Consider the following 143,599-nt stretch of genomic DNA (forward strand, 5'->3'; position numbering starts at 1 on the left):
ATAATCATAAAAAAGAACAGCTGTCTCCAACTATCATCATAAGAAATGTTATTGTACTCGGCATTCAACGCATTTCCGATTTGGTTACTCAGAGCGTGCGACTTGTCCAGGCTCACCCAATGGGTTTTCATGGCCAGATGGGGATTCAGTTCCCGATATCCAGTTAACGTCCGGCACATAAACCACTACGGCATGCTTTTCCCTTGAATGCAAAATACAGTTAATGGACTGAGAAGTAAACAGAGAGCTCTGGTTGCAGAGTTTATTGGTTTACCATAGCATTCGTGTCACGCTAAAGTTTCCCTACGAGTTTGCCGATGTGCCAATCGTCAGAGACAGAAAAAGTGGGATTGGGACGTGAGAATCCACCCTAAGGAAGTTTAGGTTAAGTGCTAAACAAATGATGCAAACATAACCCTGACTTTCCGGTCCCCAATTTCAGTCTCGGCTTTGGAGACGGACCTGAATAGACTTGACTCATGGAAGTTGGCTTACTCTTCGTGGACCCAAAAGGCACGGGAATCTGTTGCAGATCAGAAAGAGCAGAGGTCATGTCAAGACAGATTTTTTTCTCAGTAGCATCAGCTGATGTTATCTGCAAGAATCAATTTTGCTCTTGAGTTCCTTCAAAACAATGGATCACATAATATCAAGTTTTGGTAATATCAAGGGCGGTAGTAATGGGTGACTTCAACAGCCACAGCCATGTATGGGGCTATGCCCAAGAGGACAGAAATGGAGAGGCTGTCCTGTCCTGGTCTGAACTGCACAAACTATCACTCATCCATGATAGCAAACTCCCACCATCCTACAACAGCGGGAGATGGCACCGAGGATACAACCCTGATCTCCTATTTGTGAGCAACAGCATCGTACAGCAATGCACCAAATCAGTGGGACCACCAATTCCAAACACACAGCACCGACCAATAATATGCCAACTGTTCCCAACAATAAGGCCTCAGGAAGTTTGATTTAAACGAAGATTCAACTTCAGAAAGGCAGATTGGACTAAATTCTCAGACATGTTAGATGACATGATCACATCAGCCGCGCCAATCCCTGAGGAATACGAGCATTTTATTGAAATAGTGAAAACCTGCTCACGGGCCTTGATACCGAGAGGCTGCAGAACCAACTACCTCCAGGGCATTACTCCTGAAACAGCTGCCTTGTTGGAAAACTACTACAGGCTCCACAACGAAGACCCATTTAGTGAGCAAACCCTCCAGGCAGCGCAGAACATTGTGTCCTCCATCTCTGAAGCCAAAAAGGACAGTGGATCAAGCTGATCACAGAGGTCGACATGGGCAGGAGCAGCCAGAAGGCATGGAGGCTGCTGAGACGGTTGAGCAACGACCCCTCACAAACTAAGACCCATGCCAACTGCCTACTACAGGGAAAACCAGCTGATCCCTAATCCATCTAAAACACAGACATGCGCTTTTCATCTCAAGAACAGACAAGCATCCCAAGCTCTGAGGATTATTACCTGGGAAGGAAGGAATCCCACTGGAGCATTGCAGCACACCCAAATACCTGGGAGTCACTTTGAACCGTGCCCTGAATATCAAGCAAAAAGTGGGCGCTAGAAACAATATCATACGAAAGCTGACTGGCACAACCTGGGGATCACAACTAGACACAGTGAAGACATCTGCCCTTGTGCTATGCTACTCTGCTGCTGAGTATGCATACCCAGTGTGGAACACATCTCTCCACGCTAAAACAGTGGATGCGGCTCTTAATGAGACATGCCGCATTATCCTGGGGTGTCTGTGCTCTGGCACCACCTGAGAAATTACACTGCTTAGCCGGTATTGCACCACCTGACATCCTATAGCCAATAGTGAAAGGACCAAGGCAGAGACATCTCCAGCTCATCCCCTGTTTGGGTATCAGCCAGCACGTCAACGACTTAAACCTAGAAATAGTTTTCTAAGATCTACAGAGACCTAGAGCTTCAGAGAGCTTCTGTTCACCATCTCAAAGCTCCCTGCTTGAGCGGTGATGGCACGATTATCAGCATAGATGAAGCTCTCTGTCCCTTCTGGCAGTGGCTGGTCATTTGTGCAGATGTTGAACATGGATGGAGCAAGCACGCTCCCCTGAGGCAGGCCGTTCTTCTGTCTCCGCCATCTGCTTCCCTGGCCCTGGAACTCAACAAAAAAGCTCCTGTTTGGTAGCAGGTTTCCTATGAGGCAGGTGAGGTGGTCGTCCTTGTGATATTTTTCTCAGGAGGAGGCAGTGGTTCACAGTCTCATAAGCCGATGACAGGTCTAAAAAGACAACGTTATCACGGGGTGTCTGCGCCCTACACCACTGAAGAAATCACACTGCTTAGCTGGTATTGCACCACCTGACATCCACCGGGAAGTAGCAGCCAATAGTGAAAGGACCAAGGCAGTGACATCTCCAGCTCATCCCCTGTTTGGGTATCAGTCAGCACGTCAATGACTTAAATCAAGAAATAGTTTTCTAAGATCTACAGAGACTCGCTGGAACACCTCAGCAAGCGAGAGTCCAAAAGTGGCAGGCTCAAACCCAGAATGAGACACCAAATGAGAGACTCCCCCTGGGTACACAAAAGACGGGGCAACTTGGAAGGCACTGAACAGACTGCGCTCTGGCACCACGAGATGCAGAGCCAACCTCAAGAAATGGGGCCACAAAGTGGAATCCTCGACATGCGAGTGCGGAGAAGAGCAAACCACTGACACTTTCTGCAATGCACCCTGAGCCCTGCCACATGCACAAGGGAGGACCTCCTTGCGGCAACACCAGAAGCACTCCAAGGGGACAGAGACTGCTCAAAGGACATTTAACCAACTACCAAGCTTGCAAACTCTGTGTCTTTTGTATGTTTGTTGGTTTGTTTTGTCAAAAATGTAATACAACAGTTCGGTTGGTTCCTCTATTGGCTATCATCTCACACCAATTCACAGCTCATAGGAAATACTGATGGTTGCTCTATCTTACATGTGGAGACAATCTCAAGATGCTACTTGGCTCTCTGAGTGGGGAAAGGATGTGCAAATGCTGCAAACACTTGGCCTGATTCCCATGCTGGAGATGAAATAGAGATTGTGTTGGAATGCTCTGAATAAGCAAATGCCATGCAGCAAAAATAATAACGTCCTTGCATTGTCATGTTGTGTTTTCTGCTTCATAATTTTGGTAGCGGTTTGGGGATGCACGCAGGAGTGGCAAGCTCATATCGACTGATCGGTGTGTTTAGTTCCCAGACTTTGAAGAGAATGGGAGATTCTTTCCTGCTGGGAGAAGTTGCATGTCAGCATCAGAACCCCGGCGAGCAGGCTTGTAGCAATAACCTCTCCAGCTTTGACCTGGCTTGACTTGAAGCCAGTTTAATTGAGAATGCGCTTTTCTCAGGCTGCATTTCTCAGGCTGTATTTCTCCAATGCCAGAAATACAGCTTAATGGTATACCATTAGAGAATGTTGACCATTTCCTCTCCCTTGGCAGCCACCTCTCCACCAAAGTCAACATTGACACCAAAATACAACACCGCCTGAGCTCTGCGAGTGCAGCATTTTCCAGAATGAAGCAGAGAGTGTTTGAGGACTGGGACATCCGTAGGGAGACCAAGGTGCTTGGTTATAAAGTGACTGTCCTCCCAACCCTGCTATACACCTGCGAAACGTGGACTGTCTACAGACATCAACATCGACACCGAAATACGTCACCTGAGCTCTTCGAGTGTAGCATTTTTCTGAATGAAGCAGAGAGTGTTTGAGGACTGGGACATCAGTAGGGAGACCAAGGTGCTTGTTTATAAAGCTATTGTCCTCCCAACCTTGCTATATGCCTGCAAAACGTGGACTGTCTACAGACATCAACATCGACACCGAAATACAACGTCACCTGAGCTCTTCGAGTGTAGCATTTTTCTGAACGAAGCAGAGAGTGTTTGAGGACTGGGACATCCGTAGGGAGACCAAGGTGCTTGTTTATAAAGCTATTGTCCTCCCAACCCTGCTATATGCCTGCGAAATGTGGACTGTCTACAGACATCAACATCGACACCGAAATACAACACTGCCTGAGCTCTTTGAGTGTAGCATTTTTCTGAATGAAGTAGTGATGTTTGAGGACTGGGACATCCGTAGGGAAACCAAGGGGCTTGTTTATAAAGTGATTGTCCTCCCAACCCTGCTATACGCCTGCGAAACGTGGACTGTCTACAGACATGAACATCGACACCGAAATATAACACCGCCTGAACTCTTCAGGTGTAGCATTTTCCCGAATGAAGCAGAGAGTGTTTGAGGACTGGGACATCCATAGGGAGACCAATGTGCTTGTTTATAAAGCTTTTGTCCTCCCAACCCATGTATACGCCTGCGAAATGTGGACTGTCTACAGATATCACATGCAACTCCTGGAACGATTCCATCAGCACTGTCTCTGGAAAGCCAACCTTTACCAAGACTGCCTTCCACCTGGAAACCAATGCCCTCACTGCGGGAGACGATGCAAATCAAGAATAGGGCTCCACAGTCACCTACGGACCCACCCTGGAGGATTATCCTACTCGGACAACGAGGGATCACCTAAGTAAGTAAGTCTAGTTGTGTCCAAATCAGGGCTCATCTCCATTCCTAAGCTGAAGAGCCAATGCTGTCTATAGACACCTCCAAGGTCATGTGGTCGGATGACTGCATGGAGCGCCTTTACCTTCCCGCCATAGTGGTACCTATTGATCTTCTCACATTTGCATGTTTTTGAACTGCTAGGCTGGCAGAAGCTGGGGCTAACAGCGGGAGCTCACCCCACTCAAAACTATAACAAATCCTCCAAAATCAGTAGATGTATGAGTATTGTCTATGCCTTTTATGTTGAGTCTTTGACAATCACAGTGGAAAGACTTCAAGGGACGGGGAGTCACTAGGTCATCCACATAAGAATAAGAATAATCCAATGCAGCACTAATCTGGTTCATGTGGCTTGGAGTTCACAAAGAGCCCTGGAGCCACGCCAGAAGGACATCACAAGGGACACTTTTTGGCAGAGCAGCACAAAGAGTGTGATCTCAGTTCCCCCCATAGCTTGATGCAAATTCTGAAAGGATATATGCGCATCTCAGCACACTACTTACTCCACTATGTAACATGACGTTTGTTCCTATGAGGGTTGAATGAAAAGTCATGCCTCCACCTTCGTAACTCCTCAACAGATGCCAGTACAGGTATCGGCAGGTACTGGCTTGTTCAGTAGACTCTCCTCTACCGTTCCATTTTGGCTGGAAGCCTTCGCATTGAACGGTTGTGTTGTTAAAGTGCGAAGTATGGAACCCTGCGCAGATGGTCGGTCAATGCGACTTAAGCAATGTGGAGTCATTGAATTCTTGACAGCAGAAGGTGTCACACCAAATGTAATGAAAAGTTATGCCTCCACCTTCGTAACTCCTCAACAGATGGCAGTACTGGTATGCAGCAGGTACTGACTTGTTCAGTAGACTCTCCTCTACAGTTCCATTTTGGCCGGAAGCCTTAGCATTGAACGGTTGTGTTGTTAGTGTGCGAAGTATGGAACCCTGTGCAGATGGTCGGTCAATGCGACTTAAGTAACATGCAGTCCTTGAATTCTTGACAGCAGGTGTCACCCCAAAAGTAATGAAAAGTAATGCCTCCACCTTCGTAACTCCTCAACAGATGGCAGTACTGGTATCGGCAAGTACTGGCTTGTTCAGTAGACTCTCCTCTACAGTTCCATTTTGAAGGAAGCCTTAGCATTGAACGGTTGTGCTGTTAAAGTGTGAAGTATGGAACCCTGTACAGACGGTGGGTCTATGCAACTTAAGCAATGTATGCGACAGGTACTGGCTTGTTCAGTAGACTCTCCTCTACAGTTCCATTTTGGCTGGAAGCCTTAACATTGAACGATTGTGTTGTTAAGGTGCGAAGTATGGAACCCTGTACAGACGGTTGGTCAATGCGACTTAAGCAACGTGCAGTCATAGAATTCTTGACAGCAGAAGGTGTCACCCCAAAATAATTGAAAAGTAATGCCTCCACCTTCGTAACTCCTCAACAGATGGAAGTACTGGTACGTGGCAGGTACTGGCTTGTTCAGTAGACTCTCCCCTACAGTTCCATTTTGGCTGGAAGCCTTAGCATTGAACAGTTGTGTTGTTAAAGTGCGAAGTATGGAACCCTGCACAGACGGTCGGTCAATGCGACTTAAGCAACGTGCAGTCATTGAATTATTGACAGCAGAAGGTGTCACCCCAAAGGAGATTCATCAGAGAATGCAAACTGTTTATGGTGATTGTGTTGATGTGAGTACTCTCTGCCATTGGGCGCATAAGTTTAAAGATGTTGAGGTGACACCTTCTGCTGTCAAGAATTCAATGACTTTACGTTGCTTGAGTTGCATTGACCGACTGTCTGCGCAGGGTTCCATACTTTGCACTTTAACAACACAACCATTCAATGCGAAGGCTTCCTGCCAAATGGAACTGTAGAGGAGAGTCTACTAAACAAGCCAGTACCTGCCGATACCAATACTGCCATCTGTTGAGGAGTTACGAAGGTGGAGGCATTACTTTTCATTGCTTTTGGAGTGACACCTTCTGCTGTCAAGAATTCAATGACTGCATGTTGCTTGAGTCACATTGACCAACCATCTGCGCAGGATTTCATACTTTGCACTTTAACAACACAACCATTCAATGGAAAGGCTTCTCACCAAAATGGAACTGTAGAGGAGAGTCTACTAAACAAGCCAGTACCTGCCGCGTAGAAGTACTGCCATCTGTTGAGGAGTTACAAAGGTGGAGGCATTACTTTTCATTCAACCCTCGTAGGTTATCCATGTCATTTACTAAATGGTTGCATAATAAAAACATGGAAAAGGTTTATTAAACTGCAAAAACTTTGTCTTGAAGGGAGGGACGTCCTGCTCGAGCCCATTTCACTATAGCTTTTCAATGAATATATCAACCAATTTAACATACAGTGTTTCCTCACTTATCACTCGTGTTACGTTCCACGACCACCCGCAAAAAGTGAAAATCCGCAAAGTAGGGATGCTATATATGTTGTGGCTGAGCTAGTTTCTGACGATGAGGATGATGGGATTCAGATTCCTGTTGGGTTTCAGCTTCTGGCTCTTTATCTGTGCCGCAAATCTCTGAGCCTGCTTCCGAGGCTCTCACAGACAGTGCAGTGTCGACACAGCTGTTTTCACCATAAAGGAATTTTAACGAAGGGAATAGTGAGTAGGTGTCTTCCCAGGATGATACCGAAAGTGCAGATAAGGATTTGACCCGAGAAGCTCACCTTGATCTCCGGGTCAGGCAGAGTTCACGTCTGGCAAGCAGACGGGAGGCTAGCTCGGTGAGAGGTCATCGCAATGTTTTGATGTTAGAAAGGTATTTAGGCCTCCTGGAAACTCTGGGAAAGCGTCAGTTCAGCGTAGCTTATTAGCCTGAAAGCTTCATGGAATAATCTTAGCCTGGAAAGCAGCACGCTTGGGATTTCTTGCATTGTGATTCTTGGGGCAAATGTTTCCTTGCTTGTAGCTGGGACTCTGGTTTGAACTTTGCCAATCGGATTATGTCTCCTGTAGGCCTGGGCGGTTTCGTTCGTTAATTTTTTAATTCGTTAAATATTCGTTAATTTTAGCAATTACAAAACGATTACAAAACTTTATTTTTAAACCCGGAAGTGTTTTTAAATATCGAAACGGCAGGCGCCAAAAAATTTTGTATTTCCGTCCATTTCGGAAATACGTAAGATGGCCACCTGGCGATGCTTGCTGGGAGCTCTCCTCTCTCGGCGCCGGCTGAGCAAGGGAGCTAGAGGGCGAGCGAGAGGGGCGAGCGGCGAGCGAGAGGGGCGAGCGAGAGGGGCGAGCGGCGAGTGAGAGGGGCGAGCGAGAGGGGCGAGCGGCGAGCGAGAGGGGCGAGCGGCGAGCGAGAGGGGCGAGCGGCGAGCGAGAGGGGCGAGCGGCGAGCGAGAGGGCGAGCGGCGAGCGAGAGGGGTGAGCGGCGAGCGAGAGGGGCGAGAGGGGCGAGCGGCGAGCGAGAGGGCGAGCTGCAAGCGAGAGGGGTGAGCGGCGAGCGAGAGGGGTGAGAGGGGTGAGCGGCGAGCGAGCGGCGAGCGAGTGGCGAGCAAGAGGGCCCGCCAGAGTGAGTGCCTGCCTTCCCTCCTTAATAATAATTTTAATTTCTCCTCCCTATTCTACTAAATTAATAATTAAATTAAAAAAATATTTTAAAAATATTGAAAAAAAAAGGGCGCCATCTTTACAAAATGTTTTGTAAATATTAACGAAATTTCGTTAATACCGAACTTTTTTAAGGGAAAATTTTGTAATTATTTTAAATAACGAAACAAAAAAACAACCCCAATTACAAATCGATTTTAGAAACAAATTTTTGCGTTGTTACCCAGGCCTAGTCTCCTGTTTTTACTTGAAGATCTTTGGAACTATATTCTGAATTTAACCTTAATCTCTGGGACTTTGCAATGCTTATACTTTATTTTGACTTGGATTTTTTTCCTCACTAAACTGTAAAACTACAGCTCTTGTGTGGTGGTGTTTGGAAGCAAGGTGAAGCCTACTCTGAGTTGCAACAATATATGTATATCGTATTCCAAGGGTGAGGCAAAAGCAAGGAGAGATTTAAAGGCACCACAGATGTTTTTAGTTTTATTTTTTGCTAGCTATCTCTGCTCTGGGATTAGAACGGCGCTCAGGGCAATGGGAGGCAAAAAACCGCGAAACAGTGAGTCCGCGAAAAGCGAACCGCGAAGTAGCGAGGGAACACTGTAGTTTGTGGCACAAAAACAACATTTCCGGAGTGGAACAACTACATTCGAAGTAAGTACTGCACAATTAAACAAAAATTAACATTTTCAGACTAGGAAATTTTTCGAAGTTGGTAACAGCGTGTTATCATCGGCATCGGGCCAAAACATTTCTATGGAGACGGGCAAACATCCTGCGACAAAATCGAACACAAGTCCATGGTGCATCCCTTTTGCAAAACTCTTGGGACTAGATGTGCTTTGGAGTTTTTGCATAGACATAATCATGAGATAACACGAAATTCCTTGATGATATGTACATACTTTATCCATGTTGCCTAGAGATATTTTTTTTGCATTTCCAAAGTATGTTTTGTGCGTGAAACGAAGTCGGTGTACACCAGTGGTTCTCAACCTGCGGGTCTCCAGATGTTTTGGCCTTCCACTCCCAGAAATACTAAGAGCTGGCAAACTGCCTGGGATTTCTGGGAGTTGTAGGCCAAAACGCCTGGGGACCCACAGGTTGAGAACCACTGATCTTGGAGTCCTAGTGAACAGCAAGTTAAAAAACAATGTGATGTGGCGGCAAAAAAAGCCAATGGGATGTTGGCCTGCATCAATAGGAGGATAGTGTCTAGATCCAGGGAAGTCATGCTCCCCATGCTCTATTCTGCTTTGGTTAGATCACACCTGGAATATTGTGTCCAATTCTGGGCACCACAATTCAAGAGAGATATTGACAAGCTGGAATATTGTGTCCAGAGGAGGGCGGCTAAAATGATCAAGGGCCTGGAGAACAAGCCCTATGAGGAGCGGCTTAAGGAGCTGGGCATGTTTAGCCTGAAGACGAGAAGGATGAGAGGAGACATGATGAGGGCCGTGTATAAATATGTGAGAGGAAGCCAGAGGGAGGAGGAGGAAGCAAGCTTGTTTTCTGCTTCCCTGGAGACTAGGATGCAATGGAGCCATGGCTTCAAACTACAAGAAAGGAGATTCCATCTGAACATTAGGAAGAACTTCCTTTGAGAGCCGTTCAGCAGTGGAACTCTCTGCCCCGGAGTGTGGTGGAGGCTCCCTCTTTGGAAGCTTTTAAACAGAGGCTGGATGGCCATCTGTCAGGGGTGCTTTGAATGCAATATTCCTGCTTCTTGGCAGAATGGGGTTGGACTGGATGGCCCACGAGGTCTCTTCCAACTCTTTGATTCTATGATTCTATAACTTCCTGACTGTGAGAGCCGTTCAGCAGTGGAACTCTCTGCTCCGGTGTGGTGGAGGCTCCTTCTTTGGAAGCTTTTAAACAGAGGCTGGATGGCCATCTGTCAGGGGTGATTTGAATGCAATATTCCTGCTTCTTGGCAGAATGGGGGTGGACTGGATGGCCCAGGAGGTCTCTTCCAACTCTTAGATTCTATGATTCTATAACACGAAATTCCTTGATGATATTTACATACTTTATCCATATTGCCTGGAGATAATTTTTTTGCATTTCCAAAGTATGTTTTGTGCATGAAACAAAGTCGGTGTACACCAGTGGTTCTCAAGCTGTGGGTCCCCAAATGTTTTGGCCTTCCAGTGTGCCTTCCCAGAATAAGGAATCCCAAGCAACTCTCCCTAATGCGCTTGATGAGAGAGTTTAGATTTGTCTGCACACCCTTCTGTTCCCAAAATATCCATTCTACCTCACCTGGACATGCCCAGCATTTTTAGAATTTTAACTATTAGATTTGGCCCTGCCACAGGATTTTAACAGTGTCGTGCTTTTGTTATTGTTTTATTGTTTGCTTATTTATTGTTGCGTTGTATTGTTGTCTGTTGTGTTTTTGTTAATGATGCTCCTTCTGCCCCACTTTAACAACACAACCGTTCAATGCTAAGGCTTCCGGCCAAAATGGAACTGTAGAGGAGAGTCTACTGAACAAGCCAGTACCTGCTGCATACATTGCTTAAGTTGCATAGACCAACCGTCTGTACAGGGTTCCAAACTTCACACTTTAACAACACAACCGTTCAGGGTCTTCCCCCCACTTCCTCTCCATTTGGAGGTCCCCGAAGGGAGAGGAGGAGGAGGAGGAAGAGCCCAGAGGAGAAGGGCGAGTGCAAGCCTTGCTGCTCCTTCTGCCCCACGCTCCTCTCACCCTTATCGAGGCTTCCACCAGCGAGAAGAAGACCTTGGAGTCCTCCTGGACAACAAGTTAAACATGAGCCAGGAATGTGATGTGGCGGCAAAAAAAGCCAATGGGATTTTGGCCTGCATCCATAGAATCCTAGAATCCAAGAGTTGGAAGAGACCTCATGGGCCATCATCCAGTCCAACCCCATTCTGCCAAGAAGCAGGAATATGGCATTCAAATCACCCCTGACAGATGGCCATCCAGCCTCATAGAATCGACTAAAACGATCAAGGGTCTGGAGAACAAGCCCTATGAGGAGCGGCTTAAGGAGCTGGGCATGTTTAGCCTGAAGAAGAGAAGGCTGAGAGGAGATATGATAGCCATGTATAAATATGTGAGAGGAAGCCACAGGGAGGAGGAGGGAGCAAGCTTGTTTTCTGCTTCCTTGGAGACTAGGACGCGGAACAATGGCTTCAAACTACAAGAGAGGAGATTCCTCCTGAACATGAGGAAGAACTTCCTGACTGTGAGAGCCGTTCAGCAGTGGAACTCTCTGCCCCGGAGTGTGGTGGAGGCTCCTTCTTTGGAAGCTTTTAAGCAGAGGCTGGATGGCCATCTGTCAGGGGTGATTTGAATGCAGTATTCCTGCTTCTTGACAGAATGGGGTTGGACTGGATGGCCCAGGAGGTCTCTTCCAACTCTTTGATTCTATGATTCTGTGATTCTAAGAGGGTGGTCACGGTGCCTGGCCTTTATTTCGGGAGTCGGAAGGGGCGGGGCCAAAGGAGGCAACCTCACGACCCCTCTGAAATGGCCAGGCGACCCCTCGGGGGCTCGTGACCCCCAAGTTGAGAACCGCTGTGCTAAAGAAATAATACCCAGGAGCATATTTACCTTGTCAACTGGGATATACCCATAACATTGCTCCTATACATTACTTTGCCTGTATTTCAGGGTGTAAATAGAGGAGATTCTGTACATTTTTGCAAAAAAATAAAATAAAAATTGAACCACCCCCAATATCTTTGGTTTTTGCCTTTAAAATATAAAAATACACAAAAAAAAACTGGTCTCTTAAAGAAATTTTGCCTTCATTCAAAGACAGCCACTAGCTTCCATGTCAATATGATAGAACATCTCCTTAGTAGGGCTGGTCAATTCGTTTCGTTAATTCGTAATTCGTTAAAAAAATCGTTAATTTTTGAATTACGAAACGATTACAAAACTTTTTTTTAACCTGGAAGTGTTTTTAAATATCGAAACGGCAGGCGCCAAAAATTTTTGTATTTCCATCCATTTCGGAAATACGTAAGATGGCCGCCTGCCGATGCTTGCTGGGAGCTCTCCTCTCTCGGCGCCGGCTGAGCAAGCGAGCGAGAGGGCGAGCGAGAGGGCGAGCGAGAGGGCGAGCGAGAGGGGCGAGCGAGCGGCGAGCGAGAGGGGCGAGCGAGGCATTCTCTCCTGACGTTTTGCCTGCATCTATGGCAAGCATCCTCAGAGGTAGTGAGGTCTGTTGACCAGGGTGGGACAAAGGACTCTTGTCTGCTGGAGCGAGGTGTGAATGTTTCAACTGACCACCTTGATTAGCATTTGATGGCTTGGCAGTGCCTGGAGCAATCTTTTGTTGAGAGGTGATTAGATGTCCCTGATTGGGTTGTTGTAGGTTTTTTCAGGCTATATGGCCATGGCCTAGAGGCATTTTCTCCTGACTTTTCGCCTGCATCTATGGCGAGCGAGAGGGGCGAGCGAGCGGCAAGCGAGAGGGGCGAGCGAGGCATTCTCTCCTGACGTTTTGCCTGCATCTATGGCAAGCATCCTCAGAGGTAGTGAGGTCTGTTGGAAGTAGGAAAAAGGGTTTATATTTATGTGGAATAATGACCAGGGTGGGACAAAGGACTCTTGTCTGCTGGAGCGAGGTGTGAATGTTTCAACTGACCACCTTGATTAGAGGGCCCGCCAGAGTGAGTGCCTGCCTTCCCTCCTTAATAATAATTTTAATTTCTCCTCCCTATTCTACTAAATTAATAATTAAATTTAAAAAATACTTTAAAAATATTGGAAAAAAAAAGGGCACCATCTTTACAAAATGTTTTGTAAATATTTACGAAATTTCGTAAATACCGAACTTTTTTTTTGGAAAATTTTGTAATTATTTTAAATATCGAAACAAAAAAACCCCCCAATTACAAATCGATTTTAGAAACAAATTTTTGCGTTGTTACCCAGGCCTACTCCTTAGCTCTCTCCAATCAGAGACCTAATCTCATATCACGGGACAACAGTAGCACAATGACAGTTATGACGTAGCAACAAAAATAATGTTATGGTTGTGGGTCACCACAACATGAGGAACTGTATTAAGGGGTCACGGCATTGGGAAGGTTGAGAACCACTGCGATATGCAATCCACTCCATGGTTTGTGCCACAATTTAGCGGAACTGTCCAGGTGCTGAACCTGATCCAAGTTTTGGTACCTTTGAGAGCAGCTATAATACAGGGTTAGTCAAAATGAATAGGCCAATAAGAAAATTAATTTTAGACGAATGTATGTTTATTGTAACCAAACTACAGCTACGTATCGACAGATAAATTATCAAAGTTTTGTCTCACCTTCAGAGATGTTCGATATGGGCGCCCCGTGTGACACGGCAGACGTCCAAGCGATAGTCCAGTTCATTCCACATCCGTTGCAGCACATCCGACGTAATGGCATCGAATGCAGCACATATGCGCTGTTTTAAGTCGTCCTGTGGTTTTACCCTTGCATAAGCAGCCCGTCTCCTCAAATTGCTTTACCCACCTCGCAATGGAATGTCGATGAGGTGGTTCCTTGCCATACTTGGCTCGAAATTCTCCCTGGACCGTAATTACTGACATTGTTTTAGCAAATGTCATCACACAAAACGCCTTCTCTTTGCCTGATTCCGCCATTTTGAAAACAGCGACGCCTAGCGGCATTAACGTACATGTGTGTTGCTCAAAAAAAACTTTGATAGTTTATCTGTTGCTACGTAGCTGTGGTTTGGTTACAGTAAACATACATTCGGCTACAATTAATTTTCTTATTGGCCTATTCATTTTGACTAACCCTGTATTCAGACTACAACCAAGAATTGATTCATTACCCTAGAAGCCAGCTGTTTTCATTGCCCGAAGCTGTACTAGTCAGAACAGAAAAGGCCTGGGGTGCATCTGCACTACAGAATTAATACAGTTTGATACCACATTAAGTGTCAAGGCACAATGCTATGCAGTCATGGAAGTTGTATTCTTTGGCCTTCTTGGATCAAGAGTGTTGCTGCTTCCCTAAACGATGATTCCATGACGATTAAAGTGGTGTCACACTGCATTAATTCTGCCGTGTGGATGCAATGTAGGTTAGATTAAATAGCCCATTTGAGCACAAGGCGGTTTGCTCGAGATTATCCTGCAAATTCCGGGTCAAGGCAACGTTTGAATTCAGAACTAAGAAAAGCTAATGCCCTTGTTGGTCAGGAGATTAGTTAACTAGTAGTAAAACACTACTGATTTACACATGTAACTGTATTGCATTGACGAAGGCTTTCATGGCCAGCATCACTGGGCTGTTGAAGGTTTTTCGGGCTGTATGGCCATATCCTAGTAGCATTCTCTCCTGACATTTCGCCCGCATCTATGGCAAGCATCCTCAGAGGTTGCGAGGTTTGCTATTATACTATATTATATTATTAGAAATATAATATAATATAATATAATATATAAACCCCATTTTCCTAGTTTCCAACAGACCTTACAACTGGGTTGTTGTAAGTTTTTTCAGGCTATATGGCCATGGTCTAGAAGCATTCTCTCCTGACATTTCGCCCGCATCTATGGCAAGCATCCTCAGAGGTTGCGAGGTTTGCTATTGTACTATATTATATTATTAGAAATATAATATAATATAATATAATATAATATATAAATCCCATTTTCCTAGTTTCCAACAGACCTCACAACTGGGTTGTTGTAGGTTTTTTCAGGCTATATGGCCATGGTCTAGAGGCATGCTCTCCTGACGTTTCGTCTGCAGGAGAGAATGCCTCTAGACCAATGATGGGCAACCTTTTGAGCTTAGTGTGTCAATACTCGCCAAAACACAGAGCATAACTCGAGTGGGGTGTCACTTCGAGAAAAAAAAAATAATTTCATGATATTTATAGTTTAATAACAAAAATATATTATTGTATTATATAACTGTATTTAATGAACCGAAAACTAATTATTTAACTTAACCTGCTTTTTCTATAATGCCATATTACTCAGCATTATAGAAAAATGCTGGCGTAGGAGCCGAGGATGAAATGTCCTTCTTGGGATGCGGCCCCATCTTCCCTGTATGCAGCCACATGCGGCTGTGTGTCATCGAAAATGGCTACGCGTGTTAGTGCTGACACACGTGTCATAGGTTCACAGGGTCACAGTCCCTCAAACTGTTGGAGGGCCGGATTATAATTTGAAAAAAAACAACATGAATGAATTCCTATCCACATCTCAAATATATTATTTGAGTGCAAAAAGCACTTTAAATAATACAATAATTAAAATGAAGAACTATTTTAACTGCTAAATTTAGCAGTTTAGAATAAATATGAAGGGCTAGAAGGCATGATCATCAAGTTTGCAGACGACACCAAATTGGGAGGGATAGCCAATAGTCCAGAGGACAGGAGCAGGATTCAAAACGATCTTGACAGATTAGAGAGATGGGCCAAAACTAACAAAATGAAGTTCAACAGTGACAAATGCAAGATACTCCACTTTGGCAGGAAAAACGAAATGCAAAGATACAGAATGGGGGAGAATGCCTGGCTCGAGAGCAGGACGTGTGAAAAAGATCTTGGAGTCCTCGTGGACAACAAGTTAAACATGAGCCAGGAATGTGATGTGGCGGCAAAAAAAGCCAATGGGATTTTGTCCTGCATCAAGAGGAGCATAGTGTCTAGATCTAGGGAAGTCATGCTCCCCATGCTCTATTCTGCTTTGGTTAGACCACATCTGGAATATTGTGTCCAATTCTGGGCACCACAATTCAAGAGAGATATTGACAAGCTGGAATGTGTCCAGAGGAGGGCGACTAAAATGATCAAGGGTCTGGAGAACAAGCCCTATGAGGAGCGGCTTAGGGAACTGGGCATCTTTAGCCTGAAGAAGAGAAGGCTGAGAGGAGATATGATAGCCATGTATAAATATGTGAGAGGAAGCCACAGGGAGGAGGAGGGAGCAAGCTTGTTTTCTGCTTCCTTGGCGACTAGGACGCGGAACAATGGCTTCAAACTACAAGAGAGGAGATTCCATCTGAACATTAGGAAGAACTTCCTGACTGTGAGAGCCGTTCAGCAGTGGAACTCTCTGCCCCGGAGGGAGTGTGGTGGAGGCTCCTTCTTTGGAGGCTTTTAAGCAGAGGCTGGATGGCCATTTGTCAGGGGTGATTTGAATGCAATATTCCTGCTTCTTGGCAGAAGGGGGTTGGACTGGATGGCCCATGAGGTCTCTTCCAACTCTTTGATTCTATGATTCTATGAAATATAAACCTAGCAGTTTGAAAACATGCAAATGTGAGTAGATCAATAGATACTGCTCCGGCAGGAAGGTAATGGTGCTCCATGCAGTCATGCCGGCCACATGACCTTGGAGGTGTCTATGGACAACACCGGCTCTTCGGCTTAGAAATGGGGATGAGCAGCAGAGTCCCAGAGTCGGACATGACTGGATTTAAGCGCCCCCCCCACCCCCTCTCCTTCCTCCGAGAGGCATCCAGGATGCTTCCCCGAGGGAGGAGAGGCTGGACCCACGGAGGCGACGGGCAAAGCAGGCTCAAGCCGCTTTGCCCGGTACCTCCCCCCCTTCGCCCACCTCTCACCCTTCTCCACAGGCCGCGGGCCGGATAGATGCCCTCGGGGGGCCGGATCCGGCCCGCGGCCCGTAGTTTGGGGACCCCTGCTCTAGACCATGGCCATATAGCCCGAAAAAACCTACAACAACCCAGTTAATCCAGCCATGAAAGCCTTCGACAATAGACCTCACAACCCTCACAACCTCTGAGGATGCCTGCCATAGATGTAGGTGAAACGTTAGGAGAGAATGCTTCTAGAACATGACCCAAAAAACCTACAACAACCTATAGAGAGACAGAGAGAATGAGAGTTGCATTTCCAAATTGTGACATTTTCATTAGGGCTTGGCAACCACGGAAAAATTTGTTTCTAAACTCGATTCATTTTTTGGGGTTTTTTGCGTTTCGATATTTAAAAGAATTCCGAATTTTTTCTTTAAAAAAGTTCGATATTTACGAAATTTCGTAAAATTACGAAACAATACGAAACGAATACGAAACGAATACGAATCAATTCGTTAATGGCGGACGCGACCGTGCAATACGCTAAAAAACCTCCGAATGGGACAGGGGGAACTTCTGAAGCTTCCCTCTCCCTCTGTTGTTGACTGTTGGTGTGATAATTATATTTTTTTCACTGATAAAACAAACATATTTATAATTTTTTTTCACTGATTTATAAATTTTTTTCACTATTTTTTTTTACTGATTTATAATTTTTTTTCACTAATTTTTTTTTCACTGACTTATAATTTTTTTTCACTAATTTTTTTTCACTGATTTTTTTCAACAGCTATAAAACTTGCCCCAGACATGCGGAAATAATAACGAAACGATTTCGAAACGATTTCGAAACGAATACAAAACGAATACGAAGCAATTACGAAACGAATTGAAAAATTTGTTTCGTTTTTTAGATGCTCCTGAATGGTTCGTTATCGCTTCGTAACAAAAAAAAAAAGAATTTTTAACGAATTACGAAATTACAAAACGAAACTGCTCAGCCCTAATTTTCATCACAGCCCAAGCAACAAGTCTTTAGAGAGAGAGAATAAAACATTGTGTCCTGGGAAACTGTTGCATGAACATACATTAGCGAGCATACATTCAAATATATATATACAGAAAGTGCCTGGCAGAGTATATATTTTTCACAGTCTGGTTGTTGCAGAACAGTTTCCATTTACAAATAGACTTCGGCCTGGTTGTTGTTGTTATTTGTCACAACCGGGGATGGCTTGCTTTTGATGCCTTCCGTCCCGCCTTTCGAGGCGTCCACGAAGAGCAAGCGGGGCGTCCAGAGCGCCACAAGAATCCTTTTGTACTCCTTCCGGAAATTCTGGTTGAGGAGGCCGTAGATGACGGCGTTGAGGCAGCTGTTGAAGTACGCCATGAAGTAGCTCACCACGAAAAGCCACTCCGGGATCTGCGGCACGATCTTGGACGGGTTGATGGAGACGGCCAAGCCGATGAAGTTCAAGGGCCCCCAGCAGACGGCGAAAAGGACAAACACCACAAACATCGTCAAGAAGTTCCGGAGGTCGGCCGCCCGCACTTTGTGCTTGCACTCGTGCCGCGCCCGGTGCTTGACCTGGATGACCAGAATCCAGATCCGAAGGTAGCAGAAAGTCACGATGGACAGCGGCAGGATGAAGTGGACCACCACCACGGTGATGGTGTAGGACATGCTCACCGTCTGCGCAAAGGTGCAGGAATAGATCCGGTGATCGTACTGCAAGGAACCCACAAAGAAGTTGGGCAGGATGGCCACCAAGGTGAGCAGCCACGTCAAGCAGAGGTACAGGTAGGTGTTCTTCAGGTTAAAGAGCCGGTCGTAGCGGAGGCTGTGGCAAATGTAACAGTACCGGTTGATGGCAATGGCGGTGATGTTGAAAATGGAGCCGATGACGCTCAATCCCATGAGGAAGCCGCTGATCTGGCAGTGAACAGGGCCCATCGTCCATCTGTCGTGGAAAATGGCGCTCAGGATCAGAGGGTAGGGGTAGATCGCCACCACGAGGTCGGCCACCGACAGGCTGACCACAAAGATATTGCCTAGATGTTGCAGAGAGCAGGAGGAGAAAAAAAGGGACAGTTAATCCACCACCATTGTGTAATTATCTGGTGAACAACACTTGGTCCTCCATATTTGGAGATCTATTTTCCCCAACCTCCACCAGGGTTCACATTTGGGCATATTGAGTATTCATTAGGGCTGGGCGGTTTCGTTTCGTTAATTCGTAATTCGTTAAAAATTCGTTATTTTTTTTTGTTAACGAAGCGATAACGAACCATTCTGGAGCAACTGGCTGCCGGTTCAGTTCCGAGCCCAATTCAAGGTGCTGGTCTTGACCTACAAAACCCTGTACGGTTCCGGTCCAGCGTATCTGTCCGAACGTATCTCCCTCTACGTCCCACCACGGAATTTAAGATCATTTGAGGGGGCCCTGCTCTCGACTCCACCGCTTTCCCAAGCAAGGCTGGTGGGGACGAGGAGCAGGGCCTTCTCGGTGGTGGCCCCCCACCTGTGGAACTCACTCCCAGTGGATATCAGGGCATCGACATCACTCCTGTCCTTTAGGAGGAAGGCAAAGACGTGGTTGTGGGACCAGGCCTTCGGGCAATCTGCTAACTAGATAGGACAACCAGGCAATTAGGACCGGCAGGACTGATATATGTGGACTGATAAATGTGGAAGAAAACGCTAAACCATGAGATAGTGAACACTGACTGGCGAGAAGGAAGAAGCGGTTTGTATCGGTTTGTATGAAATTTTATTGGTTTTATTGGTTTTAACGGGTTTAGATGCAATGTATTGTTGTTGTTTGCTAATTTGTTATTTTGTTTTATTGCTTATTATTGATGTATGCTATGGGCATCGAATTGTGCCTTGGATGTGTAAGCCGCCCTGAGTCCCCTTCGGGGTGAGAAGGGCAGGGTAAAAGTAAACCAAATAAAATAAATAAATAAACTTAAAAACGAAACGAATTTTTCAATTCGTTTCGTAAATGCTTCGTATTTCGTTATGTATTCGTTTCGTTATCGGTTTGAGGTCGTTTCGTTATTATTTCCGCATGTCTGGGCCAGTTTTATGGTTTAATTAGTGAAAAAAAATTATAATATCACACCAACAGTCAACAACAGAGAGAGAGGGAAGCTTCAGAAGGTTTTGGAGGTTTTTTAGCGTATTTCGCGGTCGCGTCCGCCATTAACGAATCGATTCGTTATTGTTTCGGAAATCGATTCGTTAATTTTTTACCATTTACGAAATTTCGTAAATATCGAACTTTTTTTAAGGAAAATTTCGGAATTCTTTTAAATATCGAAACGCAAAAAACGAATCGATTTTAGAAACAAATTTTTCCGTTGTTACCCAGGCCTAGTATTCATCAGACAATGGACAATGATCACTAAGTCCTTACCAGCAGACACAAAGCAGGAGTGACACACAGTTGGAGTTAAAACATCAGCATCAGACTCGTTGTTATCAGTGAAAGCTGACTGCTCCTGCTTCTGATTTATAGCCCTGAATTCCCCATACAGGAGGTGCTAGGGTGTCTCCCAATTAGCTCAGCGTTTTTAGCAGCTATTCTGGCAGCACGCCGTCTGTGCTCTGTCTCTTTTCATCTCTCTAGAAATGTGGGCACTTGCAAACCCTCATCGTCTGATTCTTCTTCTCCTTCCAATTCCTGAGCACTTCCCTGCTCCCCTTCCTCTTACTGATTTATTTATTATTCAAAATTATATGCCGCCACTCCCCTGGGACTCGGAGCGGCTTACAAGAACAGGCTAAAATCTAAAACAATTTAAAAAAACAGCAATATCAAAGATCAAAAGCCTGTCGAAACAGATATGTCTTACATGCCCTGCGGAACGCTGATAAGTCCCACAAGGCACGGACTTCAGGTGGCAGAGTGTTCCAGAGTGATAGTGCCACTGCTGTGAAGGCTCTACGCCTGGTTGCTGTTAGACGCAAGGTCTTGACACTGGGAATTTCCATCAGATCTTGGTCCTCAGAACGGAGGGATCTCTGGGGTTGGGAGGGAGTGAGGCGGTCCCTCAGGTCCATCGGCCCCAGACCATGTAAGGCCTTAAAGGTGAGTCCCATCCCTTTGAAAGTGATCCGGTGCTCAATGGGTAACCAATGCAGCTGCAGGAAGATTGGGGTGATGTGGCATCTCATCGGAATTCCCGCAAGAAGCTGAGCAGCTGCATTGTGTACCAACTTGAGCTTCCGGATCACCGACAGAGGAAGGCCAATGTAGAGGGCGTTACAGTAGTCCAGTCTTGAGATGACCGTGGCCTGGATCACCGTAGCAAGGTCGTCCCTGGACAGGGAGGGGGCCAGCCGTCTAGCCTACCGCAGGTGGAAAAAGGCGGTTCTGCTCACGGCGGAGAGAGACCTGGGCCTCCATCCTCAGCAGAGGGTCCAAAAGGACTCCCAGACTCTTGACCAACGAGGACGGGCGTAGCGCCTGGCCATCCAGGGTAGGCAGATGGACATCCCCACTGCCCGGTCGACCCAGCCATAGGATCTCCGTCTTTGCCGGATTCACCCTCAACCTGCTGGCATGCAGCCACCCAGTCTCGAGGCACTGATGGAAACAATCGGGTACAGAGTCCGGTTGGCCTTCCATCTTCAGCACCAGCTGAGTGTCATCAGCGTACTGGTCACACTCCAGCCCAAAACCTCGAACCAGCTGAGCAAGTGGTCGCATAGAGATGTGAAACAAGAGAGGGGAGAGAATGGCCCCCTGAGGAGGAACCCCACAAGAGAGAGAGGGGGGAGGGGACCTCTCAGAGACCAGGCCTCCCCTCTCTACTCGCTGTCCACAGTTGTGAAGGAAGGAGGAGAGCCAGTTTAAAGCTCCTCCCCTGACTCACTCCAGCAACAGCAAAGCGGTGGGTCCAAAGATGGTGGTCGACTGTGTCCAATGCTGCTGTGAGGTCCAATAACACAAGCAGCGCCGACCCGCCCTGGTCAAGCTGGCATCGAAGGCGATGATCCGTGATGGAGACCAGCACAGTCTCTGTCCCATGCCCCGCACGGAAGCTGGACTGGAAGGGATCTCGTTTGGCTGTGTCGTCTAGGAATTGCTGCCACTGCTCTGCTGCTGCCCTCTCCATCCCCTTGCCCAGGAACGAGAGTTTCAAAACTGGGCGGTAACTGGAGGGAACCGAGGGATCTAAATCTGGTTTCTTCAGCAGGGGAGAGAGAGACCACCGCCTCTTTTAAACCCTCTGGAAAAACTCCTTGCTCAAGGGAGCTGTTTATAATCTTCAACAGAGGGTCATGAAGTCCCTCCAAGCAGGATTCATGCCAAGTTTGGTCCAGATCCATCATAATATGAGTCCACAGTGGTCTCTGGATGTAGGTGAACTACAACTTCCAAACTTCTGGTCGCTTCTGGAGCAAATCACTGACCACCTACTGCAATGCAACCTGAGCCCTGCTACATGCACAATGGAGGACTTTCTTGTGGCAACACCAGAGGCACTCCAAGGGGCCAGATACTGGTCAATGGACATTTAATCAACTACCAAGCTTGCAAACTTTGTGTTTTGTCTATTTGTTTGTTTGTTTTATTAAAAATGTAGTACAACTGTCTGGTTGCTCCTGACACGATAAATAAAATAAAACTTCCAAACTCAAGGTCAATGCCCATCAAACCCTTACAGCAGTGGTTCTCAACCTCGGGTCCCCAGATGTTTTTGGCCTACAACTCCCAGAAATCCCAGCCAGTTTGCAAGCTGTTAGGATTTCTGGGAGTTGTAGGTCAAAAACATCTGGGGACCCCAGGTTGAGAACCACTGCCTTACAGTATTTCTGTTGATCATGGGAATTCTGCTTGTCAAGTCTGGTTCAATTCCATTGTTGGTGGAGTTCAGAATGCTCTTTGATTGTAGGTGAACTATAAATCCCAGCAACTACAACTCCCAAATTAGAAAACCAATCCCCCCGAACCCCACCAGTATTCAAATTGTCAAGTCTGGTTCAATTCCATTGTTGGTGGAGTTCAGAATGCTCTTTGATTGTAGGTGAACTATAAATCCCAGCAACTACAACTACCAAATTAGAAAACCAATCCCCCCGAACCCCACCAGTATTCAAATTGTCAAGTCTGGTTCAATTCCATTGTTGGTGGAGTTCAGAATGCTCTTTGATTGTAGGTGAACTATAAATCCCAGCAACTACAACTCCCAAATTAGAAAACCAATCCCCCTGAACCCCACCAGTATTCAAATTGTCAAGTCTGGTTCAATTCCATTGTTGGTGGAGTTCAGAATGCTCTTTGATTGTAGGTGAACTATAAATCCCAGCAACTACAACTACCAAATTAGAAAACCAATCCCCCCAAACCCCACCAGTATTCAAATTGTCAAGTCTGGTTCAATTCCATTGTTGGTGGAGTTCAGAATGCTCTTTGATTGTAGGTGAACTATAAATCCCAGCAACTACAACTCCCAAATTAGAAAACCAATCCCCCCGAACCCCACCAGTATTCAAATTGTCAAGTCTGGTTCAATTCCATTGTTGGTGGAGTTCAGAATGCTCTTTGATTGTAGGTGAACTATAAATCCCAGCAACTACAACCCCTAAATTAGAAAATCAATCCCCCTGAACCGCACCAGTATTCAAATTTGGGCGTATCAAGTATCTGTGCCAAATTTGGTCCAGTTAATGAAAATACACCCTGCATATCAGATATTTATATTGCGATTCATAACAGTAGGAACATTATGGTTATGAAGCTGCAATGAAAATAATGGGTTGTTGTAGGTTTTTCGGGCTAAATGGCCATGTTCTAGAAGCATTCTCATGTTCTAGAATGCGTCTAGAACATGGCCATTTAGCCCGAAAAACCTACAACAACTCAGTGATTCCAGCCATGAAAGCCTTCGACAATACAATGAAAATAATTTTATGGTTGGAGGTCACCACAACATGAGGAACTGTATGAAGGGGTTGTGGTGGCATTCGGAAGGCTGAGAAACACTGCCCTAAGTAAAGGCAGTCAAAGCCAACCAAATTCTCTTGCTACTTGATGCAAAAATAATCTCCAACATGCTCATTTCCATCTCTTTCCCAACAGAAAACAATCACGAAGCAATTGCTTTTCATGCCACCTCCTAAATCCACTAACCAAAGCAGTTGCTTCGCTTTGTCTTTCGGAAGGGATTGTTCATAAGGATATCCGGACAAGAGCGAGGCAGGATAATGCCTCCGGAGACAAAAGTCTTAGGACATCTCAACCGCTTGCAGGTTCTCCCCCTACTTCCTTTGTTTTGCCAAATGGATCCGTTCCAATGGTCTGAAAAATAGCCTTTGTATAAAAACCATTATCTAGGGACTGCTCTGGTGCCATCAGCGCACATACGATCCCTCGAAACCCCATGCCAGGAGCTCATAAAAAGACATAGGAAGGTCAGCAAAGTTTAAGAAAGCAAACCGGAATACACTAAGTGAAGTGTAAAAACAAATATTTAGCATGGGTGGGACTTGGGGGAGTGAAAGGAAAGGGAAGGGAGGAAGTAACCGAAGCAAAGAGGTGTATCAACATGCCTCACGCAAACACATAGAAGCCTGCTATGGGCTCCCCAAGTGACAATTTCTCAAGAGTGAAATACTCAAGGCGCAATTGCAAACCGTGCCAACAAAGAGAAAAAATAGGACAAGTGCAAAGAAGCCAGAATGGATGTCCAAAGAACTTCTAACTGTGCTAAGACACAAAAGAGACATGCACAAGAAGTGGAAAAAGGGAGAAATCACCAAAGAAGGATTCAAACAAATAGCCAACACCTGTAGGGAAAAGGTCCGCAAGGCTAAAGCAAAAAACGAGCTCAGACTTGCCACGGACATTAAAAACAATAAAAAGGGCTTCTATTCTTATGTCAGTAGAAAAAGGAAAAACAAGGAGGCGATAGGACCTCTTCGAGGAGAAGATGGGGCAATGCTGACAAGGGATAGGGAAAAGGCAGAACTACTTAATGCCTTCTTTGCCTCGGTCTTCTCACAAAAAGAGAGTCTTCAACCTCAGCAAGATGGAGTGGATGAGGGATTGGAGGACATCCAACCCCAAATTGGGAAAGAAGTCGTCCAGTTCAAGTCCCCAGGGCCAGATCAACTACACCCCAGAGTATTGAAGGAACTAGCGATATGTGAGAGGAAGCCACAGGGAAGAGGAGGGAGCAAGCTTCCTTCCTGCTTCCCTGGAGACTAGGACACAAGGGAGCAATGGCTTCAAACTACAAGAGAGGAGATTCCATCTGAACATGAGGAAGAACTTCCTGACTGTGAGAGCTGTTCAGCAGTGGAACTCTCTGCCCCGGAATGTGGTGGAGGCTCCTTCTTTGGAAGCTTTTAAGCAGAGGCTGGATGGCCATTTGTCAGGGGTGATTTGAATGCAATATTCCTGCTTTTTGGCAGAATGGGGTTGGACTGGATGGCTCATGAGGTCTCTTCCAACTCTTTGATTCTAAGATTCTATGATTCTATGAAATGGGTATCAAACTGGATTATGGGCAAACTTCGGTCCTCCAGATGTTTTGGACTTTATCTCCCATAATTCCTAACAGCCAGAAGCTTCTTAGGAATTGTGGGGGTGGAAGTCCAAAACTGTTGCACTCCAGAACAGGAAATAGCCCCTCTGACTATAAACACACCACATGTTGAGTGAAGGAGCAATCCTTTTTATTAAAGCTTAGCAAAAAAGCCAGTAGAAATAAATGCTTGTAAAGATCAATAAGATTCCAAAAAGCAATAAGGCCTTCAAAGACAGCCAGATAAAACCGTGTCCAAACGTAGTAATCGAAAGCAATGTCCATAAAGCAATCCAAGGCAATGATTATCCAGACAAGAATCAAACAAGAAGCAAGAACAGACCAGACGCTGCTAGTCAACTTGGAAGGCTAAAAAAAAATCCATGAAGACGAGACCACTTGAAGAGGAATTCCATGAGGCTTGTACTTGGTTTCCAAACGATGCCTGATCTGACAAGATTCTCTAAAGGCAAACCTTAAATCCCAAAAACTGTTTTCATTTCCCCCCAGTCTTTGACTTTAATTGACGAATTCTTTCAGATCTACGTAAACATTAGGCCTCTTGTAGATTCTGGCTAATCTCCAGCCACCGACTCTGCTTATCTGTCCTCTCATTAACTTTACCAGGTGTCAGACTGTTTTCCAAACTAGAATCTGGAAAGCTCACAGGCGGAGGGAGTAAACCTTTCTCCCAAGGCCTGACAGAAGTATTCTCATGAGAATCTGCCCTTTGCACCGAAGCCTCTCTGTCAGTGTCTGCCTGAAACTCATTGACCAAAGTGTCTCCATCTTGCACCTCAGAATCAGCCCCAGCATCTCCCACATCAGAAGAAACACGAGACTGATTTCCCTCCTCATTACCCACATCAGACGCAGAAACATCAGGAGACTGAAACACATTCACAGGTTCAAACAGAGTCCCAACAAAAACACCCAGAGGTCCGAAGTTTGCCCATACCTGGTGTAGATGGTCGACATGTGTGATTGATAAAAAAATGTTTCAAAATTCATTACAAAAGGGGGGAGGGGGTGCTTCAGAAATGGGGCCACAAAGTGGAATCCTCGACATGCGAGTGCGGAGAAGAGCCAACCAATGACCACCTGCTGCAATGCACCCTGAGCCCTGCCACATGATGCACAAGGGAGGACCTTCTTGCGGCAACACCAGAGGCACTCCACGGGGCCAGATACTAGTCAAAGGACATTTAATCAACTACCAAGCTTGCAAACTTTGTGTTTGTTTGTTTGTTTGTTTTGTTATGAGATGTCAGATCTTGATATCTGCTTTGAAGTTTCTTTCTGAGCAGGTCGTCTGTGCTTCAGGCAAAGCTTGGGCTGCAACGAAGATGTCCATATTGATTGCATGTAATTAGTAAATGCCATCGTTGCTGTTTTGAGACTGAGCCGTTGTCAGAGTAGTTTAGTTTTGGAAAGCCCTGCTTGACAGGAGGATCGCCGGTTGTGACTGGCCCGATCTGAGCTGGCTGGCTCGTCCAAGCCCAGCACGGGGTCTTTTTTGAGCCTATGCAGCTGTCTCCAATTTCCTTTGCTTGAAATGTCGTCATGTCCAAATCCCAGATGTTTGCTGAAAATTCGGTAGGACTTTTAACATTTTTTTGTACAAGGTCTTGTCAGGTCAGGAAGAGAGGCCAGATCTTTTTGTGAAATTAGACAGAAGCTGGCCAGAGGACAATATCAAAAAGATGTCTATTGTGCAACTGTTGAGTCAGAATGCTTCTGAACTGGTCAACTATCTGGATAGTTTTTATATTGTAACTTAGATTATGGTTGGAGGACACAAGCCATGAATCAGCAGCAAGATCCAAACGGTTGGGTGCATCCAAAGGATTGACATATCTCAATTTCACAACTTTGACAGCTGGGGGATCTTCCTTCCAGGAAAAAGCCAGCCATTTGGGTCTTTTCTTGCGGTCCAAGGCACTCTAATCTATATATATAAAAAGGGAAAGGGCGTTCAACGGGACAGCAAAACGCGAAAAAACCCCGACGAAAACTCACCAAATTTGCGGTGCACATACCTCAACCCACAAGGTATGCACAACACTCATCAAAATTCCAAACAACATTTCAACAAACTCACAATTACAAAAACCAACTGAGCATGCGCAGTACCCAGGGGAGGAAGTACACATGCAATGCACTCTGGGAACTGTAGTTCTGGAACGCGGCCTACCCACTGACACTGAAGCCCCGGCATGGGAGTTGGAGCTCAGCTGGCTGTGATCGCTGGGGGCCAGGATGCTGTGCGACCTGCGGAGGGGTGTAAATAGCAAGGAAGGAAGGAAAGAAGGAAAGAAAGAAGAAAAGTGGGAAGGGGAAGGGAAGGTGAAGGAAGGAAGGAAGGAAGGAAGGAAGGAAGGAAGGAAGGAGAAGTTGAGAAGGTATATGAAAGAAGAAAGGAAGAAAAGAAAGAAGAAAGGTAGAGAAGGAGGATGGGAAAGAAGGGAGAAAGGAAGAAAGGAAGAAGAAAGGAGGGAAGGGAAGGTGTATGAAGGAAGGAAGGAGAAGTTGAGAAGATATATGAAAGAAGAAAGGAAGGAAAGAAAGAAGAAAGGGAGAGAAGGAGGATGGGAAAGAAGGGAGAAAGGAAGGAAAGAAAGAAAGGAAGGGAGGGAGGGAGGGAAGGTGTATGAAGGAAGGAAGGAGAAGTTGAGAAGGTATATGAAACAAGAAAGAAAGAAAAGAAAGAAGAAAGGGAGAGAAGGAGGATGGGAAAGAAGGGAGAAAGGAAGGAAAGAGAGAAAGGAATGAAGGAAGGAAGGAAGGGAAGGTGTATGAAGGAAGGAAGGAGAAGTTGAGAAGGTATATGAAACAAGAAAGGAAGAAAAGAAAGAAGAAAGGGAGAGAAGGAGGATGGGAAAGAAGGGAGAAAGGAAGAAAGGAAGAAGAAAGGAGGGAAGGGAAGGTGTATGAAGGAAGTAAGGAAGGAGAAGTTGAGAAGGTATATGAAAGAAGAAAGGACGGAAGGAAAGAAGAAAGGGAGAGAAGGAGGATGGGAAAGAAGGGAGAAAGGAAGGAAAGAAAGAAAGGAATGAAGGAAGGAAGGAAGGGAAGGTGTATGAAGGAAGGAAGGAGAAGTTGAGAAGGTATATGAAACAAGAAAGAAAGAAAAGAAAGAAGAAAGGGAGAGAAGGAGGATGGGAAAGAAGGGAGAAAGGAAGGAAGGAAGAAGAAAGGAGGGAAGGGAAGGTGTATGAAGGAAGTAAGGAAGGAGAAGTTGAGAAGGTATATGAAAGAAGAAAGGACGGAAGGAAAGAAGAAAGGGAGAGAAGGAGGATGGGAAAGAAGGGAGAAAGGAAGGAAAGAAAGAAAGGAATGAAGGAAGGGAGGGAGGGAGGGAAGGTGTATGAAGGAGGGAAGGAGAAGTTGAGAAGGTATATGAAACAAGAAAGGAAGAAAAGAAAGAAGAAAGGGAGAGAAGGAGGATGGGAAAGAAGGGAGAAAGGAAGAAAGGAAGAAGAAAGGAGGGAAGGGAAGGTGTATGAAGGAAGGAAGGAGAAGTTGAGAAGATATATGAAAGAAGAAAGGAAGGAAAGAAAGAAGAAAGGGAGAGAAGGAGGATGGGAAAGAAGGGAGAAAGGAAGGAAAGAAAGAAAGGAATGAAGGAAGGAAGGGAGGGAAGGTGTATGAAGGAAGGAAGGAGAAGTTGAGAAGGTATATGAAACAAGAAAGAAAAGAAAGAAGAAAGGGAGAGAAGGAGGATGGGAAAGAAGGGAGAAATGAAGGAAGAAAGAAGAAAGGAGGGAAGGGAAGGTGTATGAAGGAAGTAAGGAAGGAGAAGTTGAGAAGGTATATGAAAGAAGAAAGGACGGAAGGAAAGAAGAAAGGGAGAGAAGGAGGATGGGAAAGAAGGGAGAAAGGAAGGAAAGAAAGAAAGGAATGAAGGAAGGAAGGGAGGGAAGGTGTATGAAGGAAGGAAGGAGAAGTTGAGAAGGTATATGAAACAAGAAAAGAAGAAAAGAAAGAAGAAAGGGAGAGAAGGAGGATGGGAAAGAAGGGAGAAAGGAAGGAAGGAAGAAGAAAGGAGGGAAGGGAAGGTGTATGAAGGAAGTAAGGAAGGAGAAGTTGAGAAGGTATATGAAAGAAGAAAGGACGGAAGGAAAGAAGAAAAGGAGAGAAGGAGGATGGGAAAGAAGGGAGAAAGGAAGGAAAGAAAGAAAGGAATGAAGGAAGGAAGGGAGGGAAGGTGTATGAAGGAAGGAAGGAGAAGTTGAGAAGGTATATGAAACAAGAAAGGAAGAAAAGAAAGAAGAAAGGGAGAGAAGGAGGATGGGAAAGAAGGGAGAAAGGAAGAAAGGAAGAAGAAAGGAGGGAAGGGAAGGTGTATGAAGGAAGTAAGGAAGGAGAAGTTGAGAAGGTATATGAAAGAAGAAAGGACGGAAGGAAAGAAGAAAGGGAGAGAAGGAGGATGGGAAAGAAGGGAGAAAGGAAGGAAAGAAAGAAAGGAATGAAGGAAGGAAGGGAGGGAAGGTGTATGAAGGAAGGAAGGAGAAGTTGAGAAGGTATATGAAACAAGAAAAGAAGAAAAGAAAGAAGAAAGGGAGAGAAGGAGGATGGGAAAGAAGGGAGAAAGGAAGGAAGGAAGAAGAAAGGAGGGAAGGGAAGGTGTATGAAGGAAGTAAGGAAGGAGAAGTTGAGAAGGTATATGAAAGAAGAAAGGACGGAAGGAAAGAAGAAAAGGAGAGAAGGAGGATGGGAAAGAAGGGAGAAAGGAAGGAAAGAAAGAAAGGAATGAAGGAAGGAAGGGAGGGAAGGTGTATGAAGGAAGGAAGGAGAAGTTGAGAAGGTATATGAAACAAGAAAGGAAGAAAAGAAAGAAGAAAGGGAGAGAAGGAGGATGGGAAAGAAGGGAGAAAGGAAGGAAGGAAGAAGAAAGGAGGGAAGGGAAGGTGTATGAAGGAAGTAAGGAAGGAGAAGTTGAGAAGGTATATGAAAGAAGAAAGGACGGAAGGAAAGAAGAAAGGGAGAGAAGGAGGATGGGAAAGAAGGGAGAAAGGAAGGAAAGAAAGAAAGGAATGAAGGAAGGAAGGGAGGGAAGGTGTATGAAGGAAGGAAGGAGAAGTTGAGAAGGTATATGAAACAAGAAAGGAAGAAAAGAAAGAAGAAAGGGAGAGAAGGAGGATGGGAAAGAAGGGAGAAAGGAAGGAAGGAAGAAGAAAGGAGGGAAGGGAAGGTGTATGAAGGAAGTAAGGAAGGAGAAGTTGAGAAGGTATATGAAAGAAGAAAGGACGGAAGGAAAGAAGAAAGGGAGAGAAGGAGGATGGGAAAGAAGGGAGAAAGGAAGGAAAGAAAGAAAGGAATGAAGGAAGGAAGGGAGGGAAGGTGTATGAAGGAAGGAAGGAGAAGTTGAGAAGGTATATGAAACAAGAAAGAAAAGAAAGAAGAAAGGGAGAGAAGGAGGATGGGAAAGAAGGGAGAAAGGAAGGAAGGAAGAAGAAAGGAGGGAAGGGAAGGTGTATGAAGGAAGTAAGGAAGGAGAAGTTGAGAAGGTATATGAAAGAAGAAAGGACGGAAGGAAAGAAGAAAAGGAGAGAAGGAGGATGGGAAAGAAGGGAGAAAGGAAGGAAAGAAAGAAAGGAATGAAGGAAGGAAGGGAGGGAAGGTGTATGAAGGAAGGAAGGAGAAGTTGAGAAGGTATATGAAACAAGAAAGAAAAGAAAGAAGAAAGGGAGAGAAGGAGGATGGGAAAGAAGGGAGAAAGGAAGGAAGGAAGAAGAAAGGAGGGAAGGGAAGGTGTATGAAGGAAGTAAGGAAGGAGAAGTTGAGAAGGTATATGAAAGAAGAAAGGACGGAAGGAAAGAAGAAAAGGAGAGAAGGAGGATGGGAAAGAAGGGAGAAAGGAAGGAAAGAAAGAAAGGAATGAAGGAAGGAAGGGAGGGAAGGTGTATGAAGGAAGGAAGGAGAAGTTGAGAAGGTATATGAAACAAGAAAGGAAGAAAAGAAAGAAGAAAGGGAGAGAAGGAGGATGGGAAAGAAGGGAGAAAGGAAGAAAGGAAGAAGAAAGGAGGGAAGGGAAGGTGTATGAAGGAAGGAAGGAGAAGTTGAGAAGATATATGAAAGAAGAAAGGAAGGAAAGAAAGAAGAAAGGGAGAGAAGGAGGATGGGAAAGAAGGGAGAAAGGAAGGAAAGAAAGAAAGGAATGAAGGAAGGAAGGGAGGGAAGGTGTATGAAGGAAGGAAGGAGAAGTTGAGAAGGTATATGAAACAAGAAAGGAAGAAAAGAAAGAAGAAAGGGAGAGAAGGAGGATGGGAAAGAAGGGAGAAAGGAAGGAAGGAAGAAGAAAGGAGGGGAGGGAAGGTGTATGAAGGAAGTAAGGAAGGAGAAGTTGAGAAGGTATATGAAAGAAGAAAGGACGGAAGGAAAGAAGAAAGGGAGAGAAGGAGGATGGGAAAGAAGGGAGAAAGGAAGGAAAGAAAGAAAGGAATGAAGGAAGGAAGGGAGGGAAGGTGTATGAAGGAAGGAAGGAGAAGTTGAGAAGGTATATGAAACAAGAAAGGAAGAAAAGAAAGAAGAAAGGGAGAGAAGGAGGATGGGAAAGAAGGGAGAAAGGAAGGAAGGAAGAAGAAAGGAGGGAAGGGAAGGTGTATGAAGGAAGTAAGGAAGGAGAAGTTGAGAAGGTATATGAAAGAAGAAAGGACGGAAGGAAAGAAGAAAGGGAGAGAAGGAGGATGGGAAAGAAGGGAGAAAGGAAGGAAAGAAAGAAAGGAATGAAGGAAGGAAGGGAGGGAAGGTGTATGAAGGAAGGAAGGAGAAGTTGAGAAGGTATATGAAACAAGAAAGAAAAGAAAGAAGAAAGGGAGAGAAGGAGGATGGGAAAGAAGGGAGAAAGGAAGGAAGGAAGAAGAAAGGAGGGAAGGGAAGGTGTATGAAGGAAGTAAGGAAGGAGAAGTTGAGAAGGTATATGAAAGAAGAAAGGACGGAAGGAAAGAAGAAAAGGAGAGAAGGAGGATGGGAAAGAAGGGAGAAAGGAAGGAAAGAAAGAAAGGAATGAAGGAAGGAAGGGAGGGAAGGTGTATGAAGGAAGGAAGGAGAAGTTGAGAAGGTATATGAAACAAGAAAGGAAGAAAAGAAAGAAGAAAGGGAGAGAAGGAGGATGGGAAAGAAGGGAGAAAGGAAGAAAGGAAGAAGAAAGGAGGGAAGGGAAGGTGTATGAAGGAAGGAAGGAGAAGTTGAGAAGATATATGAAAGAAGAAAGGAAGGAAAGAAAGAAGAAAGGGAGAGAAGGAGGATGGGAAAGAAGGGAGAAAGGAAGGAAAGAAAGAAAGGAATGAATGAAGGAAGGGAGGGAAGGTGTATGAAGGAAGGAAGGAGAAGTTGAGAAGGTATATGAAAGAAGAAAGGACGGAAGGAAAGAAGAAAGGGAGAGAAGGAGGATGGGAAAGAAGGGAGAAAGGAAGGAAAGAAAGAAAGGAATGAAGGAAGGAAGGGAGGGAAGGTGTATGAAGGAAGGAAGGAGAAGTTGAGAAGGTATATGAAACAAGAAAGGAAGAAAAGAAAGAAGAAAGGGAGAGAAGGAGGATGGGAAAGAAGGGAGAAAGGAAGGAAGGAAGAAGAAAGGAGGGAAGGGAAGGTGCATGAAGGAAGTAAGGAAGGAGAAGTTGAGAAGGTATATGAAAGAAGAAAGGACGGAAGGAAAGAAGAAAAGGAGAGAAGGAGGATGGGAAAGAAGGGAGAAAGGAAGGAAAGAAAGAAAGGAATGAAGGAAGGAAGGGAGGGAAGGTGTATGAAGGAAGGAAGGAGAAGTTGAGAAGGTATATGAAACAAGAAAAGAAGAAAAGAAAGAAGAAAGGGAGAGAAGGAGGATGGGAAAGAAGGGAGAAAGGAAGGAAGGAGGAAAGGAAAGAAAGATAGAAAAAAGAAGAAAGGGAAGGGGAAGGGAAGGTGTCAAAAGGAAGGAAGGAAGGGGAATTTGGGAAGGGGAAGAGAGGAAAAAGCGAAGGAAAAAGAGAAAGGGAGGGAAGAAAAGAAAGAAAGAAAGAAAGAAAGAAAGAAAAGGAAGTCTGGAAGTCAAGAGCGAAGGAAGGAAGGAAAGAGATAGGGAAGAAAGGAGAGAAAGAGGAAGGAAAAAAAGGAAGGAGGATGGAAAGAGGAAGAGAAGGAAGGAAGAGAGAAGGAAAGAAAAAAGGGAAGGGAGGAAAGACGGAGCAAAGGAAGAAGAGAAAGAAGGAGAGAAAGAGAGAGGGAAGGAAAGAAATAAAGAGAAGGAAGGATGGGAGCAAAAAGCTAAGGAAGGAAGTAAACATGTAGAGGAGGAAGAAAGGAAAGAAGAAAAGGAAGTGAAGGAAGGAGTGAAAGAAGGAGAGAAAGAGTGAGAGAAGGTTGGCCACAGCAACACGTGGCGGGTAAAGCTAGTAGTATATGTTTTTATATAATACCTTGGGAAGTCTGACTTGGGCCACGGTAGTCCACGCTCTGGTTACATCCCGTATAGACTACTGCAACGCTCTCTACGTGGGGTTGCCTTTGAAGACTGCTCGGAAGGAGCATACAGCAAGCATACAACAGGGAGTATACAACTCCTCTGTTGCGCCAGCTCCACTGGCTGCCAGTTTGCTACTGGGCACCATTAAGATCATCTGGGGAGGCCCTGCTCTTGGTCCTGCCTGCATTACAGGCACGCCTGGTGAGGACGACAAACAGGGCCTTCTCAGTGGTTGTATGCTCCCCGAGTGCTGCTCCTGTTAGCAACCTGGACCATTTGAAGCTTCCGAGCACGTAGAGAGCGTTGCAGTAGTCTATACGGGATGTAACCAGAGCGTGGACTACAGTGGCCAAGTCAGACTTCCCTACAATCAAAGAGTGTTCTGAACCCCACGAACGACAGAATTGGGGCAAGCTTCCCACACAGAACCCCCATGAGCAACAGAAAATACTTAAGGCCATCCAATCCTACTCCCTTCATCAGGGCAAGAAAACATAATCAGAGCCCTCCTGACAAAGAGCCATCCAGCCATAGAGATAGATAGATAGATACGATGCGGGGAATGCTGTGGATGTAGCGTACCTGGATTTCAGTAAAGCCTTCGACAAGGTCCCTCATGACCTTCTGGCAAGGAAACTAGTCCAATGTGGGCTAAGCAAAACTACGGTGAGGTGGATCTGGAATTGGTTAAGTGGACGAACACAGAGAGTGCTCACTAATGCTTCCTTTTCATCTTGGAAAGAAGTGACAAGTGGAGTGCCTCAAGGTTCTGTCCTGGGCCCGGTCCTGTTCAACATCTTTATTAATGACTTAGATGAAGGGCGAGAAGGCAGGATCATCAAGTTTGCAGACGACACCAAATTGGGAGGGAGAGCCAATAGTCCAGAGGACAGGAGCAGGACTCAAAGGGATCTTGACAGATTAGAGAGATGGGCCAAAACTAACAAAATGAAGTTCAACAGGGACAAATGCAAGATACTCCACTTTGGCAGAAAAAATGAAATGCAAAGATACAGAATGGGGGACAATGCCTGGCTCGAGAGCAGTACGTGTGAAAAAGATCTTGGAGTCCTCGTGGACAACAAGTTAAACATGAGCCAGGAATGTGATGTGGTGGCAAAAAAAGCCAATGGGATTTTGGCCTGCATCAATAGGAGCATAGTGTCTAGATCTAAGGAAGTAATGCTCCCCACGCTCTATTCTGCCTTGGTTAGACCACATCTGGAATATTGTGTCCAATTCTGGGCACCACAATTCAAGAGAGATATTGACAAGCTGGAATGTGTCCAGAGGAGGGCGACTAAAATGATCAAGGGTCTGGAGAACAAGCCCTATGAGGAGCGGCTTAAGGAGCTGGGCATGTTTAGTCTGAAGAAGAGAAGGCTGAGCGGAGATATGATAGCCATGTATAAATATGTGAGAGGAAGCCACAGGGAGGAGGGAGCGAGCTTGTTTTCTGCTTCCCTGGAGACTAGGACGCAATGGAACAATGGCTTCGAACTACAAGAGAGGAGATTCCATCTGAACACGAGGAAGAACTTCCTGACTGTGAGAGCCGTTCAGCAGTGGAACTCTCTGCCCCGGAGAGAGTGTGGTGGAGGCTCCTTCTTTGGAAGCTTTTAAACAGGGGCTGGATGGCCATCTGTCAGGGGTGATTTGAATGCAATATTCCTGCTTCTTGGCAGAATGGGGTTGGACTGGATGATGGCCTAGGAGGTCTCTTCCAACTCTTTGATTCTAGGATTCTATGACTCTAAGAACTTCCTGACTGTGAGAGCCATTCAGCAGTGGAACTCTCTGCCCCGGAGTGTGGTGGAGGCTCCTTCTTTGGAAGCTTTGAAACAGAGGCTGGATGGCCATCTGTCAGGGGTGATTTGAATGCAATATTCCTGCTTCTTGGCAGAATGGGGTTGGACTGGATGACGGCCCAGGAGGTCTCTCCCAACTCTTTGATTCTCGGATTCTATTACTTACTTACTTAGGCGATCCCTCGTTGGACGAGTAAGATGGTCTTCCACGATGGGTTTCCTTGTGGATTTGTAGGTGGCTGTGGAGCCCTATTCTTGCTCTGCATCTTCTCCCACAGCGAAGGCATTGGTTTCCAGGTGGAAGGCGGTCCCGGTCAGGGTTGGCTTGACGTGCCTTCCTCCTGGCACGCTTCTCTCTTTCGCTCTCCACTCGTGCCTCCTCGAATTCTGCAGCACTGCTGGTCACAGCTGACCTCCAGCTGGAGCGCTCAAGGGCCAGGGCTTCCCAGTTCTCAGTGTCTATGCCAGAGATTTTAGGGTTGGATTTGAGGCCATCTTTCGATCTCTTTTCCTGCCCACCAACATTCCGGATGATGGATGATGGCCCATGAGGTCTCTTCCAACTCTTTGATTCTAGGATTCTATGAGGCTGGATGGCCATCTGTCGGGGGTGATTTGAATGCAATATTCCTGCTTCTTGGCAGAATGGGGTTGGACTGGATGATGGCCCATGAGGTCTCTTCCAACTCTTTGATTCTAGGATTCTATGAGGCTGGATGGCCATCTGTCGGGGGTGATTTGAATGCAATATTCCTGCTTCTTGGCAGAATGGGGTTGGACTGGATGATGGCCCATGAGGTCTCTTCCAACTCTTTGATTCTAGGATTCTATGAGGCTGGATGGCCATCTGTCGGGGGTGATTTGAATGCAATATTCCTGCTTCTTGGCAGAATGGGGTTGGACTGGATGGCCCAGGAGGTCTCTCCCAACTCTTTGATTCTAGGATTCTATGAGGCTGGATGGCCATCTGTCGGGGGTGATTTGAATGCAATATTCCTGCTTCTTGGCAGAATGGGGTTGGACTGGATGATGGCCCATGAGGTCTCTTCCAACTCTTTGATTCTAGGATTCTATGAGGCTGGATGGCCATCTGTCGGGGGTGATTTGAATGCAATATTCCTGCTTCTTGGCAGAATGGGGTTGGACTGGATGATGGCCCATGAGGTCTCTTCCAACTCTTTGATTCTAGGATTCTATGAGGCTGGATGGCCATCTGTCGGGGGTGATTTGAATGCAATATTCCTGCTTCTTGGCAGAATGGGGTTGGACTGGATGATGGCCCATGAGGTCTCTTCCAACTCTTTGATTCTAGGATTCTATGAGGCTGGATGGCCATCTGTCGGGGGTGATTTGAATGCAATATTCCTGCTTCTTGGCAGAATGGGGTTGGACTGGATGATGGCCCATGAGGTCTCTTCCAACTCTTTGATTCTAGGATTCTATGAGGCTGGATGGCCATCTGTCGGGGGTGATTTGAATGCAATATTCCTGCTTCTTGGCAGAATGGGGTTGGACTGGATGATGGCCCATGAGGTCTCTTCCAACTCTTTGATTCTAGGATTCTATGAGGCTGGATGGCCATCTGTCGGGGGTGATTTGAATGCAATATTCCTGCTTCTTGGCAGAATGGGGTTGGACTGGATGATGGCCCATGAGGTCTCTTCCAACTCTTTGATTCTAGGATTCTATGAGGCTGGATGGCCATCTGTCGGGGGTGATTTGAATGCAATATTCCTGCTTCTTGGCAGAATGGGGTTGGACTGGATGATGGCCTAGGAGGTCTCTTCCAACTCTTTGATTCTAGGATTCTATGACTCTAAGAACTTCCTGACTGTGAGAGCCATTCAGCAGTGGAACTCTCTGCCCCGGAGTGTGGTGGAGGCTCCTTCTTTGGAAGCTTTGAAACAGAGGCTGGATGGCCATCTGTCAGGGGTGATTTGAATGCAATATTCCTGCTTCTTGGCAGAATGGGGTTGGACTGGATGACGGCCCAGGAGGTCTCTCCCAACTCTTTGATTCTCGGATTCTATTACTTACTTACTTAGGCGATCCCTCGTTGGACGAGTAAGATGGTCTTCCACGATGGGTTTCCTTGTGGATTTGTAGGTGGCTGTGGAGCCCTATTCTTGCTCTGCATCTTCTCCCACAGCGAAGGCATTGGTTTCCAGGTGGAAGGCGGTCCCGGTCAGGGTTGGCTTGACGTGCCTTCCTCCTGGCACGCTTCTCTCTTTCGCTCTCCACTCGTGCCTCCTCGAATTCTGCAGCACTGCTGGTCACAGCTGACCTCCAGCTGGAGCGCTCAAGGGCCAGGGCTTCCCAGTTCTCAGTGTCTATGCCAGAGATTTTAGGGTTGGATTTGAGGCCATCTTTCGATCTCTTTTCCTGCCCACCAACATTCCGGATGATGGATGATGGCCCATGAGGTCTCTTCCAACTCTTTGATTCTAGGATTCTATGAGGCTGGATGGCCATCTGTCGGGGGTGATTTGAATGCAATATTCCTGCTTCTTGGCAGAATGGGGTTGGACTGGATGATGGCCCATGAGGTCTCTTCCAACTCTTTGATTCTAGGATTCTATGAGGCTGGATGGCCATCTGTCGGGGGTGATTTGAATGCAATATTCCTGCTTCTTGGCAGAATGGGGTTGGACTGGATGATGGCCCATGAGGTCTCTTCCAACTCTTTGATTCTAGGATTCTATGAGGCTGGATGGCCATCTGTCGGGGGTGATTTGAATGCAATATTCCTGCTTCTTGGCAGAATGGGGTTGGACTGGATGGCCCAGGAGGTCTCTCCCAACTCTTTGATTCTAGGATTCTATGAGGCTGGATGGCCATCTGTCGGGGGTGATTTGAATGCAATATTCCTGCTTCTTGGCAGAATGGGGTTGGACTGGATGATGGCCCATGAGGTCTCTTCCAACTCTTTGATTCTAGGATTCTATGAGGCTGGATGGCCATCTGTCGGGGGTGATTTGAATGCAATATTCCTGCTTCTTGGCAGAATGGGGTTGGACTGGATGATGGCCCATGAGGTCTCTTCCAACTCTTTGATTCTAGGATTCTATGAGGCTGGATGGCCATCTGTCGGGGGTGATTTGAATGCAATATTCCTGCTTCTTGGCAGAATGGGGTTGGACTGGATGATGGCCCATGAGGTCTCTTCCAACTCTTTGATTCTAGGATTCTATGAGGCTGGATGGCCATCTGTCGGGGGTGATTTGAATGCAATATTCCTGCTTCTTGGCAGAATGGGGTTGGACTGGATGATGGCCCATGAGGTCTCTTCCAACTCTTTGATTCTAGGATTCTATGAGGCTGGATGGCCATCTGTCGGGGGTGATTTGAATGCAATATTCCTGCTTCTTGGCAGAATGGGGTTGGACTGGATGATGGCCCAGGAGGTCTCTTCCAACTCTTTGATTCTTGGATTCTATGACACTCAGCCAGCTGTGCCACAATCCCGGTGCTATATATCCCCTCCACCGGCCACCCCCAAATCTCTTATTACTATTTCAGCTCTCCGGTTTGGACTAATTCAACAGCCATCCAAAGCAATTATCCGAAAGTCAGGTCATGGCGCACTTTACAAAAGGACTCTCGAAGAGTTATTCCTATGGGGAGCCCACGTGCCATCCTCCACAATTGTCCAACCCGCTCCCCACTCCCAGGAGGAAACAATTCTCAGAACGGAAAGATGCGTCATGATTACAGATGACCACGATTTGGATGCCAGGATCCAACAATCCAATTAAGGGGAGTTTCTTTCTCCCCCACCCCCCCCCCATTTTTTTCCTCTCCCATTTGGAAAGCTGACATTCAGAATTGCAATTTGGGGGGGGGGGTGTGGAGGGGCTGCCTGGCACACGAGATGAGCATTTCATCCGCTGTAATGATACTTGGAAACCAATTGAGCGCATCCTTTCAACACATCTATTCATTTCTCTGATGGAACAGAGAAAATGGAAACAGCATAATCAGGCTCCGGCTCAGGTCACTTGCTTTCAGTGAATTACCAACCTGCTCTGCAGAAATATGTAATCCACCTGGAAGGGATAATGACAACCCTTAAGTCAGTGTTTCTCAACCTGGGGGTCGCGACCACTCGGGGGGTCGTGGGAGGGTGTCCAAGGGGTTGCCGAAAACCATCAGAAAACACATTCTTTTCTGTATTGTCGAAGGCTTTCATGGCTGGAATCACTAGGTTCTTGTGGGTTTTTTTGGGCTATAGGGCCATGTTCTAGAGGCATTTTCTCCTGACGTTTCGCCTGCATCTATGGCAAGCATCCTCAGAGGGAGTGAGGTCTGCTGGAATTAGGACAATGGGTTTATATTGTGGAATGACCAGGGTGGGACAAAGAGTTCTTCTCTGCTAGAGTTAGGTGTGAATGTTTCAACTGACCACCTTCATTAGCATTTGAAGGCCTGGCTGAGCCTGGGAAAATCTTTTGTTGAGAGGTGTCAAGATGTGCCTGGTTGTTTCCTCTCTGCTGTTTTGCTGTTGTAATTTTAGAGTTTTTTTAATACTGGTAGCCAGATTTTGTTCAGCTATGGCTGACTTCTCTGGTTGAAGTAGTCTGCAGTGCCTTTCATGTTCCTTGATTCGTGTTTGGGCAATGCTGCTACGTTTGGTGGTCCCTATGTAGACTTGTCCACAGCTGCGTGGTATACGGTGGACTCCTGCAGAGGTGAGAGGATCCCTCTTGTCCTTTGCTGAACGTACGAGAAGTCAGCCATAGCAGAGCACCTGAGGAACCAGCCTGGACACAGCATATTATTTGATGGATTGGACAATGTGGAATTTGAATTTACGGACTATGAGCTGGTAAACGTTGAGCACTAGATTGTGATGTATAATGGATTGTTTTAATTGTTTTAATTACTGTTTTATTTTTTACCTTGTTGTTGTGCCGGCATCGAATTGTGCCTTTTTGTAGGCCGCACTGAGTCCCCCCTCGGGAGCTGAGAAGGGCAGGGTAGAAGTGCGAGAAATAATAATTGATAGGCTTCACAAGTGAACACAGTTGCTCTGTTGACAGGGGCGGCTTGTCCATTACGCGAAGTAAGCAGTCGCAGAACACTTTTTTTTTGCCAGGGGCGCAGAGGCGCCTCTGTAAATGCCCCTCGACCGCCACTTGAGGAGCGCCCCCTCAGCTCACAACAGCCCTCGCAGTCCGGGGGGAGCCTCGGCTTTCTTGCCTCGCTGCCGGGCGATCCCCTTGAGCCTCGCCTAGCCCCTCTCATTCCTGCTCCACCCGCCACCGAGTGTGCGCGCAGAGCCGGCGCTCAATCGTTCTCCACGTTCAATCCCTTCCCCATGACCGGCTCCCTTTCCCGATCCCCCGGCGCTCCACCCGCCTCGTCTCCTCTCCCCAAGAGAGAGAGAGAGAGAGAGAGAGAGAGAGCCCCTCCGGCTGGAGGTATCTCCCACCTCCGCTCCCTCCTTTGTTTTTGCGCCTACCTTCAGGAAAGGTGGGCATCTCCACCTCTCTCTCTCTCTCTCTCTCTCTCTTGGTCCCAATGGCTGAGGAGAAAGTCAGGAGAAGAGGTGACTTTTGGTGCACACGCCGGGGTCTTCAGGCACGCCTCCGGACCCAAAGTGGGCCAGGCAAGGGAGCAAATGCGGCAAGTGCAGTTACTGGGATGTATAGTTCACCTACAATCAAAGAGCATTCTGAACTCCACCAATGATGGAATTGAACCAAATATGGCACACAGAACTCCCACGACAAACAGAATATATATATCAATGATTGGTTGGGGGGGGGGGGCAAAATACTGTTTGCTTACTGTTGAAAATTACCTAGGGCCGCCTCTGTCTGTTGAGTCCACCGCAGGCCCAATGAAGCAAGGGTATACAACCATGCCAGTAGGCAATGTTCCTCTTGGTAACGTTGTTGATATACTTTGTCTCTTTGAATGCACGCTCTTGCGCTTGCATCAACAGTGTAATGCTTCCAGCCATGAATGCTTTGGCGGCCTGGAGGGATGCAAACACAGAGGGTTTTCTTTTCCTCAAAGTATTTTTCTAGCATGATTTATGATGGTTATAAAAAGCCTCGGGCAGGGCCAACTGGAAGCGACAAGCCAAGGATTTCAGCAGAGCTGGCAAATCGACGCAACGGAACGAAAATAATTTCCCCGCTTTTGACACACAGCCAGTCTCTGCTCCGAGACAAAAATAATGGAGAGATACTTATCCTTGCTGGACACCAAAGCAGAAGCCATCAGCTCCAGATGCCGGGGCTTGCCAGCAGGACATCATCAAGCCATGTGCTTTGGGCTTTGCCAAAGTCTCTATTGGGACCAATGCAACATGCTTCCAAAGCATGGATTCGCCAACGGAAGAGGCATATCTCCAAGTAGTGGTTTTGCAATTGCGTTCCCAAGGATAGGGATCCCCAGTTCAGACTGATACATGCTGGATAGGGCTGGGCGGTTTCATTTCGTTAATTCGTAATTCGTTAATAATTCAAATTTTTTCAATAACAAAACGATAACGAACCATTCTGGAGCAATTATTAAAAAAAACGAATTTTCAAAAACGTTTTGTAAATGCTTCGTATTTTGATATTGTATTCGTTTCGTTATTGTTTTGAGGTCGTTTCGTTATTATTTCCGCATGTCTGGGCCAGTTTTATGGTTTAATTAGTAAAAAAAAATTATAATATCACACCAACAGTCAACAACAGAGGGAGAGGGAAGCTTCAGAAGTTTTTGGAGGTTTTTTAGCGTATTTCGCGGTTGCGTCCGCCATTAACGAATCGATTCGTTAATGTTTTGTAATTTTTTTCACATTTACGAAATTTCGTAAATATCGAACTTTTTAAAAGGAAAATTTTGTAATTATTTTAAATAACGAAACAAAAAAAAACCCCAAATACAAATCGATTTTAGAAACAATTTTTTCCGTTGTTACCCAGGCCTAATGCTGGACATTAGGTGTCAAAGCTATTGCAATCAATTTTTATAACAATTGCACTCTGTGGTGTCACCGGATTGGCCGTCGCTAGGTGAAGTGGCCATCTCTGACGTCACTGGTGTTGGAAATCCAGCCTGTGATTGTGTTTCAGGATCAGGGAGCTTTGGATGTGGGAAGTGATGCCAATGAATTTCAATATGGCAAGGGTTTGGTCAATGATACTGATGCAGAGAAGGACCAGGAGACCCCTGTGCAAAGTGTAGTTTCCCATGAGAATGTCCCTGAAGGGTGTGGGGATGATAGTGTACTTCCCGAATTGCTACCAGAGAGTTCCAAGGATTTGGGGCTTGAAAACAACTGGGCACCTGGCCCAGCTGCAAAACGTAATGAGCAAATAGATTGTTGTTGTTCATTCGTTCAGTCGTCTCCAACTCTTCATGACCTCATGGACCAGCCCACGCCAGAGCCCCCTGTCGGCCGTCACCACCCCCAGCTCCTTCAAGGTCAGTCCAGTCACTTCAAGGATGCCATCCATCCATCTTGCCCTTGGTCGGCCCCTCTTCCTTTTTCCTTCCACTTTCCCCAGCATAATTGTCTTCTCTAGGCTTTCCTGTCTCCTCATGATGTGGCCAAAGTATTTCAATGTTGTCTCTAGTATCTTTCCCTCCAGTGAGCAGTCTGGCTTTATTTCCTGGAGGATGGATTGGTTGGATCTTCTCGCAGTCCAAGATTATGGCAACAAGAATGATTGACAACTGGAAAATAGAGGGAGAAACTGTGGAGGCCGTGACAGACTTTGTATTTCTAGGTGCAAAGATTACTGCAGATGCAGACTGTGGCCAGGAAATCAGAAGACGCTTACTTCTTTGGAGGAGAGCAATGTCCAGTCTCGACAAAATAGTAAAGAGTAGAGACATCAGACTGGCAACAAAGATCCGCCTAGTCAAAGCCATGGTATTCCCTGTAGTAACCTACGGATGTGAGAGCTGGACCTTAGGGAAGGCTGAGCGAAGGAAGATCGATGCTTTTGAACTGTGGTGCTGGAGGAAAGTTCTGAGCAAATAGATAGGCGAGAGGAAATTAGTCAAAACAGACAGGCCGAACAATGCCTTCGGCGTTCTGCCAGGCTCCGACAGAAAAAGATAAGGGAATCTCAATTAAAGCGAAACCAATTTCTGAGTGCTTGGGATAGCTTAATGAGGGGATAAAAGTTCCAAGTATGGGAAATATAGTCAGATGAAGTACAGTTTAGAATCAAGTGTAGTTCGTGTCCTTGTTTCATGGAAGCATAGACAAGATTCTTGTCTAAGTAATTCTTGTTTCATGGTTTAGGTTCTTGGATTGTATGAACGTCTACTCATGCCTTGTATTAATGTTTCCTGGTTTTCTGAATTATATTAGAGAAGAGTGGACTTCGGTTTTTTTTTTTTTGGACTTTGCTGAACTTTACCGTGGGGTTTCGTACGTAGCAGAGCAGCTCCCTCGCTGCGATCTATTGAAAGTCAGCCCTCGACTGCTTATCTTCTTATCTAATTGGATATACCTATTTCTTTAAAGTGCTTTTTACTTGGTGCTTTTTAACTATCTTCAATAAAAGGATTGTTTTCCAATCAACGGTGTGGTATTTATAGTCAGAGGGCTTTTCCTGTCATGGAGTGCAACACTGGGAAAGAACGGTGATGTGCATGATGTTGGAGCATGCAAGGAATCAGTAAGTGTGTGTGTCAACTGTAAAATAAGATGCATGAAGCTGATTGGTCAGGCAATGCCAGGGAGATGACTGAACCTGGGACTTTTGGTTACTGTTACATTTTTGTTCAAGCTTGAAGCACAATCACAGGAACCCTACGCCAGAGAATTCAAAAGCCCCGGTCTTAAACTACATTACCCAGACTGCATCAGCATCAGATAGCACCCATCAGCACAAAATCAGAACTTTGAAAATTTGCCAAAAATCCGTGGATAAATGAAACGTTCTGACATTTGGCGGGCTAACAGTGGTAAATGTGTTCTAGCATTGTAGCAAGTTTAACCTCGGTAACTTTCAAAGTGAGGGGAGAAGGAGCCCCTGAAGTTCCCCCAATTATGGTCATTTAATTATGTGCTATTTCTATAACAAAATAACAAAATTTCGTTACTTTTGTTATAGTATACTTTAGAACAGGGGTGGGCAAACTTCGGCTGTTAGGAATTGTGGGAGTTGGAGTCCAAAACATCTGGTGGTCCCAAGTTTGCCCATTCCTGCTTTAGAAACACTAAAGCGCCTCCCAGATGTGCAGTGACTTGTGAACCATTTTTGATGGATCGTTCACCCCTAATAAATATTCCACTTAAGAACAAACCCACAGAACCCCTCTTGTTCATAACTTGGGGACGGCCTGTGCCTTTCTGTGCCTTTGTAAGCTTTCCGCACATTTCTTTGAAAATGCCTAGGGAGCCAACCATGGCAGTGGATGCTCTCTCTCATACGGAGCTAATTTAAGCTTGCCCTGTTTCCACTCACTTGTGGCAGAAGGAATTTTTCAATTTCCATGCCATTAATGCGAAACATTTGGCTGTTCCCAGGGCACTTACAATGAAACAAGCCAGTGTCCCGTCTCTTGGAAGAAAACCGAGGAGGACTGTCTCCTGGGCAAGGGCAGTTCCGTAAGGTGAAGGAAGGCTTTGGAGTTAGCTGTGTTCAGGGGCGGCTCAACCCATTACGCAAAGTAAGCATTCACAGTATAGTTGGTTTGGCCCAGGCAGGGGCGGCTCATCCATTACGCGAAGTAAGCGGTCGCAGAACACTTTTTTTTTGCCAGGGGTGCAGAGGCGCCTCTGTAAATGCCCCTCGACCACCACTTGAGGAGCTCCCCCTCAGCTCACAACAGCCCTAGCAGTCCGGGGGGAGCCTCGGCTTTCTTGACTCGCTGCCAGGCGATCCTCTTCCCAAAGGGGCCGGGCCCTCAAGCCTCGCCTCGCCCCTCTCGTTCCTGCTCCACCTGGCCACCGGGTGCGCGAGCAGAGCCGGCGCTCAATCGTTCTCCGCGTTCGATCCCTTCCCCATGACCGGCTCCCTTTCCTGATCCCCCGGCGCTCCACCCGCCTCCTCTCCTCTCCCCAATCTGCAGGTGGGCCAAGCGGCGGAGCCACCGCGTCTGGCCCGCTTCGGGTCTGGAGGCGTGTCTGAAGACCCCAGCGTGCGCACCAAAAGTCACCTCTTCGCCTGACTTTCTCTTCAGCCATTGGGACCAAGAGAGAGAGAGAGAGAGCCCCTCCGGCTGGAGGTATCTCCCACCTCCGCTCCTTCCTTTGTTTTTGCACCTTCCTTCAGGGAAGGTGGGCATCTCCACCTCTCTCTCTCTCTCTCTCTCTCTCTTGGTCCCAATGGCTGAGGAGAAAGTCAGGAGAAGAGGTGACTTTTGGTGCACACGCCGGGGTCTTCAGGCACGCCTCCGGACCCAAAGCGGGCCAGGCAAGGGAGCAAGTGCGGCAAGTGTAGTTACTGGGATGTATAGTTCACCTACAATCAAAGAGCATTCTGAACTCCACCAATGATGGAATTGAACCAAATATGGCACACAGAACTCCCACGACGAACAGAAAATGTATATCAATGATTGGTTGGGGGGTGAGGGCACCAAAATATTGCTTGCTTACAGTTGAAAATTACCTAGGGCTGCCTCTGGCTGTGTTGGCCATGCAGCTGAATCCAACACCCAGAAGGTGTTGTTGGGGGACACCTGCTTGGCCCCTCAGCCACTGTGGGGTCCTGTCCTGTGGGGTCCCACAGCATCACACACAGTCACAGGCTGAACTACAACACTGACTCACCATTGTGGGAGTTGTAGTTTACCCTACATACAACCAGAGAGCACACTGAACTCCACTGACAATGCATCTAGAGCAGCGGTTCTCAACCTGGGGGTTGCGTCCCCAAGGGGGGTCGCTGGGCCATTTTCTGGGGTTTGCAAAGATGCCTCGGTTGGCCCCGCTCCCTCCACTTCCTCAAAATGGTTGCCGGCACCTGTGCCAGGGAAACGGCCAGGCTTTCCAGGTCAGCTCCTCCAACTTGCGCCTGGCCTACATCGCGCTCCCGCTGGCTGGCAGGGGCGTGGGGCAAGCGAGGGCCCCTTCGTGTAAACATCCAGCATATCACATATTTACATTACGATTCATGGGATTTATAGTTCACCTACAACCAAAGAGGATGCTTACTCCACCAACAACAGAACTGGGGCAAACAGAACCCTTGATCATTTTAGTCGCCCTCCTCTGGACACATTCCAGCTTGTCAATATCTCTCTTGAATTGTGGCGCCCAGAATTGGACACAATATTCCAGGTAAAGTGATCTAACCAAAGCAGAATAGAGCATGGGGAGCATTACTTCCCTAGATCTAGACACTAGGCTCCTCTTGATGCAGGCCAAAATCCCATTGGCTTTTTTTGCCGCCACGTCACATTGTTGGCTCATGTTTAACTTGTTGTCCACAAGGACTCCAAGATCTTTTTCACACGTCCTGCTCTCGAGCCAGGCGTCACCCATTCTGTATCTTTGCATTTCATTTTTTCTGCCAAAGTGGAGTATCTTGCATTTGTCACTGTTGAACTTCATTTTGTTAGTTTTGGCCCATCTCTCTAATCTGTCAAGATCGTTTTGAATCCTGCTCCTGTCCTCTGGACTCTTGGCTCTCCCTCCCAATTTGGTGTCGTCTGCAAACTTGATGATCATGCCTTCTAGCCCTTCATCTAAGTCATTAATAAAGATGTTGAACAGGACCGGGCCCAGGACGGAACCCTGCGGCACTCCACTTGTCACTTCTTTCCAAGATGAAGAGGAAGCGTTAGTGAGCACTCTCTGTGTTCGTCCACTTAACCAATTCCAGATCCACCTCACCGTAGTTTTGCCTAGCCCACATTGGACTCGTTTCCTTGCCAGAAGGTCATGGGGGACCTTGTCGAAGGCCATATTAACCATATTAATAATAAACAGGCTGAGTTTACTAGTGAGAGGTTGTTCTGTGAACACACTGTGTCACTATAGTTTTCTTAGAGGCTGTTGACAGCTGACTTGAATAATGCTTTGACCACAAAGATATTCACACTGAGGCTGGTATAATTGATAAAAATAACAAAAACGTTTATTGAACAGGCTTGAATTATTCCGGTACAAATGCTTAATGGTTTCAGTAAAATACTGGCATAAAAAGCTTGTGGTTGCATTTGAGTAAAGTCTTAAAAGTTTCAACACAGGTCTTAGTTTGGGGACTCCTGCTCTAGACCATGGCCATATGTTGGAGGACAGGAAAAGAGATTGAAAGATGGGCTCAAAGCCAACCTTAAAAACTCTGGCATAGACAGTGAGAACTGGGAAGCCCTGGCCCTTGTCCATTCCAGCTGGAGGTCAGCTGTGACCAGCAGTGCTGCAGAATTTGAGGAGGCACGAGTGGAGGGCCTCCTCAACATGCCAAGAGGAAGGCGTGTCAAGCCAACCCTGGCCGAGACCGCCTTCCACCAGGAAACCAATGCCCTCACTGCGGAAGAAGATGCAGAGCAAGAATAGGGCTCCACAGCCACATATGGACCCACAAGAATATTGGAAGACAATCATCCTCGGAAAGCGAGGGATCGCCTAAGTAAGTAAGTAAGCAAGTAAGCCCGAAAAAACCTACAACAACCCAATATAGGACTTTGTTAAACTTTTCAAGCTTTTAAAGACTCTGTGTAGGAAAATCCTTAGGGCCTCTCACTTGAGGCACCCCGGCTTCCCGCTGGGCACAAAGAGCACATCCTGTTCAAAAGCCAACTGCTATAGGCCCAGGACGTGACAGCACAGCAACTGAGCCATATCATTTCGAGTGGTGCCAAATCGCATTGATCCTTAATCACCCAAATTGGGACCGAATCAGCGTCTTTGTTGAGAAGGTCTTCAAGAGCCCAAAAAGGTAATGTCTGGAAAGGCCCGGCTCAATATGGCATGCGTTTGGGTCTGGCACATTCGCCGATGACACTCTCTCTCCTCGGCTTCGCCTGCCAGTTCTTAGAAGCTTCATAAAGGAACAAAAAATAAAGAGGGGAAGAAAGGCTTGAAAGATTTGCCACGTATGTCATAATATTTTGATAGTGCGTTTCAAAAATGCCAGGATTGCTACTGCGATCCGAGGAAACGGCGATGGCTTCTTATTGGATTTTAATGGGAGAAATTCTTGAATTTGGCCAACTCCTTTGGGAGCCAAGCGTTCCCGCAGCTGCTTTTGCTTTGTTCTCATAAGCGCAGATTTGGGAGGCTTGGAGTCCAAGAACTTGGTGTGACTTTGAGAAAGGCATCCCGTTTCAGTGAGGTTTCGGGCTTATCAGCCCTTAGATGCATTACGGACATCATCACACATTCTTCTTTTTCAGAGCAGATCCCCGGGACATAGAACTTTGAAGTATAAATAGCACTTTGTTTTGGCATTTAAATATAATCAGTGATATAGAAAATTAAAATTAAATAGTGCTTTGGGAGGTTCTAGTTTATGTATATATGTATATATGTCCAGAGGAGAGCGACTAAAATGATCAAGGGTCTGGAGAACAAGCCCTATGAGGAGCGGCTTAGGGAACTGGGCATGTTTAGCCTGAAGAAGAGAAGTCTGAGAGGAGATTTGATAGCCATGTATAAATATGTGAGAGGAAGCCACAGGGAGGAGGAGGGAGCAAGCTTGTTTTCTGCTTCCTTGGAGACTAGGACGCGGAACAATGGCTTCAAACTACAAGAGAGGAGATTCCATCTGAACATGAGGAAGAACTTCCTGACTGTGAGAGCCGTTCAGCAGTGGAACTCTCTGCCCCGGAGTGTGGTGGAGGCTCCTTCTTTGGAAGCTTTTAAGCAAAGTCTGGATGGCCATTTGTCAGGGGTGATTTGAATGCAATATTCCTGCTTCTTGGCAGAATGGGTTTGGACTGGATGGCCCATGAGGTCTCTTCCAACTCTTTGATTCTAGGATTCTATGATTCTAAGACTCTCAGTTCAAGTGGTTCCCAGTTCCTAACTTTTAAGTAGACAGTTGCTTCAGCAACCACACTCCCTCTATACTTTGGTGAGCTAGTCTGTACAGTGGAGGTGTCATCATTATAATTTGGCTGAGCAGCGTTGGGATTACTTTATACACATTTCCCCATCTGATCATCTTTAAATTAAAATCTTCTCTCTACTACTTGGTTGCATTTGTTATACGCTGCCTAGAACTGGACACAGTATTCCAGGTCAAGAGGTCTGACTTAGGTAACAAAGTTTATTATGGATCAGATATGAAGTTACAAAACTTGTCGGGATGTGATCTGGGGCAATTTGCACTCGGCCTTAGAAAAGTCATAAGGCCGCAGAGCGATCCCTTCTTCTTGGCAATTGGACGTGATCATAACATCCCCCCTTTTTGCATAGACGGAGCGTGGCAAAGTATGTGTTGAAGAGGAGCATTGAGAGCAAAACACAATGCCTCTGGATATATAGGGTGTGATCCTCCTGATTTGGGGGTAATAAAAAAAGGGATGACAGATGCTACAAAACTAGCCCCAAGGCTGCCCCACATGATTCCCAGCCCCAATTGAAACTAACTGTTTCTCTGTTCCGATAATGCCAAGTGTGGAAACTCGGTGGAGCCTCAGAGAGTCCTTTCAGCAAGTCTGGAGTTTGCTGCCAAGCAATGAAGAAGAGCCAAGCCCGGAAAGGACAGTCAGGGTGGAAGCGTGGAAAGCCACGAGACGCGCAAGCGGCAGCAGATGCATGCAATTCTCTTGCAGAGTTCTCTGTGCTATTTGGGACAGGTATTTATTTATTTATCTTGTCAGGGGCAACCAGACCATTGTATTACATTTCTAACAGAACAAAACACAAAGGTTCTGGGTTTGAGCCTGCCACTTTTGGACTCTCGCTTGCTGAGGTGTTCCAGCGAGTGTCTCTGTAGATCTTAGAAAACTATTTCTTGATTTAAGTCGTTGACGTGCTGGCTGATACCCAAACAGAGGATGAGCTGGAGATGTCACTGCCTTGGTCCTTTCACTATTGGCTGCTACCCCCTGCCACTTTTGGACTCTCGCTTGCTGAGGTGTTCCAGCGAGTGTCTCTGTAGATCTTAGAAAACTATTTCTTGATTTAAGTCATTGACGTGCTGGCTGATACCCAAACAGAGGATGAGCTGGAGATGTCACTGCCTTGGTCCTTTCACTATTGGCTGCTACCCCCTGCCACTTTTGGACTCTCGCTTGCTGAGGTGTTCCAGCGAGTGTCTCTGTAGATCTTAGAAAACTATTTCTTGATTTAAGTCGTTGACGTGCTGGCTGATACCCAAACAGGGGATGAGCTGGAGATGTCTCTGCCTTGGTCCTTTCACTATTGGCTGCTACCCCCTGCCACTTTTGGACTCTCGCTTGCTGAGGTGTTCCAGCGAGTGTCTCTGTAGATCTTAGAAAACTATGTCTTGATTTAGGTCGTTGACGTGCTGGCTGATACCCAAACAAGGGATGAGCTGGAGATGTCTCTGCCTTGGTCCTTTCACTATTGGCTGCTACCCCCTGCCACTTTTGGACTCTCGCTTGCTGAGGTGTTCCAGCGAGTGTCTCTGTAGATCTTAGAAAACTATGTCTTGATTTAGGTCGTTGACGTGCTGGCTGATACCCAAACAAGGGATGAGCTGGAGATGTCTCTGCCTTGGTCCTTTCACTATTGGCTGCTACCCCCTGCCACTTTTGGACTCTCGCTTGCTGAGGTGTTCCAGCGAGTGTCTCTGTAGATCTTAGAAAACTATGTCTTGATTTAGGTCGTTGACGTGCTGGCTGATGCCCAAACAGGGGATGAGCTGGAGATGTCTCTGCCTTGGTCCTTTCAGTATTGGCTGCTACTTCTCGGTGGATGTCAGGTGGTGCAATACCGGCTAAGCAGTGTAATTTCTCCAGTGGTGTAGGGCGCAGACACCCCACGATAATGCTGTCTTTATAGATCTATGATACTGTGAACCACCTCTGCCTCCTCCTGAGAAAAATGTATAATATCACAAAGGACTACCGTCTCACCCGCCTCATAGGAAACCTGCTACAAAACAGGAGCTTCTTTGTTGAGTTCGAGGGCCAGAGAAGCAGATGGCGGAAACAGAAGAACGGCTTGCCTTGGAGCATGCTTGCTCCATCCACTCTCAACATTTACACCAATGACCAGCCACTGCCAGAAAGGACAGAGAGCTTCATCTATGCTGATGATTGTGCCATCACCGCTCAAGCAGGGAGCTTTGAGATGGTCGAACAGAAGCTCTCCGAAGCTCTAGCTGCTCTTACTGCCTATTACAGGTAAATCCAGCTGATCCCTAACCCATCTAAAACACAGACATGTGCTTTTCATCTCAAGAACAGAGAAGCATCCCGAGCTCTGAGGATGATTACCTGGGAAGGAATCCCACTGGAGCATTGCAGCGCACCCAAATACCTGGGAGTCACTCTGGGCCGTGCTCTGACCTACAAGAAGCACTGCCTGAACATCAAGCAAAAAGTGGGTGCTAGAAACAATATCATACAAAAGTGACTGGCACAACCTGGGGATCACAACCAGACACAGTGAAGACATCTGCCCTTGCGTTGTGCTACTCTGCTGCTGAGTATGCATGCCCAGTATGGAACACATTTCACCACGCTCAAACAGTGGATGTGGCTCTTAATGAGACATGTCGCATTATCACGGGGTGTCTGCGCCCTACACCACTGGAGAAATTACACTGCTTAGCCGGTATTGCACCACCTGACATCCACTGGGAAATGGCAGCCAATAGTGAAAGGACCAAGGCAGAGACATTTCCAGCTCATCCCCTGTTTGGGTCTCAGCCAGCATGTCAACGACTTAAATCAAGAAATAGTTTTCTAAGATCTACAGAGACACTCGCTGGAACACCTCAGCAAGCGAGAGTCCAAAAGTGGCAGGCTCAAACCCAGAAACACAACCAATGGCTGATACCAAATGAGAGACAGAAGATAGGGTGACTTGGAAGGCGCTGAACAGACTGCGCTCTGGGACCACGAGATGCAGAGCCAACCTCAAGAAACGGGGCTACAAAGTGGGATCCACGACATGCGAGTGTGGAGAAGAGCAAACCACTGACCACTGGCTGCAATGCAACCTGAGTCCTGCCACATGCACCAGGGAGGACTTTCTTGCGGCAACATCAGAAGCACTCCAAGTGGCCAGATACTGGTCAAAGGACATTTAATCAACTACCAAACTCACACATTTTGTATTTTGTCTGTTTGTTTGCTTTGTTCTGTTAGAAATGTTATACATATAACTGAGGCTGGGTGGCCATCAGTCAGGGGTGCTTTGAATGCAATATTCCTGCTTCTTGGCAGAATGGGGTTGGACTGGATGATGGCCCAGGAGGTCTCTTCCAACTCTTGGATTCTAGGATTCTATGACATGGCAGCACAGACTCAGCCATAGATAACAAGACTACTTGGAAAATGGAAGAATGATATTTGGTAAAGCAGAAGGCAATGGGAAATGAGGAATGCTGCGTCCAAGAGGGATTGACAGCATGAAATATGTCACAGTCTTGAGTTTGCAAAACCCGAGCAGGGCTGTTAATAGCCAAGGGTGCATCCACACTGAAGAATGAATGCAGTTTGACACCACTTTCAACTGCCGTGGCTCAATGCTAGGGGATCCTGTGATTTGTTGTTTGCTGGAGAAGGAGAAAAACTTTGCAAAAGCACACCTCCCGTGATCCCATCGCAGCTAAAGTGGTGTCCAGCCACTCTCCAAGGTGCTGATTTTGTGGAGTGCAACACCTTAGGCCCCATTTGCATTGCCATGGAGGCAATTTCAAATTGCGTTGTGTGATCAGAGCACACTCATCTCATGCCATTTAACTGGGCTGGATTGCATTACCAAATTGGGAGGGATAGCCAATACTCCAGAGGACAGGAGCAGGATTCAAAACGATCTTGACAGATTAGAGAGATGATGGGCCAAAACTAACAAAATGAAGTTCAACAGTGACAAATGCAAGATACTCCACTTTGGCAGGAAAAACGAAATGCAAAGAGACAGAATGGGTGACGCCTGGCTCGAGAGCAGTACGTGTGAAAAAGATCTTGGAGTCCTCGTGGACAACAAGTTAAACATGAGCCAACAATGTGATGTGGCGGCAAAAAAAGCCAATGGGATTTTGGCCTGCATCAATAGGAGCATAGTGTCTAGATCTAAGGAAGTAATGCTACCCCTCTATTCTGCTTTGGTTAGACCACACATGGAATATTGTGTCCAATTCTGGACACCACAATTCAAGAGAGATATTGACAAGCTGGAATATGTCCAGAAGAGGGCGACTCAAAGGATCAAGGGTCTGGAGAACAAGCCCTATGAGGAGCGGCTTAGGGAACTGGGCATGTTTAGCCTGAAGAAGAGAAGGCTGAGAGGGGATATGATAGCCATGTATAAATACGTGAGAGGAAGCCACAGGGAGGAGGAGGGAGCAAGCTTCCTTTCTGCTTCCATGGAGACTAGGACGCAATGGAACAATGGCTCCAAACTACAAGAGAGGTGATTCCATCTGAACATAAGGAAGAACTTCCTGACTGTGAGAGCCGTTCAGCAGTGGAACTCTCTGCCCCGGAGTGTGGTGGAGGCTCCTTCTTTGGAAGCTTTGAAACAGAGGCTGGATGGACATCTGTTGGGGGTTATTTGAATGCGATGTTCCTGCTTCTTGGCAGAATGGGGTTGGACTGGATGGCCCACGAGGTCTCTTCCAACTCTTTGATTCTATGATTCTATATGGCAGTGGAGTTTATTATTATTCTCACATTTATTATTTTACTCCATTTATTATTCTTAATATTACATTTATTATTAAACGCAGCACCCAAACACGAATCAAGGAACATGAAAGGCACTGCAGACTCCTTCAACCAGAGAAGTCAGCCAGAGCAGAGCACCTGATGAACCAGCCTGGACACAGCATTTTATTTGAGAACACAGAAATGCTCGACCACTCTCACAACCACCATGTCAGGCTACACAGAGAAGCCACTGAAATCCACAAGCATGTGGACAATTTCAACAGAAAGGAGGAGACCATGAAAATGAACAAAATCTGGCTACCAGTATTAAAAAACTCTAAAATTATAACAGCTAAACAACAGAGAGGAAACAACCAGGCACATCTTAACACCTCTCAACAGAACATTTTCCCAGGTTCAGCCAGGCCTTCAAATGCTAATGAAGGTGATCAGCTGAAACATTCACACCTAGCTTCAGCAGAGAGCTCTTTGCCCCACCCCAGTCATTCAACAGATATATAAACCCATTTTCCTATTTCCAACAGACCTCACTACCTCTGAGGATGCTTGCCATAGATGCAGGCGAAATGTCAGGAGAGAATGCTTCTAGAACATGGCCCTATAGCCCAAAAAAAACCTACAAGAACCTAGTGATTCCAGCCATGAAAGCCTTCGACAATACATTTATTATTTTACTCTATTATTATTATTATTATTATTATTATGAAATTTATTGTTTTACTCTAATTATTATCATTACATTTATTCTTTATAATTAAATTTAGCATTTTCTCTATTATTTATTTATTTACATTATTTCTATCTTGTCCGTATCAGCCCAAAAGGCGACTCAGGGTGGTATACACAGTCGGCACAATTCGATGCCGTAAAAATATATACATTGATAAAGCAAAAACATTAAGTGCAATTAAACATAAAAGACAGTGCATAATAACAATTTTAAAAAAGAACTATGTCCTCTCGTTCAAATCCTCATCCGTTACATTGTCTTGGCCGTTCCTGGGTCATTTTCCAACTCTAGTTTGTCTATTTTTATGCCAGTATTTTACTGAAACCATTAAGCATTTGTACCTGAATAATTCAAGCTTGTTCAATAAATGTTCTTGTTATTTTTATCAATTATACCAGCCTCAGTGTGAATACCTTTGTGGTCAAAGCATTATTCAAGTCAGCTGTCAACAGCCTCTAAGAAAACTATAGTGTCATTATGACACTTATTTTTATTCTATTTATCAGTATTATTATAGTTATTATTTTACTCCACTTATTATTGTTAATATTACATTTATTATTTTACTCTATTATTATTATTATGAAATTTATTATTTTACTCTAATAATTATCATTACATTTATTATTTTCTCTATTTATTGTTGCTATAATTAAATTTAGCATTTTCTTTATTATCATTATGACATTTATTTTTATTCTATTTATCAGTATTATAATATTTATTATTTTACTCCATTTATTATTGTTAATATTACATTTATTATTTTACTCTATTATATTTATGAAATTTATTATTTTACTCTAATTATTATCATTACATTTATTATTTTCTCTATTTATTGTTGCTATAATTAAATTTAGCATTTTTTCTCTATTATTATCATTATGACATTTATTTTTATTCTATTTATCAGTATTATTATATTTATTATTTTACTCCATTTATTATTGTTAATATTACATTTATTATTTTACTCTATTATTATTATGAAATTTATTATTTTACTCTAATTATTATCATTACATTTATTATTTTTTCTATTTATTGTTGCTATAATTAAATTTAGCATTTTTCTCTATTATTATCATTATGACATTTATTTTTATTTGATTTATCAGTATTATTATAGTTATTATTTTACTACTTTTATTATTGTTAATATTAAATTTATTATTTTACTCTATTATTATTATTATTATTATTATGAAATTTATTATTTTACTCTAATTATTATCATTACATTTATTATTTTCTCTATTTATCATTTATAATTAAACTAGCTGTACCCGCCACGCATTACTGTGGCCAACCTTCCCTCCCTCTTTCTCTCCTTCTTTCTTTCCTTCCTTCCCTCCCTCTTTCCTTCCCTCTTTTTCTTTCCCTTCTTCTTTCTTCCTTCTCTACCTTTTTCTTTTCTTGCTTCCTTTGCTCTTTGGTTCCATCCTTCCTTGTCTCTTTCCTTCCTTCCCTCCCTCTTTCTCTCTTTCGTTCCTTCTCTCCTTCCGTCCCTTTCACTTTTTTATTTGATTCTCTTTCTCCTTCTCTACTTCGTTCTCTACCCTTCTTTCTTTCGTTCTTTCTCTTCTTCCCTCCTTCTTTCCCTTCTTTCCCTCTTTTTCTCCCTCCTTCTCTTCTTCCTTCTCTCCTTTCTTCCTTCTCTACCTTTCTCTTTCCTTCTCCTTCTTTCCTTTTTCTCTCCTATTTCTCGCCCTCCTTCTCTCCTTCCTTCCTTCTCTAACCTTCTTTCTTTCCTTCTTTCTCTCCTTCCCTCCTTCTTTCCCTTCTTCTTTCTCTCCCTCCTTCTCTCCCTCCTTCTCTCCTTTACCTTTCTTTATTTCCTTCTCTCCTTCTTTCCCTTTTTCTCTCCTATTTCTCGCCCTCCTTCTCTCCTTTCTTCCTTCTCTACACTTCTTTCTCTTCTTCCCTCCTTCTTTCCCTCTTTCTCTCCCTCCTTCTCTCCTTTCTTCCTTCTCTACCTTTCTTTCTTTCCTTCTCTCCTTCTTTCCCTTTTTCTCCCCTATTTCTCGCCCTCCTTCTCTCCTTCCTTCCTTCTCTACCCTTCTTTATCTCCTTCCCTCCTTCTTTCCCTCCTTCTCTCCTTCCTTCCTTCTCTCCTTCCCTCTTTCTTTCCCTTCTTCTCTCCCTTTTTCCTTCTCCCTTTCTTTCTTTCCTTCATTCTCTCCTTTTCTTCTTTCCCTCCTTCTCTCCCTTTCTCTCCCTCCTTCCTTCTCCCTTTCTTTCTTTCCTTCCTTCTCTCCTTCCTTCCTCCTTTCTATGTATGTGTTTTGTGTGCATATATGCATATATGTGTATGTTTGTTTATATATGTGTGTGGTTTTGCATGTGCGCTGTAATGTATTTTGGGGGAGGGAGGGAGGGAGGGAGGAGAGAAAGAAAGGAGAGAAAGAGGGAGGGAAGGTTGGCCACAGCAATGCATGGCGGGTAGTACAGCTAGTATAATATATAAACAGAAAGGGATTCTTGGGATGGGAAAGCATTCAGGCCACCGTCTCAAATCAAGATCCCAGGGATCAAACGGACAGCCTTTGGATTTACTGTACAAGCCTGCATTTGTTTTCGAAGTATTACAACTGTTTATTGCTCTCGCTCTCTTTTTAAATCTGATCAAACTATTTGCTCAATTAAAAAAAATAAGCAGAGAAGGAAGAGAGATTTATTTTGATTGAAACCTCCCTGTATCGTGTATCCAAAACTCTCGGGATTGGGCGCACTTCATTAAAATTGGATGCAGGGAAGTTCTAAAAGCAATCTATGTCAATAAAAATGTCATGTTCGTTTTGTGGTATTCACAGAACTCAAAAACCACTGGACGAATTGACACCAAATTTGGACCCAAGACACCTAACAACCCAATGTATGTCCTTTACTCAAAAAAATGATTTTGTCATTTGGGAGTTGTTGTTGCTGGGATTTATAGTTCACCTACAATCAAAGAGCATTCTGAACTCCACCAATGATGGAACTGGGCCAAACTTAGCACACAGGGCTCCCATGACCAACAGAACACACTGGAATGGTTTGGTGGGCATTGACCTTGAGTTTGGGAATTGTAGTTCACCCATATCCAGAGAGCACTGTGGACTCAAACAATGATAGACCTGGACCAAACTTGGCACGAATATTCCATATGCCCAAATATGAACACAGATGAAGTTTAAGGGAAATAGACCTTGACATTTGGGAGTTGTAGTTGCTGGGATTTATAGTTCACCTACAATCAAAGAGCATTCTGAACTCCACCAACAATGGAATTGAACCAAACATGGCACACAGGACTTCCATGACCAACAGAAAACACTGGAAGGGTTTGGTGGGAATTGACCTTGAGTTTGGGAGTTGTAGTTCACCTACATCCAGAGAGCACTGTGAACTCAAACAATGATAGATCTGGACCAAACTTGACACAGATATTCCATATGCCTAAATATGAACACAGATGGAGTTTGGGGAAAATAGACCTTGACAATTGGGATTTGTAGTTACTGGGATTTATAGTTCACCTACAATCAAAGAGCATTCTGAACTCCACCAATGATGGAATTGAACCAAACATGACATACAGGACTTCCATGACCAACAGAAAAGACTGGAATTGGCACCAAATTTGGACACAATACACCTAACAACCCAAGGTATGTTCTCCACTCAAAAAACCCCACGAAAACAAAAAGCAGAAAGGACTTCTGAACTACATGTCCACAAAGGAGAAACTGCATTTATATTATTACTATATAATACAAATTAAATGGAAGGGACAGTCAAGAAGTAATGAGGGAAAGAGGAAAGGAATGAAGGAGGGAAAGGGGGAAGGAAGGAAGGAGACACGGAGGAAGGGAAAGACGAAAGGAAAGAAAGAAAGAAAGAAAGAAAGAAAGGCAAGGAAGGAGAGAAGGAAATAAAAAAGTGAAAGGAAAAAGAGAGGGAAAGAAGGAGAGAAGGAACGAAAGACAGGGAAGGAAGGAAGGAAGGAAGGAGAGAAGGAAGGAAGGAAGGAAGGATGCAACCAAAGAGCAAAAAAGGGGGAAAAGAAACAGGTAGAGATGGAAGAAAGAAGAGAAATAGGAAGGGAAAGAAATAGAGGAAAGGAAGGAAGGAAGGAAGGAAGGAAGGAAGGAAGGAAGGAAGGAGGGAGGGAAGGAAGGAAGGATGCAACCAAAGAGCAAAGAAGGGGGGAAAGAAACAGGTAGAGATGGAAGAAAGAAGAGAAATAGGAAGGGAAAGAAATAGAGGAAAGGAAGGAAGGAAGGAAGGATGCAACCAAAGAGCAAAGAAGGGGGGAAAGAAACAGGTAGAGATGGAAGAAAGAAGAGAAATAGGAAGGGAAAGAAATAAAGGAAGGAAGGAAGGAAAGAAGGATGCAACCAAAGAGCAAAGAAGGGGGGAAAGAAACAGGTAGAGATGAAAGAAAGAAGACAAATAGGAAGGTAAAGAAATAGAGGGAAGGAAGGAAGGAAGGAAGGAAGGAAGGAAGGAAGGAAGGAAGGAAGGATGCAACCAAAGAGCAAAGAAGGGGGAAAAGAAACAGGTAGAGATGAAAGAAAGAAGACAAATAGGAAGGTAAAGAAATAGAGGAAAGGAAGGAAGGAAGGAAGGAAGGAAGGAAGGAAGGAAGGATGCAACCAAAGAGCAAAGAAGGGGGGAAAGAAACAGGTAGAGATGAAAGAAAGAAGACAAATAGGAAGGTAAAGAAATAGAGGAAAGGAAGGAAGGAAGGAAGGAAGGAAGGAAGGAAGGAAAGAAGGAAGGAAGGATGCAACCAAGAGCAAAGAAGGGGGGAAAGAAACAGGTAGAGATGAAAGAAAGAAGACAAATAGGAAGGTAAAGAAATAGAGGGAAGGAAGGAAGGAAGGAAGGAAGGAAGGAAGGAAGGATGCAACCAAAGAGCAAAGAAGGGGGGAAAGAAACAGGTAGAGATGGAAGAAAGAAGAGAAATAGGAAGGGAAAGAAATAAAGGAAGGAAGGAAGGAAAGAAGGATGCAACCAAAGAGCAAAGAAGGGGGGAAAGAAACAGGTAGAGATGAAAGAAAGAAGACAAATAGGAAGGTAAAGAAATAGAGGGAAGGAAGGAAGGAAGGAAGGAAGGAAGGAAGGAAGGAAGGAAGGATGCAACCAAAGAGCAAAGAAGGGGGAAAAGAAACAGGTAGAGATGAAAGAAAGAAGACAAATAGGAAGGTAAAGAAATAGAGGAAAGGAAGGAAGGAAGGAAGGAAGGAAGGAAGGAAGGAAGGAAGGAAGGAAGGAAGGATGCAACCAAAGAGCAAAGAAGGGGGGAAAGAAACAGGTAGAGATGAAAGAAATAAGACAAATAGGAAGGTAAAGAAATAGAGGAAAGGAAGGAAGGAAGGAAGGAAGGAAGGAAGGAAGGAAGGAAAGAAGGAAGGAAGGATGCAACCAAGAGCAAAGAAGGGGGGAAAGAAACAGGTAGAGATGAAAGAAAGAAGACAAATAGGAAGGTAAAGAAATAGAGGGAAGGAAGGAAGGAAGGAAGGAAGGAAGGAAGGAAGGATGCAACCAAAGAGCAAAGAAGGGGGGAAAGAAACAGGTAGAGATGGAAGAAAGAAGAGAAATAGGAAGGGAAAGAAATAGAGGAAAGGAAGGAAAGAGGGAAGGAAGGAAAGAAAGAGGGAGGGAAGTTTGGCCACAGCAATGCGTGGTGGGTATAGCTAGTACATACATAAACTGTGTTTTGAAAACCCAAATCAGTAGTTCCGGCTCTAATAAATTTAGATTTAGGGTGAATTTTAGAATTTAGCAATGCCACTGTCAGGCTGGCTTGAGGATTTGGGAGTTTTATCTAAAGGGGAAGCATTCCCGTGCTCTGAATGGGGCCGCTAAAGGCCTCCGAAATCAGGAAATTGTGCCAATTGTGCCGCTATCGGCCTCTCCGTCTTCTCTTTGCGATGTGTGCGGAACAGATTATGGCCTTTTTCAAAGTCTGATGAGAAAGTGAGGCGGACAAAAGAGAGGCTGCACCTGGAAGTGGCTGATTCAGCCTCGAAGCTCTCCGCTGCCTTCGGAAAGTAATGGGAAAACGGCCACTCGCCCTTCCGAGATTCTGGACATTTACGGGTGAAAGAACACCTGGCTGCTTGGATCATTTAGTTTTTGGATTATAGTTTAAAAGGGTAACTTCTCAAAGTCTGGCCAACCCAAGCAAATAGATTTGAGGAGAAAAGAGCTGCAGACAATAGTAAATATTAGAGATGTGCAATTTTCTCGTAAGTTACATCAAATTCATTAAATTCCTACTTACGCGGCAATATCCGATACGCAGGCATGACCCACACCAAAAACTTAAGAATCAAAAGTCACCCAATACTTTTCTCGGAAGCCTCCCAAATTCAGTTTCATGTTCAGCCCAAGGAAGCAAAACAAAGCCAAAAAGGCTGCTTTTTCTCTTGCCTTTCTCTCAATAGGGAGAAAGCAGAGTTTGCTGGGAAAGAGACTGAGAAAGCATAGGATGCTGGGAAATGTAGTTTGAGAAAGCGAGGAGCCCTATGAAAGAGAATGCAAAAGGCCCTGCCCTGAACTACATTTCCCAGAATTCTGCTCAGCATCAGGATAAAGCAGTTTGCTGGGAAAGAGACGGAGAAAGCATAGGATTCTGGGAAATGTAGTTTGGGAAAGCAAAGAGCCCTATGAAAAGGCCCTGCCCTGAACTACATTTTCCAGAATTCTGCTCAGCATCAGGAGAAATCAGATTTTGCTGGGAAAGAGACTGTGAAAGCATAGGTTACTGGGAAATGTAGTTTGGGAAAGCAAGGAGCCCTATGAAAAGGCCCTGCCCTGAACTACATTTTCCAGAATTCTGCTCAGCATCAGGAGAAAGCAGAGTTTGCTGGGAAAGAGGCTGAGAAAGCATAGGATTATGGGAAATGTAGTTTGAGAAAGCAAGGGGCTCTATGAAAGAGGATGCAAAAGGCCCTGCCCTGAACTACATTTCCCAGAATTCTGCTCGGCATCAGGAGAAAGCAGAGTTTGCTGGGAAAGAGGCTGAGAAAGCATAGGATTGTGGGAAATGTAGTTTGGGAAAGCAAGGAGTCCTATGAAAGAGAATGCAAAAGGCCCTGCCCTGAACTACATTTCCCAGAATACTGCTCAGCATCAGGAGAAAGCAGAGTTTGCTGGGAAAGAGACTGAGAAAGCATAGGATTCTGGGAAATAGGATGCAAAAGGCCCTGCCCTGAACTACATTTCCCAGAATTCTGCTCAGCATCAGGAAGCCCCAATCATGATAAAGGAGAGGTGCATCCCTCCGTTGCAGCAGCCAGCCAAATTTCCAACAAGCCCTATGAGGAGCAGCTTAAGGAGCTGGACATGTTTAGCCTGAAGAAGGGAAGGCTGGGAGGAGATATGATAGCCATGTATAAATATGTGAAAGGAAGCCACAGGGAGGAGGTCTCTTCCAACTCTTGGATTCTAGGATTCTAGGATTCTATACGGGAAAGAAACAAAGAAGATTTCATGAGAAAATGGAGACTGGCCTTTGGGTATTTTTAAAAAAGGAGACCAAAATAGATTCCAAAAGAGCCAAATTGAGGATTTATTAGTGCAATGATAACAACAGATCTTTGTTAGATACAAGTTCGATATGGTGTAGTGTCAAAAGTCACTGGTGGAGGATGGGGAAATAATACTTGCATTTGGATTGCTGGATCTCGAAAAGTCTACTCTATGTCCTCATATAGCTCAATAAAAATATATACAAAAATTGAGGAAATAATCAACCTCTTAACTGAAGTCTTCCTCGCTGCGTGTCCACGAAATGTCACAGACCCACAATCAGAGTGAAAATAGATCTGTGTGTCCTGCATCCATTCAGGTGGAGGGAAGTGTGATATTTCAAGCTGGGCAATAACGGCACCTGGCAAACCTGCTCTTGAGTTATCACAAGGGCAAGCCGCAAGGGTTGGCTCTCACTGCTGTCTAACGTCAGCTATTAAAAGAAACAGGCCCAATTAAAAGGTTATTTGACGTTTCCATCTCCGTTCCGTATTCACGGGGACACAAGGCTTTCGGGAGCAAATTTCGGAGGTTTGGCAAAGGTACTTTCAAAACCAGATTCAACCAGCGTGAAAATATTTTCCCCAAAATTCCAAAAAGCAGGCCTTGAGTCTCCTGTGGAAGAGACAGAGTGGGGTATTTATTTATCGTATCAGAAGCAAACCGAGGGTACAGCTGTAATGTATTTACGGGATTGAATGAAAAGTAATGCCTCCACCTTCGTTACTTGGGTTTGGATGGGAATATTTTAATAAATCAAACGCAGAAATAATCCTTAGAATGTGCTCTTTAACGACCACTATTCACTTTTCCACATAATCACCAAACAATTGGATACGTTTCTGCCAACGATGAAGCCGTCACAGAAGAAGTCGACACTCTGTTTCCGCAACCCATCGTGCACAGATCTCCCGATAGCCAAGCAAAGCAATAATGTGACACACACACGTTCTTGTGAAATGCCAATTATGCTTGAAATTTCTCTCTGAGTGGTACGATGATCGTCCTGAATAAATCTGTCAACCTTTTGCTTGTGAAACTCGGTGGTTGCTGTCACGGGACGTCCAACTCTTTGTCATGCAAGTCAGATGTTCCCACCTCAACATCTTTAAACTTACTCACTCAATGATGCACAGTTCTCACATCAACACAATCACTCTCTGAGGAATCTTCTTTGGGGTGTCACCTTCTGCTCTCAAGAATTCAATGACTGCACATTGCTTAAGCCGCATTGACCGACCGTCTGCGCAGGGTCCCATACTTCACACTTTAACAACACAATCATTCAATGCTAAGGCTTCCCACCAAAATGGAACTGTAGAGAAGAGTCTACTGAACAAGCCAGTACCTGACGCATGCCAGTACTGCCATCTGTTGAGGAGTTACGAATGCGGAGGCATTACTTTTCATTCAACCCTCGTAAAGACGCAAAGTTTTAAAACTTGTCATGATGCTAAATGTCCTTTGACCTGTATCTGGCCAATTGGAGTGCCTCTGGTGTCGCTGTGAGAAGGTCCTCCCTTGTGCATGGGGCAGGGCTCAGGTTGCATTGTAGTAAGTTGTCAGTGGTTTGCTCTTCTCCTCACTCGCATGTCGTGGATTCCACTTTGTGGCCCCATTTCTGAAGGTTGGCTCTGCATCTCATGGTGCCGGAGCGCAGTCTGTTCAGCGCCTTCCAAGTCACCCAGTCCTCTGTGTGCCCAGGGGGGAGTCTCTCATCCTGTATCAGCCATTGATTGAGGTTCCGGGTTTGAGCCTGCCACTTTTGGACTCTTGCTTGCTGAGGTGTTCCTGTGGGTATCTCTGTCGATTTAAGGAGTTGGCGTGCTGGCTGATATCCAAACATGGGATGGGCCGGAGATGTCAATGCCTTGCTCCTTTCATTGCAGGCTGCTACCTCCCGACAGATGTCAGGTGGAGCTAAAAAGTATAATTTCTTCAGTGGTGTAGGGCATAGATATCCTGTGATAGGTTGGCATTTCTCATTCAGAGCACATCCACTGTTTTAACGTGGTGAGATGTGTTCCACACTGGGCATGCGTACTCAGCAGGAGAGTATCAAAGCGCAAGGGCAGATGTCTTCACTGTGTCTGGTTGTGATCCCCAGGTTGAAGGAAGGAGGAAGGAAGGAAGGAAGGAAGGAAGGGGAGAGAGGAAGATATGACACATGGCACATACAATAAACAGAAGGAAGGAAGGAAGGAAGGAAGGATGGAAGGATGGAAGGATGGAAGGATGGAAGGAAGGGGAAGATATTTTGCAGGGAAACAATTCCTTGCAAAATATCCTGAGAAGCACTTTAATTACCCGTTGGGCTGCTCTTTACTTTTCGTTTAAAACCCCCCTACTAGATACACCCTCTGTTCCTGTCCAGCATTTATTTTTCAAGTTTTAACTACTACAAAGGTTTTTAAATCCTTGTGGGTTATTGTCTATGTGTGAGTTATATTAATTGTATTGTTTATTTTGCTTATTTCCTGTTGTTTTTATTGATGTGTTGTTGGGCTTGGCCTCATGTAAGCCGCTCCGAGTCCCTTGGCGAGATGGTGGCGGGGTATAAATAAATTATTATTATTATTATTATTATTATTATTATTATTATTATTAAGAGAGAGGGGAGTAGATGAGGAGGAGGTAATACATGGCATACATAACACAGAGAAGGAAAGAGGGAGGGAGGGAGGGAGGGAGGGAGGGAGGGAGGGAGGGAGGGAGGGAGGGAGGAAGGAAGAGAGGGAGTAGAGGAGGAGGTAATACATGACACACATAACACAGAGAAGGAAAGAGGAAGGAAGGAAGGAAGGAAGGAAGGAAGGAAGGAGAGAGAGAGAGGAAGGTATGACACATGGCATACACAACAAACAGAAGGAAGGAAGGAAGGAAGGAAGGAAGGAAGGAAGGAAGGAAGGAAGAGAGGGAGTAGAGGAGGAGGTAATACATGGTACACATAACATAGAGAAGGAAGGAAGGAAGGAAGGAAGGAAGGAAGGAAGGAAGGAAGGAAGAGAGGGAGTAGAGGAGGAGGTAATACATGGTACACATAACATAGAGAAGGAAGGAAGGAAGGAAGGAAGGAAGGAAGGAAGGAAGGAAGGAAGGAGAGACAGAGGAAGGTATGACACATGGCATATACAACCAACAGAAGGAAGGAAGGAAGGAAGGAAGGAAGGAAGGAAGGAAGAGAGGGAGTAGAGGAGGAGGTAATACATGACACACATAACACAGAGAAGGAAAGAGGAAGGAAGGAAGGAAGGAAGGAAGGAAGGAGAGAGAGAGAGGAAGGTATGACACATGGCATACACAACAAACAGAAGGAAGGAAGGAAGGAAGGAAGGAAGGAAGGAAGGAAGGAAGGAAGAGAGGGAGTAGAGGAGGAGGTAATACATGGTACACATAACATAGAGAAGGAAGGAAGGAAGGAAGGAAGGAAGGAAGGAAGGAAGGAAGAGAGGGAGTAGAGGAGGAGGTAATACATGGTACACATAACATAGAGAAGGAAGGAAGGAAGGAAGGAAGGAAGGAAGGAAGGAAGGAAGGAGAGACAGAGGAAGGTATGACACATGGCATATACAACCAACAGAAGGAAGGAAGGAAGGAAGGAAGGAAGGAAGGAAGGAAGGAAGGAAGAGAGGGAGTAGAGGAGGAGGTAATACATGACACACATAACACAGAGAAGGAAAGAGGAAGGAAGGAAGGAAGGAAGGAAGGAAGGAAGGAAGGAAGGAGAGAGAGAGAGGAAGGTATGACACATGGCATACACAACAAACAGAAGGAAGGAAGGAAGGAAGGAAGGAAGGAAGGAAGAGAGGGAGTAGAGGAGGAGGTAATACATGGTACACATAACATAGAGAAGGAAGGAAGGAAGGAAGGAAGGAAGGAAGGAAGGAAGGAAGAAGAGAGAGACAGAGGAAGGTATGACACATGGCATATACAACCAACAGAAGGAAGGAAGGAAGGAGAGAGAGAGAGGAAGGTATGACACATGGCATACACAACAAACAGAAGGAAGGAAGGAAGGAAGGAAGGAAGGAAGGAAGGAAGGAAGGAAGGAAGGAAGAGAGGGAGTAGAGGAGGAGGTAATACATGGTACACATAACATAGAGAAGGAAGGAAGGAAGGAAGGAAGGAAGGAAGGAAGGAAGGAAGGAAGAGAGGGAGTAGAGGAGGAGGTAATACATGGTACACATAACATAGAGAAGGAAGGAAGGAAGGAAGGAAGGAAGGAAGGAAGGAAGGAAGGAAGGAAGGAGAGACAGAGGAAGGTATGACACATGGCATATACAACCAACAGAAGGAAGGAAGGAAGGAAGGAAGGAAGGAAGGAAGGAAGGAAGAGAGGGAGTAGAGGAGGAGGTAATACATGACACACATAACACAGAGAAGGAAAGAGGAAGGAAGGAAGGAAGGAAGGAAGGAAGGAAGGAAGGAAGGAAGGAGAGAGAGAGAGGAAGGTATGACACATGGCATACACAACAAACAGAAGGAAGGAAGGAAGGAAGGAAGGAAGGAAGGAAGGAAGGAAGAGAGGGAGTAGAGGAGGAGGTAATACATGGTACACATAACATAGAGAAGGAAGGAAGGAAGGAAGGAAGGAAGGAAGGAAGGAAGGAAGAAGAGAGAGACAGAGGAAGGTATGACACATGGCATATACAACCAACAGAAGGAAGGAAGGAAGGAAGGAAGGAAGGAAGGAAGGAAGGAAGGAAGGAAGAGAGGGAGTAGAGGAGGAGGTAATACATGACACACATAACACAGAGAAGGAAAGAGGAAGGAAGGAAGGAAGGAAGGAAGGAAGGAAGAGAGGGAGTAGAGGAGGAGGTAATACATGACACACATAACACAGAGAAGGAAAGAGGAAGGAAGGAAGGAAGGAAGGAAGGAAGGAAGGAAGGAAGGAAGGAAGGAGAGAGAGAGAGGAAGGTATGACACATGGCATACACAACAAACAGAAGGAAGGAAGGAAGGAAGGAAGGAAGGAAGGAAGGAAGGAAGGAAGAGAGGGAGTAGAGGAGGAGGTAATACATGGTACACATAACATAGAGAAGGAAGGAAGGAAGGAAGGAAGGAAGGAAGGAAGGAAGGAAGGAAGAGAGGGAGTAGAGGAGGAGGTAATACATGGTACACATAACATAGAGAAGGAAGGAAGGAAGGAAGGAAGGAAGGAAGGAAGGAAGAAGAGAGAGACAGAGGAAGGTATGACACATGGCATATACAACCAACAGAAGGAAGGAAGGAAGGAAGGAAGGAAGGAAGGAAGGAAGGAAGGAAGGAAGGAAGAGAGGGAGTAGAGGAGGAGGTAATACATGACACACATAACACAGAGAAGGAAAGAGGAAGGAAGGAAGGAAGGAAGGAAGGAAGGAAGGAAGGAAGGAAGGAGAGAGACAGAGGAAGGTATGACACATGGCATACACAACAAACAGAAGGAAGGAAGGAAGGAAGGAAGGAAGGAAGGAAGGAAGGAAGGAAGGAAGAGAGGGAGTAGAGGAGGAGGTAATACATGGTACACATAACATAGAGAAGGAAGGAAGGAAGGAAGGAAGGAAGGAAGGAAGGAAGGAAGAGAGGGAGTAGAGGAGGAGGTAATACATGGTACACATAACATAGAGAAGGAAGGAAGGAAGGAAGGAAGGAAGGAAGGAAGGAAGGAAGGAAGGAAGGAAGGAAGAAGAGAGAGACAGAGGAAGGTATGACACATGGCATATACAACCAACAGAAGGAAGGAAGGAAGGAAGGAAGGAAGGAAGGAAGGAAGGAAGGAAGGAAGGAAGGAAGGGGTAACGCATGGCACACACAGAAGGAAGGAAGGAAGGAAGGAAGGAAGGAAGGAAGGAAGGAAGGAAGGAAGGAGGGAAGAAGAGGAGATGAGGAGCAAAAAGTAATGGTGGAGCTTTTTCTGCAAGGGTCGTTTCGGCTCCTCGTACACATTGCCTAACCGTATCATTTTGAAGCTGAGAACAACGCATACCATCGCGTGACAGAACTGGCCATGTTGCCCATCTCTATCTGGATCATTTGCAAAAGAGCCACTTCGTCACCCAGCTTAGAAAGAACCTGAAAAGAGAAGCCTTTGCGATCCTTTTGAACCCCAAGTTCTTTCCACCTTGCACTTGAACCCGACCTCACGTGAGGAACACATCAGGTTGCCGTTTCTGAAGTGGGTGGCTCAGTCCTATGTAATGAATGCGATGAAGGAACAGATCTCTGAGCAGACTCTAATCCGTTTTCCTTCGGGCCAGCCAAGGAAAGCAACCGAGTTTGGCTTCGAAGGTTATGGCATCCATTCATGGCCCCGAGGGAAGGGCGCTGCCACCCATGCGCAGGAGATGGCGCACAAAGTGTGCAAACCATTCCCGGACGAGATCAGGAACGGCCTTCACCTGGACCGCAGCCAGGTGAAGAAGGGTTTACCTTTTCGGATTGTGTGGCTGGTTCAGAAAATTCCAGCCATAGCTGTATTCCGCAATACCGGATCTCCTGTAGAAGTATGCTCTAAAAGCAAGGCACTTTTATTTATTTTGGGGCACAAAAAAGCCTTGTTTGGGGGGATTGATTTGGTCATCTGGGAGTTGTAGTTGCTGGGATTTATAGTTCACCTACAATCAAAGAGCATTCTGAACCCCACCAACGATGGATTTGAACCAAACTTGGCACACAGAACTCCCACGGCCAACATAAAATACTGGAAGGGTTTGGTGGGCATTGACCTTGAGTTTGGGAGTTGTAGTTCACCTACATCCAGACAGCAAGCACTGTGGACTCAAACAATGATGGATCTCGACCAAACTTGATACAATTACGCAATATGCCCAAATGTGAACACTGTTGGAGTTTGAGGAATGTAGACTCTGACATTTTGGAGTTGTGTTTCCTGGGATTTATAGTTCACCTACAATCAAAGAGCATTCTGAACCCCACCAACGATGGATTTGAACCAAACTTGGCACACAGAACTCCCACGGCCAACATAAAATACTGGAAGGGTTTGGTGGGCATTGACCTTGAGTTTGGGAGTTGTAGTTCACCTACATCCAGACAGCGAGCAATGTGGACTCAAACAATGATGGATCTGGACCAAACTTGATACAATTACGCAATATGCCCAAATGTGAACACTGGTGGAGTTTGAGGAATGTAGACTCTGACATTTTGGAGTTGTGTTTTCTGGGATTTATAGTTCACCCACAATCAAAGAGCATTCTGAACCCCACCAACGATGGATTTGAACCAAACTTGGCACACAGAACTCCCACGGCCAACAGAAAATACTGGGTTTGGTGGGCATTGACCTTGAGTTTGGGAGTTGTAGTTCACCTACATCCAGACAGCGAGCAATGTGGACTCAAATAATGATGGATCTGGACCAAACTTGATACAATTACGCAGGAATTGTACCAAACTTGGCACACAGAACTCCCACGGCCAACAGAAAATACTGGGTTTGGTGGGCATTGACCTTGAGTTTTGGAGCTGTAGTTCACCTACATCCAGACAGCGAGCAATGTGGACTCAAACAATGATGGATCTGGACCAAACTTGATACAATTACGCAATATGCCCAAATGTGAACACTGGTGGAGTTTGAGGAATGTAGACTCTGACATTTTGGAGTTGTGTTTTCTGGGATTTATAGTTCACCTACAATCAAACAGCATTCTGAACTCCACCAACGATGGAATTGTACCAAACTTGGCACACAGAACTCCCACGACCAAGAGACAATCCTGGAAGGGTTTGGGAGTTTGGGAGTTGTAGTTCATCTACATCCTTGAGTTTGGGAGTTGTAGTTCATCTACATCCAGAGAGCACTGTGGACTCAAACAATAATAGATCTGGACCAAACTTCGCACAAATACCCAATATGCCCAAATGTGAACACTGGTGGAGTTTGGGGATATTAAAGCTTTGTATTTGAGATTTATAGTTCACCTACAATCAAAGAGTCCCTTGAACCCCACCAATGATAGAATGGATCCAAACTTCCAACACAGAACCCCCATGACCAACAGAATGTACTGGAGGGATTTGGGATGAATTGACAGTGATTTAGGGGAGATGTAGTTCACCTTCCACCTTTCTGATGGGCCTTTGGCAACCCCTCTGACACCCCCTCGCAACCCCCCCCCAGGGGTCCCGACCCCCAGGTTGAGAAACGCTGAACCAAACTTGGCACACAGAACTCCCACGACCAAGAGAAAATACTGGAATGGTTTGGTGGGCATGGACCTTGAGTTTGGGAATTGTAGTTCACTTACATCCAAACAGCACTGTGGACTCAAACAATGATGGATCAGGACCAAACTTGGCATAAATACTAAATATGCCCAAATGTGTACAACTGGGGGAGTTTGGGGGAAAATAGACCTTGACATCTGAAAGTTGTAGTTGCTGGGATTTATAGTTCACCTACAATCAAATAGCATTCTGAACCCCACCAATGATGGATTTGAACCAAACTTGGCACACAGAACTCCCACGACCAAGAGAAAATACTGGAATGGTTTGGTGGGCATGGACCTTGAGTTTGGGAATTGTAGTTCACCTATATCCAAACAGCACTGTGGACTCAAACAATGATGGATCAGGACCAAACTTGGCATAAATACTAAAAATGCCCAAATGTGAACACTGGGGGAGTTTGAGGGAAAATAGACCTTGACATCTGAAAGTTGTAGTTGCTGGGATTTATAGTTCACCTACAATCAAAGAGCATTCTGAACCACACCAACAATGGATTTGAACCAAACTTGGAACTACAGAACTCCCACGACCAAGAGAAAATACTGGAATGGTTTGGTGGGCATGGACCTTGAGTTTGGGAATTGTAGTTCACTTACATCCAAACAGCACTGTGGTCTCAAACAATGATGGATCAGGACCAAACTTGGCATAAATACTAAATATGCCCAAATGTGAACACTGGGGGAGTTTGAGGGAAAATAGACCTTGACATCTGAAAGTTGTAGTTGTTGGGATTTATAGTTCACCTACAATCAAAGAGCATTCTGAACCCCACCAACAATGGATTTGAACCAAACTTGGAACACAGAACTCCCACGACCAAGAGAAAATACTGGAATGGTTTGGTGGGCATGGACCTTGAGTTTGGGAATTGTAGTTCACTTACATCCAAACAGCACTGTGGACTCAAACAATGATGGATCAGGACCAAACTTGGCATAAATACTAAATATGCCCAAATGTGAACATTGGGGGAGTTTGAGGGAAAATAGACCTTGACATCTGAAAGTTGTAGTTGCTGGGATTTATAGTTCACCTACAATCAAAGAGCATTCTGAACCCCACCAACAATGGATTTGAACCAAACTTGGAACACAGAACTCCCACGACCAAGAGAAAATACTGGAATGGTTTGGTGGGCATGGACCTTGAGTTTGGGAATTGTAGTTCACTTACATCCAAACAGCACTGTGGACTCAAACAATGATGGATCAGGACCAAACTTGGCATAAATACTAAATATGCCCAAATGTGAACACTGGGGGAGTTTGAGGGAAAATAGACCTTGACATCTGAAAGTTGTAGTCGCTGGGATTTATAGTTCACCTACAATCAAAGAGCATTCTGAACCCCACCAACAATGGATTTGAACCAAACTTGGAACACAGAACTCCCACGACCAAGAGAAAATACTGGAATGGTTTGGTGGGCATGGACCTTGAGTTTGGGAATTGTAGTTCACTTACATCCAAACAGCACTGTGGACTCAAACAATGATGGATCAGGACCAAACTTGGCATAAATACTAAATATGCCCAAATGTGAACGCTGGGGGAGTTTGGGGGAAAATAGACCTTGACATCTGAAAGTTGTAGTTGCTGGGATTTATAGTTCAAAGAGCATTCAGCATCCCACCAACAATGGAATTGGGCCAAACTTCCCATACAGAACCTCCCTGCCTTGAAGGGACTCGCTGGCATGAGCCTCCCTCCAGCCTCGCATGCTCTCCCTCACCCGCACATGCACACCACGCCTGCTCTCCCCTCCCCACTTGGAGTCTCAGAAAGAGCCCTCCCCTTGGCTGAGAGGCCGGCCAATCACAGCAGAGGATGGCTTTTGGTGGGAGGAGTCACCCTCTGTAGTAATAATAATAATAATAATAATAATAATGCCAGCAGAGTGATCTTGTCAGCTTTGGACTCATCTTGTTGTGTTTCTAATAATAGTAATAATAATAATAATAATAATAATAATAATAATAATAATAATAATAATGCCAGCAGTGTAAACCTGTTTGCTGTGGACTCATCTTGTTGTGTTTCTAATAATAATAATAATAATGCCAGCAGAGTGATCTTGTCTGCTGTGGACTCATCTTGTTGTGATTCTAATAATAATAATAATAATAATAATAATAATGCCAGCAGAGTGATCTTGTTTGCTGTGGACTCATCTTGTTGTGTTTCTAATAATAGTAATAATAATAATAATAATAATAATAATAATAATAATGCCAGCAGTGTAAACCTGTTTGCTGTGGACTCATCTTGTTGTGTTTCTAATAATAATAATAATAATGCCAGCAGAGTGATCTTGTCTGCTGTGGACTCATCTTGTTGTGATTCTAATAATAATAATAATAATAATAATAATAATGCCAGCAGAGTGATCTTGTTTGCTGTGGACTCATCTTGTTGTGTTTCTAATAATAGTAATAATAATAATAATAATGCCAGCAGTGTAAACCTGTTTGCTGTGGACTCATCTTGTTGTGTTTCTAATAATAATAATAATAATGCCAGCAGAGTGATCTTGTCTGCTGTGGACTCATCTTGTTGTGATTCTAATAATAATAATAATAATAATAATAATAATAATAATAATGCCAGCAGAGTGATCTTGTTTGCTGTGGACTCATCTTGTTGTGTTTCTAATAATAATAATAATAATAATCATAATAATAATAATGATAATAATAATAATAATAATAATGCCAGCAGAGTGATCTTGTCAGCTTTGGACGCATCTTGTTGTGTTTCTAATAATAATAATACTAATACTACTACTACTACTAATAATAATAATAATAATAATAATGCCAGCAGAGTGATCTTGTCAGCTTTGGACTCATCTTGTTGTGTTTCTAATAATAATAATAATAATAATAATAATAATAATAATGCCAGCAGTGTGAACTTGTCTGCTGTGGACTCATCTTGTTGTGTTTCTAATAATAATAATAATAATAATAATAATAATAATAATAATGCCAGCAGAGTGATCTTGTCAGCTTTGGACTCATCTTGTTGTGTTTCTAATAATAATAATAATAATAATAATAATAATAATAATAATGCCAGCAGTGTGAACTTGTCTGCTGTGGACTCATCTTGTTGTGTTTCTAATAATAATAATAATAATAATAATAATAGTAATAATAATAATAATAATAATAATAATGCCAGCAGTGTGAACTTGTCTGCTGTGGACTCATCTTGTTGTGTTTCTAATAATAATAATAATAATAATAATAATAATAATAATAATAATGCCAGCAGAGTGATCTTGTCAGCTTTGGACTCATCTTGTTGTGTTTCTAATAATAATAATAATAATAATAATAATGCCAGCAGTGTGAACTTGTCTGCTGTGGACTCATCTTGTTGTGTTTCTAATAATAATAATAATAATAATAGTAATAATAATAATAATAATAATAATAATAATAATAATGCCAGCAGAGTGATCTTGTCAGCTTTGGACTCATCTTGTTGTGTTTCTAATAATAATAATAATAATAATAATAATAATAATAATGCCAGCAGAGTGATCTTGTCTGCTGTGGACTCATCTTGTTGTGTTTCTAATCATAATAAAATAATAATAATAATAATAATAATAATAATAATGCCAGCAGAGTGATCTTGTCAGCTTTGGACTCATCTTGTTGTGTTTCTAATAATAATAATAATAATAATAATAATGATGATGTTGCAATCCCAGGTGACAGCAGGATTAAAGAGAAACAATTTGGACAAGCTAACTCAATATGAAGATTGAACTTCAAAGACTCTGGCACAAGCCAGTCAAGGTAGTCCCAGTGGTGATGGGCACACTGGGTGCAGTGCCTCAAGACCTTGGCCTGCACTTAAACGCAATCGGCGCTGACAAAATTACCATCTGCCAACTGCAAAAGACCACCTTACTGGGATCTGTGCGAATCACTTGCAGGTACATCACACAGTCCTAGACACTTGGAAAGTGTGCGACGTGTGATCCAATACAACAGCGAGCAGAGTGATCTTGTTTGTTGTGTACTAATCTTGTTGTGTTTCTAATAATAATAATAATAATCATAATCATACTGCTGACATGATACAAGGATTTAAAGATCGAACTGCAAAGACTCTGGCACAAGCCAGTCAAGGGGATCCCAGTGGTGATAGAATCATACAATCCTAGAATCCAAGAGTTAGAAGAGACCTCCTGGGCCATCATCCAGTCCAACCCCATTCCACCAAGAAGCAGGAATATTGCATTCAAATCACTCCTGACAGATGGCCATCCAGCCTCTGTTTCAAAGTTTCCAAAGGAGGAGCCTCCGCCACACTCCAGGTAGAGAGTTCCACTGCTGAACGGCTCTCACAGTCAGGAAGTTCTTCCTCATGTTCAGGTGGAATCTCCTCTCTTGTAGTTTGAAGCCATTGTTCCATTGTGTCCTAGTCTCCAAGTTCGCTCCCTCCTCCTTGTGGCTTCCTCTCACATATTTATACATGGCTATCATATCTCCTCTCAGCCTTCTCTTCTTCAGGCTATACGTGCCCAGCTCCTTAAGCCGCTCCTCATAGGGCTTGTTCTCTGCTCCCTCCTCCCTGTGGCTTCCTCTCACATATTTATACATGGCTATCATGTCTCCTCTCAGCCTTCTCTTCTTCTGGCTAAACATGCCCAGCTCCTTAAGCCGCTCCTCATAGGGCTTGTTCTCCAGACCCTTGATCTGCTCCCTCCTCCCTGTTGCTTCCTCTCACATATTTATACATGGCTATCATATCTCCTCTCAGCCTTCTCTTCTTCAGGATAAACACGCCCAGCTCCTTAAGCCGCTCCTCATAGGGCTTGTTCTCCAGACCCTTGATCATTTGAGTCACCCTCCTCTGGACACATTCCAGCTTGTCAATATCTCTCTTGAATTGTGGTGCCCAGAATTGGACATAATATTCCAGGTATGGTCTAACCAAAGCAGAATAGAGGGGCAGAATAGAGAGATAATTGAACTATAACTCCCAGCAACTCCAAAAAGTCAAGATCTACCTCCCCCAATCTGTGTTCATATTTGGGCATATTGAGTATTCCTGCCACGTTTGGTCCAGATGCATCATTATTTGAGTCCACAGTGCTCTCTGGATGCAGGTGTACTACAACTCCAAAACTGAAGATCAATGCGCACCAAACCCTTCTGGTTGGGGGTCCCCACAACATGGGGAACTGCATTGAGGGGTTGCGGCATTAGGAAGTTGAGAAACACTGCTGTAAACAGATCAGTTTCTGCAACAACATTGGTCCTGGTCTCCAGAGCTGAGATGCTCAGTTTTGTATGATAAACACAGAGACTTCCATGCGCTATATTTGGTGCATGCTGGAGTGGCTGTGAACTTCTCTCAGATTGGAGTAGACAGATGCGTGGAATTCCCATACGGTTTCCTCTTCTCTCTTTCTCTAGAAACTATTCCCTGTGGAACGTGCAGACCGGCCTGGGTTAATTGATGTGGGACGTTCCCTTAGACTGGGATGGAGAGCATGCTTCCCTCTGGATGCCCGCTTGTTTATGTGCCGGATATATCCGGCTTCTCCGCCCAGGGGCGGCTCGTCCATTACGCGAAGTAAGCAGTCGCAGAATACTTTTTTTTTGCCAGGGGTGCAAAGGCACCTCTGTAAATGCCTCTCGACCGCCACTTGAGGAGCTCCCCCTCAGCTCACAACAGCCCTAGCAGTCCGGGGGGGCCCTCGGCTTTCTTGCCTCGCTGCCGGGCGATCCTCTTCCCAAAGGGGCCGGGCCCTTGAGCCTCGCCTAGCCCCTCCCGTTCCTGCTCCACCCGGCCACCGGGTGCGCGAGAAGAGCCGGCGCTCAATCGTTCTCCGCGTTCGATCCCTTCCCCATGACCGGCTCCCTTTCCCGATCCCCCGGCGCTCCATCCGTCTCCTCTCCTCTCCCCAATCTGCGGGTGGGCCAAGGGGCGGAGCCGCTGCACCTGGCCCACTTCAGATCTGGAGGTGAGTCTGAAGACCCCAGCGTGCACACCAAAAGTCGCCTCTTCTCCTGACTTTCTCTTCAGCCATTGGGACCAAGAGAGAGAAAGAGGGAGGGAGAGAGCCCCTCCAGCTGGAGGTATCTCCCACCTCCGCTCCCTCCTTTGTTTCTGTGCCTACTTTCAGGAAAGGTGGGCATCTCCACCTCTCTCTCTCTCTCTCTCTCTCTCTCGGTCCGGAGGTGTGCCTGAAGACCCTGGCGTGTGCACCAAAAGTCACCTCTTCTCCTGACTTTCTCCTCAGCCATTGGGACCAAGAGAGAGAGAGAGAGAAAGAGGGAGAGAGAGAGCCCCTCCAGCTGGAGGTATCTCCCACCTCCGCTCCCTCCTTTGTTTTTGCGCCTACCTTCAGGAAAGGTGGGCATCTCCACCTCTCTCTCTCTCTCTCTCTCTCTCTCGGTCCGGAGGTGTGCCTGAAGACCCCAGCGTGCACACCAAAAGTCGCCTCTTCTCCAGACTTTCTCTTCAGCCATTGGGACCAAGAGGAGAGAGAGAGAGAGAGAGAGAGAGAGAGAGCCCCTCCAGCTGGAGGTATCTCCCACCTCCGCTCCCTCCTTTGTTTTGCGCTTACCTTCAGGAAAGGTGGGCATCTCCACCTCTCTCTCTCTCTCTCTCGGTCCGGAGGTGTGCCTGAAGACCCCGGCGTGTGCACCAAAAGTCACCTCTTCTCCTGACTTTCTCTTCAGCCATTGGCACCGAGAGAGAGAGAGAGAGGTGGAGATGCCCACCTTTCCTGAAGGTAGGCGCAAAAACAAAGGAGGGAGTGGAGGTGGGAGATACCTCCAGCCGGAGGGGCGCTCTCTCTCTCTCTCTTGGTCCCAATGGCTGAAGAGAAAGTCAGGAGAAGAGGCAACTTTTGGTGCGCACGCTGGGGTCTTCAGGCACACCTCCGGACCCAAAGTGGGCCAGGCAAGGGAGCAAGTGCGGCAAGTGTAGTTACTGGGATGTATAGTTCACCTACAATCAAAGAGCATTCTGAACTCCACCAATGATGGAATTGAACCAAATATGGCACACAGAACTCCCACCACAAACAGAAAATATATATCAATGATTGGTTGGGGGGGGGGGGTGCCAAAATACTGTTTGCTTACCGTTGAAAATTACCTGTCTCCGCCAATTAGTTCAAAGTGCCACATAGGGCGTTCCTCCCAGACCATCTCAACCCATATACCATATACACCCAGTGTATTTCATGACACTGAGTCCTTTCACACTACGCAACTCTACTTGAACGGGCATTGCAACCTCATGGAATCTTAGGATTTGTAGTTGTATTACTCTTACTAGCCATCCCCTTCCATGCGTTGCTGTGGCCCAGTCTGTATATATGTGTTTTGTATGTGTATATGTGTGCATATAAGTGTTTATTTATTTGTGTATATATGTGTGTTTGCTTGTGTGTATATATGTGTGTTTATGTGGGTTTATATATGTGTGTGCATGTGTGTGTGTAGATGCATATATATGTGTGTGTGTGTGTGTGCATATATTTGTGTGTTTAGTATGTATATTATTTATATTGTGTATATGTGTATGTTTATATACTTATTTGTGTGTATATATGTATGTATGGCTGTATGTGTAGATGTATAATAATAATAATAATAATAATAATAATACTTTATTTATACCCTGCTACCATCTCCCCTTCACCAACCATTTGTGACACTGATGAAGTACTTCCTCATTCTTTGCATGCTTGCTGGAGATTTTTTTTTTTTGCCTTGTAAATTAGTTAAATTTGCCTCCCCGCATAAGCGGTACCTAAATTTCCTACTTGACAGATGCAACTGTCTTTTGGGCTGCAAAGGTCGACAGCAAGCTACACAAATTGGTCGGACACTCACTCCGACCCGGGCTGGCTTCAAACTCATGACCTTTCAGTCAGAAGTGATCTCAATGCAGCTGACTCCCAGTCAGCTGCGCCACTGTGCTGTCGCGCCTGGGGGATATAACTCTTAGTGAAAGAGACATAGACGTGACATCTTTCCCCCAGGGGATTGCTTCTTGCCTTCCTTTAAAGAACTGGAACTCCCAAGGACCAAAACACTGTAGATAACTCAAAATGGGTTTTATTGTTCACAAAGAGTTATCCCTTTAAGGCAATAAGCGAGAAGTTTCAAAGGGGGTCAAGGAAATATACATTACAGTCTCTGGTTGGGTCCAAGGAGATTTCGCAGCTGAGAAGCTTTTCCTGTTCCCTCTTTTCTCAAGAGCTGTGAAGGTCAGAACAAACACAACCCCTAGTCTAATGGCCTATGTTGAAGGCACAGAGTCTTCCTTTTGATGCCAAAGGACCGGTTTGAAGGCGCTTGGGTCTCCTCAACGTTGTCCAGGGCGATCTGGGCATGAAGTATGAGTCCCAAGGGTAATAACCTTAGAATTGGTGATGAGAGGTAACTTAATTAAGGGCTTTAGAGCCAAGTCTCTTTCTCACGTCTGATAGAAAGTTTGATGGTAGAACGGAAAAGGAAAAGCTACATGTTCCACAGTAAGCAAACCAGACAATCTCCACATCAACACTGGTTAAAAAAACAAAACAAGAAATACTGTTTACCCACAAGCAGACAGAAATTACATATATTAGAAACCAACACTATCACGACTTTATGTTCCAGATCAGCAGACTGGGCCACAGCAATGCCTGGCAGGGGACGGCTAGTTAATATTAATATTATTAATAATAACAATAGATCACATCCTTAGCTGCTGCAAGAAGATCACACAGACAGACTACAAGCGGAGGCACAACAACGTTGCTCAGATGACCCATTGGAACTTGTGCCACAAAGACCATTTACCTGCGACAAAGAACTGGTGGGATCATAAGTCTGAAAAAGTTACAGAGAATGAATACGTCAAACTCCTCTGGGATTTACCAATTCAGACAGAGTTTTGGATCACAATACTCCTGGCTGTGTTAGAAAACCAAGTATGGGTCGTCGATGTCGCAATCCCAGACGACAGCAGGATTGAAGAGAAACAATTTGAAAAGCTGACACGATATGAGGATTTAAAGATCGAACTGCAAAGACTCTGGCACAAGCCAGTCAAGGGGGTCCCAGTGGTGATCGGCACACTGGGTGCAGTGCCTCAAGACCTTGGCCTGCACTTAAACACAATCGGCGCTGACAAAATTACCACCTGCCAGCTGCAGAAGGCCACCTTACTGGGATCTGCATGCATTATTTGCCGATACATCACACAGTCCTAGACACTTGGGAAGGGTCCGACGTGTGATCCAATACAACAGCCATCACTCATCTTGTTGTGTTTCTAATAATAATAATAATACAACAACACACAGTCCTAGACACTTGGGAAGCATCCGATGTGTGATTGCAGAGTGATCTTGTTTGCTGTTGACCCATCTTGTTGTGTATCTAATAATAATAATAATAATACATCACACAGTCCTAGACACTTGGGAAGGGTCCGTCGTGTGATCCAATACAACAACCAGCAGAGTGTCTGCTGTGGACTCCTCTTGTTGTGTATGTAATAATAATAGTAATAATAATAATAATAATAATAATAATAATAATATATCACACAGTCCTAGACGCTTGGGAAGGGTCCGACGTGTGATCCAATACAACAGCCAACAGAGTGTCTGCTGTGGACTCATCTTGTTGTGTTCCAAATAATAATAATAATAATAATAATAATAATAATAACAATAATAACAACAATAATAATAATAATACATCACACAGTCCTAGACACTTGGGAAGTGCCTGACGTGTGATCCATATCAACAGCCAGCAGAGTGTCTGCTGTGGACTCATCTTGTGGAGTTTCTAATAATAATAATAATAATAATAATAATAATAATAATAATAAATCACACAGTCCTAGACACTTGGGAAGTGTCCGACGTGTGATCCAATACAACAGCCAGCAGAGTGTCTACTGTGGACTTATCTTGTTGTGTATCTAATAATAATAATAATAATAATAATAATAATAATAATAATACATCACATAGTCCTAGACACTTGGGAAGTGTCCGACGTGCAATCCAATACAACAGGCAGCAAAGTGTCTGCTATGGACTCATCTTGTTGTGTTCCAAAGAATAATAATAATAATAATAATAATAATAATAATAATAATAATAATAATACATCACACAGTCCTAGACACTTGGGAAGCGTCCGACGTGTGATCCAATTCAACAGTCAGCAGAGTGAACTTGTCTGCTGTGGACTCATCTTGTTGTGTTTCTAATAATAATAATAATAATAATAATAATAATAATAATAATAATTTTTATTTATACCCCTCCACCATCTCCCCAATGGGGACTTGGGGCGGCTTACATGAGGCCAAGCCCTACAACACAATACAGTAAAAGACGTCAAAAACACAAACAATAACATAATAATTTGCATAAAACATAAAAATATAAAATTCAAATAAAATCATTCATAACACAGTAATGTGCCAATTGGGCTTTTGGACCAAACGTGAGTCGGATTCCACCCAAAATCTTGGAGTCAATGAGATGTTGTTGTTGTTGGCTGCCATAGTATCATCCGCTGCCCGGATGAGATGTTTATCATACCTCTCCTTGGCAAATCCCTTCCGACTGTGCGCACACTTTGTGCTCTTGGATCAAACAAAAAGCAGAGCGCGTTCCAGCAGAACATCTTCCCGGCTTCTCTTCTTTGTGGGTCTGAAGGCTTCCTTACCCCACTGATGGGTTAACGCAGAGAAAGAAGTTGGGAGCATAGGCTGCTGGAGATGAAGAAGAACTCCCAAATGTCACAGTCCATTTTCCCCAAATTCAACCAGTGTTTACATTTGGGCATATTGAGTATTCGTGCCAAGTTTGCTCCAAATCCATCATTGTTTGAGTCCACAGTGCTCTCTGGATGTAGGTGAACTACAACTCCCAAATTCAAGGTCAATGCCCACCAAGCCCTTCCAGTATTTTCTGTTCATCATGGGAGTTCTGTGTGCCAAGTCTGGTTCAATTCCATCGTTGGTGGGATTCAGGGTGCTCTTTGATTGTAGGTGAACTAGAAATCCCAGGAACTACAACTCCCAAATGTCATGGTCTATTTTCCTCAAACTCCATCAGTGTTCACATTTGGGGATAGTGAGTATACGTGCCAAGTTTGGTCCAGATCCATCATTGTTTGAGTCCACAGTGCTCTCTGGATTTAGGTGAACTACAACTCCCAAATTCAAGATCAATGCTAACCAAACCCTTCCAGTATTTTCTGTGGGTCATGGGAGTTCTGTGTGCCAAGTTTGGTTCAATTCCATTGTTGGTGGGGTCCAGGGTGCTCTTTGATTGTAGGCGAACTAGAAATCCCAGCAACTACAACTCCCAGGTGTCAAGGTCTATTTCCCCCAAACTCCAGCAGTGTTCACATTTGGGCATACTGAGTATTCATTCCAAGTTTGTTCCAGATCCATCAGTGCTTGAGTCCACAGTGCTCTCTGGATGTAGGTGAACTACAACTCCCAAACTCAAGGTCAATGCTCAGCAAACCCTTTGATTGTGGTTTGGTGAGCATTGACCTTGACCAAAAAAGACTGGAAGGGTTTGGTGAGAGTTGAAGTCCAAAACAGCTGGAGTTTGCCCATGACTGGACTAATCCAACCCCTTTCTGCACAGTCAAAGTACTCCTGACAGATGGTCATCCAGTCTCCAAGCTTCCAAGAAAGGAGAGAGAGAGTGGTAGAGTTGGAAGGGACCACTAACTAGTCCAATTCCCTTCTGCCATGCAGGGAAAGCACAAGCAAAGCTCCCCCAAGAGATGGCCAACCCAGGCTCTGTTTCAGAGCGCGCGCCAAACTGGGAGGCAGAGCGTTCCCCTGCTGAACAGCCAGAGGTGGCGAAGGGAGGGCCACTCACTCACTCACTCACCGGCGTTGCGCAGCTTGGGGTTGCGGAGGACGGAGAGGATGACCAGCGCGTTGCCCAGCAGGTCGCCCACGGTGGTGAGGAGCAGGACGGCGGCCAGCGAGTGGCGCGCCTCGCGGGGGAGGCGACCCTCCGCGCAGCTCCCGTTGCCCCCCGGCACCATCGCCCACCACGAGGAAGAAGAGGAGGAGGAGGAGGAAGAGCAGGAGGGCGACCCCGGCCCCACCGCCCCATCGGGGGGTCGCTCTCCTCTCGGAAAGGGGCGGAGGAGGAGGAGGAAGAAGGGGAAGGGGCAGCCAAACAGGCAGCCAAGCAGGAAGGCAGGCAGGCAGGCAGGGGTCCTCCTCCTCCTCCTCCTCCCCGTCGCCTCCTGCCACTCCTCCACCGCCTCGACACCTTCTCCTTCTACTCCTGCCTCTTCTTCTTCTCCTCCCCTTTCTCTCCTCCTCCGTCTCCTCCTTCTCTTCTCCTGTCCTTTTCCCTCCACCACTTCCTCCTCCCCCCTCCTTCTCTCTCCTTCCTCTTCTTCTTCTTCTCCAGATCTTCTTCCTCTCCTCCTTCCTCTTCTCCTTCTCCCTTCTCCAGACCTTCTTCTTCTTCTTCTCCTCTCCTCCTTCTCCTCCTTCCTCTCCTCCTTCTCCTCCTTCTCTTCTCCTGTCCTTTTCCCTCCACCACTTACTCCCTCCTTCCCCTGAGCTTCTTCCTCTTCTCTCCTTTCTCCTTCTTCTCCAGACCTTCTTCCTCTTCTCTATCCTTTTATCCTTCTCCTCCTTCTCCAGACCTTCTTCCTCTTCTTCTCCTCCTCCCCTCCTCCTCCTCTTCTCCTGTCCTTTCTCCACCACCACTTCCTCCTCCTTCTCCAGACCTTCTTCCTCTTCTTCCTCTCCTCCTTCTCCTCCTCCTCTTCTCCTGTCCTTTTCCCTCCACCACTTCCTCCCTCCTTCCCCTGAGCTTCTTCCTCTTCTCCTTCTCTTTCTTCTCCAGACCTTCTTCCTGTCCTCCTCCTTCCTCTTCTCCTTCTCCTCCTTCTCCAGACCGTCTTCCTCCTGTTCTTCTCCTCCTCCCCTCCTCCTCCCGCTTCCTCTCCTCCTTCTCTTCTCCTGTACTTTCTCCTCCACTTCCTCCTTCCCTCCGTCCTCCTTCCCCTGAGCTTCTGCCTCTTCTCATCTCCTTCCTCCTCCTTCTTCTCCAGACCTTCTTCCACTTCTCCTCCTTCCCCTTCTCCTCCTTCTCCAGACCTTCTTCCTCTTCTTCTCTCCTCCTTCTCTTCTCCTGTCCTTTTCCCTCCACCACTTCCTCCCTCCTTCCCCTGAGCTTCTTCCTCTTCTCCTCTCCTTCCTCCTTCTCCTTCTTCTCCAGACCTTCTTCCTCTTCTCTATCCTTTTCTCCTTCTCCTCCTTCTCCAGACTTTCTTCCTCTTCTCCTCCTCCTCCCCTTCTCCTCCTCCTCCTCTTCTCCTTTCTCCACCACCACTTCCTCCTCCTTCTCCAGACCTTCTTCCTCTTCTTCCTCTCCTCCTTCTCCTCCTCCTCTTCTCCTGTCCTTTCTCCTCCACCACTTCCTCCTCCCTCCTCCTTCTCCTCCTTTCTCTTCTCCTTCTCCTCCTTTTCCAGACTGTCTTCCTCTTGTTCTTCTCCTCCTCCCCTCCTTCTCCCCCTTCCTCTCCTCCTTCTCTTCTCCTGTCCTTTCTCCTCCACTTCCTCCTTCCCTCCCTCCTCCTTCCCCTGAGCTTCTTCCTCTTCTCCTCTCCTTCCTCCTTCTCCTTCTTCTCCAGACCTTCTTCCTCTCCTCCTCTTTCCTCTTCTCCTTCTCCTCCTTCTCCAGACCTTCTTCCTCTCCTTCTCCTCCTCCCCTCATCCTCCTCATTCCTCTCCTCCTCCTCTTCTCCTGTCCTTTCTCCACCACCACTTCCTCCTCCCTCCTCCTCCTCCTGAGCTTCTTCCTCTTCTCCTCTCCTTCCTCCTTCTCCTTCTTCTCCAGACCTTCTTCCTCTTCTCCTCCTCCTCTTCTCCTTCTCCTCCTTCTCCAGACCTTCTTCCTCTTCTCCTCCTCCTCCCCTCCTCCTCCTCATTCCTCTCCTCCTCCTCTTCTCCTGTCCTTCCTCCACCACCACTTCCTCCTCCCTCCTCCTCCTCCTGACCTTCTCTTCTTCTCCTCTCCTCCTCCTCCTCCTGACCTTCTTCCTCTTCTCCTTTCCTCCTTTTTCTCCAGACCTTCTTCCTCTTCTCCTCCTCCTTCCCTCCTTCTTCTCCTTCCCCCTCTACTTCTCCTCCTCCTCCTCCTCTTCTCCTGTCCTTTCTCCACCACCACTTCCTCCTCACTCCTCCTCCTTCTTCTCCTGAGCTTCCTCCTCTTCTCCTCTCCTTCCTCCTTCTCCTCCTTCTCCAGACCTTCTTCCTCTTCTCCTTCTTCCTATTCTCCTTCTCCTCCTTCTCCATACCTTCTTCCTCTTCTCCACCGCTGAACATCTCTCTCTCTCTCTCACCGTCAGGAAGTTCTTCCTCATGTTCCGGCAGAATCTCCTTTCTTTCCTGTAGTTTGAAGCCATTGTTCCGCATCCTAATGTTTGTTAGGTTTGGGCGCTGGTTTTGCCATTCTCTTCCTCTGGAACTGAGGAAAGCCTAGGCTGTTCAAAGCCACTCAATGGGTTTCCATAGCCAAGCAGGGATTCGAACCCTCATCTCCTGGAGTCCTTGCTCAGGACTCACAAGGTCCTGAGCAAAGGTTTTGTGTTGTTGTTTGTACCCAGGTGATTAATAATTACATTATGTAACACGATGTTTGTTCCGAGGTTTATCAACATCCTAAGAAATCTGCTACAAAACGTCCATAGGAAACCTGCTACGAAACAGGAGCTTTTTTTGTTGTGTTCCAGGGCCAGAGAAACAATATCAGGGAAAGAGGCCTGACCAAAGCAGAAGAGACAGGCACCAGGACTTCCTCCATCTGGACACTCGACTCCTTTGGATGCAGCCCAGGATGTCATTGGCTTCTTTTTGGAGAAGAAGAGGAAGACAAGGAGAAGGAAGAGATGTAGCAGATGAGAGAGAGGAGGAGGAGGAGGAGGAGGAGGAGGAGGAGGAGGGAGTAAGTGGTGGTAGAGGAAGAACAGGAGGTGGTGAGGAAGAGGGAGGTGGAGGAGGAAATAAAGAGGAGGAGAACAAGAGGAAGGAGAAGAACAAGCATAAAGAGGGTGGGAGGAAGAGCAGAAGAAGAAGATGGAGGAGGGGAAGAGGAAGGAAGAGAAGGAGGGGAGGAGGAGAAGAGGAGGTAAGAAAGAGAAATTAAACAGAGTTACAGGAGAAAAATAAGAGAAAGACAGTGAAGGAGAAGAAGGAGAAGGAGCAGAAGACGGAGAAGAAAGAAGAGGAGGAGGAGGAGAGGGAGGTGAAGAAGGAAAGGAAGAGAAGAACAACAGAAAGGAGAAGAACAAGGAGAAGAGAGGAACAGATGAGGAAGGTGGTGGAGGAGAAAAAAGGGAGAAGAAGATGGAGGAGGAGGAGGGAGGAGGAAGTGGTTGTGGATGAAGTACAGGAGAAGAGGAGAAGGAGGGGAGGAGGAGAAGAAGGTCTGGAGAAGAAGGAGGAGAGGAAGAAGGTCAGGAGGAGGAGGAGGAAGTGGTTGTGGATGAAGTCCAAGAGAAGAGGAGAAGGAGGGGAGGAGAGGAAGGAGGAGAAGGAGTGAAGAAGGTCTGGCGAAGAAGGAGAAGGAGGAGAGGAGGAGAGGAAGAAGGTCAGGAGGAGGAGGAGGAGGGAGGAGGAAGTGGTTGTGGATGAAGTCCAGGAGAAGAGGAGAAGGAGGGGAGGAGAGGAAGAAGGAGAAGGAGGGGAAGAAGGAGAAGAGGAAGGAGGAGAAGGAGGGGAGGAGGAGGAGAAGGTCTGGAGATGAAAGAGAAGGAAAAGAGGAAGGAGGAGAAGGAGGAGAGAAGAGGAGAAGAGGAAGAAGGTCAGGAGAAGGAGGAGGGAGGAAGTGGTTGTGGATGAAGTCCAGGAGAAGAGGAGAAGGAGGGGAGGAGAGGAAGAGGAAGAAGGAGGAGAAAGAGGAGGAGGAGAATGTCTGGAGAAGACAGAGAAGGTGAAGAGGAAGGATTAGAAGGAGGAGAGAAGAGGAGAAGAGGAAGAAAGTCAGGCGGAGGAGGAGGGAGGAGGAAGTGGTTGTGGATGAAGTCCAGGAGAAGAGGAGAAGGAGGGGAGAAGAGGAAGAAGGAGAAGGAGGGGAAGAAGGAGGAGAGGAAGGAGGGGAGGAGGAGAAGAAGGTCTGGAGAAGAAAGAGAAGGAGAAGAGGAAGGAGGAGAAGGAGGAGAGAAGAGGAAGAAGGTCAGGAGAAGGAGGAGGGAGGAGGAAGTGGTTGTGGATGAAGTCCAGGAGAAGAGAGGGAGGGGAGGGGAGGAAAAAGGAAAAGGAAGGGAAGAAGGAGGAGAGGAAGGAGGAGAAGGAGGGGAGGAGGAGAAGAAGGTCTGGAGAAGAAAGAGAAGGAGAAGGAGGAGAGAAGAGGAAGAAGGTCAGGAAAAGGAGAAGGAGGAGGGAGGAGGAAGTGGTTGTGGATGAAGTCCAGGAGAAGAGGAGAAGGAGGAGAGAAGAGGAGAAGAGGAAGAAGTTCAGGAGGAGGAGGGAGGAGGAAGTGGTTGTGGATGAAGTCCAGGAGAAGAGGAGAAGGAGGGGAAGAAGGAGAGGAAGGAGGGGAGGAGGAGAAGAAGGTCTGGAGAAGAAAGAGGAAGGAGGAGAAGGAGGAGAGAAGAGGAGAAGAGGAAGAAGGTCAGGAGAAGGAGGAGGAAGTGGTTGGGGATGAAGTCCAGGAGACGAGGAGAAGGAGTGGAAGGAGGAGAGGAAGAAGGAGAAGGAGGGGAAGAAGGAGGAGGGGAGGAGGAGAAGGAGGGGAGGAGGAGAAGAAGGTCTGGAGAAGAAGGAGAAGGAGAAGAGGAAGAAGGTCAGGAGGAGGAGGAGGGGAGGAGAGGAAGAAGGAGAAGGAGGGGAGGAGGAGGAGAAGGTCTGGAGAAGAAAGAGAAGGAGAAGGAGGAGAGAAGAGGAGAAGAGGAAGAAGGTCAGGAGAAGGAGGAGGAGGAGGAAGTGGTTGTGGATGAAGTCCAGGAGAAGAGGAGAAGGAGGGGAGGAGGGGAAGAAGGTCAGGTGAAGAAAGAGGTGAAGGAGGAGGAGGAAGAGGGAGGAGGAAGTGTCTACTCTGATTCTACTCTGAGGTGCAACAGCTTGCCTGTAAGATCTCATTACCTGCACTGTGTTCCAATGCACAGAGATTTGTTTTCAAAAGTCCTGTGGCTTTTCCTCTCTCCCAAAACCACACCAGCGGAGGAAGCAAATGTCTTCGGGCGGCATCCAAAGCATCTGAAAGTGGCTTGCGGTAATTAAATGCCGCAAATTAAATGTTTCTCGACTTCTTTTGATCAAGGCCAGTTGTCTGAGGTTTGGTGGGTTCACTTCTTGGAGGATTCTGCACGTGACCGCGCTTCTTTTAATATGGTATTTGGACATCTGCCATTTCTCTCATTACTATGTATTGACTCAGATATATTTGAAGTCCAATTAATCAGGGCTATTCGTTTTCGTCAGTCTCAGAAGAAAGCATTGGTAATAGGCATGTGCAATCCATGGTTCTAAATGGTTCTAAAGGACTTACAAAACTAAAGTTCTGGTGGTGAAAATTTCAGAACTCTGACAAAACTTTCAAAATTTCATTATTATTTCATTATTGGTGATTTTTATGACAGAACCTATTAGGAACTGCCATTTATCATGAAATTTGGAAAGTTGTGATATCTAGACAGGAATCAACCAAGAAGCAAGAATAGACCATCCATCTGAACATTAGGAAGAACTTCCTGACTGTGAGAGCCGTTCAGCAGTGGAACTCTCTGCCCCGGAGTGTGGTGGAGGCTCCTTCTTTGGAAGCTTTTAAGCAGAGGCTGGATGGCCATTTGTCAGGGGTGATTTGAATGCAATATTCCTGCTTCTTGGCAGAATGGGGGTGGACTGGATGGCCCATGAGGTCTCTTCCAACTCTTTGATTCTATGATTCTATGCTAGTCAGCTGGAAAGGCTAGAAAAATCCATGAAGGCGAGACCACTTGAGCAGGAATTCCATGAGGCTTATACTTGGTTTCCAAACTATGCCTGATCTGACAAGGTTTTCTATAGACAAACCTTAAATCCCGAAAATTGGATTTTGTTTCTTCGTGAGCACAGAACAGGATTGCCCCTCCCACTACGAAAATCAACTCAACACGAAAGCAAGCAGGAGCGGGTACCGGCTCCTGACCTGGTTTCGTTTTTCCACCAGACTTTGACTTCAATTGGCGAATTCTTTCAGATATACGTAAACATTGGGCCTCTTGTCAATTCTGGCTAATCTCCAGCCGACGGCTCTGCTTATCTGACTCCTCATTAACTTGACCAGGTGCAGGGGCGGCTCAACCCATTACGCAAACTAAGCATTTGCAGTATAGTTGATTTTGCCTAGGGGCGCTCTTGAGGCGCTCTTGGGGGAAAATAGACCTTGACATATGTGAGTTGTAGTTACTGGGATGTATAGTTCACCTACAATCAAAGAGCATTCTGAACTCCACCAATGATGGAATTGAACCAAATATGGCACACAGAACTCCCACGACGAACAGAAAATATATATCAGTGATTGGTTGGGGAGGGGACACCAAAATACTGTTTGCTTACCGCTGAAAATTACTTAGGGCCGCCTCTGACCAGGTGTCAAACTGTTTTCCAAACTGGAATGTGGAGAGCTCACAGGTGGAGGGAGTAAACCTTTCTCCCAAGGCCTGACCAGAACATTCTCATGAGAATCTGCCCTTTGCACCGAAGCCTCTCTGTCAGTGTCTGCATGCAACTCATTGACCAAAGTGTCTCCATCTTGCACCTCAGAGTCAGTCCCAGAATCCCCCACATCAGAAGCAACAGGGGACTGATTTCCCTCCTCATCCCTCCTCCTCCACATCAGACACACAAACATCAGGAGACTGAAACACAATCACAGATTCAATCACAGGCTGAGTTCCAATAGTAACTCTATCAGAAAAAGAGATCAGTTGATAGTCGCTAATAGTCAACATGGATTTATCAAAAACAAGTCATGCCAGACTCATCTGATCTCTTTTTTTGAGAGAGTTACAAGCTGGGTAGATGTGGGGAATGATGCCGTGGATGGAGCGTGTCTGGATTTCAGGAAGGCCTTCTTTGACAAGGTCCCCCATGACCTTCTGGCAAGGAAACTAGGCCAAGGTGGGCGAGGCAAAACTGCGGTGAGGTGGATCTGGAATGGGTTAAATGGACGAACCCAGAGGGTGATTCTCCCCAATGCTTCCTCTTCATCCTGGAAAGAAGTGATGAGTGGAGTGCCTGGTCCTGTTCAACATCTTTATCAATGACTTAGATGAAGGGTTAGAAGGCATGATCATCAAGTTTGCAGATGACACCAAATTGGGAGGGAGAGCCAAGACTCCAGAGGACAGGAGCAGGATTCAAAGGGATCTTGACAGATTAGAGAGATGATTGGCCAAAACTAACACAATGAAGTTCAACGGGGACAAATGCAAGAGACTCCACTTAGGCAGGAAAAATGAAATGCAAAGATACAGAATGGGAGACGCCTGGCTCGAGAGCAGTACGTGTGAAAAAGATCTTGGAGTCCTCGTGGACAACAAGTTAAACATGAGCCAGGAATGTGATGTGGCAGCAAAAAAAGCCAATGGGATTTTGGCCTGCATCAAGAGGAGCCTAGTGTCTAAATCTAGGGAAGTCATGCTCCCCATGCTCTATTCCGCTTTGGTTAGACCAGTTTACCTGGAATATTGTGTCCAATTCTGGCAGCACAATGCAAGAGAGATATTGACAAGCTGGAATGTGTCCAGAGGAGGGCGACTCAAAGGATCAAGGGTCTGGAGAACAAGCCCTATGAGGAGTGGCTTAAGGAGCTGGGCATGTTTAGCCTGAAGAAGGGAAGGCTGAGAGGAGATATGATAGCCATGGATAAATATGTGAGAGTTGACAAGCTGGAATGTGTCCAGAGAAGGGCGACTCAAATGATCAAGGGTCTGCAGAACAAGCCCTATGAGGAGCGGCTTAAGGAGCTGGGCATGTTTAGCCTCAAGAAGGGAAGGCTAAGAAGAGATATGATAGCCATGTATAAATATGTGAGAGGAAGCCACAGGGAGGAGGAGGGAGCAAGCTTCCTTTCAGCTTCCCTGGAGACTAGGATGCAATGGAACAATGGCTTCAAACTATAAGAGAGGAGATTCCATCTGAACATGAGGAAGAACTTCCCGACTGTGAGAGCCGTTCAGCAGTGGAACTCTCTGCCCCAGAGTGTGGTGGAGGCTCCTTCTTTGAAAGCTTTTAAACAGAGGCTGGATGGCCATCTGTCAGGGGTGCTTTGAATGCAATATTTCTGCTTCTTTGCAGAAGGGGGTTGGACTGGATGATGGCCCAGGAGGCCTCTTCCAACTCTAGGATTCTATGATTCTATAACTTCCTGACTGTGAGAGCCATTCAGCAGTGGAACTCTCTGCCTCGGAGTGTGGTGGAGGCTCCTTCTTTGGAAGCGTTTAAACAGAGGCTGGATGACCATCTGTCGGGGGTGCTTTGAATACAATATTCCTGCTTCTTGGCAGAATGGGGTTGGACTGGATGATGGCCCAGGAGGTCTCTTCCAACTCTTTGATTCTATGAGCTGGATGGCCATCTGTCAGGGGTGCTTTGAATGCAATATTCCTGCTTCTTGGCAGAATGGGGTTGGACTGGATGATGGCCCAGGAGGTCTCTCCCAACTCTTTGATTCTATGAGGCTGGATGGCCATCTGTCAGGGGCGCTTTGAATGCAATATTCCTGCTTCTTGGCAGAAGGGGGTTGGACTGGATGATGGCCCAGGAGGTCTCTCCCAACTCTTTGATTCTATGAGGCTGGATGGCCATCTGTCAGGGGTGCTTTGAATGCAATATTCCTGCTTCTTGGCAGAAGGGGATTGGACTGGATGATGGCCCAGGAGGTCTCTCCCGACTCTTTGATTCTATGAGGCTGGATGGCCATCTGTCAGGGGTGCTTTGAATGCAATATTCCTGCTTCTTGGCAGAAGGGGGTTGGACTGGATGATGGCCCAGGAGGTCTCTTCCCACTCTAGGATTCTATGAGGCTGGATGGCCACCTGTCAGGGGTGCTTTGAATGCAATATTCCTGCTTCTTGGCAGAATGGGGTTGGACTGGATGATGGCCCAGGAGGTCTCTCCCAACTCTTTGATTCTATGAGCTGGATGGCCATCTGTCAGGGGTGCTTTGAATGCAATATTCCTGCTTCTTGGCAGAAGGGGGTTGGAGTGGATGATGGCCCAGGAGGTCTCTTCCAACTATTTGATTCTATGAGGCTGGATGGCCATCTGTCAGGGGTGCTTTGAATGCAATATTACTGCTTCTTGGCAGAAGGGGGTTGGACTGGATGATGGCCCAGGAGGTCTCTCCCGACTCTTTGATTCTATGAGGCTGGATGGCCATCTGTCAGGGGTGCTTTGAATGCAATATTCCTGCTTCTTGGCAGAAGGGGGTTGGACTGGATGATGGCCCAGGAGGTCTCTCTCAACTCTTTGATTCTATGAGGCTGGATGGCCATCTGTCAGGGGTGCTTTGAATGCAATATTCCTGCTTCTTGGCAGAAGGGGGTTGGACTGGATGATGGCCCAGGAGGTCTCTCCCAACTCTTTGATTCTATGAGGCTGGATGGCCATCTGTCAGGGGTGCTTTGAATGCAATATTCCTGCTTCTTGGCAGAAGGGGGTTGGACTGGATGATGGCCCAGGAGGTCTCTCCCAACTCTTTGATTCTATGAGGCTGGATGGCCATCTGTCAGGGGTGATTTGAATGCAATATTCCTGCTTCTTGGCAGAAGGGGGTTGGACTGGATGATGGCCCAGGAGGTCTCTCCCAACTCTTTGATTCTATGAGGCTGGATGGCCATCTGTCAGGGGTGCTTTGAATGCAATATTCCTGCTTCTTGGCAGAAGGGGGTTGGACTGGATGATGGCCCAGGAGGTCTCTCCCAACTCTTGGATTCTATGAGGCTGGATGGCCATCTGTCAGGGGTGCTTTGAATGCAATATTCCTGCTTCTTGGCAGAAGGGGGTTGGACTGGATGATGGCCCAGGAGGTCGCTCCCAACTCTTTGATTCTATGAGGCTGGATGGCCATCTGTCAGGGGTGCTTTGAATGCAATATTCCTGCTTCTTGGCAGAAGGGGGTTGGACTGGATGATGGCCCAGGAGGTCTCTCCCAACTCTTTGATTCTATGAGCTGGATGGCCATCTGTCAGGGGTGCTTTGAATGCAATATTCCTGCTTCTTGGCAGAAGGGGGTTGGACTGGATGATGGCCCAGGAGGTCTCTCCCAACTCTTTGATTCTATGAGGCTGGATGGCCATCTGTCAGGGGTGCTTTGAATGCAATATTCCTGCTTCTTGGCAGAAGGGGGTTGGACTGGATGATGGCCCAGGAGGTTGCTCCCAACTCTTTGATTCTATGAGGCTGGATGGCCATCTGTCAGGGGTGCTTTGAATGCAATATTCCTGCTTCTTGGCAGAAGGGGGTTGGACTGGATGATGGCCCAGGAGGTCTCTTCCAACTCTTGGATTCTATGAGGCTGGATGGCCATCTGTCAGGGGTGCTTTGAATGCAATATTCCTGCTTCTTGGCAGAATGGGGTTGGACTGGAGGATGGCCCAGGAGGTCTCTTCCAACTCTTGGATTCTATGAGGCTGGATGGCCATCTGTCAGGGGTGCTTTGAATGCAATATTCCTGCTTCTTGGCAGAAGGGGGTTGGACTGGATGATGGCCCAGGAGGTCTCTTCCAACTCTTGGATTCTATGAGGCTGGATGGCCATCTGTCAGGGGTGCTTTGAATGCAATATTCCTGCTTCTTGGCAGAATGGGGTTGGACTGGAGGATGGCCCAGGAGGTCTCTTCCAACTCTTGGATTCTATGAGGCTGGATGGCCATCTGTCAGGGGTGCTTTGAATGCAATATTCCTGCTTCTTGGCAGAAGGGGGTTGGACTGGATGATGGCCCAGGAGGTCTCTTCCAACTCTTGGATTCTATGAGGCTGGATGGCCATCTGTCAGGGGTGCTTTGAATGCAATATTCCTGCTTCTTGGCAGAAGGGGGTTGGACTGGATGATGGCCCAGGAGGTTGCTCCCAACTCTTTGATTCTATGAGGCTGGATGGCCATCTGTCAGGGGTGCTTTGAATGCAATATTCCTGCTTCTTGGCAGAAGGGGGTTGGACTGGATGATGGCCCAGGAGGTCTCTTCCAACTCTTGGATTCTATGAGGCTGGATGGCCATCTGTCAGGGGTGCTTTGAATGCAATATTCCTGCTTCTTGGCAGAAGGGGGTTGGACTGGATGATGGCCCAGGAGGTTGCTCCCAACTCTTTGATTCTATGAGGCTGGATGGCCATCTGTCAGGGGTGCTTTGAATGCAATATTCCTGCTTCTTGGCAGAAGGGGGTTGGACTGGAGGATGGCCCAGGAGGTCTCTTCCAACTCTTGGATTCTATGAGGCTGGATGGCCATCTGTCAGGGGTGCTTTGAATGCAATATTCCTGCTTCTTGGCAGAATGGGGTTGGACTGGAGGATGGCCCAGGAGGTCTCTTCCAACTCTTGGATTCTATGAGGCTGGATGGCCATCTGTCAGGGGTGCTTTGAATGCAATATTCCTGCTTCTTGGCAGAAGGGGGTTGGACTGGATGATGGCCCAGGAGGTCTCTTCCAACTCTTGGATTCTATGAGGCTGGATGGCCATCTGTCAGGGGTGCTTTGAATGCAATATTCCTGCTTCTTGGCAGAAGGGGGTTGGACTGGATGATGGCCCAGGAGGTTGCTCCCAACTCTTTGATTCTATGAGGCTGGATGGCCATCTGTCAGGGGTGCTTTGAATGCAATATTCCTGCTTCTTGGCAGAATGGGGTTGGACTGGAGGATGGCCCAGGAGGTCTCTCCCAACTCTTGGATTCTATGAGGCTGGATGGCCATCTGTCAGGGGTGCTTTGAATGCAATATTCCTGCTTCTTGGCAGAAGGGGGTTGGACTGGATGATGGCCCAGGAGGTTGCTCCCAACTCTTTGATTCTATGAGGCTGGATGGCCATCTGTCAGGGGTGCTTTGAATGCAATATTCCTGCTTCTTGGCAGAAGGGGGTTGGACTGGAGGATGGCCCAGGAGGTCTCTTCCAACTCTTGGATTCTATGAGGCTGGATGGCCATCTGTCAGGGGTGCTTTGAATGCAATATTCCTGCTTCTTGGCAGAAGGGGGTTGGACTGGATGATGGCCCAGGAGGTTGCTCCCAACTCTTTGATTCTATGAGGCTGGATGGCCATCTGTCAGGGGTGCTTTGAATGCAATATTCCTGCTTCTTGGCAGAAGGGGGTTGGACTGGATGATGGCCCAGGAGGTCTCTTCCAACTCTTGGATTCTATGAGGCTGGATGGCCATCTGTCAGGGGTGCTTTGAATGCAATATTCCTGCTTCTTGGCAGAATGGGGTTGGACTGGAGGATGGCCCAGGAGGTCTCTTCCAACTCTTGGATTCTATGAGGCTGGATGGCCATCTGTCAGGGGTGCTTTGAATGCAATATTCCTGCTTCTTGGCAGAATGGGGTTGGACTGGAGGATGGCCCAGGAGGTCTCTCCCAACTCTTTGATTCTAGGATTCTATGATTCTATTGTATGTATAATATTACATTATTGTAGGCATTCCCAGATTGGGACTTGCTGCTCCGTATGTGTAAAACTTGGCACGTTTGCCAACCTGCCCTTGAACACATGTTCAGTCTCATTGCTGCCGCCTCTGCTTCCAGGTCCTAATTTGCATTAATTAATTGTCAGCTAAAAATACCCGCAGTGTTTGTCTTCATTCTTCAAAGCACAGATCACATCATCCGATATGCCGGCACCCATATTTAGCACCGAGCCGGAGAGCCAAAGAAAGCAAGGTGCAACCTGCTTCCAGCGTGCAGGTACGTATTTATTTAGCATCCCCTGTGTAGGGAATTGCAACGACGATGTGATGCAAAGGTATGAGAAAATCCAGGAAAGCGATGAGGCAAGATCGTAATCATCAATACCACCTCACCTGCCTCATAGGAAATTTATTTATTTATTTATTTATTTCGGTTACTTCTACCCCGCCCTTCTCACCCCGAAGGGGACTCGAGGCGGCACAATTCGATGCCCACATCACATAACAGCAATACGACAAAATAACATCAATTAACAGTAAACAACAATTCCTGCATTACAACCATAAAACCAATAAAACCAATACAAACCCAATTACCGTATATTCCGGCATATAAGGCGACTGGGCGTATAAGACGACCCCCAACTTTTCCAGTTAAAATATAGAGTTAAGACGACTCCCATGCATAAGACTACACCCGTGTATAAGACGACCCCTGACTTTTGAGAAGATTTTCACTGCTGAACGGCTCTCACAGTCAGGAAGTTATAGAATCCTAGAATCAAAGAGTTGGAAGAGACCTCCTGGGCCATCATCCAGTCCAACCCCCTTCTGCCAAGAAGCAGGAATATTGCATTCAAATCACCCCTGACAGATGGCCATCCAGCCTCTGCTTAAAAGCTTCCAAAGAAGGAGCCTCCACCACACTCCGGGGCAGAGAGTTCCACTGCTGAACAGCTCTCACAGTCAGGAAGTTCTTCCTCATGTTCAGATGGAATCTCCTCTCTTGTAGTTTGAAGCCATGGCTCCATTGCGTCCTAGTCGCCAAGGAAGCAGAAAACAAGCTTGCTCCCTCCTCCTCCCTGTGGCTTCCTCTCACATATTTACACATGGCTCTCATATCTCCTCTCAGCCTTCTCTTCTTCAGGCTAAACATGTCCAGTTCCCTAAGCCGCTCCTCATAGGGCTTGTTCTCCAGACCCTTGATCATTTAGTCACCGTCCCTATGACATATTCCCTTCTCATATTTATACATGGCTCTCATATCTCCTCTCAGCCTTCTCTTCTTCAGGCTAAACATACCCAGTTCCCTAAGCCGCTCCTCATAGGGCTTGTTCTCCAGACCCTTAGTCAGTCCTATTCGTCTGGTTAGTTATCCGATTGCCCAAAGGCCTGGTCCCACAACCACGTCTTTACTTTCCTCCTGAAGGCGAGGAGGGATGTTGATGCCCTAATTTCCCCCAGAAGTGAGTTCCACAGGTGAGGGGCCACCACCGAGAAGGCCCTGCTCCTCGTCCCCACCAACCTCACTTGTGATAGCGGTGGGATCGAGAGCAGCCCCCCCCCCCCCCACCGGTGATCTCAAATTCCAGGGTGGGATGTAGTGGGAGATACGTTCGGACAGATACACTGCACCGGAACCGTATAGGGTTTTGTAGGTCAAAACCAGCACCTTGAATTGTGCTTGGAACTGAACCGGCAGCCAGTGGAGCTCACACAGCGGGGGGGGGGGTGTGCTCCCTCTATGTCGCTCCGGTGAGCAATCTGGCTGCCGCTCGCTGGACCAGTTGAAGTTTCTGAACAGTCTTCAAGGGCAACCCCACGTAGACTGCGTTGCAGTAGTCTATTCAGGATGTAATAAGAGTGTGGACCACTGTGGCCAGATCAGACTTCCCAAGGAGCGGGCACAACTGGTGCACAAGTTTTAGTTGTGCAAAAGCTCTCCCGGCCACCGCTGAAACCTGGGGTTCCAGGCTCAGCAATGAATCCAGGATCCCTCCCAAACTGCGAACCTGACTCTTCAGGGGGAGTGTGACCCCGTCTAACACAGGCTGTAACCCTATGCCCTGTTCGGCCTTGCGACTGACCAGTAGGACCTCTGTCTTGTCTGGATTCAGTTTCAATTTGTTAGCTCTCACCCAGTCCGACACAGCAGCTAAAGTAGTAGAAACCTGCTACAAAACAGGAGCTTTTTTGTTGAGTTCCAGGGCCAGAGAAGCAGATGGCGGAAACAGAAGAACGGCCTGCCTCAGGGGAGCGTGCTTGCCCCATCCATGTTCAACATCTACACAAATGACCAGCCACTGCCAGAAGGGACAGAGAGCTCCATCTATGCTGATGATCGTGCCATCACCGCTCAAGGAAATCAGCTACAGAACAGGAGCTTCTTTGTTGAGTTCCAGGGCCAGAGAAGCAGATGGCGGAAACAGAAGAACGGCCTGCCTCCGGGGAGCGTGCTTGCGCCATCCATGTTCAACATCTACACAAATGACCAGCCACTGCCAGAAGGGACACAGAGCTTCATCTATGCTGATGATTGTGCCATCACCGCTCAAGGAAATCAGCTACCGAACAGGAGCTTTTTTATTGAGTTCCAGGGCCAGAGAAGAAGATGGCGGAAACAGAAGAACGGCCTGCCTCAGGGGAGCGTGCTTGCTCCATCCATGTTCAACATCTACACAAATGACCAGCCACTGCCAGAAGGGACAGAGAGCTCCATCTACGCTGATGATCGTGCCATCACCGCTCAAGGAAATCAGCTACCGAACAGGAGCTTCTTTGTTGAGTGCCAGGGCCAGAGAAGCAGACGGCGGAAACAGAAGAACGGCCTGCCTCAGGGGAGCGTGCTTGCTCCATCCATGTTCAACATCTACACAAATGACCAGCCACTGCCAGAAGGGACAGAGAGCTTCATCTATGCTGATGATCATGCCATCACCGCCCAAGCAGGGAGCTTTGAGATGGTTGAACAGAAGCTTTCCGAAGCTCTAGGTGCCTTAGCTCCCTTGGGGAGATGGTAGCGGGGTACAAATAAAGTATTATTATTATTATTATTATTATTATTCCAGCACACTGATGTTAGTCCGCATGTCTTCCCAGGAGATTTGCAGGATTTTTTGGAGGCAACACTGATGGAATCATTCTAGGAGTTGCGTGTGACAGGCGTATAGCAGGGAAACAGAATACACTTTCTTTTATAATCTGGAGATGCTGTTTTCCACAATGTCCACGTGATGGGAGCACAGAGCCGCCTTCCACGGGTCAAGCGTGCACTTCCTTATGTGGCCACTTGATGGCAGCAAAAGATTACAAATCAGAACCTCAAGGCAAGGGCAAATATGCCAGTGTCCACAAGAGGGCGGCAAAGGAAATGGCCATTAGGGCTTCACCTGCCGTATCATTGATATCATTGAGCCATGGCAATTTTAAATACCGTATATCCCAGCATATAAGGCGACTGGGCGTATAAGACGACCCCCAACTTTTCCAGTTAAAATATAGAGTTAAGACGACTCCCATACATAAGACTATACCCGTGTATAAGACAACCCCTGACTTTTGAGAAGATTTTCTTGGGTGAAAAAGTAGTCTTATACGCCAGAATATACTGTAATTATAACAGTACTTACTTAGGCGATCCATCGTTGGACGAGTAAGATGGTCTTCCATGATGGGCTTCCTTGTGGATTCGTAGGTGGCTGTGGAGCCCTCTTCTTGACCTGCATCTTCTCCTGCAGTGAAGGCATCGGTTTCCAGGTGGAAGGCGGTCCCGGTCGGGGTTGGCTTGACGCGCCTTCCTCCTGGCACATTTCTCTCTTTCGCCCTCCACTCATGCCTCCTCGAATTCTGCAGCACTGCTGGTCACAGCTGACCTCCAGCTGGAGCGGGCAAGGGCCAGGGCTTCCCATTTCTCAGTGCCTTTGCCAGAGATTTAAGGTTGGCTTTGAGCCTGTCTTTCAATCTCTTTTCCTGTCTACCAACGATTCGTGCCTCTTCAAATTCTGCAGCACTGCTGGTCACAGCTGACCTCCAGCTGGAGTGCTCAAGGGCCAGGGCTTCCCAGTTCTCAGTGCCTATGCCAGAGATTTAAGGTTGGCTTTGAACCTGTCTTTCAATCTCTTTTCCTGTCCACCAACGTTATGTTTTCCATTCTTATGTTCAGAGTAGAGCAACTGCTTTGGGAGGCGGTGGTCGGGCATCCGGACAACGTGGCCGGTCCAGTGGAGTTGATGTTGGAGGACCATCGCTTCAATGCTGGTGGTCTTTGCTTCTTCTTCCAGCACGCTGACGTTTGTCCGCTTGTCTTCCCAAGAGATTTGCAGGATTTTCCGGAGGCAGCGCTGATGGAATCGTTCCAGGAGTTGCATGTGACGTCTGTAGACAGTCCACGTTTCGCAGGCATAGAGCAGGGTTGGGAGTAATACTACTACTACTACTGATGAGAATCATTTGATGCCTCTTATAAGTTGTTTACGGCTTCTTAAGTGTGTTCCAGGCCCCACTTTGCCCATTTAGTGCCCGTCAGAAGTTGCTTAGGGCCTCCTAAGTGTGTGACGGACCCCACTTTGCCCATTTAGTGTCTTCTAGAAGTTGTGTACAGCCTGTTAAGTGTGTGCCAGGCCCCACGTTGCACATTTAGTGCCTATCAGAAGTTGTTTATGACCTCTCAGTTGTGTGCCAGGCCCAGTTTGGCCCATTTAGTGCCTTTCAGAAGTTGTCTAGGACCTCTTAAGTATGTGCCAGGTCCCTCGTTGCCCATTTAGTACCTTTCAGAAGTTGCTGTTGGGGTTCAGCCTCCATGTAAACCTGACCCTCAGCCTCCGTGTGAACCTGAACCTGATTCTCTGATTGTATTTCCTGATGCAACTTAACAGGCTACTGAACATGTATTTCCCCCTGATGGTTTGGAAACTGTTGATTCTGAAGGCAGTGGCTTGGAAAGTGAAACTACACATCCTGATGAGAATGTTTCAGAATGAAGTGGTGATAACTCTCCAGAGGTGCTAGCACCTGCCTTTTTTAATGAGGATAGAAAAGGACAGATTTGGAAAAACAGGAGTGAATCACAGAGTCTGCGAAGGTCAAGTAGATTAAAGGAAAAGGAGGCTTCCAAGCCTGGAGGCGTGTCCCGAAACAGTTTCTTTAGTTTTAAGTGTCTCCCCCCGGGCTGTCTGGTTAGTTCAAGCATCGTTTAGACTGAGGCATTACCTTGGCAGATTTCCCGGTTCCCATGGCCTGCATTCCCAGAGGTTTCTAGTTTCCAAGTACGGTTAGTGAGATGCTAACAGGTTCCAGGTTTTTATAGTGTTGTTTTTGGAATTTTGATCTAGTTCATAGATATTCCCGACTGCTGAATTTTACTGTGGCTTTTTGGACTTTGCATTTTCCTCTATTTTGTAACCATTTTTCATCAATAAAAAAAGATTGTTTTTTTCCTACAGTCAAGTGTGGTAGATTGTTATCTTAGGGTCTTGTTTCCTGATCTGGATTGCAACAGTTGCTTAGGGCCTCTTAAGTGTGTGCCAGGCCCCACGTTGCCCATTTAGTGCCTTTCAGAAGTTTTTAAGGGCCTCTGAAGTGTCTGTGTGTGTTCATTTGTTCAGTCTTCTCCGACTCTTCGTGACCTCATGGACCAGTCCACTCCAGAGCTCCCTGTCGGCCGTCACCACCCCCAGCTCCTTCAAGGTCAGTCCAGTCGCTTCAAGGATGCCATCCATCCATCTTGCCCTTGGTCGGCCCCTCTTCCTTTTGCCTTCCACTTTCCCCAGCGTAATTGTCTTCTCTAGGCTTTGCTGTCTCCTCATGATGTGGCCAAAGGACTTCCACTTTGTCTCTAGTATCTTTCCCTCCAGTGAGCAGCCGGGCTTTCTTTCCTGGAGGATGGACTGGTTGGATCTTCTCGCAGTCCAAGGCACTCTCAGCACTTTCCTCCAACACCACAGCTCAAAAGCATCTCTCTTCCTTCGCTCAGCCTTCCCTCAGGTCCAGCTCTCACATCCGTAGGTGACTCCAGGGAAGACCATGGCTTGGACTAGGCAATGGATCTTGGTTGCCAGTCTGATGTCTCTACTCTTTACTATTTTATCGAGACTGGACCTTGCTCTCCTCCCAAGAAGGAAGCGTCTTCTGATTTCCTGGCCACAGTCTGCATCTGCAGTAATCTTTGCACCTAGAAATACAAACCCTGTCACGGCCTCCACATTTTCTCCCTCTGTTTCCCAGTTGTCAATCATTCTTGTTGCCATAATCTTGGTTTTTTTTATGTTTAGCTGCAACCCGGCTTTTGCGCTTTCTTCTTTCACCTTGATGAGAAGGCTCCTCAGCTCCTCCTCGCTTTCGGCCATCAGAGTGGTGTCATCTGCATATCTGAGGTTGTTAATGTTTCTTCCAGCCATTTCCACCCCAGCTTTGCATTCCTCAATCCCCGCACATCCTCGCATGATGTGTTCTGCATACACGTTAAAGAGGTTGGGTGAGAGGATGCAGCCTTGCCGGACGCCTTTCCCAATCTGGAACCAGTCTCCTGTTCCGTGGTCAGTTCTGAAGTGTCTACCAGCCCCCATTTTGTCAATTAGCGTCTTCTAGAATTTGTTTGGGGCCTCTTAAGTGTGTGCCAGGCTCCAGATTGCCCATTTAGTTCCTTTCAGAAGTTGCTTACAGCCTCTTGTGTGCCAGGCCCAGTTTTGCCCATTTAGTGACTTCTAGAAGTTGTCTAGGGCCTCTTAAGCGTGTGCAAGGTCCCATTTTGCCCATTTTGGTGCCTTCTAGAAGTTTTGCCTCTTTAGTGCCTTTTAAACATTTCATTCTGCCTTCCTCCTGTCACCCCCCCCCCCCCCCCCGGTTCTTTATTCTCCTTTGGTGGGAACTATAATACACTTTGGTTTGTTGTAGGTTTTTTCGGGCTGTATAGCCATGTTCTAGAGGCATTCTCTCCTGACGTTTCGCCTGCACTTTGGCAAGCATCCTCAGAGGTCGTGAGGTCTGTTGGGGCTAGGCAAAAGGGTTTATACTGTATATCTGTGGAAGGACCAGGGTGAGACAAAGGACTCTTGTCTGCTGGAGCGCAGTGTGAATGTTTCAACTGACCACCTTGATTAGCATACAATGGCCTGACTGCGCCTGGGGCAATCTTTTGTTGAGAGGTGATTAGATGTCCTTGTTTGTTTGTTTTTTTTCCAAATAATTTTTATTAAACATTTTATAAATCAACACAGGGAAAGAGGGGGAACAATAACAAGAGGATAGAAAAGAAGGAAGGGTAGCACAAAAACACAACAAACAAAAAAAACACCTAAACTAATCTAAAATGACCTCCACTCCAACCTCAGGATCTTCTCACTCTACTTCTCCAACTTACTTATCTATTCTTGTCCTCTAAAACTTTTATCTTTAAGTTTCTTTTCGTAGTCATAGAAAAAGGTCCAGTCTGTTCTCTTTAGCGATTTTCCAGTATTTCTTCTCATCAAAAAAGTTAGTTCATCCATATCTCTTATTTCTTTAACTTTCTCCAACCATTCTTCAATGGTCGGTATTTGGTCATTCTTCCAATATTTGGCAAAAACAATCCTTGCCGCTGTAGTGTAGTATGTAAATAATTTGTCTTCATTCTCATCCAGTTTAAAATCCGAATCTGTAAATCCCAGTAAATAATACTCAGGTTTCTTTTTGAAGCTCTTCTTCAACATCTTTTGTGTTTCCTCATGGACCGAAGCCCAAAACTTAGTTGTATCCTTACAAGTCCACCACATATGGTAGAATGTGCCTGTGGAAGGACCAGGGTGAGACAAAGGACTCTTGTCTGCTGGAGCTAGGTGTGAATGTTTCAACTGACCACCTTGATTAGCATACAATGGCCTGACTGCGCCTGGGGCAATCTTTTGTTGAAAGGTGATTAGATGTCCTTGTTTGTTTACTTTCTGTTGTTTTGCTGTTGTAATTTTAGAGTTTTTTAATACTGGTAGCCAGATTTTGTTCATTTTCATGGTTTCCTCCTTTCTGTTGAAATTGTCCACCTGCCTCTTGTGGATTTCAATGGCTTCTCTGTGTAGCCTGACATGGTGGTTGTGAGAGTGGTCCAGCATTTCTGTGTTCTCAAATAAGATGCTTTGCCCTGGGCAAAAAGCAGGCCATTGTATGCTAATCAAGGTGGTCAGTTGAAACATTCACCCCTAGCTCCAGCAGACAAGAGTCCTTTGTCCCACCCTGGTCATTCCACAGATATATAAACCCTTTTGCCTAGTTCTAACAGACCTCACTACCTCTGAGGATGCTTGCCAAAGTGCAGGCGAAACGTCAGGAGAAAATGCCTCTCGACCATGGCTATACAGCCCGAAAAAACCTACAACAACCCAGTGATTCCGGCCTTGAAAGCCTTCGACAATATAATACATTTTACTTTATCACCTACAGATGTTGTTTTCCATAATTTCCACACGATGGCAGCACAGAGGCGCCCTCCATGACCCAAGCGTGCACCTCCCTGTGTGGCCACTTGATGGCAGCAAAGGATTACAAATCAGAACCTCAAACCAAGTGCCAATATGTGTCCACAAGAGGGCGGCAAAGGGAATGGCCATCAGGGCTTCACTTGCCATATCATTGATATTCATTGCTATCATGGTTTTGAAAGGCAGCAGATCACAGGATCTGTCTTCATAGACCTGTCAGCAGCCTAGGATACTGTGCACCACCGCCTCCTCCTGAGAAAAATGTATAGTATCACAAAGGACGACCCCCTCACCCGCCTCATAGGAAACCTGCTACAAAACAGGAGCTTCTTTGTTGAGTTCCAGGGCCAGAGAAGCAGATGGCGGAAACAGAAGAACGGCCTGCCTCAGGGGAGCGTGCTTGCTCCATCCATGTTCAACATCTACACAAATGACCAGCCACTGCCAGAAGGGACAGAGAGCTTCATCTATGCTGATGATCGTGCCATCACCGCTCAAGCAGGGAGCTTTGAGATGGTAGAACAAAAGCTTTCTAAAGCTCCAGGTGCTCTTACTTCCTATTACAGGGAAAACCAGCTGATCCCTAATCCATCCAAAACACAGACATGTGCCTTTCATCTCAAGAACAGACAAGCATCCCGAGCTCTGAGAATTATTACCTGGGAAGGAATCCCACGGGAGCATTGCAGCGCACCTGAATACCTGGGAGGAGTCACTCTGGACCATGCTCTGACCTACAAGAAGCACTGACAGAACATCAAGCAAAAAGTGGGCGCTATAAACAATATCATACGAAAGCTGACTGGCACAACCTGGGGATCACAACCAGACACAGTAAAGACATCTGCCCTTGCGGTATGCTACTCTGCTGCTGAGTACGCATGCCCAGTGTGGAACACATCTCACCACGCTAAAACAGTGGATGTGGCTCTTAATGAGATATGGGGTGTCTGTGCCCTACACCACTGGAGAAACTACACTGTCTAGCCGGTATTGCACCACCTGACATCTGCTGGGGAGTAGCAGCCAAGAGTGAAAGGACCAAGGCAGAGACCTCTCCAGCTAATCCCTTGTTTGGGTATCAGCCAGCATGTCAACGACTTAAATCAAGACATAGTTTTCTTATATCTACAGAGACACTCGCTGGAACACCTCAGCAAGCGAGAGTCCAAAAGTGGCAGGCTCAAACCCAAATAGCTGATACCAAATGAGAGACTCCCCCCTGGGCACACGGAAGAAGACGGGGCGACTTGGAAGGCGCTGAACAGACTGCGCTCTGGCACCACGAGATGCAGAGCCAACCTCAAGAAATGGGGCCACAAAGTGGAGTCCACGACATGCGAGTGTGGAGAAGAGCCAACCACTGACCACCTGCTGCAATGCAACCTGAGCCCTTCTTCCACATGATGCACCAGGGAGGACCTTCTTGCGGCAACACCAGAGGCACTCCAAGGGGCCAGAGACTGGTCAAAGGACATTTAATCAACTACCAAACTCACAAATTTTGTATTTTGTCTGTTTGTTTGCTTTGTTCTGTTAGAAATATAATATCATTGACTGGTTGTCCTGACACAACGAATTAATAACAAAACCTCATTCCTGCAGCCACACCACACATTGGAAACAACCTGTACCTGACCCAAAAGGTTTGGAAAGCAACCAAAGGCCGAGGCGAGATCCAAAGAGAGTCATGTAGGACGGGGATGAGCTGATACCTTTGGAAGCTGCTAAGTTGGAGGATGGAGACCTCTACTCCCATTGACACGGGTCAAGAGCAAAGGAGAACCATGCCAGCCCTTGATCGCAGGTGGCACAGAGTGAGAAATAAAGCACCTCCCCCCCCCCCCCCCGTTTATTTAGATATTAATAACACTGTTCTACAAATTTTCAGTTTTTCTCAGTTGCGGAAACGAAACGTGCCGTTTCTTAATAAATTTAACACGCTAAATTCAAATATAATAATCAAATGTGTTAATTGGCTCTGGTTTTTATGCAACAGCTATTTCAATTTTCTCCACAATAGGTAATTCGTTAATATTATGATAATGCGCCTAACCTTACTGCATGTATGTAAACGGTGAATATTTACTAAATTTTAGTCAAATTATATTGCCAATAATTTATACATGAGAAATATTTAATTAGTCTATTGTTTATGTTTGTGCAGCAAGAAACTATATGAGTAGGCCTAATGCAGTTGAAAAGTCTGAAAGTTCAAATGTCGCTTTAATTGTGACTTTAGTTTATCTCCTGTTTGCTTTTTTTGTGTGTTCAAGGAAAGGATTCCCTCTGGCAATGCTCCAGCAGGAGTCTGACAGCATTGACGGAGTCCATTGGCCTTGATCTCTTTTTTCCATCGTGCTTTATTGACACACGTGCAAGGAGGCAGAACGACAGTCAAAAGAACACTGTAAAACGATGTTTAACGATACTGTCTCCGTCTTCAACTGACTGACCCTCACCGCTCAAAAGTCTGGCCTTATAGAGGGCTTTCTGGCTTTTGCACACGGCACTCATACTGCGTCACCAAACTTTCTAGAATATTCTAGAATCTTCCATAGTGTAAGTCGCAACATGCATTTTTTCAACCATATGTGATCACGTGATTGCTTATATCATCAAAACTAGAGCTAATATACATTTTTAAATGTCATTTTCGTTTTCAGCACTCCAAAATCATAAAAGAACAGCCATTTTCAGGCCCAAAACTTTTTCTCCGTTGAACAGTGTAACACAACTGAGTGGAACAACAGGGGATTAATCAGGCCTGTCCCTGCCAAGTCGGGACATTGGTGGCTTATATAAATGCAGAAAAAATCAACATGATCATTATTCCCACTTTTATTGACAACTGTCATTCACATCAACAAGAGCAAATGCATACACTATCCCATAATACACATCTGTTTTCAAAGTTTGCAGTAACCCCCCACCCCCCTCGACAATCAATGCAACAACAGCAACAACAAGGTGGGAAAGGAATAAAATACCCGTCCAAGCATGAGTTGGAACAGGTGGGTGCCTACCTTGGACGTCTTCTTTGAATGGCTGAGAGAGAGTGGTCCTGGCGCTGGGCTCCTGCAGAAAGGTGGCACAACTCTTCCGGGCAGAGAGGATGCAGAAAGGGGGCACCCCTCCAGGCAAGTGAAGGTCCCCCACACTGACCCTCTGGCTTTCTTCCCAGCAGCCAGGAAGGTGGATCCTTAATTGCAAGCAGGACTATTTGGTGGAAGGAGTTAGGACCCCTTGAAGAGGTCTAGGACTGCCAACAGGGACTCCATAAAGAGGCCTGGGATTGCAAACAAGGACCCCATAAAGAGACCTAGGGATGCAACCAAAGACCCCAAAAAGAGGACTAGGAATGCCAGTAGGGACCCCTTAAAGAATGCCTGGAATTGCAAGCAAGGACCCAATAAAGATACCTAGGAATGCCAGCAGGGATCCCAGAAAGAGGCCTGGGATTGCAAGCAGGGACCCCATAAAGAGGTCTGGGATTGCTAGCAAGGACCCCATAAAGAGGTCTGGGATTGCAAGCAAGGACCCCATGAAGAGGCCTAGGTTTGCAAGAAGGGACCCCATAAAGATACCTAGGAATGCCAGCAGGGACCCCATAAAGAGGCCTGGGATTGCAAGCAGGGACCCCATGAAGAAGCCTAGGGTTGCAAGCAAGGACCCCATAAAGAGACCTAGGGATGCAACCAAAGACCCCATAAAGAGGCCTAGGAATGCCAGTAGGGACCCCTTAAAGAATGCCTGGAATTGCAAGCAAGGACCCAATAAAGATACCTAGGAATGCCAGCAGAGATCCCAGAAAGAGGCTTGGGATTGCAAGCAGGGACCCCATGAAGAAGCCTAGGGTTGCAAGCAAGGACCCCATAAAGAGGTCTGGGATTGCAAGCAGGGACCCCATGAAGAGGCCTAGGTTTGCAAGAAGGGACCCCATAAAGATACCTAGGAATGCCAGCAAGGACCCCATAAAGAGGCTTGGGATTGCAAGCAGGGACCCCATGAAGAAGCCTAGGGTTGCAAGCAAGGACCCCATAAAGAGGCTTGGGATTGCAAGCAGGGACCCCATGAAGAGGCCTAGGGTTGCAAGCAAGGACCCCATGAAGAGGCCTACGGTTGCAAGCAAGGACCCCATAAAGAGGCTTGGGATTGCAAGCAGGGACCCCATGAAGAGGCCTAGGGTTGCAAGCAAGGACCCCATGAAGAGGCTTGGGATTGCAAGCAGGGACCCCATGAAGAGGCCTAGGGTTGCAAGCAAGGACCCCATGAAGAGGCCTAGGGTTGCAAGCAAGGACCCCATAAAGAGGCTTGGGATTGCAAGCAGGGACCCCATGAAGAAGCCTAGGGTTGCAAGCAAGGACCCCATAAAGAGGCTTGGGATTGCAAGCAGGGACCCCATGAAGAGGCCTAGGGTTGCAAGCAAGGACCCCATAAAGAGGCTTGGGATTGCAAGCAGGGACCCCATGAAGAGGCCTAGGGTTGCAAGCAAGGACCCCATAAAGAGGCTTGGGATTGCAAGCAGGGACCCCATGAAGAGGCCTAGGGTTGCAAGCAAGGACCACATAAAGAGGCTTGGGATTGCAAGCAAGGACCCCATAAAGAGGCTTGGGATTGCAAGCAGGGACCCCATGAAGAGGCGTGGGATTGCAAGCAGGGACCCCATGAAGAGGCCTAGGGTTGCAAGCAAGGACCCCATAAAGAGGCTTGGGATTGCAAGCAAGGACCCCATAAAGAGGCTTGGGATTGCAAGCAGGGACCCCATGAAGAGGCCTAGGGTTGCAAGCAAGGACCCCATAAAGAGGCTTGGGATTGCAAGCAGGGACCCCATGAAGAAGCCTAGGGTTGCAAGCAAGGACCACATAAAGAGGTCTGGGATTGCAAGCAAGGACCCCATGAAGAAGCCTAGGGTTGCAAGCAAGGACCCCATAAAGAGGTCTGGGATTGCAAGCAAGGACCCCATGAAGAAGCCTAGGGTTGCAAGCAAGGACCACATAAAGAGGTCTGGGATTGCAAGCAAGGACCCCATGAAGAAGCCTAGGGTTGCAAGCAAGGACCCCATAAAGAGGTCTGGGATTGCAAGCAAGGACCCCATGAAGAAGCCTAGGGTTGCAAGCAAGGACCCCATAAAGAGGTCTGGGATTGCAAGCAAGGACCCCATGAAGAGGCCTAGGTTTGCAAGAAGGGACCCCATAAAGATACCTAGGAATGCCAGCAGGGACCCCATAAAGAGGCCTGGGATTGCAAGCAGGGACCCCATGAAGAAGCCTAGGGTTGCAAGCAAGGACCCCATAAAGAGGTCTGGGATTGCAAGCAAGGACCCCATGAAGAAGCCTAGGGTTGCAAGCAAGGACCCCATAAAGAGGCTTGGGATTGCAAGCAAGGACCCCATGAAGAAGCCTAGGGTTGCAAGCAAGGACCCCATAAAGAGGCTTGGGATTGCAAGCAAGGACCTCATGAAGAAGCCTAGGGTTGCAAGCAAGGACCCCATAAAGAGGCTTGGGATTGCAAGCAGGGACCCCATGAAGAGGCCTAGGTTTGCAAGAAGGGACCCCATAAAGATACCTAGGAATGCCAGCAGGGACCCCATAAAGAGGCCTGGGATTGCAAGCAGGGACCCCATGAAGAGGCCTAGGGTTGCAAGCAGGGACCCCATAAAGATACCTAGGAATGCCAGCAGGGACCCCATAAAGAGGCTTGGGATTGCAAGCAGGGACCCCATGAAGAAGCCTAGGGTTGCAAGCAAGGACCCCATAAAGAGACCTAGGGATGCAACCAAAGACCCCATAAAGAGGCCTAGGAATGCCAGTAGGGACCCCTTAAAGAATGCCTGGAATTGCAAGCAAGGACCCAATAAAGATACCTAGGAATGCCAGCAGGGATCCCAGAAAGAGGCCTGGGATTTCAAGCAGGGACCCCATAAAGAGGTCTGGGATTGCAAGCAAGGACCCCATGAAGAGGCCTAGGTTTGCAAGAAGGGACCCCATAAAGATACCTAGGAATGCCAGCAGGGACCCCATAAAGAGGCCTGGGATTGCAAGCAGGGACCCCATGAAGAAGCCTAGGGTTGCAAGCAAGGACCCCATAAAGAGGTCTGGGATTGCAAGCAAGGACCCCATGAAGAGGCCTAGGTTTGCAAGAAGGGACCCCATAAAGATACCTAGGAATGCCAGCAGGGACCCCATAAAGAGGCCTGGGATTGCAAGCAGGGACCCCATGAAGAAGCCTAGGGTTGCAAGCAAGGACCCCATAAAGAGGCTTGGGATTGCAAGCAGGGACCCCATGAAGAGGCCTAGGTTTGCAAGAAGGGACCCCATAAAGATACCTAGGAATGCCAGCAGGGACCCCATAAAGAGGCCTGGGATTGCAAGCAGGGACCCCATGAAGAAGCCTAGGGTTGCAAGCAAGGACCCCATAAAGAGGCTTGGGATTGCAAGCAGGGACCCCATAAAGAGGCGTGGGATTGCAAGCAGGGACCCCATGAAGAGGCCTAGGGTTGCAAGCAAGGACCCCATAAAGAGGCTTGGGATTGCAAGCAAGGACCCCATAAAGAGGCTTGGGATTGCAAGCAGGGACCCCATGAAGAAGCCTAGGGTTGCAAGCAAGGACCCCATAAAGAGGCTTGGGATTGCAAGCAGGGACCCCATGAAGAGGCCTAGGGTTGCAAGCAAGGACCCCATAAAGAGGCTTGGGATTGCAAGCAAGGACCCCATAAAGAGGCTTGGGATTGCAAGCAGGGACCCCATGAAGAGGCCTAGGGTTGCAAGCAAGGACCCCATAAAGAGGCTTGGGATTGCAAGCAGGGACCCCATGAAGAAGCCTAGGGTTGCAAGCAAGGACCCCATAAAGAGGCTTGGGATTGCAAGCAGGGACCCCATGAAGAAGCCTAGGGTTGCAAGCAAGGACCACATAAAGAGGTCTGGGATTGCAAGCAAGGACCCCATGAAGAAGCCTAGGGTTGCAAGCAAGGACCCCATAAAGAGGTCTGGGATTGCAAGCAAGGACCCCATGAAGAAGCCTAGGGTTGCAAGCAAGGACCACATAAAGAGGTCTGGGATTGCAAGCAAGGACCCCATGAAGAAGCCTAGGGTTGCAAGCAAGGACCCCATAAAGAGGTCTGGGATTGCAAGCAAGGACCCCATGAAGAAGCCTAGGGTTGCAAGCAAGGACCCCATAAAGAGGTCTGGGATTGCAAGCAAGGACCCCATGAAGAGGCCTAGGTTTGCAAGAAGGGACCCCATAAAGATACCTAGGAATGCCAGCAGGGACCCCATAAAGAGGCCTGGGATTGCAAGCAGGGACCCCATGAAGAAGCCTAGGGTTGCAAGCAAGGACCCCATAAAGAGGTCTGGGATTGCAAGCAAGGACCCCATGAAGAAGCCTAGGGTTGCAAGCAAGGACCCCATAAAGAGGTCTGGGATTGCAAGCAGGGACCCCATGAAGAAGCCTAGGGTTGCAAGCAAGGACCCCATAAAGAGGCTTGGGATTGCAAGCAAGGACCCCATGAAGAGGCCTAGGGTTGCAAGCAAGGACCCCATAAAGAGGCTTGGGATTGCAAGCAGGGACCCCATGAAGAAGCCTAGGGTTGCAAGCAAGGACCCCATAAAGAGGTCTGGGATTGCAAGCAGGGACCCCATGAAGAAGCCTAGGGTTGCAAGCAAGGACCCCATAAAGAGGCTTGGGATTGCAAGCAGGGACCCCATGAAGAGGCCTAGGGTTGCAAGCAAGGACCCCATAAAGAGGCTTGGGATTGCAAGCAGGGACCCCATGAAGAAGCCTAGGGTTGCAAGCAAGGACCCCATAAAGAGGCTTGGGATTGCAAGCAGGGACCCCATGAAGAAGCCTAGGGTTGCAAGCAAGGACCACATAAAGAGGTCTGGGATTGCAAGCAAGGACCCCATGAAGAAGCCTAGGGTTGCAAGCAAGGACCCCATAAAGAGGTCTGGGATTGCAAGCAAGGACCCCATGAAGAAGCCTAGGGTTGCAAGCAAGGACCACATAAAGAGGTCTGGGATTGCAAGCAAGGACCCCATGAAGAAGCCTAGGGTTGCAAGCAAGGACCCCATAAAGAGGTCTGGGATTGCAAGCAAGGACCCCATGAAGAAGCCTAGGGTTGCAAGCAAGGACCCCATAAAGAGGTCTGGGATTGCAAGCAAGGACCCCATGAAGAGGCCTAGGTTTGCAAGAAGGGACCCCATAAAGATACCTAGGAATGCCAGCAGGGACCCCATAAAGAGGCCTGGGATTGCAAGCAGGGACCCCATGAAGAGGCCTAGGGTTGCAAGCAGGGACCCCATGAAGAGGCCTAGGGTTGCAAGCAAGGACCCCATAAAGAGGCCTGGGATTGCAAGCAGGGACCCCATGAAGAAGCCTAGGGTTGCAAGCAAGGACCCCATAAAGAGACCTAGGGATGCAACCAAAGACCCCATAAAGAGGCCTAGGAATGCCAGTAGGGACCCCTTAAAGAATGCCTGGAATTGCAAGCAAGGACCCAATAAAGATACCTAGGAATGCCAGCAGGGATCCCAGAAAGAGGCCTGGGATTTCAAGCAGGGACCCCATAAAGAGGTCTGGGATTGCAAGCAAGGACCCCATAAAGAGGTCTGGGATTGCAAGCAAGGACCCCATGAAGAGGCCTAGGTTTGCAAGAAGGGACCCCATAAAGATACCTAGGAATGCCAGCAGGGACCCCATAAAGAGGCCTGGGATTGCAAGCAGGGACCCCATGAAGAAGCCTAGGGTTGCAAGCAAGGACCCCATAAAGAGGTCTGGGATTGCAAGCAAGGACCCCATGAAGAGGCCTAGGTTTGCAAGAAGGGACCCCATAAAGATACCTAGGAATGCCAGCAGGGACCCCATAAAGAGGCCTGGGATTGCAAGCAGGGACCCCATGAAGAAGCCTAGGGTTGCAAGCAAGGACCCCATAAAGAGGCTTGGGATTGCAAGCAGGGACCCCATGAAGAGGCCTAGGTTTGCAAGAAGGGACCCCATAAAGATACCTAGGAATGCCAGCAGGGACCCCATAAAGAGGCCTGGGATTGCAAGCAGGGACCCCATGAAGAAGCCTAGGGTTGCAAGCAAGGACCCCATAAAGAGGCTTGGGATTGCAAGCAGGGACCCCATAAAGAGGCGTGGGATTGCAAGCAGGGACCCCATGAAGAGGCCTAGGGTTGCAAGCAAGGACCCCATAAAGAGGCTTGGGATTGCAAGCAGGGACCCCATGAAGAAGCCTAGGGTTGCAAGCAAGGACCGCATAAAGAGGCTTGGGATTGCAAGCAGGGACCCCATAAAGAGGCCTAGGGTTGCAAGCAAGGACCCCATAAAGAGGCTTGGGATTGCAAGCAGGGACCCCATGAAGAGGCCTAGGGTTGCAAGCAAGGACCCCATAAAGAGGCTTGGGATTGCAAGCAGGGACCCCATGAAGAAGCCTAGGGTTGCAAGCAAGGACCACATAAAGAGGTCTGGGATTGCAAGCAAGGACCCCATGAAGAAGCCTAGGGTTGCAAGCAAGGACCACATAAAGAGGTCTGGGATTGCAAGCAAGGACCCCATGAAGAAGCCTAGGGTTGCAAGCAAGGACCACATAAAGAGGTCTGGGATTGCAAGCAAGGACCCCATGAAGAAGCCTAGGGTTGCAAGCAAGGACCCCATAAAGAGGTCTGGGATTGCAAGCAAGGACCCCATGAAGAGGCCTAGGTTTGCAAGAAGGGACCCCATAAAGATACCTAGGAATGCCAGCAGGGACCCCATAAAGAGGCCTGGGATTGCAAGCAGGGACCCCATGAAGAAGCCTAGGGTTGCAAGCAAGGACCCCATAAAGAGGTCTGGGATTGCAAGCAAGGACCCCATGAAGAAGCCTAGGGTTGCAAGCAAGGACCCCATAAAGAGGCTTGGGATTGCAAGCAAGGACCTCATGAAGAAGCCTAGGGTTGCAAGCAAGGACCCCATAAAGAGGTCTGGGATTGCAAGCAAGGACCCCATGAAGAGGCCTAGGTTTGCAAGAAGGGACCCCATAAAGATACCTAGGAATGCCAGCAGGGACCCCATAAAGAGGCCTGGGATTGCAAGCAGGGACCCCATGAAGAGGCCTAGGGTTGCAAGCAGGGACCCCATGAAGAGGCCTAGGGTTGCAAGCAAGGACCCCATAAAGAGACCTAGGGATGCAACCAAAGACCCCATAAAGAGGCCTAGGAATGCCAGTAGGGACCCCTTAAAGAATGCCTGGAATTGCAAGCAAGGACCCAATAAAGATACCTAGGAATGCCAGCAGGGATCCCAGAAAGAGGCCTGGGATTTCAAGCAGGGACCCCATAAAGAGGTCTGGGATTGCAAGCAAGGACCCCATAAAGAGGTCTGGGATTGCAAGCAAGGACCCCATGAAGAGGCCTAGGTTTGCAAGAAGGGACCCCATAAAGATACCTAGGAATGCCAGCAGGGACCCCATAAAGAGGCCTGGGATTGCAAGCAGGGACCCCATGAAGAAGCCTAGGGTTGCAAGCAAGGACCCCATAAAGAGGTCTGGGATTGCAAGCAAGGACCCCATGAAGAGGCCTAGGTTTGCAAGAAGGGACCCCATAAAGATACCTAGGAATGCCAGCAGGGACCCCATAAAGAGGCCTGGGATTGCAAGCAGGGACCCCATGAAGAAGCCTAGGGTTGCAAGCAAGGACCCCATAAAGAGGCTTGGGATTGCAAGCAGGGACCCCATGAAGAGGCCTAGGGTTGCAAGCAAGGACCCCATAAAGAGGCTTGGGATTGCAAGCAAGGACCCCATGAAGAAGCCTAGGGTTGCAAGCAAGGACCCCATAAAGAGGCTTGGGATTGCAAGCAGGGACCCCATAAAGAGGCTTGGGATTGCAAGCAGGGACCCCATGAAGAGGCCTAGGGTTGCAAGCAAGGACCCCATAAAGAGGCTTGGGATTGCAAGCAAGGACCCCATAAAGAGGCTTGGGATTGCAAGCAGGGACCCCATGAAGAGGCCTAGGGTTGCAAGCAAGGACCCCATAAAGAGGCTTGGGATTGCAAGCAAGGACCCCATGAAGAAGCCTAGGGTTGCAAGCAAGGACCCCATAAAGAGGCTTGGGATTGCAAGCAGGGACCCCATGAAGAGGCCTAGGGTTGCAAGCAAGGACCCCATAAAGAGGCTTGGGATTGCAAGCAAGGACCCCATAAAGAGGCTTGGGATTGCAAGCAGGGACCCCATGAAGAGGCCTAGGGTTGCAAGCAAGGACCCCATAAAGAGGCTTGGGATTGCAAGCAGGGACCCCATGAAGAAGCCTAGGGTTGCAAGCAAGGACCCCATAAAGAGGCTTGGGATTGCAAGCAGGGACCCCATGAAGAGGCCTAGGGTTGCAAGCAAGGACCCCATAAAGAGGCTTGGGATTGCAAGCAAGGACCCCATAAAGAGGCTTGGGATTGCAAGCAGGGACCCCATGAAGAGGCCTAGGGTTGCAAGCAAGGACCCCATAAAGAGGCTTGGGATTGCAAGCAGGGACCCCATGAAGAAGCCTAGGGTTGCAAGCAAGGACCCCATAAAGAGGCTTGGGATTGCAAGCAGGGACCCCATGAAGAGGCCTAGGGTTGCAAGCAAGGACCCCATAAAGAGGCTTGGGATTGCAAGCAGGGACCCCATGAAGAGGCCTAGGGTTGCAAGCAAGGACCCCATAAAGAGGCTTGGGATTGCAAGCAGGGACCCCATGAAGAAGCCTAGGGTTGCAAGCAAGGACCCCATAAAGAGGTCTGGGATTGCAAGCAAGGACCCCATGAAGAAGCCTAGGGTTGCAAGCAAGGACCCCATAAAGAGGTCTGGGATTGCAAGCAAGGACCCCATGAAGAGGCCTAGGTTTGCAAGAAGGGACCCCATAAAGATACCTAGGAATGCCAGCAGGGACCCCATAAAGAGGCCTGGGATTGCAAGCAGGGACCCCATGAAGAAGCCTAGGGTTGCAAGCAAGGACCCCATAAAGAGGCTTGGGATTGCAAGCAGGGACCCCATGAAGAGGCCTAGGGTTGCAAGCAAGGACCCCATAAAGAGGCTTGGGATTGCAAGCAAGGACCTCATGAAGAAGCCTAGGGTTGCAAGCAAGGACCCCATAAAGAGGCTTGGGATTGCAAGCAGGGACCCCATGAAGAGGCCTAGGTTTGCAAGAAGGGACCCCATAAAGATACCTAGGAATGCCAGCAGGGACCCCATAACGAGGCCTGGGATTGCAAGCAGGGACCCCATGAAGAAGCCTAGGGTTGCAAGCAAGGACCCCATAAAGAGGCTTGGGATTGCAAGCAAGGACCCCATAAAGAGGCTTGGGATTGCAAGCAGGGACCCCATGAAGAGGCCTAGGTTTGCAAGAAGGGACCCCATAAAGATACCTAGGAATGCCAGCAGGGACCCCATAAAGAGGCCTGGGATTGCAAGCAGGGACCCCATGAAGAAGCCTAGGGTTGCAAGCAAGGACCCCATAAAGAGGCTTGGGATTGCAAGCAAGGACCCCATAAAGAGGCTTGGGATTGCAAGCAGGGACCCCATGAAGAGGCCTAGGGTTGCAAGCAAGGACCCCATAAAGAGGCTTGGGATTGCAAGCAAGGACCTCATGAAGAAGCCTAGGGTTGCAAGCAAGGACCCCATAAAGAGGCTTGGGATTGCAAGCAGGGACCCCATGAAGAGGCCTAGGTTTGCAAGAAGGGACCCCATAAAGATACCTAGGAATGCCAGCAGGGACCCCATAAAGAGGCCTGGGATTGCAAGCAGGGACCCCATGAAGAAGCCTAGGGTTGCAAGCAAGGACCCCATAAAGAGGTCTGGGATTGCAAGCAAGGACCCCATGAAGAGGCCTAGGTTTGCAAGAAGGGACCCCATAAAGATACCTAGGAATGCCAGCAGGGACCCCATAAAAGAGGCCTGGGATTGCAAGCAGGGACCCCATGAAGAAGCCTAGGGTTGCAAGCAAGGACCCCATAAAGAGGCTTGGGATTGCAAGCAGGGACCCCATGAAGAGGCCTAGGGTTGCAAGCAAGGACCCCATAAAGAGGCTTGGGATTGCAAGCAAGGACCCCATGAAGAAGCCTAGGGTTGCAAGCAAGGACCCCATAAAGAGGCTTGGGATTGCAAGCAGGGACCCCATGAAGAGGCCTAGGGTTGCAAGCAAGGACCCCATAAAGAGGCTTGGGATTGCAAGCAAGGACCTCATGAAGAAGCCTAGGGTTGCAAGCAAGGACCCCATAAAGAGGCTTGGGATTGCAAGCAGGGACCCCATGAAGAGGCCTAGGTTTGCAAGAAGGGACCCCATAAAGATACCTAGGAATGCCAGCAGGGACCCCATAAAGAGGCCTGGGATTGCAAGCAGGGACCCCATGAAGAAGCCTAGGGTTGCAAGCAAGGACCCCATAAAGAGGCTTGGGATTGCAAGCAAGGACCCCATAAAGAGGCTTGGGATTGCAAGCAGGGACCCCATGAAGAGGCCTAGGTTTGCAAGAAGGGACCCCATAAAGATACCTAGGAATGCCAGCAGGGACCCCATGAAGAGGCCTAGGGTTGCAAGCAAGGACCCCATAAAGAGGCTTGGGATTGCAAGCAGGGACCCCATGAAGAAGCCTAGGGTTGCAAGCAAGGACCCCATAAAGAGGTCTGGGATTGCAAGCAAGGACCCCATGAAGAAGCCTAGGGTTGCAAGCAAGGACCCCATAAAGAGGTCTGGGATTGCAAGCAAGGACCCCATGAAGAAGCCTAGGGTTGCAAGCAAGGACCCCATAAAGAGGTCTGGGATTGCAAGCAAGGACCCCATGAAGAAGCCTAGGGTTGCAAGCAAGGACCCCATAAAGAGGTCTGGGATTGCAAGCAAGGACCCCATGAAGAGGCCTAGGTTTGCAAGAAGGGACCCCATAAAGATACCTAGGAATGCCAGCAGGGACCCCATAAAGAGGCCTGGGATTGCAAGCAGGGACCCCATGAAGAGGCCTAGGGTTGCAAGCAAGGACCCCATAAAGAGGCTTGGGATTGCAAGCAAGGACCTCATGAAGAAGCCTAGGGTTGCAAGCAAGGACCCCATAAAGAGGCTTGGGATTGCAAGCAAGGACCCCATGAAGAGGCCTAGGTTTGCAAGAAGGGACCCCATAAAGATACCTAGGAATGCCAGCAGGGACCCCATAAAGAGGCCTGGGATTGCAAGCAGGGACCCCATGAAGAGGCCTAGGGTTGCAAGCAAGGACCCCATAAAGAGGCTTGGGATTGCAAGCAAGGACCTCATGAAGAAGCCTAGGGTTGCAAGCAAGGACCCCATAAAGAGGCTTGGGATTGCAAGCAGGGACCCCATGAAGAAGCCTAGGGTTGCAAGCAAGGACCCCATAAAGAGGTCTGGGATTGCAAGCAAGGACCTCATGAAGAAGCCTAGGGTTGCAAGCAAGGACCCCATAAAGAGGCCTGGGATTGCAAGCAGGGACCCCATGAAGAGGCCTAGGGTTGCAAGCAAGGACCCCATAAAGAGGCTTGGGATTGCAAGCAGGGACCCCATGAAGAAGCCTAGGGTTGCAAGCAAGGACCCCATAAAGAGGCTTGGGATTGCAAGCAAGGACCCCATGAAGAAGCCTAGGGTTGCAAGCAAGGACCCCATAAAGAGGTCTGGGATTGCAAGCAAGGACCTCATGAAGAAGCCTAGGGTTGCAAGCAAGGACCCCATAAAGAGGCCTGGGATTGCAAGCAGGGACCCCATGAAGAGGCCTAGGGTTGCAAGCAAGGACCCCATAAAGAGGCTTGGGATTGCAAGCAGGGACCCCATGAAGAAGCCTAGGGTTGCAAGCAAGGACCCCATAAAGAGGCTTGGGATTGCAAGCAGGGACCCCATGAAGAGGCCTAGGGTTGCAAGCAAGGACCCCATAAAGAGGCTTGGGATTGCAAGCAAGGACCCCATGAAGAGGCCTAGGGTTGCAAGCAAGGACCCCATAAAGAGGCTTGGGATTGCAAGCAAGGACCCCATAAAGAGGCTTGGGATTGCAAGCAGGGACCCCATGAAGAAGCCTAGGGTTGCAAGCAAGGACCCCATAAAGAGGTCTGGGATTGCAAGCAAGGACCCCATGAAGAAGCCTAGGGTTGCAAGCAAGGACCCCATAAAGAGGTCTGGGATTGCAAGCAAGGACCCCATGAAGAGGCCTAGGTTTGCAAGAAGGGACCCCATAAAGATACCTAGGAATGCCAGCAGGGACCCCATAAAAGAGGCCTGGGATTGCAAGCAGGGACCCCATGAAGAAGCCTAGGGTTGCAAGCAAGGACCCCATAAAGAGGCTTGGGATTGCAAGCAAGGACCCCATAAAGAGGCCTGGGATTGCAAGCAGGGACCCCATGAAGAGGCCTAGGGTTGCAAGCAAGGACCCCATAAAGAGGCTTGGGATTGCAAGCAGGGACCCCATGAAGAAGCCTAGGGTTGCAAGCAAGGACCCCATAAAGAGGTCTGGGATTGCAAGCAAGGACCCCATGAAGAAGCCTAGGGTTGCAAGCAAGGACCCCATAAAGAGGTCTGGGATTGCAAGCAAGGACCCCATGAAGAAGCCTAGGGTTGCAAGCAAGGACCCCATAAAGAGGTCTGGGATTGCAAGCAAGGACCCCATGAAGAAGCCTAGGGTTGCAAGCAAGGACCCCATAAAGAGGTCTGGGATTGCAAGCAAGGACCCCATGAAGAGGCCTAGGTTTGCAAGAAGGGACCCCATAAAGATACCTAGGAATGCCAGCAGGGACCCCATAACGAGGCCTGGGATTGCAAGCAGGGACCCCATGAAGAAGCCTAGGGTTGCAAGCAAGGACCCCATAAAGAGGTCTGGGATTGCAAGCAGGGACCCCATGAAGAAGCCTAGGGTTGCAAGCAAGGACCCCATAAAGAGGCTTGGGATTGCAAGCAGGGACCCCATGAAGAGGCCTAGGGTTGCAAGCAAGGACCCCATAAAGAGGCTTGGGATTGCAAGCAAGGACCTCATGAAGAAGCCTAGGGTTGCAAGCAAGGACCCCATAAAGAGGCTTGGGATTGCAAGCAGGGACCCCATGAAGAGGCCTAGGTTTGCAAGAAGGGACCCCATAAAGATACCTAGGAATGCCAGCAGGGACCCCATAAAGAGGCCTGGGATTGCAAGCAGGGACCCCATGAAGAAGCCTAGGGTTGCAAGCAAGGACCCCATAAAGAGGCTTGGGATTGCAAGCAGGGACCCCATGAAGAAGCCTAGGGTTGCAAGCAAGGACCCCATAAAGAGGTCTGGGATTGCAAGCAAGGACCCCATGAAGAAGCCTAGGGTTGCAAGCAAGGACCCCATAAAGAGGTCTGGGATTGCAAGCAAGGACCCCATGAAGAGGCCTAGGTTTGCAAGAAGGGACCCCATAAAGATACCTAGGAATGCCAGCAGGGACCCCATAACGAGGCCTGGGATTGCAAGCAGGGACCCCATGAAGAAGCCTAGGGTTGCAAGCAAGGACCCCATAAAGAGGTCTGGGATTGCAAGCAGGGACCCCATGAAGAAGCCTAGGGTTGCAAGCAAGGACCCCATAAAGAGGCTTGGGATTGCAAGCAGGGACCCCATGAAGAGGCCTAGGGTTGCAAGCAAGGACCCCATAAAGAGGCTTGGGATTGCAAGCAAGGACCTCATGAAGAAGCCTAGGGTTGCAAGCAAGGACCCCATAAAGAGGCTTGGGATTGCAAGCAGGGACCCCATGAAGAGGCCTAGGTTTGCAAGAAGGGACCCCATAAAGATACCTAGGAATGCCAGCAGGGACCCCATAAAGAGGCCTGGGATTGCAAGCAGGGACCCCATGAAGAAGCCTAGGGTTGCAAGCAAGGACCCCATAAAGAGGCTTGGGATTGCAAGCAAGGACCCCATAAAGAGGCTTGGGATTGCAAGCAGGGACCCCATGAAGAGGCCTAGGGTTGCAAGCAAGGACCCCATAAAGAGGCTTGGGATTGCAAGCAAGGACCCCATAAAGAGGCTTGGGATTGCAAGCAAGGACCCCATGAAGAAGCCTAGGGTTGCAAGCAAGGACCCCATAAAGAGGCTTGGGATTGCAAGCAAGGACCCCATGAAGAAGCCTAGGGTTGCAAGCAAGGACCCCATAAAGAGGCTTGGGATTGCAAGCAGGGACCCCATGAAGAAGCCTAGGGTTGCAAGCAAGGACCCCATAAAGAGGCCTGGGATTGCAAGCAGGGACCCCATGAAGAAGCCTAGGGTTGCAAGCAAGGACCCCATAAAGAGGCCTGGGATTGCAAGCAGGGACCCCATGAAGAAGCCTAGGGTTGCAAGCAAGGACCCCATAAAGAGGTCTGGGATTGCAAGCAGGGACCCCATGAAGAAGCCTAGGGTTGCAAGCAAGGACCCCATAAAGAGGCTTGGGATTGCAAGCAGGGACCCCATGAAGAGGCCTAGGGTTGCAAGCAAGGACCCCATAAAGAGGCTTGGGATTGCAAGCAAGGACCTCATGAAGAAGCCTAGGGTTGCAAGCAAGGACCCCATAAAGAGGCTTGGGATTGCAAGCAGGGACCCCATGAAGAGGCCTAGGTTTGCAAGAAGGGACCCCATAAAGATACCTAGGAATGCCAGCAGGGACCCCATAACGAGGCCTGGGATTGCAAGCAGGGACCCCATGAAGAAGCCTAGGGTTGCAAGCAAGGACCCCATAAAGAGGCTTGGGATTGCAAGCAAGGACCCCATAAAGAGGCTTGGGATTGCAAGCAGGGACCCCATGAAGAGGCCTAGGTTTGCAAGAAGGGACCCCATAAAGATACCTAGGAATGCCAGCAGGGACCCCATAAAGAGGCCTGGGATTGCAAGCAGGGACCCCATGAAGAAGCCTAGGGTTGCAAGCAAGGACCCCATAAAGAGGCTTGGGATTGCAAGCAAGGACCCCATAAAGAGGCTTGGGATTGCAAGCAGGGACCCCATGAAGAGGCCTAGGGTTGCAAGCAAGGACCCCATAAAGAGGCTTGGGATTGCAAGCAAGGACCCCATAAAGAGGCTTGGGATTGCAAGCAAGGACCCCATGAAGAAGCCTAGGGTTGCAAGCAAGGACCCCATAAAGAGGCTTGGGATTGCAAGCAAGGACCCCATGAAGAAGCCTAGGGTTGCAAGCAAGGACCCCATAAAGAGGCTTGGGATTGCAAGCAGGGACCCCATGAAGAAGCCTAGGGTTGCAAGCAAGGACCCCATAAAGAGGTCTGGGATTGCAAGCAAGGACCCCATGAAGAAGCCTAGGGTTGCAAGCAAGGACCCCATAAAGAGGTCTGGGATTGCAAGCAAGGACCCCATGAAGAAGCCTAGGGTTGCAAGCAAGGACCCCATAAAGAGGTCTGGGATTGCAAGCAAGGACCCCATGAAGAGGCCTAGGTTTGCAAGAAGGGACCCCATAAAGATACTTAGGAATGCCAGCAGGGACCCCATAAAGAGGCCTGGGATTGCAAGCAGGGACCCCATGAAGAAGCCTAGGGTTGCAAGCAAGGACCCCATAAAGAGGCTTGGGATTGCAAGCAAGGACCCCATAAAGAGGCTTGGGACTGCAAGCAAGGACCCCATAAAGAGGCTTGGGATTGCAAGCAGGGACCCCATGAAGAGGCCTAGGGTTGCAAGCAAGGACCCCATAAAGAGGCTTGGGATTGCAAGCAGGGACCCCATGAAGAGGCCTAGGGTTGCAAGCAAGGACCCCATAAAGAGGCTTGGGATTGCAAGCAGGGACCCCATGAAGAGGCCTAGGGTTGCAAGCAAGGACCCCATAAAGAGGCTTGGGATTGCAAGCAAGGACCCCATAAAGAGGCTTGGGATTGCAAGCAGGGACCCCATGAAGAGGCCTAGGGTTGCAAGCAAGTACCCCATAAAGAGGCTTGGGATTGCAAGCAAGGACCCCATAAAGAGGCTTGGGATTGCAAGCAAGGACCTCATGAAGAAGCCTAGGGTTGCAAGCAAGGACCCCATAAAGAGGCTTGGGATTGCAAGCAGGGACCCCATGAAGAGGCCTAGGTTTGCAAGAAGGGACCCCATAAAGATACCTAGGAATGCCAGCAGGGACCCCATAAAGAGGCCTGGGATTGCAAGCAGGGACCCCATGAAGAAGCCTAGGGTTGCAAGCAAGGACCCCATAAAGAGGCTTGGGATTGCAAGCAAGGACCCCATAAAGAGGCTTGGGATTGCAAGCAGGGACCCCATGAAGAGGCCTAGGTTTGCAAGAAGGGACCCCATAAAGATACCTAGGAATGCCAGCAGGGACCCCATAAAGAGGCCTGGGATTGCAAGCAGGGACCCCATGAAGAGGCCTAGGGTTGCAAGCAAGGACCCCATAAAGAGGCTTGGGATTGCAAGCAAGGACCCCATAAAGAGGCTTGGGATTGCAAGCAAGGACCTCATGAAGAAGCCTAGGGTTGCAAGCAAGGACCCCATAAAGAGGCTTGGGATTGCAAGCAGGGACCCCATGAAGAGGCCTAGGTTTGCAAGAAGGGACCCCATAAAGATACCTAGGAATGCCAGCAGGGACCCCATAAAGAGGCCTGGGATTGCAAGCAGGGACCCCATGAAGAAGCCTAGGGTTGCAAGCAAGGACCCCATAAAGAGGCTTGGGATTGCAAGCAAGGACCCCATAAAGAGGCTTGGGATTGCAAGCAGGGACCCCATGAAGAGGCCTAGGGTTGCAAGCAAGGACCCCATAAAGAGGCTTGGGATCGCAAGCAGGGACCCCATGAAGAAGCCTAGGGTTGCAAGCAAGGACCCCATAAAGAGGCTTGGGATTGCAAGCAGGGACCCCATGAAGAGGCCTAGGGTTGGAAGCAAGGACCCCATAAAGAGGCTTGGGATTGCAAGCAGGGACCCCATGAAGAAGCCTAGGGTTGCAAGCAAGGACCCCATAAAGAGGTCTGGGATTGCAAGCAAGGACCCCATGAAGAAGCCTAGGGTTGCAAGCAAGGACCCCATAAAGAGGTCTGGGATTGCAAGCAAGGACCCCATGAAGAAGCCTAGGGTTGCAAGCAAGGACCCCATAAAGAGGTCTGGGATTGCAAGCAAGGACCCCATGAAGAAGCCTAGGGTTGCAAGCAAGGACCCCATAAAGAGGTCTGGGATTGCAAGCAAGGACCCCATGAAGAGGCCTAGGTTTGCAAGAAGGGACCCCATAAAGATACTTAGGAATGCCAGCAGGGACCCCATAAAGAGGCCTGGGATTGCAAGCAGGGACCCCATGAAGAAGCCTAGGGTTGCAAGCAAGGACCCCATAAAGAGGCTTGGGATTGCAAGCAAGGACCCCATAAAGAGGCTTGGGACTGCAAGCAAGGACCCCATAAAGAGGCTTGGGATTGCAAGCAGGGACCCCATGAAGAGGCCTAGGGTTGCAAGCAAGGACCCCATAAAGAGGCTTGGGATTGCAAGCAAGGACCCCATAAAGAGGCTTGGGATTGCAAGCAGGGACCCCATGAAGAGGCCTAGGGTTGCAAGCAAGGACCCCATAAAGAGGCTTGGGATTGCAAGCAAGGACCTCATGAAGAAGCCTAGGGTTGCAAGCAAGGACCCCATAAAGAGGCTTGGGATTGCAAGCAGGGACCCCATGAAGAGGCCTAGGTTTGCAAGAAGGGACCCCATAAAGATACCTAGGAATGCCAGCAGGGACCCCATAAAGAGGCCTGGGATTGCAAGCAGGGACCCCATGAAGAAGCCTAGGGTTGCAAGCAAGGACCCCATAAAGAGGTCTGGGATTGCAAGCAAGGACCCCATGAAGAAGCCTAGGGTTGCAAGCAAGGACCCCATAAAGAGGTCTGGGATTGCAAGCAAGGACCCCATGAAGAAGCCTAGGGTTGCAAGCAAGGACCCCATAAAGAGGTCTGGGATTGCAAGCAAGGACCCCATGAAGAAGCCTAGGGTTGCAAGCAAGGACCCCATAAAGAGGTCTGGGATTGCAAGCAAGGACCCCATGAAGAGGCCTAGGTTTGCAAGAAGGGACCCCATAAAGATACTTAGGAATGCCAGCAGGGACCCCATAAAGAGGCCTGGGATTGCAAGCAGGGACCCCATGAAGAAGCCTAGGGTTGCAAGCAAGGACCCCATAAAGAGGCTTGGGATTGCAAGCAAGGACCCCATAAAGAGGCTTGGGACTGCAAGCAAGGACCCCATAAAGAGGCTTGGGATTGCAAGCAGGGACCCCATGAAGAGGCCTAGGGTTGCAAGCAAGGACCCCATAAAGAGGCTTGGGATTGCAAGCAAGGACCCCATAAAGAGGCTTGGGATTGCAAGCAGGGACCCCATGAAGAGGCCTAGGGTTGCAAGCAAGGACCCCATAAAGAGGCTTGGGATTGCAAGCAGGGACCCCATGAAGAGGCCTAGGGTTGCAAGCAAGGACCCCATAAAGAGGCTTGGGATTGCAAGCAAGGACCCCATAAAGAGGCTTGGGATTGCAAGCAGGGACCCCATGAAGAGGCCTAGGGTTGCAAGCAAGGACCCCATAAAGAGGCTTGGGATCGCAAGCAGGGACCCCATGAAGAAGCCTAGGGTTGCAAGCAAGGACCCCATAAAGAGGCTTGGGATTGCAAGCAGGGACCCCATGAAGAGGCCTAGGGTTGCAAGCAAGGACCCCATAAAGAGGCTTGGGATTGCAAGCAGGGACCTCATGAAGAAGCCTAGGGTTGCAAGCAAGGACCCCATAAAGAGGCTTGGGATTGCAAGCAAGGACCCCATAAAGAGGCTTGGGATTGCAAGCAGGGACCCCATGAAGAGGCCTAGGGTTGCAAGCAAGGACCCCATAAAGAGGCTTGGGATTGCAAGCAAGGACCTCATGAAGAAGCCTAGGGTTGCAAGCAAGGACCCCATAAAGAGGCTTGGGATTGCAAGCAGGGACCCCATGAAGAGGCCTAGGTTTGCAAGAAGGGACCCCATAAAGATACCTAGGAATGCCAGCAGGGACCCCATAAAGAGGCCTGGGATTGCAAGCAGGGACCCCATGAAGAAGCCTAGGGTTGCAAGCAAGGACCCCATAAAGAGGCTTGGGATTGCAAGCAGGGACCCCATGAAGAGGCCTAGGGTTGCAAGCAAGGACCCCATAAAGAGGCTTGGGATCGCAAGCAGGGACCCCATGAAGAAGCCTAGGGTTGCAAGCAAGGACCCCATAAAGAGGCTTGGGATTGCAAGCAGGGACCCCATGAAGAGGCCTAGGGTTGCAAGCAAGGACCCCATAAAGAGGCTTGGGATTGCAAGCAGGGACCCCATGAAGAAGCCTAGGGTTGCAAGCAAGGACCCCATAAAGAGGTCTGGGATTGCAAGCAAGGACCCCATGAAGAAGCCTAGGGTTGCAAGCAAGGACCCCATAAAGAGGTCTGGGATTGCAAGCAAGGACCCCATGAAGAAGCCTAGGGTTGCAAGAAGGGACCCCATAAAGAGGTCTGGGATTGCAAGCAAGGACCCCATGAAGAAGCCTAGGGTTGCAAGCAAGGACCCCATAAAGAGGTCTGGGATTGCAAGCAAGGACCCCATGAAGAGGCCTAGGTTTGCAAGAAGGGACCCCATAAAGATACCTAGGAATGCCAGCAGGGACCCCATAAAGAGGCCTGGGATTGCAAGCAGGGACCCCATGAAGAAGCCTAGGGTTGCAAGCAAGGACCCCATAAAGAGGCTTGGGATTGCAAGCAGGGACCCCATAAAGAGGCGTGGGATTGCAAGCAGGGACCCCATGAAGAGGCCTAGGGTTGCAAGCAAGGACCCCATAAAGAGGCTTGGGATTGCAAGCAGGGACCCCATGAAGAAGCCTAGGGTTGCAAGCAAGGACCACATAAAGAGGTCTGGGATTGCAAGCAAGGACCCCATGAAGAAGCCTAGGGTTGCAAGCAAGGACCCCATAAAGAGGTCTGGGATTGCAAGCAAGGACCCCATGAAGAAGCCTAGGGTTGCAAGCAAGGACCCCATAAAGAGGCTTGGGATTGCAAGCAAGGACCCCATGAAGAGGCCTAGGTTTGCAAGAAGGGACCCCATAAAGATACCTAGGAATGCCAGCAGGGACCCCATAAAGAGGCCTGGGATTGCAAGCAGGGACCCCATGAAGAAGCCTAGGGTTGCAAGCAAGGACCCCATAAAGAGGCTTGGGATTGCAAGCAGGGACCCCATGAAGAAGCCTAGGGTTGCAAGAAGGGACCCCATAAAGATACCTAGGAATGCCAGCAGGGACCCCATAAAGAGGCCTAGGGTTGCAAGCAAGGACCCCATAAAGAGGCTTGGGATTGCAAGCAAGGACCTCATGAAGAAGCCTAGGGTTGCAAGCAAGGACCCCATAAAGAGGCTTGGGATTGCAAGCAAGGACCCCATGAAGAGGCCTAGGTTTGCAAGAAGGGACCCCATAAAGATACCTAGGAATGCCAGCAGGGACCCCATAACGAGGCCTAGGGTTGCAAGCAAGGACCCCATAAAGAGGCTTGGGATTGCAAGCAGGGACCCCATGAAGAAGCCTAGGGTTGCAAGCAAGGACCCCATAAAGAGGCTTGGGATTGCAAGCAAGGACCCCATGAAGAAGCCTAGGGTTGCAAGCAAGGACCCCATAAAGAGGTCTGGGATTGCAAGCAAGGACCCCATAAAGAGGCTTGGGATCGCAAGCAGGGACCCCATGAAGAAGCCTAGGGTTGCAAGCAAGGACCCCATAAAGAGGCTTGGGATTGCAAGCAGGGACCCCATGAAGAGGCCTAGGGTTGCAAGCAAGGACCCCATAAAGAGGCTTGGGATTGCAAGCAGGGACCCCATGAAGAAGCCTAGGGTTGCAAGCAAGGACCCCATAAAGAGGTCTGGGATTGCAAGCAAGGACCCCATGAAGAAGCCTAGGGTTGCAAGCAAGGACCCCATAAAGAGGTCTGGGATTGCAAGCAAGGACCCCATGAAGAAGCCTAGGGTTGCAAGCAAGGACCCCATAAAGAGGTCTGGGATTGCAAGCAAGGACCCCATGAAGAAGCCTAGGGTTGCAAGCAAGGACCCCATAAAGAGGTCTGGGATTGCAAGCAAGGACCCCATGAAGAGGCCTAGGTTTGCAAGAAGGGACCCCATAAAGATACGTAGGAATGCCAGCAGGGACCCCATAAAGAGGCCTGGGATTGCAAGCAGGGACCCCATGAAGAGGCCTAGGGTTGCAAGCAAGGACCCCATAAAGAGGCTTGGGATTGCAAGCAAGGACCTCATGAAGAAGCCTAGGGTTGCAAGCAAGGACCCCATAAAGAGGCTTGGGATTGCAAGCAAGGACCCCATGAAGAGGCCTAGGTTTGCAAGAAGGGACCCCATAAAGATACCTAGGAATGCCAGTAGGGACCCCTTAAAGAATGCCTGGAATTGCAAGCAAGGACCCAATAAAGATACCTAGGAATGCCAGCAGGGATCCCAGAAAGAGGCCTGGGATTGCAAGCAGGGACCCCATAAAGAGGTCTGGGATTGCAAGCAGGGACCCCATAAAGAGGCCTGGGATTGCAAGCAGGGACCCCATAAAGAGGTCTGGGATTGCAAGCAAGGACCCCATAAAGAGGTCTGGGATTGCAAGCAAGGACCCCATAAAGAGGTCTGGGATTGCAAGCAAGGACCCCATAAAGAGGTCTGGGATTGCAAGCAAGGACCCCATAAAGAGGCTTGGGATTGCAAGCAAGGACCCCATGAAGAGGCCTAGGTTTGCAAGAAGGGACCCCATAAAGATACCTAGGAATGCCAGCAGGGACCCCATAAAGAGGCTTGGGATTGCAAGCAGGGACCCCATGAAGAAGCCTAGGGTTGCAAGCAAGGACCCCATAAAGAGGTCTGGGATTGCAAGCAAGGACCCCATGAAGAGGCCTAGGTTTGCAAGAAGGGACCCCATAAAGATACCTAGGAATGCCAGCAGGGACCCCATAACGAGGCCTGGGATTGCAAGCAGGGACCCCATGAAGAAGCCTAGGGTTGCAAGCAAGGACCCCATAAAGAGGTCTGGGATTGCAAGCAGGGACCCCATGAAGAAGCCTAGGGTTGCAAGCAAGGACCACATAAAGAGGTCTGGGATTGCAAGCAAGGACCCCATGAAGAAGCCTAGGGTTGCAAGCAAGGACCCCATAAAGAGGTCTGGGATTGCAAGCAAGGACCCCATGAAGAAGCCTAGGGTTGCAAGCAAGGACCCCATAAAGAGGCTTGGGATTGCAAGCAAGGACCCCATGAAGAGGCCTAGGTTTGCAAGAAGGGACCCCATAAAGATACCTAGGAATGCCAGCAGGGACCCCATAAAGAGGCCTGGGATTGCAAGCAGGGACCCCATGAAGAAGCCTAGGGTTGCAAGCAAGGACCCCATAAAGAGGCTTGGGATTGCAAGCAGGGACCCCATGAAGAAGCCTAGGGTTGCAAGAAGGGACCCCATAAAGATACCTAGGAATGCCAGCAGGGACCCCATAAAGAGGCCTAGGGTTGCAAGCAAGGACCCCATAAAGAGGCTTGGGATTGCAAGCAAGGACCTCATGAAGAAGCCTAGGGTTGCAAGCAAGGACCCCATAAAGAGGCTTGGGATTGCAAGCAAGGACCCCATGAAGAGGCCTAGGTTTGCAAGAAGGGACCCCATAAAGATACCTAGGAATGCCAGCAGGGACCCCATAACGAGGCCTAGGGTTGCAAGCAAGGACCCCATAAAGAGGCTTGGGATTGCAAGCAGGGACCCCATGAAGAAGCCTAGGGTTGCAAGCAAGGACCCCATAAAGAGGCTTGGGATTGCAAGCAAGGACCCCATGAAGAAGCCTAGGGTTGCAAGCAAGGACCCCATAAAGAGGTCTGGGATTGCAAGCAAGGACCCCATAAAGAGGCTTGGGATCGCAAGCAGGGACCCCATGAAGAAGCCTAGGGTTGCAAGCAAGGACCCCATAAAGAGGCTTGGGATTGCAAGCAGGGACCCCATGAAGAGGCCTAGGGTTGCAAGCAAGGACCCCATAAAGAGGCTTGGGATTGCAAGCAAGGACCCCATAAAGAGGCCTAGGTTTGCAAGAAGGGACCCCATAAAGATACCTAGGAATGCCAGTAGGGACCCCTTAAAGAATGCCTGGAATTGCAAGCAAGGACCCAATAAAGATACCTAGGAATGCCAGCAGGGATCCCAGAAAGAGGCCTGGGATTGCAAGCAGGGACCCCATAAAGAGGTCTGGGATTGCAAGCAAGGACCCCATGAAGAGGCCTGGGATTGCAAGCAAGGACCCCATAAAGAGGTCTGGGATTGCAAGCAAGGACCCCATGAAGAGGCCTAGGTTTGCAAGAAGGGACCCCATAAAGATACGTAGGAATGCCAGCAGGGACCCCATAAAGAGGCCTGGGATTGCAAGCAGGGACCCCATGAAGAGGCCTAGGGTTGCAAGCAAGGACCCCATAAAGAGGCTTGGGATTGCAAGCAAGGACCTCATGAAGAAGCCTAGGGTTGCAAGCAAGGACCCCATAAAGAGGCTTGGGATTGCAAGCAAGGACCCCATGAAGAGGCCTAGGTTTGCAAGAAGGGACCCCATAAAGATACCTAGGAATGCCAGTAGGGACCCCTTAAAGAATGCCTGGAATTGCAAGCAAGGACCCAATAAAGATACCTAGGAATGCCAGCAGGGATCCCAGAAAGAGGCCTGGGATTGCAAGCAGGGACCCCATAAAGAGGTCTGGGATTGCAAGCAGGGACCCCATAAAGAGGCCTGGGATTGCAAGCAGGGACCCCATAAAGAGGTCTGGGATTGCAAGCAAGGACCCCATAAAGAGGTCTGGGATTGCAAGCAAGGACCCCATAAAGAGGTCTGGGATTGCAAGCAAGGACCCCATAAAGAGGTCTGGGATTGCAAGCAAGGACCCCATAAAGAGGCTTGGGATTGCAAGCAAGGACCCCATGAAGAGGCCTAGGTTTGCAAGAAGGGACCCCATAAAGATACCTAGGAATGCCAGCAGGGACCCCATAAAGAGGCTTGGGATTGCAAGCAGGGACCCCATGAAGAAGCCTAGGGTTGCAAGCAAGGACCCCATAAAGAGGTCTGGGATTGCAAGCAAGGACCCCATGAAGAGGCCTAGGTTTGCAAGAAGGGACCCCATAAAGATACCTAGGAATGCCAGCAGGGACCCCATAAAGAGGCCTGGGATTGCAAGCAGGGACCCCATGAAGAAGCCTAGGGTTGCAAGCAAGGACCCCATAAAGAGGCTTGGGATTGCAAGCAAGGACCCCATAAAGAGGCTTGGGATTGCAAGCAGGGACCCCATGAAGAGGCCTAGGGTTGCAAGCAAGGACCCCATAAAGAGGCTTGGGATTGCAAGCAAGGACCCCATGAAGAAGCCTAGGGTTGCAAGCAAGGACCCCATAAAGAGGCTTGGGATTGCAAGCAGGGACCCCATGAAGAGGCCTAGGGTTGCAAGCAAGGACCCCATAAAGAGGCTTGGGATTGCAAGCAAGGACCCCATAAAGAGGCTTGGGATTGCAAGCAGGGACCCCATGAAGAGGCCTAGGGTTGCAAGCAAGGACCCCATAAAGAGGCTTGGGATTGCAAGCAGGGACCCCATGAAGAGGCCTAGGGTTGCAAGCAAGGACCCCATAAAGAGGCTTGGGATTGCAAGCAAGGACCCCATGAAGAAGCCTAGGGTTGCAAGCAAGGACCCCATAAAGAGGCTTGGGATTGCAAGCAGGGACCCCATGAAGAGGCCTAGGGTTGCAAGCAAGGACCCCATAAAGACGCTTGGGATTGCAAGCAAGGACCCCATAAAGAGGCTTGGGATTGCAAGCAGGGACCCCATGAAGAAGCCTAGGGTTGCAAGCAAGGACCCCATAAAGAGGCTTGGGATTGCAAGCAGGGACCCCATGAAGAAGCCTAGGGTTGCAAGCAAGGACCCCATAAAGAGGCTTGGGATTGCAAGCAGGGACCCCATGAAGAGGCCTAGGGTTGCAAGCAAGGACCCCATAAAGAGGCTTGGGATTGCAAGCAGGGACCCCATGAAGAAGCCTAGGGTTGCAAGCAAGGACCCCATAAAGAGGCTTGGGATTGCAAGCAGGGACCCCATGAAGAAGCCTAGGGTTGCAAGCAAGGACCCCATAAAGAGGCTTGGGATTGCAAGCAGGGACCCCATGAAGAGGCCTAGGGTTGCAAGCAAGGACCCCATAAAGAGGCTTGCGATTGCAAGCAGGGACCCCATGAAGAAGCCTAGGGTTGCAAGCAAGGACCCCATAAAGAGGCTTGGGATTGCAAGCAGGGACCCCATGAAGAGGCCTAGGGTTGCAAGCAAGGACCCCATGAAGAGGCCTAGGGTTGCAAGCAAGGACCCCATAAAGAGGCTTGGGATTGCAAGCAGGGACCCCATGAAGAGGCCTAGGTTTGCAAGAAGGGACCCCATAAAGATACCTAGGAATGCCAGCAGGGACCCCATAAAGAGGCGTGGGATTGCAAGCAGGGACCCCATAAAGAGGCTTGGGATTGCAAGCAGGGACCCCATGAAGAGGCCTAGGGTTGCAAGCAAGGACCCCATAAAGAGGCTTGGGATTGCAAGCAAGGACCCCATGAAGAAGCCTAGGGTTGCAAGCAAGGACCCCATAAAGAGACCTAGGGATGCAACCAAAGACCCCATAAAGAGGCCTAGGAATGCCAGTAGGGACCCCTTAAAGAATGCCTGGAATTGCAAGCAAGGACCCAATAAAGATACCTAGGAATGCCAGCAGGGATCCCAGAAAGAGGCCTGGGATTTCAAGCAGGGACCCCATAAAGAGGTCTGGGATTGCAAGCAAGGACCCCATAAAGAGGTCTGGGATTGCAAGCAAGGACCCCATGAAGAGGCCTAGGTTTGCAAGAAGGGACCCCATAAAGATACCTAGGAATGCCAGCAGGGACCCCATAAAGAGGCTTGGGATTGCAAGCAAGGACCCCATGAAGAAGCCTAGGGTTGCAAGCAAGGACCCCATAAAGAGGCTTGGGATTGCAAGCAGGGACCCCATGAAGAAGCCTAGGGTTGCAAGCAAGGACCCCATAAAGAGGCTTGGGATTGCAAGCAGGGACCCCATGAAGAGGCCTAGGGTTGCAAGCAAGGACCCCATAAAGAGGCTTGGGATTGCAAGCAGGGACCCCATGAAGAGGCCTAGGGTTGCAAGCAAGGACCCCATAAAGAGGCTTGGGATTGCAAGCAGGGACCCCATGAAGAAGCCTAGGGTTGCAAGCAAGGACCCCATAAAGAGGTCTGGGATTGCAAGCAAGGACCCCATGAAGAAGCCTAGGGTTGCAAGCAAGGACCCCATAAAGAGGTCTGGGATTGCAAGCAAGGACCCCATGAAGAGGCCTAGGTTTGCAAGAAGGGACCCCATAAAGATACCTAGGAATGCCAGCAGGGACCCCATAAAGAGGCCTGGGATTGCAAGCAGGGACCCCATGAAGAAGCCTAGGGTTGCAAGCAAGGACCCCATAAAGAGGCTTGGGATTGCAAGCAGGGACCCCATGAAGAGGCCTAGGGTTGCAAGCAAGGACCCCATAAAGAGGCTTGGGATTGCAAGCAGGGACCCCATGAAGAAGCCTAGGGTTGCAAGCAAGGACCCCATAAAGAGGCTTGGGATTGCAAGCAGGGACCCCATGAAGAGGCCTAGGGTTGCAAGCAAGGACCCCATAAAGAGGCTTGGGATTGCAAGCAAGGACCCCATGAAGAAGCCTAGGGTTGCAAGCAAGGACCCCATAAAGAGGCTTGGGATTGCAAGCAGGGACCCCATGAAGAGGCCTAGGGTTGCAAGCAAGGACCCCATAAAGAGGCTTGGGATTGCAAGCAGGGACCCCATGAAGAGGCCTAGGGTTGCAAGCAAGGACCCCATAAAGAGGCTTGGGATTGCAAGCAGGGACCCCATGAAGAGGCCTAGGGTTGCAAGCAAGGACCCCATAAAGAGGCTTGGGATTGCAAGCAAGGACCCCATGAAGAAGCCTAGGGTTGCAAGCAAGGACCCCATAAAGAGGCTTGGGATTGCAAGCAGGGACCCCATGAAGAGGCCTAGGGTTGCAAGCAAGGACCCCATAAAGAGGCTTGGGATTGCAAGCAAGGACCCCATAAAGAGGCTTGGGATTGCAAGCAGGGACCCCATGAAGAGGCCTAGGGTTGCAAGCAAGGACCCCATAAAGAGGTCTGGGATTGCAAGCAAGGACCCCATAAAGAGGTCTGGGATTGCAAGCAAGGACCCCATGAAGAAGCCTAGGGTTGCAAGCAAGGACCCCATAAAGAGGTCTGGGATTGCAAGCAAGGACCCCATGAAGAGGCCTAGGTTTGCAAGAAGGGACCCCATAAAGATACCTAGGAATGCCAGCAGGGACCCCATAAAGAGGCCTGGGATTGCAAGCAGGGACCCCATGAAGAAGCCTAGGGTTGCAAGCAAGGACCCCATAAAGAGGCTTGGGATTGCAAGCAAGGACCCCATAAAGAGGCTTGGGATTGCAAGCAGGGACCCCATGAAGAGGCCTAGGGTTGCAAGCAAGGACCCCATAAAGAGGCTTGGGATTGCAAGCAAGGACCTCATGAAGAAGCCTAGGGTTGCAAGCAAGGACCCCATAAAGAGGCTTGGGATTGCAAGCAGGGACCCCATGAAGAGGCCTAGGTTTGCAAGAAGGGACCCCATAAAGATACCTAGGAATGCCAGCAGGGACCCCATAAAGAGGCCTGGGATTGCAAGCAGGGACCCCATGAAGAAGCCTAGGGTTGCAAGCAAGGACCCCATAAAGAGGCTTGGGATTGCAAGCAAGGACCCCATAAAGAGGCTTGGGATTGCAAGCAGGGACCCCATGAAGAGGCCTAGGGTTGCAAGCAAGGACCCCATAAAGAGGCTTGGGATTGCAAGCAAGGACCCCATGAAGAAGCCTAGGGTTGCAAGCAAGGACCCCATAAAGAGGCTTGGGATTGCAAGCAGGGACCCCATGAAGAAGCCTAGGGTTGCAAGCAAGGACCCCATAAAGAGGTCTGGGATTGCAAGCAAGGACCCCATGAAGAAGCCTAGGGTTGCAAGCAAGGACCCCATAAAGAGGTCTGGGATTGCAAGCAAGGACCCCATGAAGAAGCCTAGGGTTGCAAGCAAGGACCCCATAAAGAGGTCTGGGATTGCAAGCAAGGACCCCATGAAGAAGCCTAGGGTTGCAAGCAAGGACCCCATAAAGATACCTAGGAATGCCAGCAGGGACCCCATAAAGAGGCCTGGGATTGCAAGCAAGGACCCCATGAAGAGGCCTAGGTTTGCAAGAAGGGACCCCATAAAGATACCTAGGAATGCCAGCAGGGACCCCATAAAGAGGCCTGGGATTGCAAGCAGGGACCCCATGAAGAAGCCTAGGGTTGCAAGCAAGGACCCCATAAAGAGGCTTGGGATTGCAAGCAAGGACCCCATAAAGAGGCTTGGGATTGCAAGCAGGGACCCCATGAAGAGGCCTAGGGTTGCAAGCAAGGACCCCATAAAGAGGCTTGGGATCGCAAGCAGGGACCCCATGAAGAAGCCTAGGGTTGCAAGCAAGGACCCCATAAAGAGGCTTGGGATTGCAAGCAGGGACCCCATGAAGAGGCCTAGGGTTGCAAGCAAGGACCCCATAAAGAGGCTTGGGATTGCAAGCAGGGACCCCGTGAAGAAGCCTAGGGTTGCAAGCAAGGACCCCATAAAGAGGTCTGGGATTGCAAGCAAGGACCCCATGAAGAGGCCTAGGTTTGCAAGAAGGGACCCCATAAAGATACCTAGGAATGCCAGCAGGGACCCCATAAAGAGGCTTGGGATTGCAAGCAGGGACCACATGAAGAGGCCTAGGGTTGCAAGCAAGGACCCCATAAAGAGGCTTGGGATTGCAAGCAAGGACCCCATGAAGAGGCCTAGGGTTGCAAGCAAGGACCCCATAAAGAGGCTTGGGATTGCAAGCAAGGACCCCATGAAGAAGCCTAGGGTTGCAAGCAAGGACCCCATAAAGAGGTCTGGGATTGCAAGCAAGGACCCCATGAAGAGGCCTAGGGTTGCAAGCAAGGACCCCATAAAGAGGTCTGGGATTGCAAGCAAGGACCCCATGAAGAAGCCTAGGGTTGCAAGCAAGGACCCCATAAAGAGGCTTGGGATTGCAAGCAAGGACCCCATGAAGAGGCCTAGGGTTGCAAGCAAGGACCCCATAAAGAGGCTTGGGATTGCAAGCAAGGACCCCATGAAGAGGCCTAGGGTTGCAAGCAAGGACCCCATAAAGAGGTCTGGGATTGCAAGCAAGGACCCCATGAAGAAGCCTAGGGTTGCAAGCAAGTACCCCATAAAGAGGTCTGGGATTGCAAGCAAGGACCCCATGAAGAGGCCTAGGTTTGCAAGAAGGGACCCCATAAAGATACCTAGGAATGCCAGCAGGGACCCCATAAAGAGGCCTGGGATTGCAAGCAGGGACCCCATGAAGAAGCCTAGGGTTGCAAGCAAAGACCCCATAAAGAGGCTTGGGATTGCAAGCAGGGACCACATGAAGAGGCCTAGGGTTGCAAGCAAGGACCCCATAAAGAGGCTTGGGATTGCAAGCAGGGACCCCATGAAGAGGCCTAGGGTTGCAAGCAAGGACCCCATAAAGAGGCTTGGGATTGCAAGCAAGGACCCCATAAAGAGGCTTGGGATTGCAAGCAGGGACCCCATGAAGAGGCCTAGGGTTGCAAGCAAGGACCCCATAAAGAGGCTTGGGATTGCAAGCAAGGACCCCATAAAGAGGCTTGGGATTGCAAGCAAGGACCCCATAAAGAGGTCTGGGATTGCAAGCAAGGACCCCATGAAGAAGCCTAGGGTTGCAAGCAAGGACCCCATAAAGAGGCTTGGGATTGCAAGCAAGGACCCCATGAAGAGGCCTAGGGTTGCAAGCAAGGACCCCATAAAGAGGCTTGGGATTGCAAGCAAGGACCCCATGAAGAGGCCTAGGGTTGCAAGCAAGGACCCCATAAAGAGGTCTGGGATTGCAAGCAAGGACCCCATGAAGAAGCCTAGGGTTGCAAGCAAGGACCCCATAAAGAGGTCTGGGATTGCAAGCAAGGACCCCATGAAGAGGCCTAGGTTTGCAAGAAGGGACCCCATAAAGATACCTAGGAATGCCAGCAGGGACCCCATAAAGAGGCCTGGGATTGCAAGCAGGGACCCCATGAAGAAGCCTAGGGTTGCAAGCAAAGACCCCATAAAGAGGCTTGGGATTGCAAGCAGGGACCACATGAAGAGGCCTAGGGTTGCAAGCAAGGACCCCATAAAGAGGCTTGGGATTGCAAGCAGGGACCCCATGAAGAGGCCTAGGGTTGCAAGCAAGGACCCCATAAAGAGGCTTGGGATTGCAAGCAAGGACCCCATAAAGAGGCTTGGGATTGCAAGCAGGGACCCCATGAAGAGGCCTAGGGTTGCAAGCAAGGACCCCATAAAGAGGCTTGGGATTGCAAGCAGGGACCCCATGAAGAGGCCTAGGTTTGCAAGAAGGGACCCCATAAAGATACCTAGGAATGCCAGCAGGGACCCCATAAAGAGGCCTGGGATTGCAAGCAGGGACCCCATGAAGAAGCCTAGGGTTGCAAGCAAGGACCCCATAAAGAGGCTTGGGATTGCAAGCAAGGACCCCATAAAGAGGCTTGGGATTGCAAGCAGGGACCCCATGAAGAGGCCTAGGGTTGCAAGCAAGGACCCCATAAAGAGGCTTGGGATCGCAAGCAGGGACCCCATGAAGAAGCCTAGGGTTGCAAGCAAGGACCCCATAAAGAGGCTTGGGATTGCAAGCAGGGACCCCATGAAGAGGCCTAGGGTTGCAAGCAAGGACCCCATAAAGAGGCTTGGGATTGCAAGCAGGGACCCCGTGAAGAAGCCTAGGGTTGCAAGCAAGGACCCCATAAAGAGGTCTGGGATTGCAAGCAAGGACCCCATGAAGAGGCCTAGGTTTGCAAGAAGGGACCCCATAAAGATACCTAGGAATGCCAGCAGGGACCCCATAAAGAGGCCTGGGATTGCAAGCAGGGACCCCATGAAGAAGCCTAGGGTTGCAAGCAAGGACCCCATAAAGAGGCTTGGGATTGCAAGCAGGGACCCCATGAAGAGGCCTAGGTTTGCAAGAAGGGACCCCATAAAGATACCTAGGAATGCCAGCAGGGACCCCATAAAGAGGCCTGGGATTGCAAGCAGGGACCCCATGAAGAAGCCTAGGGTTGCAAGCAAGGACCCCATAAAGAGGCTTGGGATTGCAAGCAAGGACCTCATGAAGAGGCCTAGGTTTGCAAGAAGGGACCCCATAAAGATACCTAGGAATGCCAGCAGGGACCCCATAAAGAGGCCTGGGATTGCAAGCAGGGACCCCATGAAGAAGCCTAGGGTTGCAAGCAAGGACCCCATAAAGAGGCTTGGGATTGCAAGCAGGGACCCCATAAAGAGGCTTGGGATTGCAAGCAGGGACCCCATGAAGAGGCCTAGGTTTGCAAGAAGGGACCCCATAAAGATACCTAGGAATGCCAGCAGGGACCCCATAAAGAGGCCTGGGATTGCAAGCAGGGACCCCATGAAGAAGCCTAGGGTTGCAAGCAAGGACCCCATAAAGAGGCTTGGGATTGCAAGCAGGGACCCCATGAAGAAGCCTAGGGTTGCAAGAAGGGACCCCATAAAGAGGCCTAGGAATGCCAGCAGGAACCCCATAAAGGCTGCACCAATGCGGTTGGAGAAATGAATTTAGAAGAAAGGGGGTGTTAATGTAACTTTTAGCCAACCACCCTGCTACATTGGGGGTGCAATGTGTATCTCATGTCATTTAGTTTTGTAATACAGCACAAAGTTCCTAAATGTATACCTGACTTTTGCATCTTTCTCATTTTGTTGCAAAATGAGATACATCAAAAATTTAGAGACATCACACACTGGGCAGAATGTTACCGTTCCCAACGGAGAATGCGGAAACTCTCACGTAGAACAAAACATGGCCAACTCTTTTGTATTTAGTCTCTCCCATAACGGAAATCCGTACTAAAGGGGACGGGGACGCAGTTCGAATTTGCCTCACTGAACGCTCCGAGGAAGGAAAAGCCCAGCACACCAACATGGCCGTATTGCTCTCATACGCAATCACACAAAGCTCGGCTCAAAATCCAAAGCATGGCATTTCTTCCCTGTCTATTAGGCTTGGTTGATCATGTTCGTTAGTTTCTAAAGTTGTTAAGAATTCGTATTTAAATTAGCTTCGAACCAAGACCGAGCCATGCAGGAATAGTGTGATGAGTAATTAAGAATCGAAACAATTTTTCCAATTTTCGTAATTATTTTCGTATGTCTGGTGCAAGTTTTACAATCTTGCAGTTTCTCTTCCCTCCCCAGTAGCAAGCCCACTTCCTAAGCAATGAATTTATATATATTATATTATATTATATTATATTATATTATATTATATTATATTATATTATTATATTATTGTATATTATATTATTATATTATATTATTATAATATTATATTATATGTTATAATTGTATATTATTATATTATATTAATATAATTGTATATTAAAGCACCCCTGACAGATGGCCATCCATTCTTAATAATAATAATATAATATATAATATAATATATAGTTTTAAGCTGCTGGGCCAGGAAGACGTTTAGCTGGGTTAAGACAAGCTGTTTTAAAGCGTTTTAAAGACTGGATTCCTGTAAGTGCGGACTCCATTCTTACTTCGGATTGTTTTTGGATGGACATCTCATTCTGACTCAATCTTCTGCTTTGGGACGTGCTATGGGCTTGGGACAGTTTTTGGATAATATAATATAATATATATATAGTTGTTAGTTTTATCACACCAACAGTCAACAACAGAGGGAGAGGGAAGCTTCAGTTCCCCCCGTCCCATTTGGAGGTTTTTCCACGTATTGCGCAATCACGTCCGCCATTAACGAATCAATTCGTATATTTACGAAATTTTGTAAATATCGAAAATTTGAAATCTGACATTTCGGAAATCCTTTCAGATTAGAAACGTGGGCGCCCCCGAGATACGAAACGAGTTTAGAACCAAATTTTTTCTTGATCAACCAAGCCTACTGTCTATCACAACAACCGTGAACATGGGTTGTTGTAGGTTTTTCCGGGCTATATGGCCATGTTCTAGAGGCATTCTCTCCTGACGTTTCGCCTGCTGCATCTATGGCAAGCATCCTCAGAGGTAGTGAGGTCTGTTGGAAGTAGGAAAAAGGGTTTATATATCTGTGGAGTGACCAGGGTAATGTTTCAGCTGATCACCTTGATTTGCATTCAATGGCCTGGAAGCACCTGGGGGGAATCTCTTGTTGAGAGTGATTTTATGTGCCTGTTTGTTTCCTCTCTGTTGTTTTGCTGTTGTAATTTTAGAGTTTTTAAATACTGGTAGCCAGATTTTGTTCATTTTCATGGTTTCTTCCTTTCTGTTGAAATTGTCCACATGTTTCTTGTGGATTTCAATGCTTCCCTGTGTCGCCTGACATGGGGGTTGTGAGAGTGGTCCAGCATTTCTGTGTTCTCAAATAATCTGCTGTGTCCAGGTTGGTTCATCGTGTGCTCTGCTATGGCTGACTTCTCTGGTTGAAGTAGTCTGCAGTGCCTTTCATGTTCCTTGATCTGTGTTTGGGCAAAGCTGCTGCGTGTGGTGGTCCCTCTGGAGACTTCTTGTCCACAGCTGCATGGTACATGGTAGACTATTGCAGAGGTGAGAGGATCCCTGTTGTCTTTTGCTGAATGGAGCATTGGTTGGATTTTCTTGGTGGGTCTGTAGATAGTTTGTGTGTTGTGTTTCCTCATCAGCTTCCCTCTGCGGTCAGTGGTTCCCTTGATGTCTGGCAAGAACACTTTCCCTCTGGGTGGATCTTCATCTTGACTCTCGTGGCTTCTTCTCGGTGGTCTTGCAGCTCTTCTGATGTCTGAGGTGGAGTCTCCATTGGCCTGGAGAGCCCAGTTGAGGTGGTTCAGTTCCTCTTGGAGGAGGTGGGCTTCGCAGATTCTTTTTGCACGGTCTGCCAAGGCTTTAATGGGGCTTCTTTTTGGACTTGGGTGATGGTTGGAGTTCTGATGTAGATATCTATCTGTGTGTGTGGGTTTTCTGTAGACGGTGTGACCCAATTGTTGATCTGGTTTGTGGATGACTAGGACATCTAGAAAAGGCAGTCTTCCTTCATTCTCTTTTTCCATAGTGAACTGGATGTTTGGGTGGATGCTGTTGAGATGGTCCAGGAACCTGTTGAGTTCTTCTCCTCCATGGCTCCAAATGGTGAAGGTGTCATCCACATCTCTGAACCATATGTTTGGGTGGATGCTGTTGAGATGGTCCAGGAACCTGTGGAGTTCTTCTTCTCCATGGCTCCAAAGGGTGACAGTGTCATCCACATCTCTGAACCATCTTGTGGACTTTTTGGTTGCTCTTTCCAGGGCTTGTTTTTCAAAGTGTTCCATGTAGAAATGAGCTATGACCGGGTTGAGAGGGCTCCCCATAGCTACTCCATCTTTCTGTTCATAGAACTCATTGTCCCACTGAAAGGAGCTGGTGGCGAGGCCATGATGGAACAGACCCGTGATGTCTTCTGGGAACCTCTGGTTGATGAGTGCCATGGTGTCTGCTACCGGGACCATGGTCAATAGAGATACCACATCGAAGCTGATCAGTTTGTTGTTGGTCTTTACCTTGAGATTGCTGTTTTTTTCAATGAAGTGGGCTGAGTCCTTGATGTCGTGTGTTGTGAGCCCAATATGGCTTTGTAACTGTGCAGCAAGAAATGTTGCTAAGTCAAAAATTACAACAGCAAAACAACAGAGGGGAAACAAACAGGCACATAAAATCACTCTCAACAAGAGATTCCCCCCAGGCGCTTCCAGGCCATTGAATGCAAATCAAGGTGATCAGCTGAAACATTACCCTGGTCATTCTACAGATATATAAACCCATTTTCCTAGTCCCAACAGACCTCATTACCTCTGAGGATGCTTGCCATAGATGCAGGCAAAACGTCAGGAGAAAAATTGCCTCCAGAACATGGCCATATAGCCCGGAAAAACCTACAACAACCCATGGATTCCGGCCATGAAAGCCTTCGACAATAAACCGTGAAAATGTCCATGCCTAGGACCAGGAACATCTTCTGCGTAGACAACTTCTGAATGACAGACATGCGATACAGTGGAAATAACCTTCCCCACAGGTGAGAGGCAGGGAAAGCAAAAAAGCCAGGGGAATTATAATATTGACAGCGGCACATTGGTAATAATAATAATAATAATAATAATAATAATAATAATGACAAAGTTTGCACATTGGCCGTAATAATGATATTAAAGATGACAGGAGGAACATGAAATGAAACCTCTGAAAGCCATCAAATGGGCCAAACAGGCCCCGAACAACACTAATGAGGCGCAGAACAACTTTTAAAAGGCACGAAATGGGCACCACATGCCCCAGACAGGCCCTGAACAACATCTAAAATCTGTCAGATAGTCCAAAGAGGTCCTGAACAAGGCTAAATGGGCACTGGTCAACTTCCACCTTCACTAGCTACCACTCTGGCCACCCGTGCATCCATGGATCATATCCCATGCCTGGGACCAGGAACATCTTCTGCAGAGACAACGTCTGAGGCTTCTGAACTGCAGACATGTGATACATTGGAAGTAGCCTTCCCCACAAGTGAGAGGCAGGGAAAGCCAAAACCCAACCCCAAAATGTGCAAGAGGAACAGAAGACCTGCCCAAGCATGAGTTGGAACAGGTGAGTGCCTACCTTTGATGGCTTCTTCAATTCACCCGGAATGGTCCTGGCGGTGGGTCGGGAAGGACGGTCGCATGGTTTCCTGGTGAGAGAAGACGCAAGAAACACCGTTTCAAGAATGGAAACAACACAAAACATCGACACACGCACAGGTCCGGAATGAGGAATATAGGGCTTGGAAGCTTGAATGCAAAGCATCCTGGGACTCTCCTGAAATCCATACAGAATACAGTTCATGAAGTCTGTGGTGGCAAAAAGGAGAGAAATAATAATAATAATAATCTTTATTTATACCCCAGACATCCTGAGGAGTGAGGCGGAATGGGCCTTAAAAACAAAGATGGCAGAGACCTAACAGAAGCTGAAGAGATCAAGAGAAGGTGGCGAGACTATACAGAAGATCTGTATAGGAAGGATAACAATATCGAGGATAGTTTTGACGGTGTGGTGAATGAATTAGAACCAGACATCCTGAGGAGTGAGGCGGAATGGGCCTTAAGAAGCATTGCTAACAACAAGGCAGCAGGAGACGACGAGATCCCAGCTGAACTGTTTAAAATCTTGAATGATGATGCTGTCAAGGTGATGCATGCCATTTGCCAGCAAATATGGAAAACACAAGAATGGCCATCAGACTGGAAAAAATCCACTTCTATCCCCATAGCAAAAAAGTGAAAGACTGCTCCAACTTCTGTCCAGTGGCCCTTATTTCTCCTCATGCCAGGAAGGGAATGCTCAAGATCCTGCAAGGAAGAAGACTCCAGCAAGACATGGAGAGAGAGTGGCCAGATGTTCAAGCTGGGTTTAGAAAAGGCAGAGGAACGAGAGGCCAGATTGCCAATATCCAGATGCTGGAGAATGGAGAAAGGCAGGGAGTTTCAGAAAAACATCTACTTCTGCTTCATTGACTATTCTAAAGCCTTTGACTGTGTGGATCATCATAAATTGTGGCAAGTTCTTGGTGGGATGGGCATCCCAAGCCCCCTTCCCTCTCTCCTGAGGAATCTGGACAAGGACCAAGGAGCCACAGTCAGAACTGACCACGGAACAGGAGACGGGTTCAAGATTGGGAAAGGCGTCTGGCAAGG

General features: G+C 47.7%; 1 protein-coding gene across 1 annotated transcript; it reads right to left on the reverse strand.

The window, feature by feature from the left end:
* Positions 1-17,737: 17,737 nt before the first annotated feature.
* Positions 17,738-82,859, reverse strand: GPR50 (G protein-coupled receptor 50). The gene is made up of 2 exons (XM_067471694.1): positions 82,667-82,859; positions 17,738-18,798 (listed from the first exon to the last, which is right to left on the reverse strand). The coding sequence occupies exons 1-2, from the start codon at positions 82,824-82,826 to the stop codon at positions 17,927-17,929; spliced, it is 1,032 nt and encodes a 343-aa protein (XP_067327795.1). The 5' UTR covers positions 82,827-82,859; the 3' UTR covers positions 17,738-17,926.
* Positions 82,860-143,599: the final 60,740 nt, after the last annotated feature.

This window comes from Anolis sagrei, chromosome 10, assembly GCF_037176765.1.
Source record: "Anolis sagrei isolate rAnoSag1 chromosome 10, rAnoSag1.mat, whole genome shotgun sequence".
Classification (NCBI taxonomy): Eukaryota; Metazoa; Chordata; class Lepidosauria; order Squamata; family Dactyloidae; genus Anolis; species Anolis sagrei.

What these genes read in the sequence shown, in the direction of transcription:
- GPR50 (XM_067471694.1), bottom strand. Translation starts at nt 82,826, where the DNA reads ATGGTGCCGGGGGGCAACGGGAGCTGCGCGGAGGGTCGCCTCCCCCGC. An exon ending in CCCCAAGCTGCGCAACGCCG is followed by an intron (nt 18,799 to 82,666) that starts GTGAGTGAGTGA and finishes TGCAACATCTAG; the next exon opens with GCAATATCTTTGTGGTCAGC.